The sequence below is a fragment of the Panthera leo genome, chromosome A1 (assembly GCF_018350215.1).
Source record: "Panthera leo isolate Ple1 chromosome A1, P.leo_Ple1_pat1.1, whole genome shotgun sequence".
Classification (NCBI taxonomy): domain Eukaryota; kingdom Metazoa; phylum Chordata; class Mammalia; order Carnivora; family Felidae; genus Panthera; species Panthera leo.
This window is the reverse complement of record NC_056679.1, coordinates 152,583,411-152,727,589: the sequence shown is the minus strand read 5'-3', so window position 1 is coordinate 152,727,589 and position 144,179 is coordinate 152,583,411. Positions and strand designations below refer to the sequence as shown.

The following is a 144,179-nucleotide window of genomic DNA, read 5'->3' as shown; positions in this document are numbered from 1 at the left end:
ATGAAAGAAGGATGTCTGAGGTAAGATGGACACATCCAGAACCTAGGAAAGTTTGAAAAGCACAATGAAAACCCGCAATGGCACTTCAAGGTCTGAGGGGAAATGAATTACAATAATGTATTTGAAGAACAAAATGGTGGGATTCCTGATGTTCCTGGAATACTTGCAAAACTCAAACCAGGGGCACCTGCGTGGCTCAGTTGGTTAGGCATCCAGGAATCCAACTCTTGGTTTTAGCTCAGGTCATGACCTCATGGTCATGAGACTGAGCCCTTCATCAGGCTCCATACTGGGTGTGGAACCTGCTTAAGATTCTTTCTCTTCCTCTCCCTTTGCCCCTTCCTCATTCACTCCCACTCTCTCTCAAAAACAAAACAAAAAACAAAAAAACAAAAAAACAAACCTCAAACCAGAGTATCAGCTACCTCTACACACTATACCTGGCATGGAAAGCACAGGTAGAAGAAAGAGCTGGGAACTTAGGAAACGCCTACCTACCTGGTTCCACCTATCACCCCAGAGAGGGAGAACAATACTTTTCAGAGTTAGAAAAACAAGTTTGTATTCTATCTGTAATGACTTGAGGTTCCTCCTGAATAACAAAAGGGTATAAAACACAAAAGACAGACTACTGGGCCTAAAGGTGTTGAGGTCAAAACTACCGTCACAACGGTGCTGTAGCAGAGGATCACCACACTTAAACACCACAAACGTTTATTTATTTTTTCAATTGAAATACACTTGATATATTGTACTCATTTCAGGTATACAACACAGCGATTCAACAATTACATACATTACAAAATGCTATGATAAGCATAGTCACTATCTGTCACCACCACAAGTTACCACAATATTATTGACTATATTCCTCATGCTGTACTTTTACATCTCACGACTTAAATTTTATAACTGAAGTTTGTACCTCTTTATCCCCCTCACCTATTTTGCCTATCACACCATCCTTCTCCCCTCTGACAACCACTAGTTTGTTCTCTATGAGTCTGTTTTCAAATCCGTATCTAAGTAAATCATATGGCATTTGTCTTTCTCTGACTTATCTAACTTAGCATAATACCCTCTAGGTCACACTGTCCTGAATACCAAGACTTCATTCTTTTTCATGGCTAAGTATTTATATTGCATATATATACCACATCTTCTTTATCCATTGGTCTAATGATGGATCCTTGGGTTGCTTCCATACCTTGGCTACTGTAAATGATGCTGCAGTAAACATAGGGTGTTTATTTTTCTATTTCTCTATTTTTCTAGTGTTTTTGTTTTCCTTGGGTAAATACCCATTAGTTGAATTACTAGAGTATATGGTACTTTGTTTTTAGTTTTTTGAGGACCCTCCATACTGTTTTCAACAATGGCTGCACCTACATTCCCACAAACAGTGCATAAGGGTTCCCTTTTCTCCAAATCCTCACCAACACTTGTTATTTCCTGTCTTTTTGATGCTAGCCATTCGGCATTTTTTCATACATCTGTTGGCTGGCCATGTGTGTGTCCTCCTTGGAAAAATGTCTAGTCAGGTATTCTGCCCATTTTTTCATCAGATAAGTTGTTTCTTTGAAGTGCTGAGTTGTAGGAGTTCTTTGTATAATTTTGTATATTAATCCCTTATCAGTTATTATCATTTGCAAATATCTTCTCCCATTCAATAGGTTGCCTTTTTGTTTTATTGATGGCTTCCTTCACCATGCAAAAGCTTTTCAGCTTGATGTAGTCAGTCTCAATTGTTTATTTTTGCTTTTGTTGCCCTTACCTGAAGAGACAGATCCAGAAAAACACTGTTAAGACTGATGTTCAGGAGATTACTCCCTATGTTTTCTTTTAGGAGTTTTATGGTTCTAGGTCTTACATTTAGGTCTTTACATCCATTTTGAATTTATTTTTCTGTATACTGCAAGCAAGTGGTCTATTTTTATTCTTTTGCATGTAGCTATCCAATTTTCCCAAAACCACTTATTGAAGATACTGTCTTCTCCACATTGTATATTCTTGTCTTCTTTGTCACAGATTGACTATAGAAGCATGGATTTATTTCTGGGCTCTCTCTTCTACTCTATTGATCTACATGTCTATTTCTGTGTTAGTACCATAGTATTTTGATTACTACAGCTTTACAGCATATCTTGAAATCTAGTATTTTAGGCTTTGTTTCTCCAGCTTTGTTCTTTCTCAAGATTGCTTTGGCTATTCAGAGTCTTTTGTAGTTTAATACAAATTTTAGGATTTTTTTTTTCTCTAATTCTGTGAAAAATACTATTGGCATTTTGATAGGGATTACATTGAACATGTAGATAGCTTTGGGTAGTATGGACATTATTAATTCTTCTAATCCATTAGCATGGTATATCTTTCTATTTATTTGTGCCATCTTTGACTTATTTTATCAATGTTTTTAATTTTCAGAGTATAGGTCATTAACCTCTTTGGTTAAATTTATTTCTAGCTATTTTATTCTTTCTGATGCAACTGTAAGTGAGATTGTTTTTTTTTTTTTTAATTTCTCTTTCTGGTATTTCATCAGTAGTGTATGGAAACACAACATTTCTGTATATTGATTTTGTATCCCACAATTTTGCGAAATTAACTTATTAGTTCTAATAGATTTTTTTGGTGGAGTCTTTAGGGTTTTCTATATACAGTATCATATCAACTACAAATAGTAAGTTTTACCTCCTTATTACCAATTTGGGGGCCTTTTGTATCTTTTTCTTGTCTGACTGCTATGGCTACAATTTCTAGTAATATGTTGAATAAAAGTGGTAACAGCAGGCATCCTTGTCTTCTTCCCGATCTCACCAGAAAAGCTTTCAGCTTTCCATTATTGAATACAATGTTATCTGTGGGCTTATCATATACAGCCTTTGAGGTATGTTCCCTCTATACCCACTTTGTTGACAGCTTTTTACCATGAATAAATGTTGGATTTTGTCAAATCCTTTTTGTGAATCTATTGAAACAATCATATAATTTTTATCTTTCATTTTGTTAATGTGGTATATCACATTAATTAATTTACGGACATGGAACCATCCTTGTATCCATACACTAAATCGAGGCTGCTGGTGAATGAACCTTTTAATGTATCACTGAATTTGGTTTCCTAATATTTTGTTGAAGACTTTTGCATCTATGTTCATCAGGAATATTGGTCTGTAATTATCTTTTTTTGTAGGTCTTTGTTGGCCCTTGGTATCATGGTAATGCTGGTCTCAAAGAATGAATTTGGAAGTATTCCTTTCTCTGATATTTTTGGAAATAACCTGAAAACAATAGGTATTAACTCTTTTTTAAATGTCTGGTAGAATTCATCTGTGAATCCTATACTTTTGTTTTTTGGGGGGCTTTCTGAATAGTGATTCAATTTTGTTACTAGTCATTAGTCTGTTCAGATATTCTATTTCATTAGGATTCAGTCTGGGAAGATATTCTTTTTTAAATGTTTGTTTATTTTTGTGTGTGTAAGAGAGAGACAGAGAAGAGACAGGGTACAAGCACACAAGCAGGGGAGGGACAGAGAAAGAGGGAGAGGGAATCCCCAGCAGGTTCCATGCTGTCAGCGCAGAGCCCAATGTGGGGCTTGATCTCACAAACCAAGAGATCATGATCTGAGCCGAAATCAAGAATCAGACGCTTAACTGACTGAGCCACCCAAGCCCCCTCCAGAAGATATGATCTTTATTTATTCATTTCTTCTAGGTTGTCCAATTTGTTTGCATATTATTTTATTGTAATAGACTCATAATTTTTTGTATTTCTGTAGTGTCACGTATAACTTCCCCTCTTTCTTTTCTAAGTTTATTTATGTGAGTCCTCTCTCTTATTTTCTTGGTTAGTTTGGCTAAAGGCTTATCAATTTTGCTTATCCTTTCAAAGGACCAGTTCTTAGTCTCATTATCTTCTCTATTGTTTTTCAATCTCTATTTTATTTCCACTCTGATCTTTATCATTCCCTTCTTTGTACTAACTTTGGGCTTTGTTCTTTTTCTAGATCTTTTAAGTGTTCACAAACCTTTTAACAACCCAGCTTGTGCAGAGCCACCACTATGGTTTTATAACATGATTTTTTTTTCTCAAAAATTTTTTTTGATGTTTATTCTTGACAGACACAGAAAGAGACAGAGCATGAGCAGGGGGAGGGCAGAGAGAGAGGGAGACACAGATTCTGAAGCAGGCTCCAGGCTCTGACCTATTGGCACAGAACGTGACGCGGGGCTCAAACCCACAAACTGCAAGATCATGACCTAACTGAAGTTGGCTGCTTAACCAACTGAGCCACCCAGGCGCCCCTTATGATTTTATTTTTTATTATATTTTATTAATCCTTTTAGAGAGAAACAGAAAGCAATCTGGGGAGGGTCAGAAAGAGGGGGAGACAGAATCTGAAGCAGGCTCCAGGCTCTGAGCTGTTCAACACAGGGCTTGAACTCACAAACTGCAAGATCATGACCTGAGCCAAAGTCACACGCTTAACTGACTGAGCTGCCAGATGCCCTATATCATGATTTTTTTAAATAAATATTTATTATTTTCACAATAAAATGAGAAAACCACAAAATATAGTTTGACTAAAGTCAATACTTTGTTTAGGTACCTAACGTCCTTTTTCTGTTCCAGGGTCTCATCCAGGATATGTTCCATTTAGCTGTCATGTTTTCTTAGGCTCCTCTTGGCTGTGACAGTTTCTCAGACTATTTCCTTTTTGTTTTTTAATGTTTATTTATTTTTGAGAGAGGGGGGACAGGGGCAAAGAGAGAGGGGGACAGATGATTTAAAGAGGGCTCTGTGCCAACAGCAGAGAGCCCAATGTAGGTCTCAAACTCTTGAACTGTGAGATCATGACCTGAGCCAAAGTTGGACACTTAACTGACTGTGCCACTCAAGCATCCCTCTCAAACTTTTCTTATTTTTGATAACCTTGATACAGTTTTGAAGAGTACTAGCAGGTGTTTTGCAGAATGTTCCTCAACTGAGACTTGTCTGATGATTTGTCTCATAATTAGACTGGGATTATGGGTTTGGCAGGAAGACCACAGAGGTAGATTGACATTCTCATTACATGATATAAAGGTATGTACTATCAACATGACTTATCACTCCTAGCTGAGATAGTGTTTGTCAGGGTTCTCCCCTGCAATGTTACTTTCCTCTCTCCACCCTTTCTATAATATACTTTTTAGAAGGAAGTTACTACATGCAGCCTACTCAACCCTTTTTAAAATAACTGTATTGCTTTCTTTTAAAGGAAACAAGCTCAACTTCCTTCCATCCATCATCTACTTATTAAAAACTGTACCAACACCAAAACATTATGTACATTTTGTAATGTAAATCTATATAACATAGCAGTGGAACCTAATCAAAATATATAGGGACTATGTATGGCAGTCTGATAGAATTAATGGAATACAGAGTCACTATACCATGAATTTATGAAAAGTGCTGCCAAATGGTTATCAATTTCAGATTATGCTCCTCAATTTCTCTGAAGTCATATCTACCTAAACTCACTCTGTCTTCTGTTAATAAAACTCTTGATTATATTATCCCAAGTTGTAGTAATGCTTATGTGCCCTTATTTTCAAGGTTCTAGCAACCTCCAACAGACACGTGATTTCTACCATATTTTTTGCAACCAGTTACTTCAAGCAATTGTAACATCTCCAGCAATATCACTCGCAAGCCATTTTCTAGCCTCATAGGGCCTACACTGTCACCAGAATTCAGACTAATGGACCGGCTGGTTAATGCCAATCTTCATGCTAAAGAAAATACATCAGGGCCTATCAGCTGTGTCCTTAGAGTACTCTGCCGCTTACTAGCTGGGCAACTTTAGACAGTCATTTAACTTCGTGAGTTTACTTCCTCATCTGTAAAATGAAGTAGTAAGACTACTGATTTTGGCTATTTTGGCCTTGGATTTATTTACCAAGTCCACAAATTTCCAGCTTTCTAATTCACCACTTTCTTCTTTAATCTTTAGCAATTTCTCTATCCTGATTGGTTTATTAAAATATTTTCTTAAGATTCATAAATTAATACTACCCAAAGCAATCTACATATTCAACATGATCCCTATCAAAGTAACACCAGCCTTCTTCACAGAGCTATAACAAATAATCCTAAAATTTGTATGGAACCAGAAAAGACCCCGAATACCCAAAGCAATCTTGAAAAAGAAAACCAAAGCAGGAGGCATCACAATCCCAGACTTCAAACTATACTACAAAGCTGTAATCATCAAGACAGTATGGTACTACTGGCAGAAGAACAGACACTCAGATCCATGGAACAGAATCAAGAACCCAGAAATGGACCCACAAACGTATGGGCAACTAATCTTTGACAAAGCAGGAAAGAATAAACAATGGAATAAAGACAGTCTCTTCACCAAGTGGTGCTGGGAAAGCTGGACAGTGACATGCAGAAGAATGAACCTGGACTACTTTCTTACACCATACACAAAAATAAACTCAAAGTGGATGAAAGACCTCAATGTAAGACAGGAAGCCATCAAAATGTTCAATGAGAAAGCAGGCAAAAACCTCTTTGATCTTGGCCACAGCAATTTCTTATTCAACACATCTCCGGAGGCAAGGGAAACAAAAGCAAAAATGAACTACTGGGATCTCATCAAAATAAAAAGCTTCTGCACAGTGAAGGAAACAATCGGCAAAACTAAAAGGCAACCGACAGAATGGGAGAAGATATCTGCAAATGACATATCAGATAAAGGGTTAATATCCAAAATCTACAAAGAACTTATCAAACTCAACACCCAAAAAACAAATAATCCAGTGAAGAAATGGGCAAAAGACATGAATAGACATTTCTCCAAAGAAGACATCCAGATGGCCAACCAACACATGAAAAAATGCTCAACATCACTCATCATCAGGCAAATACAAATCAAAACCACAATGAGATACCACTTTACACCTGTCAGAATGGCTAACATTAGCAACTCAGGCAACAACAGATGTTGGTGAGGATGAGGAGAAAGAGGATCTCTTTTGCATTGTTGGTGGGAGTGCAAGCTGGTGCAGCCACTCTGGAAAACAGTATGGAGGTTCCTGAAAAAACTAAAAATAGAACTACCATACGACCCAGCAATTGCACTACTAGGCATTTATCCACAGGATACAGATGTGCTGTTTCGAAGGAACACATAACCCCCATGTTTATAGCAGCACTATCAACAATAGCCAAAGTATGGAAAGAGCCCAAATGTCCATCGATGGATGAATGGATAAAGAAAATGTGGTGTGTGTGTGTGTGTGTGTGTGTGTGTGTGTGTGTACATATATATATATATATAATGGAGTATTACTCAGCAATCAAAAAGAATGAAATCTTGCCATTTGCAACTATGTGGATGGAACTGGAGGGTATTATGCTACGTGAAATTAGTCAGAGAAAGACAAACATCATATGTCTTCACTCATATGAGGACTTTAAGAGACAAAACAGATGAACATAAGGGTAGGGAAACAAAAATAATATAAAAACAGGGAGAGGGACAAAACAAAGGAGACTCATAAATATGGAGAACAAACTGAGGGTTGCTGGAGGGGTTGTGGGAGGGGGGATGGGCTAAATGGGTAAGGGGCAGTAGGGAATCTACTGAAATCATTGCTTCACTATATATTAACTAATTTGGATGTAAATTTTAAAAAATAAAAAATAAAGTTAAATCAAAAAAAAGATTCATAAATTGAAAATTAATTTAGTTTTCATTATTCCTTCCCTAAAGCTATGGTTTTGCTCCAAGTGCAGCTTTGACTGTATCTCACAGGTTTTGATAAGCTGAGTTTGTGCTGTTGTAGTCTAAAAAGTTTATTACTGCAGATATTAGTTTCTTATAATGCAAGTATTACTTAGAAGAGTTGAGGTTTCTCTCATTTCCAAGTAGAAGAGTTTTTTATTATTTATTTTTGTTTAAACAAAATGTAAACTTTAATTTTGTTCTTAACATTCTGTTTTCTGGTGATTACTTTCACTTATGAACTCTGACACAAAACAGAATTGTTTGTTTAACAATGATACATGAAAAAAAATTTTTGTTCTTTGGTCTTGCTGAATTTTATTAAGGTAAAGTAGTTTCTTTAACCACACTGGCTAAATATATGATATTCAGATGAATTAGGTAAAGTGCTAGACAATCACTTGTGATCCAGCTAAGTAATTCCTCCTCCATATTTGCAAAATACTTATGTGTCATACAATCTACTGTCACTGCAGGGAGCCATTTTCCTTTTATTTTTTTAATACTTATTTATTTTTGAGAGACAGAGAGAGACAGAGCATGAGTAGGGTAGCAGCAGAGACAGAGGGAGACCCAGAATCTGAAGCAGGCTCCAGGTTCTGGGCTGTCAACACAGAGCCTGACGCAAGGCTCGAACCCACAAACCATGAGATCGTGACCTGAGCTAAAGTCAGATGCTTAACCAACTGAGCCACCCAGGTACTCCTAAGGAGCCACTTTCCTAATTTAAACAACATACTTTTTATTGATTTTTATTTAAGTAATCTTTACCCTAATGTGGCATCCAAACTCATAATCCCAAGATTAAGAGTTGCATACTCTTCTGACTGAGCCCTCCAGGCACCCCTAAACGAAATACTTTTTAGATATTCAATCCCTTCACTGGACAATTTTCAAATTTTCCACAGGGCCTCAAAAACTGTACAAAATTCTAATATTAATAAAAGCCTTAATTTGAAGCCAAAATATCTGAACACCCTTTACTTTTTCCCCAACTTCTTTTTTTTTAATTCGTATTCATTTTCCTTTTTTTTTTAAGTTTATTTATTTTGAGAGAAAGAGCAAGAGAAATCATGCTAAAGTAGGGTACAGACAGAGAGAGAAGGAGAGAGAGAATCCCAAGCAGGCTCCACGCTGTCAGTGCAGAGCCAGATGAGGGGCTCAATCCTACAAACCACAAGATAATGACCTGAGCTGAAATTAAGAGTTGAAGGTTTAATCAACAGAGCCACCTAGGCACTCCTACCCCAACTTCTATAATACTCACGGCTTTGAAACCTATAAAACCTAAGCTTGAATTACAAACATTTCCATCCAAGGAAGTTTGAAACCAATGACCTTACAATATCATTTCTCTATCTGTCTCATAAACATTGAACTTGTGAGAAATAGATTTACTGTCATTTCAGTATACCACAATGCTTTGTCAATATACTTGTATCCCTAAGGAAAATCACTGAGATTGAGTTTCCCTTGCTGTCCAGTTACATAAGTAGTTTACAAATAAAAATTGTAAGATAAAGCCTAAAATCCATTTTTGATAAACCTCTATAATGCTTGGTACGATTACAGAAGTACCTCTACCCAGCAGGTCAAAATTTCCGAATGCTAAAACACTCCACTGACTCAATTAAACCCTGGTAAACACGCTTTGAAAGTGCCACTAACTCCAGAGCAAACATTTCAGGCTGGTTTTTTGTTGTTTTTTTACTGATAAAAAAGTTAATAACATCTATCAGAATACTCAAAAATTCTATGGCAAAGTTTGAAATCTTTCTGGTTAAGGAAAGCATAGGAGTTTATCAGTAACAGATCACTGGAATGGGTCTGAGCTGTATAAAACATTTTACAAGATGTTGTGGTTTTTCATTTTATTTTTTTCTGATTTTTCATTTTAAATAAGATATTTGGTAGGTTTGACTTCAATTCATCTTTATAGAAAAGCAAATGCCTAATAATATATTGGCTGTACTCTCTCTTATTTTTTTGTTTTATAACTATTATCTGTACTTTTCTCATAACATCTACTCTAACTTCTCGTTTTTTTTGTTTGTTTTGTTTTGTTTTAATTTCTTACTTTAAATGTCCACTCTTCCAGGTGTTTCATGGTCATCATTTACTGCCTACACATATTACAAAGTTAAATGTTTTTCTTCTTTTCTTCCTCTTAAAAGATAGTGTTTATTTTTGTTGTTTTAAATGTAGTCCAAACTCTGTTTTAGTACTATGCTGAGTGATGACAGGGTTAAATTTGATTAAAATTTTCTTATAGCTGTGATGTAATGAAAAATATTAATTCCTTGGAATCATCAGTCTGTAACAAGTATGAACTAGTCCACAACACTTACGGTTCAAATATCTCACCAGGACATTATTTCTCCAAATTAAATTAAATTCTACTCAAAACACCTTGCATCACGCTGGAAGGAAATCCAGCTTTACCTCTTGGAGGTCCCTTATTGCATGCTCTAAGAATTCCAGTGCCATATGCATTCCTAAAGGAGGTATGGTATCTCCCAGACAACAGTGATCCAGCTGCCATGGAGCCTCAGCACCCAGTGCCCTGTCTGAACCCGGTCCTCCTCCATCTGCCTAGGCCTGCTGGTGTATGTGGCCCTCACGCCACACTGACCTCAGCTCCTGGCATACGTCAGCACTATCTTTCAGATGAGGGCCACACAACTGCCTAAACCACTCTTTAGTGCGGTCGTCAGGCCACACTGTTCCTAATCAGCTCACTCCAGCTATAGAGTTTAGCGCAAAGCCCTTCAAGAGCTTAGTCTTTTCGTTCATGCACACAAGTTTTAAAGAGCTTAAAGTAAACCCATGTGTGGCATGTGTACCCTACTGACAGTCTTAGCTGTGGCTGTATCTAACATTCATTCATCATTCGGCAACATTCAAAAAGTACTCGCTGAGTGTCTACAATGTGCCCACTGTCTAAGGCCTGGACACGCAGCAGTAAACATGACCAAAATCAAGACATTAAAATAGAATTTCATCTTGAATAAGTTTTTTTTCCCTAGGTAAAAACAAGTTACATCCTCTCTATATCAGCTTTTACCTCCCAACTGTACCCTCCAACACAGATATATGAACAGTTACTGGGAAATGAATTGTACACATTTATACATGAGAAATCAATGTTTATTCAGAATTCCCATCAATATTAACTGTCCACTTCTGAACATTTATATTTCAGAATTTTCCTTCCCTCAGAATTCTCTCTTCCTCCATCTCCATAGACTGTCTCCAAAAATGCAACACCCATACTCCTAAGAGTAACACACCATCCATACTCTAACTCATTCTTTCACGTTTCTTGAAGACTTTATTCTCTTTTATCTCTCTACCTCTTCTCTTCCTCTTTTCTCTTCCCTCCCTCCCTCTCTCCAGTCTTCCCGGTCTTTCAAATTCAGTCTTCTTACCTGCGAACAATCCCACAACCTCAGCCTTGCATCCTCTTCAAGCTTCCATCTCAACTCTATCCATCCTTTCAGTATTAAATTTAAACTTTCTGTCTGAGAAATCTCAGCTTTCCCTAGTCCCTATAAAAAGACTTTAAATTCCAACTTTTAAACTTTCACATAAGCTCTTAGAAGTATGTTTTCCAAAGTGTGTTCTATGCAAAGTTATGCCACATTTTGGCCAAACTAAACACGGTTTGTGAACTATGTTTAGGAAATAATATTTGTATGGATACAATATAAACTTTCTTAAAAGTTCAAAATACTTAAAGCAAAAACAAGTACTAAGAAGGCCTAAACACAGACTTAACTTTAATCCATCATTTTTCAAATCTATAATGACCACAAAGCAATTTTCCCCTATTGGTATCTACTTACGTCCTTCAGAACTAGACTCATATTGTCAACTACCCAGACACTTCCATGTAGCTACCCCACAGTATCTAACAAACTCTTTTAACTACAGTAGGTAATAATCCTTGTTTTCTAAATTTGTTTTAATGTTTATTATTTTGAGAGAGAGAAAGGGGGGGGAGGGGCAAAGAGAGGAGGAGACACAGAATCTCAAGCTGGCTCCAGGCTCCGAGTTGTCAGCACAGAGCTTGACATGGGGCTCAAATCCACAGACGGTGAGATCATGACCTGAGCTGAAGTCGGACATTTAATCAACTGAGCCACCCAGGAGCCCCAATAATCCTTGTTAAATAAAGCCCCAATCCTACATGTGGACCTCAAGACACTCTCAACTAACTGCTGGGTATCTCCATACAGATGTCCTACCAGTCCCTCAAACATGTCTCAAACCAAAACAAAATGCTAATACCTCCCAACCTACCCTCTTTCTCTATTCCCTGACTCTACGTCCATATAGTGGAGATGAGTACTGCTCTCTTATAAATGACTTATAATATTATTTTTTTTATCTACAATTGCATCAAAACCGCAGTATATTTTGGTCTCCTTAAGAAGGGGTGTTATGCTTTATCTATCTTTGCATCCCCCTCTGTACCGAGCCTAGTCCCATTCCAAATCATTAATTAAAACTTTTTTTTAATTTTAAAAAAGAAACTGTGTTACAGAAAATTATAAACAACTGTTTTGAGGTCGTATGGCCTAGGTCACATCCATGCTCTGTCCCTACCATCTATGTTAGGTTGGCAAGTGGCTTAGTGTCTCTAAAACTCAGCTATATCTCTAAACCTCAGATTTCTCATGAAAATGTGGGTTTAAATCATCTACTTCAAAGGGCAGTCATGAGGTTTAGAAGAAATAAGATATGTGACACTCTTATCACGCTGCTTAATGTTTACTAACCACCCATAACTCACTCAATTCATATTAACAAAACCAGTTTCCACAAGCACTGTCAAGAAGTAGGACTCTAGGAAAAAATAATTTTTAGCAACTTGCTCCAGCAATGCTTGTCTTAGAAGAAGCCAACCACAATGTAGGATATCTACCACGTAAGACTACCATACCTTGAGGAAGCCCAAGCTAGCCACCTGGAGGACCTGCATAGAAAGAGATACTTGGACAACTGCCCACACATGTCATGTATAGACATGACATCACAACCCAGACATGGGACTGATTAAGCATCAGATGATTTCACCCTCAGCAACTCACTGGTTATAATTCTATGGTTGGCCCCAAGGAAGAAGAGTCCAGCTAAGCCCTTCAAACCCCAGAGCTATATGAAATCAACATAAATTAATTTCAGCTACTAAATGTTGGGGTAGTTGATTTATGCAGAAATAGATAACTTGAACATTTCTTTTTTGTAATTTAAGAAAAATTTTTGAGAGAGAGAGAGAGAGAGAGAGAGAGCAAGCAGGCAAGAGGGGCAGAAGGAGAGAGAGAATCCTAAGCAGGCTCCATGCCTAAGGCACGAGGCCTTATCTCACAACTGTGAGATCATGACCTGAGATGAAATCAAGAGTCAGATGCTTAACCGAATGAGACACCCAGGCACCCCTGAACATTTCTGTTCAGGATCCTGACATTTTAATATACATTAATTTCCCAAATCAAACATAATGCATCACTTTAATTTTTATTACATAATTACTTAACATAATGAAGAACATATTATGAAATATCATAGGTTATATTTTAAATGAATTTTATGATGCAATATGTTAATCTAAAATAAAACACATAAAAAGTAAATACTAAATTATTTAAGTGTACAAGTGAATATACACTTAGAAAATGCAGGAAGAACGGTGGTCATCTTTAGGTAAATAAGTTTCAGGCAGTTTTGCTGTTTCTTTACACCTTCCATGTTTTCCATAGTCACTTCACTGAATATGTTATACTATAGTCACTCCTGATACTGTTTTTTCAAAAGCAAAATATGAAGAATTCGAACTCTGAAACTAAATCCCAAAACTAAAATTATGGATATAAGTCCTCAGAGCTTAATCAGAACCTAAGGATTACATTCTTAGAATTGTATGAATGTATTCTCAATCCATTATCAAAACTAGGAACTTCTAGATATGTTTAGTACCCAACTGTTTGTATAAAATAAAAAAAGCAGAAATATTATTTAATCAAAATAAGAATACGAAAAAATCTCTCATCATCTTTTACTTTTCCTAAACTTTCTTCTTTATCTTCCATTCCTCAATTTCTTCTTTCAGCTGCAATGCATTCCTCGAGGACAGAACAGTCCTCCCCATACACATGTATCCTACATGCTTCTATGAAATTCCTCATACCTAAAACTTAGCTTTGAAGAAAATTCACAAGTGAAAAGGAAGCTTTTAATAGAATTCATTGTGTGCATCAACTACGCTATCTTTCATCTCTTAACTCTGCCTTAGGAGATCTGGTGTCATAAACTGAAATAAGACAGTTTTTTTCTAAATATGCAATGACTCCCTCAGACTTTCTTCTTTCATTAGTTTGCCTTTGATGAATGTGTTCAGGGAACAAAATACTTTGAAGTTATACCACCCACTCTGTCCTCACTTCTATCACAGTAAGTGTGACTTCATTCAATCATAAAATTTCAGCTAATCAACTGGCTTAAAAAAAAAAAAGATATGTATAATTTTCCTCTGTATTTTATTACAATTCATGCAAGATAATTTTTTGTTTATTTTTATTCCTCCAACTTTAACTCGATCTTATTTTAAATCCAGAATTTCACTTAAATTTAACAACACCAACTGCGAGGGTTGAAGGTATCCGAAGGTTGGTAGACTAAGAGTGAAAATTTTATAAGAACTGGCTTACTTGAAAGTCTCTTCTAACTTGGACTTGCTTTCCCATTATCAGATCACACTCCCACTCTAAATATCTCCCATTTCCCTAACTCCAGTTACTTTCTATAACTTTAAGTATTCACCTGGGGCTTAGGATAAACTAAAAGGATGGTAATAGGAAAAGTGACTAAAGGGTGCCTGGGTGGATGAGTCAATTAAGCATCCAACTCATGAGATCAAGCCCTGTATGGGCGCAGCACTGACAGTGTGGAGCCTGTTTAGGATTCTCTCTCCCAATCTCTTTGCCCCTCCCCTTCTTGTGAGCATGCATTCGCTCGCTCTCTCTCTCTCTCTCTCAAAATAAATAAATATTTTAAAAAGTGACTGAAAGGGCAGATAGTCACTTCTTTTTTCTTCATTTTAATTTTTCTTTTTAAATAGGCTTCATGCCCAGGGTGAAGCCCACTAAGGGGCTGGAACACACAACCCTGAAATCAAGACCCGTGCTAAGATCAAGAGTCAGACGCCCCAAATGACTGAAACACCCAGGTGCCTCCACTTCCTTCTTCTTAAGTCAGAAGAAATAAGGCTTACTGATGCCACATTCATCTGGGTTTTCCTTCTCACTCACTAGATACCCTTCAGCCTCTTTGCTGGATCCTTGTCTTCTTCCTGACCTCTGCATAATAAACTATTCTAGTTCTCAGACCCAGACCTCTTCCCCACTAACTCTTACTGTGATCTCATCCACCTCACTGCTTTAAACATAATCTTCTAAATTTACATCCCCAGGCAAACTTCTTCCCTAAATTCCAGACTCACATATCCAACAGACTGTCTGACATCTCCTGGTGTTGATCATTTTTTAACCTAATTCTTTTTCAGAATATGTAACACATGTACATAAATCCAAACTTACGCCGATATAACGAGGTATATTCAGATAGTTCTCACTTCCATCCACCTATTCCTTTCCTCTCTTCTATAGACAACCATTTTTACTAGCCCTTGATTTATGTTGCCAATGTTTCTTTTGCAAAAATAACTCTATATAGACAAACTGAAATAAAGCAACTATATATCAAGTAATGATAATAACCACACAGACAAAAAAATTATTTCTAGTGACTCTAGAACATAGTATTTTGACTATCTGACCGTAGTAAAATAAATACTAAGGACAAATGCAGCTGCAAAGAAAGCTTATACTTCATCCAATATTCTTACTGTCAGTGACAATCAGTATTATTATGTTTAAATTATATTTTTATATTATAGATTATACATTTTGGAGCCACATTTTATATGTTGTGGAATATATCTTTTGAAAGTATACATGTTTACAAGATAAAAGAATAAGTAATTACATAAGACAAAAGACAAATGCCAATAAAACCAAAGAAATTGTGTAAAGTATCTGTAAGGTTAAACTTAAATTCGACATACCAATATTACTTCATAACTTTTTTTCTTTGTGAAATACGCATATCCTGACTCTATCAAAAAGGCTTAGAGTGGGGCGCCTGGGTGGTTCAGTCAGTTAAGAGCCTGACCGGCTCAGGTCATCATCTCGCGGTTCACAAGTTCAAGCCCCACATCGGACTCTGTGGTGACAGCTCAGAGCCTGAAACCTGCTTCAGATTCTGTGTCTCCCTCTCTCTCTCTGCCCCTCCCCCACGTGCACTGTCTCTCTCTCAGAAATAATAAACATTAAAAAAAGGTAAAAAAAAAAAAAGGCTTAGAAGTAATGACAACTCAGTAACAATGCATCACTGGTACTCACATTTTTGTCTCTAAACACCATTCCCCAGTAAAACCAGGGTTTCTTATAGGAATAACTGATGTCTGGGGACAGAAATATGTGAAATGAACCTGAACATCTTGGAGTAAGGAAGTTATTAAAGATTAATGAGGTCACACCAATGGGACAGAGGAACATGAAAGGGCTCCCATTTGCCAAAGATTAAAAGTTTTGTGAATCTAGAAGTTAACGATTGCAACTCTTTGAAACATACTCAATATATAAATCCTTATGTTCATAAGGATACTAAAATAAATTAATTAAATAAATAAGTAAATCTCACTGGTTACCACTGAAAGTAACTAGAGCATCAATGGCTTATTCTGAAATTAACATTTAAAAGGGAACAATTAAATATTTATCCTGTCTATCCTGGGTAAACTCCTTTTCAGGGTAACCAAATAGCCTAGCTCTTAAGGAAAAGTTCCTCCTTAAGAATTCCAGCAAATGTGGCAAGAAGAACAGAGTTAAAAAAGCACATGTTTGCAACTCCTAATAAAAAAAATTTTTTTAAATAATCATTTGTGGATGAAACAAGCACATAAAAACAATTCGAAATGAATCAAGGACTTGAACATAAGACCTGAAACCATAAAACTCCTAGTAGAAAATATAGGGGGTAGGGTCGTTGTCAGTCTTGGCAATGATTTCTTGAATTTGAAACCAAAAACAAAAGCAACAAAAGCAAAAACAAGCAAGAGAAACTACATCAAACTAAAAAACTCTGCAACACCAAGGAAACCATCAACATAATGAAAAGGCAGCCTGCAGAATGAGAGAAACTATTTGCATATTCTATACTGATAAGGAGTTAATATCCAAAATATATAAAGAGCCCCTACAACTCAATATCAAAAGACAAACAATCTGATTTAAAAATGGGCAGAGAAACTGAATAGACATTTTCAAGAAGAATACATACCAATGGCTCAAAAGGTACAGGAAAAGGTATGCAACATGATTAGTCATCAGAAAAATGCAAATCAAAACCACAATAAAATATCACTTTCCTTCTATTAGAATGGCTGTAATCAAAAAGAGATAACTGTGCCAACAAAACCCTACCCAAGTTGTAGACTTAGGACCAAAATAAATAGTTATTTTAAGCTATTAAGTTTTAGAGTCATTAGTTACAGCTGCAGCATACAGAATGTATGGCTCCTTTCAAATAACAGTGTACAAAATTAAATACCAAATTGTTAGAGGCTGTTATCCCCTCTGCATTCTCTTGCTTTCAACCTTTCTATGTTCTTTTGCCTAATGCATATTCCTTATAAATAACACGTAATTGACTTCTATCATTTTTGGTCTTCTCTGATAATCTCTGTGCTCTTACTTAAGAGTTTAATTTATATTCACTTATAGTTTTACATTTAGATCTTTTTCTGCTATTTTATTTGTACTTTTTGCCCTGCTCTTACTCAGTTTTATTTTTTCTTCTTTTGTTTCCCTTTGCTGTGCTTGTGGATTGATGTGTTTGTTCCTTAAAAGATTTCATTTTTGTCCTGTAAACTTAGAAAAGTTTAAAGTTAAATATCTTCACCTAACTATAGAACAATGTAAGTATCTTAGAATACTTAAAACCAGTCATCTGTCACACAAACCCCACTAACATGCTAATTTTATAACATAAGCTGTACCTTATTTTGCTTCACTCTTAATGTCTAACATTAGAATTACAGGTTTTAATCATTAATATTCTTTGTTTATCCAAACGTTTACTCTCAACTTCAGTCAACATTCCTCCCATCTTAGACCCTTCTGGGCTCATTTCCTTCTTTCTGAAGTTCATGAGATAACAGGCAAATCCTCCTGAAATGTTGCTGTTGTCTGTTAGAGACAAAACAGACTGGAAGGCAAAAAGCATATAAAGACAGTCACTATAAAATAACAAAATGTCAAATGTCACATGTCAAATCTCCTGTTACCAGGGGATAAGCTAAAACAGAGCTTCAAAATATGTAAAGAAAAAACTGCTACAACATTAAAGTGAGGGATTTTAATATTCTCTCTCTCTTTTTCTGTAGTTAATATATCAAGCACATAAAAATTAGGAAGGATATGGAGGGTCTGAACCACACAGTTATTAAGCTTAATCTATCTGATGGGCATACAGAATATAACCCAACAATCAGAGAAGACAATGTTGTTTTGAGGAAACAAGAAAGGTTTATAAAACCTGACAAAAAATTCCAACATTGGATAGCATCTAGCATTTGTGTTCTGAATAAAATTCATTTATGAATCAACAACACCAAAAAACAAAACTAAAGCAGCATCACTTGGAAATTTGTTTTTAAAGCCCTAGAAAAACTCATGGGTCAAAGCAGCAATTACTACAGAAGCAGGAACCTGAATGATGTAAAACCTAATTGGAGGGATGAGGGAGGACTTCCCTAAGGAAGTGCTTATATTAGAAAATAAAACAGCTGTAATATTAATGTCCTAAGGATCCCAAAGAAGTCTACAAAAGAAAGAAAGAAAAACAAATGTTAGGGGCTGAAGCCTGAGCTCTGGTAGCTTCAAGGTAAATTTAAACTCTCTTCAGAAGTCTACAGGAGACATAAGGAGCAAAGGAAGAAGGTATCCTTTATGTAGCCTCATCATCAAAAATTTGGATTCCATGTGTGACAATATTAGCTAATAGCAGCTAAAAGCTAGGCTATTCTAATTCCTTCACATGTGTTAACTTCTTTCATCCTCAGAGCAACCATTAAAAACGTAAGAGAGGTACTATTATTATGCTCATTTTCTGATGAGGAACCTGACATACAGGCTAAATGTATTTGTCAAGATTAGACCTCAGATATTCAAAGCCAGGATACAAACCTAAGCTCTCAAGGTCTAGATCCCATGCTTTTAACTACATACCATGTTAATATTCTCTATTAAGAAAGGAATGTTGCTCATAGTCTTGTAGAAAAGATCATTTTAAAAGTCACACTCTCTATACTTCCTATCATAGAAACATGCTATTAAATGACAAGTGCACATCTTTATTCTCTTCTCTCTATAATCAAACCTAGCCTATTGGCAGCACCGCCTACTCACCAGCACAGTCTAGTGAACAGACCAGCCCTATACCTAATGCTTAATGATGTAATAAGAATGGTCATATTATGCACAATTTCACACTCACGGTGATCTTCCATTTGCAAGGTTATTAGGTGTCGGTGTAGATTTTATTTGTGGCTGACACAATCAATACTCTAGTAAGAGCAGAAGCAATGAAAGAAGGCAGTATGCAGCCCTAATTCTCTCCATGGTTACATTCATCTCCTGTGTTGAAAGATATGAGCTGGGGAGGGAGAGGGGAGGTGTTAGCTCCCTAGAAGAGTAGGGTTAAGAGTTCTATACATGGTGCCAGTGAAATCACTGCGATTTTAAAATGTGAAAAAATCACTATAAAATCTGAATTTTGAGCTCAGTAGCTACAATAAAATGTAAAAGGAGAAATCACCAACTCAGTGTGTGTTTCAAGTTCATGGCAGAGTGCTTCAGTAAACGCTGAATGAATGAGTGAATGAATGAACAACCCCCAATACAGTATCACTCATGAATATTAGGGAGAAATTAAAAAAAAAGATGAAGTAAAATCCCCTAAGCTAAAACAGCTTCTGGAAATTCTATTAACTATATTATTTCAAGGTCTCAAATAGTAGGTATAGAACTGACTTATAAAAGCTAAGTCATTCTAGTCACCTAAAAACAAGAACAATTTCCTAAGTTTGCTGACTTTCTCCAAGAAATGTACTTAAATGCTATGTAAAACGGCCACTCAGGATAAAATTGCTTTGCAAGGGTATTTAAAGACTACCTCGAATTATTTATAATTTTGGTAACAAATGTTCAAAAGAAGTGAAGTCCTCCTGGTTGAGGTTTAGAAATATTTTTATTAGTGTGAGGTTTTCAATGCCATCCTACCTGATGAAACAGATTTATTTATATTAGGAAATCTAAGATAAGGAGTTAATTCATTTTAAAATTAATAGAAATGTTTTTGTGAAACATCAAAAAATATTAGATTATGATCATTGCTGTGATTATTAATGACTGGACAAGTTTTGGGCATTAAATTGAAGATTTGAGTTTGTTGCTGTTTTTAATTAATTTTGTTGACTATTATGAATCTTCATTTCATCCACAAAGTAAAACAGTTAATAACTTACAACCACATGGTTATTAGGATTCCATGAATTAATTCATGTGAGCCTATGCTGCAATTCATAAGGTACTAATGCAAGTATAGTTTTTTGTTTTTCTTTTCAAAAAAGTTTAAAATGTAGGGGTGCCTGGGTGGCTCAGTGGCTAAGTGTCCGACTTCGGCTCAGGTCATGATCTCGCAGTTGGTGAGTTCGAGCCCCGCATTCGGCTCTGTGCTGACGGCTCAGAGCCTGAAGCCTGCTTCGGATATTATGTCTCCCTCTCTCTCTGCTCCTCCCCCACTCACACTCTGTCTCTCTCTCTCAAAAATAAATAAACATTAAAAAAATTTTAAGAAAAAAGCTTAAAATATTTTGCCTCCACCAAAATTAGACAAACTTAATCAAATTTATTTGTTTCAATTTGTTCATTTTATAAAGTACATCAGACCTTTCAGGAAACTAAAGATTCAAATAAATGTATAAATGCACACACACATACGAGAATTATTGATTATCTGACAAACTAACATTAGTGAATTGGACTTGTCTTTTATTTACTTAAAGCCCAATTCTCAATCAAGGGATTTATTGAATTACCCTCATTAATGAAATAACATTTTAAACTTTCATTAAACTGGCTTAGAAGAAAAAATATTTTTTTCCCATTTTGGTTGTTCAACCAGTATCATTTAGATGAGTTCCTACCGAAAACACAGAAGTCATCAGAGAATTGAATTCAGTGTGTATCAGACAATATCCAGTCATATTTCTGACTTTAGTATATCCTAGACAGGTTAATCATAATGCCAACCTGGACCACACTTCTTTCGTAGGAAAAACTACAGCCAGTGGTAAGGGAGAAGTCACAGGCAGCAAGTTGTTCCTTTACTTTGTTTTCTCACCATTTGGTCATGTCTTAAATGTCTTAGTTAAGTGGCAGGGGTCTATGCAAGGAGAGTTCCTAGTTACAAACCTTTAAGCCATACCTCACACATGTGCCCCATAATGTGACCCTGAGCTTAAAAGCATGTATAAAAAGAAAAGGGAAAAGTGTCTTCTGAATGCACACTGGCTATTTTATCCACTGTCCCAACTGAGCCAATAATTCCACTCCTAGATTCAAGAGAACTGAAAATATACATTCACACAAACATTTATATACAAATGTCTGTCATACAATAGTCAAAATAGAAACAACCCAATGTCCATCAACTGATGAATGGATAAAGGCATTATATTTATATATACATACAAAGGAATATTACTCAGCCATAACAGGGTGCCTGGGTGGCTCAGCTGGTTAAGCGTCCAACTTCGGCTCAGGTTGTGATCTCATTGTTCGTGAGTTCAAGCCCCACGTCGGGCTCTGAGCTAACAGCTCAGAGCGTGGAGCCTGCTTCAGATTGTCTGTCTCCCTCTCTCTCTGCCCCTCCCCCGCTTGTTCATTTTCTCTCTGTCTCTCTCCCTCCCTCCCTTCCTCTCTCTCTCCAAAATAAATAAATGAATAAACATTTAAAGAAAGAATGAAGTAGTGATACAAGCACGATAAACTTTGAAAATATTATGGTAAGTGAAAGAAGGGAGACACAAAAGGCTACATACCGTAAGATTCCAGTTATACGAAATGCCCAGAACAGGCACAACTGTAGAGACACAGACATTAGATTGCTTGCCAGGGACTTGGGGGTAGGAGAGGATGGGGAGTGAAAGCTACTAGATACAGAATTTCTTTTTGAGGTGATGAAAATGTTCTGGAAAGATGGTGGTGACAGCTGCACAACTCTGTAAATACATTAAATACCACTGAATTACCCACTTTAAAAGCTGGGGATTTTTTTAATGAGTGAATTATATCTCAATGTTTAAAAAAATCTAACAAACCCTGCATTTCCAGCCATCTCTTTCTCTTCTTTCAACCTATGCACTCAAATTGATCTAATGTGTATCTAGGACAAGACACCTGGATCACTCCTCCCTCTGCGCCTCTGACCCAAGCTATTCCCTGGGCTCTTCTCTCTACTCTCCACTCCCTTCTCCCCACCACTCTGCAACATCCAGATCAAGTCCAACTTTTTCCACAACATTTCCCATCCCTAGCCGACTAGTCTGCCAGAGGACAGATGAGCCTTCTTTATTTCATCTGTGCTCACCAACACTGCTGAATTTAGTTGAATATTATACAAATGACTCTAATTATAGCTATAGATAGGGCTTTCTCTCTATAACACAGGTTGGAGATATAAAAGGTAATGTAATTCTTTCATATACATTCTCAAAATTATATTGATCATTTGCCAGGCTTATATCTAAAACATTTCTATTATGACTCCTTTCAATGAAATGTTATTTGAAAAATGAAACATGTATTACTTTATTTCCCAATATTTACATAAGTACAACTCTGCAAAAACAGCACTGCATAAAAAGATGAGCTAAACTGAATTACTGCCCTATGACATGGATTAAAGGATAATATCCTTCCAATTATCCTAACAAAAGGATTATCAAAACACAGAGTGGTTCCTTCTGAAGAATATGAGTTTACACAGGAAGTATATTAATATTACCTAATTATCAGAATTCATGACTAAAGAAGCTAACAAAATCTTACCTTCAGTTAGCACACAAATACAAACCCCTGAATTATTTCCACAATATACTTCAGAGCACTTGATCACGTGTTACAATACTAAAAAAAAAAAAATCTTTTCTTTTACGCCTATTCCCCACAGAATTATTTCTTGCAGAGAGACAGCAAAGTCAATATTAACAATTAAGAACTGCTTCTTCTTCCTGAAGCCAAGAGCACACTGTATACACCGTATGTTAGGTAACTTGACAATAAATTATATTTTTTAAAAAAGAATTGCTTCTTCTTTGTTAATTTTGAGTCATCTCCCTTAATTCCCTCTATATAATATGGATACCCTCTGTTCACTGGGCCTACTGCATGCAGAAATAAACTATTAGGAGTGCCACACAATGCCTTTTTTTGAAGTTGTATTTTGAAGCCATTCCATTTGAAGCTATTCTGTATCTTTCAACCTGTGCCGTTTCAATAATGACTATTTAATAATTACAATCATCCCCTTATTAGCTTGGCATTTCATTTTCCTTGCCTTATGGCACCCCACAGTTGAAGGCAAGGAAAACTCTGTTGATTAGTTACTTACGACCAGCAACAATAACTATGCTGGAGAGAAGGCTACTTGGAGAGGATTACATAAGAGCTGGAGCTCAAATGCCTCAGACAGAGAGCAGCAAATTATAAACCCAAGTACTTCATTGCATGTAACCAAATTGGCTAGTTGAAATGCTAATTGCCTTTCAGCAAAACTAAAGACAGACAGGGGACCTTGTGCTTCAGAGAATGAAATGCATTTTTACTCCACTTCTGCACTATTGTCTTGCTGAGAATCATTTGAAATCTATTCATAAAGGTAGTTCTTTCCCTAACCTTTAAAATGTGGGAAATTTATTTAGCCCCTACCAGCATCTCCAATGTGCTGATGTGCCAAGATGAGAACAGATGGCTGGATTTAAGCCATGTTAAGCCCCTAATAAAGTAAGGCATGAAAGAGTTCGATGTTCAAATATATAGCACAAATCAACAAAATGTGCCCAGGGAAAAGGAATTTTGAATAACAAATAAACATATAAATTAAAGTCATCAAATAATATAATCTTTAAAATGTGAGTATTCTTAATGTAATTATACTCAAATGCATATAAAAATAGCTATCATAGCAAAACTCAAAGAGACCCCCAGTCTCCCTTTATACCTAATAATTTTGTATTAGTTCAAAACTCATTTATGGAGAATTATTCCAACAGTCAGTTTTCCCCCTTTATATGAAAAAGAGTCTATTCGGGTTTTTCAGAATGCTGAATAAATGAATGAGAAATGTCCTATCAGCATCCTGCCCTCATTCTGAGGTATAGCCAGCCTTACGCCTGACTGCATCAGAAAGGGCCCCATGACCACCTGCCCAGCAGCTGGGGGAGGGACTTGGTCTGGTACATTTTAAAGTGTATAATGTGTCACAGTGGAATCAGAAAACATAGCTTTTGTATTACCCCAGCCTCCTGTGTCCCAGCTCCACCCTTCTCCTCCTCTACCACACCTCTATCAGGGCAACAGAGCTCGGGTGCTGTGGCCTCTTGTGTGGCCTGACATCCTGACACATTGGGGAACCCTCCATACATGCAAAGATGCCTTTGTGAAGGGAGAAAAACAGGCATGCATGCATGGAGAAAACAACTTTCTGTACTACTTCATTCTGAATGAGACAGTCTTTTTATCACTTCTCAATAAGTATCTTTACTTAACGTCTGAGCTGCCCGGGGGTGGTAGAGTACTAGGACTAAGTAGCGCTTTAAATCGTAAACAGTTCCAATAAATAATTCAACAGGAGTTATGGGGGAAAAAAACAGCTTTCTGGCTGGATGTTCACCAAAATCCTCGGACGGTGGAGTTCTGGGTGATTTTTCTTTTTTCTGTACTGTTTGAATCTCCTACATGATTCTCTATTATCTTTACAATCAGAAAAAAGACATTATTTCCAAGTCAAAGAGAGAGAGAGAGATGTACACTCAACTGCATGTAATACTAAGCTGTTTGACTTTTCCCACAAAATCAAGGAAATGCCCATCCAAACCTCTCTGTGGTAACACACCACATTTTATGATCAAATTAAGCAATCATCATCTAAGGAGCTCAATATGCTTTAAAAGCATCTGTAAATTATCTGGTTGCGCTCTATGTGAAGTAAAAGTAATAACAGCACACTGCTTGTACTGCACAGATTTCTGGACGCGGTGTATAAGACAATGAGCTATCACAGGTAAATAGGTAACAAAGCCTATAAGAAATTCAATATATTAACCACTTGGCTAAACTCTAAGAGATACTAGAAATATATATAATATAGTCACTGGCCTCAAAGATTTACTACCCTAATTGGGCAAACTTGAAATTTTCAGGACAGAAATATTAAACCAGTGGAACAGATACACACACACACACGCACACACACACACACACACACACACACACACACACACACACACACAAAGCATGAGGCAGTATTTGGTTGTCTGTCAATAAATCAAACACATAATGACTAAGTTATGTACTTATTTATCATGCTTCTCACTTATCAGTTTATGGGAATATCCAGGTGTCTAAAGTCATAAATGGGAAAAGAGAAGATGTGACTTTAAGTCTCTCAACTTTTCTACGTTTCAATTTCCCCAAACATAAAATAAAGGGGTTGATCCAGTTTGGCTCCAAATTTCCTCCCAGTGCTTAAGGATTGCAATGGTGTATTCACAGCCTATGACTATCTTACCATTAAAGGACCATACACCTAATCTAAGGACAATGTATTTTGTTTGCGGGTCCTCCCAGGTCACAGATCTTTCTGCCTCAGTTCTTTCATCTGCAAATCAGGATAATAATATTTGATGATTAAATAACAAAGCTTCTCTTTTTAAAGGCCTAGAATTCCTGTCATGGAATGCACTTTCAATAAATATAGCATGCTATTATCATTCATTGTGGGCACATGAACACAAGAGTTTAGCCACAGCTCATTCGGCTGTATATACTCTTTTTCTCTGGGTGTAACATGGCCAAGGGCACCTGCAAGTAGAAAGATCTCTTTAATACTTTAACACTTACCTTACCATATTATTTCTAATCATTATTTTCATTACCATGAAAGCATTTGTGTTCCAAATACAACTCATGTTATCATTTTCTGATGATAACTGCAATTGGCATTCAATATTTGATATATATACAATATAAAACTATAATTGCTCTTATTAAAACACAATAAATGTTGACTGATGCATTATTTCCATTTCTGTAGATATCAAGATTCAGTGTTGTTCCATAATTTACCTTCACCACATTATGGACTTACATTTTAGTCAAAGAATATTTCTGAGCTGATGTTTATAGGTGGTTTCAGCTTTTAATCATCACATGCAGTATAGCAGAGATGCTTAGAGCATTCAGGAAAGATCCTTCATCCAGCTCTAACTGGGGAACTTTGGCAAGAAGTTTAAACTTTCCATGGCTTAGTATCATTATCTGTACATTGGGATGATACTATTTAATTTATGGTGTTGTCCTGAGTGTTAAATCATCTATATAAAGGGCTTCTCAGAATTCATTACATTACATTACATTCAGTATGGGGTGGCTGCCATCATGATTCATCATGAAAATAACATGTTTATTTTTAGCATATGCATGCTGGCTACTTTTTTTAAAAGTTATAATGTTGAAAAAAAAAGTTATAATTTTGAGACCCATCATTTCAGCCTGAAATAACTCTTTTCAATCACCAGGTCTAATTCATTTATTTTGTAAATAAAGAAAAATCAGGCCCAGAAGGATGGATGAACGTCTAAAGTCACTGTAAATTAATGGCAAGCCAAGACTCCTATCTAATTGCATATATTTAAAAGACTGTATTATATCACAGTTCAGAGTGTATTTGGCACTCCCTGTAGTAACTCACCAAAAAATTAACTGTTGGTGTTCATGTGTATCTTGACTAGAATATCTTTTTTTAGTGACTTTTTTTTTTTGGTTCTATCTAGCTGTTTTGATAAATGACACACAAAGGGGAGGAAAAAGCACTTTAGTAATTTAAGGTAATAACTTCAGAAGGAATTTTCAAATAATGCTAAGGTATATTTTTTTGAGCTTTATCCTAATGGTTGGTAATTATGCCCTCTTAAGATGTGATATGAGTAATTTCTAAAAGAGTCTGCAGCCTACATATAAACACATTACACACATTTCCCAAGATTGTGGATTTCATGAAATGTTAAAAGCTGGTTTAAAATAAGAGTTACAACGAGTAAGTTAATATTGCACCTTAAAATGAGTTTTTGTCCCTCATGAACACTAAGCAAAATTTCTTAGTTTTAATTTTAAGGAAAAAAATCAATTTTAAAGTAGTTGAAGACATTAAAAAAGTCTAAGCTTTTTAAAAAATATATTATCCTACGGCTCCAGGATAATTCCAAACTCCCTGAAATCAACATATCTCACTGAAAGTTCTGGGACCTAGTGGTTATTTTTTAACATAAGACTCCTTAGGTTTATTCCAACGTTCCCATCATTAATTACTGCCATTGATTATTAATTATCACGGCGCGCCGTTCTCGGTCTGTTACTTTCAAAGCGGATTTTTTAAAATTAAAGCTAGGGATTCGGGTTTCAAACAGGCAGAAAGAGAGAAACTTTTCCATCTGCCCATCCACATCTCACCTTCTTTGAGATCAAACAGTTTGGAAAGGGGCGGCTGGTAGGGACGCCAGGTTCCCTCCACCGCCGCAGCCCGGGCAGAGCGGACGCCGAGGCTCTGCGGGATTAGCCGCAGCGCGCGGCGCCGGGTGCGCGCCCTGCCTCTAGCGCCCACGTCTCCACCTCCCGCAACAGGTGCGGGAGCAGCGACCCAGCGTGTCGCGCGTGCCGCGGCGTTCCCTTCCAGCAGTGGGATGTTCGCAGCACCATCCCCCAACCACAGCCTACCTAGCCCTGGGGACACCGACATCCGGGCGCGCCCTGCGGTCGCCGCCGGTCCCTTTCGCACACCGTCGTTCTGCCTCTCCCTCGCGTCCCCAGGCTTCGCCGGGGCTGCTAGTTCTCACTCCCGCTGTGGGGTCAGGACGGTGGCTCCATTCTCCTCCCCCCTTTCTCCTCCCCCTCATCCTCGATCTGCTCCAATAGGACTCGCGGCTCCCCGGGCTGCGCTCACCTGACCAGCGGAGCGGGGGTGGCTGCCCAAGGCAGCGCGCCCTCATCTGCTCAGCGGGCAGTCAGGTCCGGGCTCCGGCGTCGAGAACACCCTGCCTTGGCCATCCCTAATGGTCTGTTCCGGCAGTGAGGCGCCTAAGCTGACCTGCCTGCGCGCCGGAACCCAGGAGTCGCGCCTCGGCTGGTGCAGCACAGCGGAGGGCACGGTTCGCGCCTTCTAGTTGTACCCCTAGACTAAACTTTCTAGTTAGTCCCCTTAGGCACAAGGACTCCCGCCACCCCCAGACTGGCGGGCACTCCGCCCTGGGTACTCCACTGTAAGCCATTCCCGGTTTTCTTTCCGGGGAGAAAACCCATTTACTACTGATTCCTGTTCCTTTCCTGACGATATTTATTTAAACTTTGACTGAAGTACCCCCTGAGATGTTCAAATGAGAATTTGAGCATTAATTGATGAAACATTAAAAATAAGCACTCTACACTTACATGTACTTATAAACAGAGACTAAGGTCAACATCTAGGTTAATTATTTGCCTCATTTATAAACGAGGGTTAATTCCTACCTCATACAGTTGTTAGAGGGATTCGATGAATGAGATCGTGTGTGAATTGCAACGCTACATCTCACGCGTGGTAAACCCCAACAGAGGTTGGCAATTACTCCCAGGGTTTAAAAGTAAAGCTCCCAAGGTCAGACCATATCATCAGCGCGTGCAAACGCCCAGCTGCACCTGAGATTTTTAAAGTACGTGCAGCATTCTTAGAAGTTTCAAATCAGGGAGGAGGTTAAAGATTAGCAATTAGCAGTCCAACACCATCTCGCCGCTGATTTTATGGACGAAAGAAATTAAAATACACGCTGACTGAATAGCTTAAAGGAGGAAAGAGAACTAGGTCTTACATCTCCTAATTCCAAATACAGGGCATATGGGTACCCTTTGTAATGAATCTCAATAGGAATAGTTACTTTGAATTGCAAACTGCTATCCAGCAGTACTGATTTAGAATTGTTATGGGTTGTTGCTGAACATCTCATCTCACAGCTGCAACAGTCAACAAACGGCTGGGCACTAAACCCTTTTTCAGGCAAAAGGGTTCTGACACAGAAACTGTGTAGGAACGCAAATACTGCACTTTAAAGCGTAAGAACAGGTAGTGAGAAGAGCAACCTAAATGATCAAGGTGATTGAATAGCTTTCCTATGATGCTCAACTACAAAGGGGGATCTGGGTCTAGAAACTGTAAATCCATGGGGTATAGTGAAAGAGTCGACACTGATCTTCTTACTATAACCTACGGTAAGGAAACTGAAACATGGAGACAATTTATAGTCAAAACAGTGAATCAATTATCCATGCAGTGATAATGTGAAACAGAAAAATGTAATATTAGAAAAATGTTCTCTTAACATTGTTTTAAACGTGTGTTCACTATTAATATGCCCCATGAATTTACAGCTTGTAGATTATTCAATATTCTGTATTCAACCCACAGTTTTATCATTTTAGTCATGTGCTTAAAAGCTTTATTTGTGACTAAATGTTACTTTAGTTTATTAAGACTCTGATAAAGTCAGTCAAACTACTCTGGCTTAATCATTGTTTCACCCAGTCCCATGATTAAACACATTCTCCACGACTGGACTTATTCAACATGCATTTTCACTCTGCGTAGGATACCACCTTAGGCATTGTGATGGATTGAAATGAAAATTTACACCCACTCTCTTTCTCAAAGCTACCTCAGGGAACTAAGTAATTCATTAACAATTATTACTGAGTGTTTAGGAAGCAGAAGACACTGGAAGACACTGTGGGAAAAACAATGATCCCTAAAACACAACCCTAAGTTCACTGAACTTGCACTCTCTAGGGTGAAAGTTTAATGAACCCAAATAGGAGAAGATGCCAGGCAAAAAATGAGCATCCCAGAAAGTGCTAGAGATGTTCCAAGAGGAAGAGATTATACAGAATGGTGAAAGTTTCTCCAGAGAGCTGATGATCTTCGCCTTGAAAAATAAAACTCCAGGAAACAGAAGAAGTGGTATTTTTAGCACAAGTATGTGACAAGGTGGTGTAGATGCTATCAAATGCTGAAAGTTTTCAATGGATGCTCAACATACTTCAATCCAAACTCCTCACAGGGACTAAAAGGCCCATATGATTCTGCCCCCACTTTCCTCTCTAGCCTCATCTTATACCATTCTCCCTCTTTTCGCTGTACTCCTATAATACTGACCTTCTTTCTGTGGCTCAAACACATCAAAATCACTCCTGCTTCAGAACTTAGGCACAACTTTCCCCTCTGCCTGGTACATGTTGATGGAGATCTTCATATCGCGGCCATCTCTGTCATATCCTTCATTTGAGGGGTAGCTCGACTATCCCTTCCTCAGAGGCATCTGCCCTGACAACATCCACAGGAACTCTTACCCATTCCCTTGTTTTATTTTCTTTATATTATTTACCCTAATAAATAGCTTATTTTCTTATTTAGGTGTTTTTGTCCACCCACAAGAACAAAAGCTCCATGAGGGGTTCTATGTCTCTCTCATTCACTACTCTATACCTAGTAGCTAGAACAGGCTCTAGAACGTAGTAGTAGAAATTCAATACATCTGGAAGAGAAGAAGGGAGGGCAGGCAGGACTATACAATAGAATAGGGTTCTGCGAAGAACCTGGAAGGCTGTCATATAAAAATGATTGCCAAAGCCTGGGGTGCCTGGGTGGTTGGTTAAGCATCTGACTTTGGCTCAGATCATGATCTCGCAGTTTGTGGGTTCGAGCTCCATGTTGGGCTCTGTGCTGACAGTTCAGGGCCTGGAGCCCGTTTTGGATTCTGTGTCTCCATCTCTCTCTGCCCCTCCCATGCTCATGCTCGCGCTCTCTCTCTCTCTCTCCCTCAAAAAATAAACACTAAAAAATTTTTTTAAATAAAAAAAAATATTGCCAAAGCCTACGTCCCTGTACTTCACAATTTAAAGTAAAAAAAAAAAAAAAGACTAATCCTATATTAAAATACAAATACAACTGAATCAGATGGAAACGTCTTCCATCATTTACAGCATTGAGAGATTTTGTGCTTCAAGTCATACTTTGTTAAGGAAAACAGAAAGGAAGTAGATTCCTGGGCATGTGGACATGGGAGGTGGCAGGTGTTGCTGAGGTGTTGAAAGTTCTGAAGACAAAGGTGGCCTAATTCCTAATTCTGCTTCAATGCAGAACTGATGGAGTGTATTTTTCCCTGTAGTAATCTCCATCAAATCAATTTTCAGTAACTAAATTTCACAGAGTAAAAAGTAATTAGTTTCCTTAAACTCTATAAGGAAAGAACTGATGTCACACAGTTCTTCCTTCTTCAAGTTAGTTAGCCCTGCATACTCAGTAAGCCTTACAAATCTCCAAAGATCTTTGCAGTTCCTTGAAAAAGCTATTTCTCATATTTGACATTCTGAGTTCAGATATCTAAGTTTAGGCACACATAAGGGAATTTTATCAAAGGAACAAAACCAAGTTTAGGCAGTCTCCAGTTTGCTAAATTCCAAAGAAGTAGACGTAAAATGTTATCTCAAGAGTGCCCAAATCTGTCTGCCAGAGGCTTCTTCTGTTTGGGCTCCAGATCTCAGACAGGGAACAAATTAAGACTTGTCAAGAGTTTGCCAGACTTGGGCCCCTTTTTCTCTCCACAGTCCCATCAGACCTGCCTAGGCTACTAGTGCCCCATCTCTCCTCCCTTGCACACCAACATGTAGCAAAGTTCTCAATAACAGGTAGTGTTTATTATCTTAGCACTCCATAATGGAAAAACAGAGCTTAAATCCAAGTTCTCAAAGATCCTGGGTACATAGTAGTAGCTCATTAAACATTTGTTGGATGAATGATGTGACTAGACAGGTAAGTGAGGAGGAAGCCCCACTGTCAGACCCAGAATTAAAATTTGTGAGTGACGGTGATGACAGCACAGGGCCTGCTTGGGATTTTGTCTCTCTCTCTCTCTCCTCTCCTCTCGTCTTGTCTCGTCTCGTCTCCTCTCCTCTCCTCTCCCTGACTCACACTCTTCCTCTCTCTCAAGATAAATAAATAAGCTTTTAAAGAAAATTTAAAACAATGAGCCAAAGAGAATAATTCCTGCCACAAGGGAATTCGAGGATCCATTTAATAACTGAGCATACTTGAAGCTGTTATTCTATTTCTAGGTCAGAAAAAAAAACCAAACATTCTTGGGCCTTTTGGAAATAAAAAGCCTCAGAAAGTCTGAGTGATTCCTTGTGAACAGTGTCTCACACAGGGCTACCCTTTAGTGTTACTACCTATTTGAACACTACTACAAACTGATTTTCATTTAACTGATCTCTTGCTTGCTAATACATAAAGGCGCACAGCCTCTGAGCTGACAGACCTTGTTTTTCCTCTTTTTCAGATTCTGCCATAACCCTCCTCGTTACAGTGCATATTTGAAATAAATGCCTATTTAACCAGAAGCATTATTAGCCACACAGAATATGAACATGGACAAAATGCAGAAACTTTCTTAGCTGAATTTGCTGTCCTATTCCACAAGAACATGTTGTATGTATTCTAGCCCTGATTCTTTGCAAGAAATCTGGAATGTTCCACGTCCTAAGTCCTCATTTTTATAATGTGCTGTTTCTTTTTTCTCTGCCTAGCTTATGATCAATATTTTAATCTGAAATTCACAACATCTGTATATTAAGATTCTGGCTAAACCTCTTGCATGCTCTAATCCAAAATCCTTACCCTTAACAGTCTTGCCTAGAGTTTCTCATTCTCACCGTCTTTGAAAACAACAACAAAAAGGAAAGAAAAGAAAAAAAGAAACAAAAAGAAGCAGCTAACAACTATTATCAACATATGTACTAACTGTGGCTTCTGGCTTACTTGCTGTGAACATCTTACAATTTTATAAATCAACGTACTGATTGGGCCATCTCTCCTAGAAGTGGTGAGTTAGTGCAAGCCAGGACCAAAGAGATAAGTACCTGACTTTTTTTTTTTTTTAGTTTATTTATTTATTTTGAGACAGAGAGAGAGAGAGAGAGAGAGAGAGAGAGAGAGAGAGAGAGTGAACATGAGCAGGGGAGGAGCAGAGAGAGAGACAAAGAGAGAGGGAGAGAGAATCTTAAGCAGGTTCTGTGCTGTCAGCCCAGAGCCCAACATGGGGCTCAGTCTCACAAACTTCAAGATCATGACCTGAGCTGAAACCAAGAGTCGGACACAACCGGAGCCACCCAGGAGCCCCAGTACCTGACTTCTACAGAAAGCTGCTAAACACCGACACCAGATTCTGCCACCAGGGCTTTTTGAGAGGTAAAATTACAATATAGCACAATCACCTACCTCCATCCTCACCCCAGAGGGAAAGAAAAATCAGCCATGAGACAAGGGAGGGTCTGGCTTTTCTCTCTGCTCCTCTCTGGAGAGGGAGGCCTGGTAACTTATCCTGCTGTTGACTACTGGTTCAGGTCAATAGGTTCCTTGGTCTGCCCTGACCCTACCACTAAGAGGAAGGAGAACTGGGAAAGAAAGATGCTAGGCAAGAGAGAAAGAGTGCAGGTTAGCAGACTCACTCTCACCTTTGTATGAGAATGTATAGATCTCCTACAGATTGTGATACCATAAAAGCTGCAGTCTAGCATAATATTGCTAATGCTTGACCTTAGAGAATAGCCTATGCAGTGAGACGATTCCAGAAGCAAGAAGTAGTGTACTTCCAGGTAGTAGCTGAAAAAGGTGGTTAAGGAAGAACCCACTTCAAGGAATCATGCAAAGGGGAGGGCTCACAGAATGCACTGAACTTACTCATGTGCCATTGAGAAAGTTAGCATCCCAGGCACACAGGGGATAGCTCATCTGCATTATCCAGAGATCAGTTACAACCATAAAAAAGGGCACTGTGCCCATAAGCAAAGAGATAATTGTCCTTCTATTCTCCCTCTCAACTCTCAGTATTAGAAGAGTTAAGCCCTGAAAGACAGCCAATTCCTAACCACTAAACAACCAGTGAGACCCAGAAGAGTTAAACCTTGAAATGGAGGAGGTAAGAGAGGTATTCTAAAATTAGAATCACCACACACACACACACACACACACACACACACACACACATGCATGTGCACGCTGCACACGTCAACAACTAACCATGCCTCCACCCCATTTCAGGTAATGAGCAGGAGAAAGCTTTGGATATGATTTGAGATTGCCATACATTGAAGTTGTGGAATCACCCCCAAGACAGTGGAAAAGAATTACTTACTTGACTTGGAACAGATGGGGAAGAGACTGGAGACAATAATATTTTCATGTCCATGTTTTAAGCTCATGTTTGAACCACACTGAATTAAACCCCCCAGTCAACTAGTTAGATAGGCATTTTGAAAGTATATACTGTGGGCTTCATTTTGCCAAGCTTTGTAAAGGGCAAAACTCTTAGCAATTAAACCATAAATGTGGGATGTTTCCTTGGAAAATCACTAAGCCCGATAAAATAGTAAAAGACCTGAGTATTATCATAAATAAACCAGTTTAAATTTGTTTAACTCGCTGTTTTATTTGATCACAGAACTTTTTTTTCTATATGATTTCCATTGATAATCTTCAAAATACACTTTTGTTCCAAGAAGGATGAAAGCCTGGCTATGGGTCTAAAATCAAAGTCAGAAAAATGCAGTTTTTGGGCAGTTAGTGGAAAGAGACTTGTTTCTTTCGGGTTTGGGATCCTTACAGGTTGGAGCCATTCTTTCCAGGGCTGCAGGAGTTGTGCAACTCGTGGAATGCCTCTGGAGTTGTTCCCACCAATGAGGACCCCATGAAAAAAACAGACTTTATGATAGGGTTGAAAAGCTGGGGGAGGCTTGGAAAAGTGAGAAGTCCTTCTAGATGACAAAAATTTTATATCAGAAAAGAGCTTAACATTGGAAGCCTAGAAGAACTGGAAGGTTTTAATCCCATGGCTCCTGACCTGAGAGGCATTTTTCACATCTTCCTATCCATGCAAGACTTCCAGCATCCAACTTCTGCAGTTTGAACACTGATACTAAAGCCCCAGGAAAACGGACATGTTTACAGTTGTTTGAGGGAGGAGCCAGGACAAAGGAGAATGGGCTCACACACAAAAAGGACTGGCACACAGCTCCAGCAGGAGGTGATTTCACATCCTCGGAAGGAAAGAGGAGCGTGTCAAGCCCTGGTTGACTCTGGTTTGGCAAGTTGGGGCCACTGACCACTGGGGTCCAAAAAACTATACAATAAGCCAACTGGAACAGGCTGAACAGCTCACGGGAGTCCTGGTCTCCATATTTTACTGTCTTGCCAAAGCCTTTGATTTTCCTGGACCTTTTCTAGACTACTTATGAGTTATCTATAGGTGAACAATTTGTTATAATGTGTCATGACCGTTTTGAAATCTCTAACTTCTGTGTCAGAGGCTTCTCAGTCCTTACATACATGAAGTGTAAAAAGAGTACTTCCTCCTTAACTTAAGACTGTGGTTTTGACAAGGTAGGGGTCAAGCCAGACTCTCACAGACAAGAGAAGCTGAGGTGACATTTTAGGATTTTAAACCAGATATATGATGACAACAAAACAAAACCCAATAACAACATGAAAACCTTTGTATCATTTGTTATTTGTGTGTGAAATTAATATTTTATTTTTTTAACATTTTTATTTTTTATTTTTGAGAGACACAGACAAAGCATGAGTGAGGGAGGGGCAGAGAGAGAGTGAGACCCAGGATCCGAAGCAGGCTCCAGGCTCTGAGCTGTCAGCACAGAGCCCGACATGGGGCTCGAACTCGAGAACCTCGAGATCATGACCTAAGCTGAAGTTGGACGCTTAACCAACTGAGCCACCCAGGCGCCCCTGAAATTAATATTTTAAATAAAAATGTTAATTTTTTGTACTTAGTTATGTCTCCCTTTTAGAAATCTCTATAATCTTGGGGTGCCTGAATGGCTCAGTCAGTTAAGCAACTGACTCTTGGTTTCTGCTCAGGTCATGATCTCACGGTTTCATGAGTTCAAGCCCCACATTGGACCCTGAACTGACAGTGTGGAGTCTGCTTGGGATTCCCTCCCCCCTTGCACTGTCTCTGTCTCTCTCAAAATAATAAATAAGAACTTAAAAAAAACTCTATAATCTCAATATTTAATTTTTCTAAAATTAATAAGTAAAAAGCAAAGGATGAATTAAGTATAATTTTTATGTTCTATTGTAAATCTTTTGAATCTTTATCTTCCTAAATTAAAAATGTTTTCCCTGAAGAAGTCTATTTACAAAACATATCTGAGATTTTGTAAAATCAGTAGCACATTTTCTATTTCTAAAGCCGTAGAAGACCAGAAATGAAAGCATTTTCCTATGATTGGGCCCAGATGATGCAAAGAGATACTACAGTGTAGGTAAATTGAGCAAACTTAGATAAATTTATTACTCTTTCATACTTCAGTTTCCTTGTCTATAAAATGGAAATTCTTATGATACCTACTAAATAGAATTGTGCACAGATTGAATGACATAGTAAATTCTGGTACATAGTAAGATTTTAATAACTGCCTGAAAAACATTGAAATAAAATAAAAAAAATTATTTCCTTTTAGCTGTATTATAGTACAGTTGAGAAGGTTTTTCTTCCAAGTTAACCATTCCAATAACAACACCACCACAGTGGTAATTATATATAAATTAATTTATAAATTTATAATTATATATTTTAAAGTTTTTTCCCATTAAAATTTTTTTTAATTTTTTAAAATGTTTTTATTTATTTTTGAGACAGAGAGAGACAGAGCATGAGCAGGGGAGGGGCAGAGAGAGAGGGAGACACAGAATCTGAAGCAGGCTCCAAGCTCTGAGCTGTCAGCACAGAGCCCAACGCGGGGGGCGAATTCACCGACTGTGAGATCATCACCTGAGCTGAACTCAGATGCTTAACTGACTGAGCCACCCAGGCGCCCCTCCCATTAAAATTTTTAAGCCATTTCTCTTCATGCTATAATGTGGTTGTATCTGTCTTTAACATAACTAGATCTCTTTTATACTAGTAAGGAAACCCATACATATGTATTGTTAATAGCTCCATCAAATGAATATTAAGATCAAGTAATAGCCAAGTGTACATATTGCTTTGTAACAAATAGTCCCATCTCTTTATAAATTATAAACATATGCAATAATAGTATTTTATTACAGATATTGTATCTTATTTTTATTATGGCCATATGCAATATTTTATTACATTATTTAGCAAAGAATATATTTAGTACAATTTTATGTCCAGTGGGAAATATTTTAATTCTTAACTTCCGAAGTTAAAAATATTTCTTTCTCAAGAAATCTGTTTATAAAACATTCACCAAAAATGCGACCTGAGACTTTTTTAGATTAGTAATAGTTTGTATTTCTTAACAAGAAATATTTGTCAGACAGTTTTTCTATTTTAAAAAGAATTTCTCCATAAGTCAGCTATGAATGCATATGGAATCTTTAATCCTTTAAGAGCAGCTAATTAAATCTTTCTTTCCTTAGTTGCCTCTGGGATAGGCCCGCTGTGTGTGGTACTTCCCATGGTTGGTCATTTTGTTTTAATGGCAGGGGGAGGAAACCAGCAAAGCGCCGTAACCACACTGCATATCAAAATGTCACCATGGCAGCATTTGTCCACTTGTCAGAGTCCTTCTGAAATGACTCAGCCATTCATTTTGTTGAATCAATATTAAAGCTTTTGAGATTTATTACTTGAGGTTTGGGAGCAGGCGAGGCAAACAAATCCTTCATTCCTAACATTGAGTTCTAGTTAGGCCAAGATTATGATTTCTGTCTGCACATGAGGATAGATTGTAAGGTTTCCACTACTTGCATAATTATCTTGTAATAAGCTTGTATTTACATGTCTGACAGTACAGTGAAAGAAGAATTTAAAGTTTCCAAAAACATTCTGTGGGCTGTGGTAAACTTACCAAATGCTAAATTCAAATAGCTAATTCCCTGAGAGGTGTCAGAGAGGAGGGCAGAGAAGAGAGATGTAATGCTTTTGATATAAAATCTTTAAATCTTTGATTTAAGATTCTTTAAATTCCACTTATATATATCCCACCTTGAAGCATAATTAATAAGAACCAGGATAAGCATGTTATCTATTAAATCTTTCTATTTAATAATGTCCATTGACTAATACTTTCTCCATTCATCAAATATAATATTCTAAAATTGACTTTTTCTACTTAAAAATACCGAGATTTCAGGGTGCCTGGATGGCTCATTCGGTTAAGCATCCTCTTCGGCTCAGGTCATAATCTCAGGGTTTGTGAGTTCAAGCCCTGTGTGGGGCTCTGTGCTGACAGCTCAGAGCCGAGAGCCTAGAGCCTAGAGCCTAGAGACTAGAGACTAGAGCCTAGAACCAAGAGCAGAGAGCCTGGAGCCTGCTTCAGATTCTGTCTCCCTCTCTCTATGCCCCTCCCCCCACCCACGCGCGCGCTCTCTCTCTCTCTCAAAAATAAATAAACATTGAAAAAAATTGTAAATAAATGAAAATACTGAGATTTCTTCAAAGACAGTTTGATAATTACGTAAGTTTAGTTTCTGGTGGTTTGGGTCACAAAATGAGCCTGCTTTCTCAATCCAAGCACTCACTGGGTGTATTTTCAGTTATCACTGTACTAAATTCAGTGCAGAGCTCACTGATCCTATCCAAAGATGAAACTGTGAGAACTTTTCATAAGTATAGATCTGTCCGATGAGTTCCTGAAGTGTCATTAAAGCTTCAGTGACAAATCAGGCCAACCTAAAATGAGAGAAGGCAAGCTTCTCTTCAGTGTTTCTCCTTCAGATCTCTTCCCAGAGCAGAGGAGTCTTTCATTTAACATCCCATGATCTAAACCAGTCCTACTGGGAACTGCACAGGATGCTGCAATGCAATTATCCTCAATGGGTTGAGTCAACACCAGATAACATGATGAAGTCATCTGTGTGGGGTTATAGGATCTGCTCTCCCAGGACCCCCAAACTCTACCAAGGACTTGTGCAATCTGAGGTAATGTTTATTTTACCAATGGCTGCAAGCAAACAAAGCCACTGCAAACAAAGCTCCCACTGTCTATTTCCCACATGGGTGAGAAAATCAAGCCCAGTGGGAAGAGAGGTTTGACTGATGGTATGTTTGGGCATCATGCAGGGCCTTGCAAACTTTATATATGTAGGGGTGCTTGGTCCACTTAATGCAGACATCTCTGCCATCAGCTTTAGACTTAAGTTCAGATTTTCTACCTTTCCAATGTCCAATAAGCTTTCTTAAACAATTTAATGCAACCATGGCAATTTCAAATCATACTGAAAGACATGTAAGAGTACTGTCTGTAGTTTCTGCCTAAGGTGATGAAAAAATTTTGGAAGTAGATAATGGCGATGGTTATACACCACTGTGAATGTAATAAGGGCTACTGAATTGTACACTTAAAATGGTTAAAATGGCAAATTTTATGTTCTACTTATTTTACCACAATTTTTAAAATTTTATTTTCTTATACATAAAAAGCTGAATGGCACATTTTAAATGAGTGAATTGTATGCTATGTGGTTTAAGTCTCAAGAAAGTAGCTAAAAAGAAGAAAAAAGAGCACTCTGCAGAAAGCTTTAACACTCTGTCTGTAGCTTATACATAAGTCAGGTCATATCAGAAAACTTATACTGGAATTGTCTCACTTTTCAGAAAAGCAAACTCCTTTTTGAGTTTTTTTCTTTGTAGGGTTCTGAGAAAGTAAAAAGGTTTTTAAGACCGTGCTTGAAAGAGTACCATGCAGACAAATACAGCTTTAGCATTCCATTAGAGCAATCCCACATGGAATACTCCCAAACAAAATGGAGTTCTCTAATACTTTTTAGTTTTTCTTTTCTTTATGCTTTTCTTTTTTTTTCTTCAAAAAAGCAAGGAAGTGCATTGTGAGTATTTCCTACAAGAAATGCTGAGCTGGTTAATTTCTGATAATTATAAAATCACGGGTGGTCACTAGTTCAAAGAAAATCTTTCCCAAATAAAACCAATTATGAGCAGAGACTTTAACTGTGTTCCTTTATCCGCTGCCAAAATGCAGTATCAATAGAACAGAATGTGAAAGCTGCAGCTTTGATATGAAAGGTACTGAAAGTATTCATCTTTTGGTACTTGTTCTGCCACCATATGGAATGGAATAAAAGGAAAAAAGAATTATGCAGCATCAACTCGAATTATGCAATTGGAGAAAAGGAAAAGCAAATCATAACCAGATGCATCTATGCATACATTTTATTATAAAAATTTTCTTTGATATCACCAGGCACCCAATGCACTCTACTGGTAGTGTAAAGTAATTGAAAATAATATAAAAGAAGAACTGGGACTAACATACATTATCATTCAAATGGAAAAGCATTTACAGCAGAGAAATGCTATCAAAGATGTCTTTAAAACATTAATATTAGGCTGAACCACACGAAATTGATATTTTCTTATGTTAAAATGGTCAAACACGGGCAAAATGGTTGAATAACAGCAGTTTCGTGTGATTCAACCTAATACATAATTTTCCTCATAATTTCAAATAGCCTGTTCTCTTCATCATCATCACTCAGTAGAATAAAAGACATTTATTTAATTTTATTGTTTTTTGTGATTTATATAATTTTAAGTTATTTAATATTTTTAGCCACCTCATGTGGAATGAATCCATAAACACATGAGTCAATTAATGTCCCTTTTCTCCTCTCAATGAAGACATTTTTTAAAGTTAGATATACCAAGATTTCTCACTCGTCAGTGTGTTGGTGCCTATTCTCAGCCAGTCAGGAGGCACTTCAAGGGAAACCCTTCCTTATTTGAGATGATGATAGGAGGGGGATTTTCTTCCCCAGCCAACTCTGCTTCTATATCCCTATATCCCAAGCTAAATGTCAGGCATCCTTCCTTGGAGATCGGAGAGGGAGGTCTAGGGCTGATGGACTAGAACTGAGTGAAGCTTGATACTAATGAAACTAGAAGCCAGAGGCAAATCCTACCTATGGATGATCATCCTATCTACAATCAGAAACACTGTATTTCCTGCAGGATCTAAAGAGAAAGTGCTAGAAAGAGAAGGTAAGTCAAAAAAAATTAGAAGCTAGTTCACCTTGGGACCAGTGTAGAAGGAAGAGCAGGAGAGAGGGAGGCAAGAAGAGACACAGAATGGGACTGAGTTGAAAGAGAAAAAGAATTAGGCCACTGAGGGATGCCCATATCATCCCTAACTGAAATATACAGCACTCCAAGTGGGATGAAGAAATGGACAGGCACTCTACGCCAGAGCGCAGCAGCCAGAGCAGAATCAATATCCAACCAAATTGTGGGGCACCTGGGTGGCTCAGTTGGTTAAGGGTCCAACTTCTGCTCAGGTCGTGATCTCACAGTTTGTGAATTCTGGCCCCACATCGGGCTCAGTGCTGACAGCTCAGAGCCTGGAGCCTGCTTCAGAGTCTGTGTCTCCCCCTCTCTCTGCCCCTCCCATGCTCATACTCTGTCTCACTCTGTTTCTCGGTAATAAATAAACATTAAAAAATTTCTTTAAATATATATATTATCCAAACAAATTGCAGTTGGCTCCCATGGGAGGGGCAGAATCTGAGTGGCATTACTGAAAAAATTTCATGTTGTCAGTGATAATCTACTCCACCCAACAGTTGGAAAGGTTCTGTTTGCAGTTCACACAAAGGAACATAATACAATTCTGCACGATTTCATAGGACAATAACCATTGAACAATGTCTCCTAAATCAGAGTCAAAGGTCAGAGACACTCTGGTAGTGAGTAAGAAAGCAGTTCTTTTCCAGTGTTCCACATAAGATTAACCTGAGGAGGAAATACTGGAAAGGGGCTCAATATCTAAGAAGCCAGTTTACTGAATTAACACAATTCTGTTGTATCTTATCACTGACTCATTAAACCTGCGTTGTTCACAATTCTTTTTTGTGCCCAGGATGAGATTTTGGGTAGGCCCCATGTTTCACATTCATTTTCAGTTACAGTATTAAAAAATAGTCTCATTGTCAGATAGTACAAAGCAAAGCTTACCCTCCCATTTAAGTTTTGTGAGTCAGTTCTTCTTTGGCTTGAGCCCGATCCAGTTTATAATGCCTACAGTGAAGAAGGAGGACACGGTCACTCATTTTCTCTACTCCTTCCAACTCCTCTACTTTTCACTATGCTCTTTAATGGTTCCTTCAGGGTTGAGAAGCAGACAAGGAGATAGAGGTTAAAAAAAGGCTCTTTTCTGAATGAATTCTTTAGAGACTCTCATCTAATACCCGACACGGGCTATGTTTCCCTGGGCATACCACTGGTAGTTAAACCTTCCAGTCTCTATTTTCTGGTAGTCAGCCAGGGTTGCTTCCTCCCTCCAGATAGGTCTCTTGGTTGTGGTCTCTTCAGACAATTAAGACCCGTCTGATACATTTTCAACTGACCCTCAGAATACCACATCTTTCCACAGTCATTACTCTAACTGTAGGGCAGGGTCAAACTCACCTTTTGACTTTTTCAGGATGAGTCGGGTACCAGCTCCTCTATTCCTCAAACTCCAAGTCAAGCTCTCCAAGTGATTCTCTGTTTCTCCACCACTTTTGCCTAGAGGTGGGAGAGGTAGAAGGCAAAGCACAAGGACAGCTCTCTCCAAAAAAATTCTCACTACAGGCCTCGAGACCAATCTCCTAGCCTTATATACCCTGAAGGTAGGTAATGAATCAAGAATCTTTAAGTTGCTGGGGTGCCTGGGTGGTTCAGTGTGAAGCATCCTACTTCAGCTCAGGTCATGATCTCAAGATCCATGCATGAGTTCCAGCCCCGCATCAGGCTCTTGTGCTGACAGCTTGAAGCCTGGAGCCTGCTTTGGATTCTGTGACTCCCTCTCTCTCTGTCTCTCCCCTGCTTGCTCTCTGTCTCTTTCTCTCTCTCAAAAAATAAATAAGAAACATTTTAAAAAATTTTTAAAAAGAGTCTTTAAGTTGGTTATCAGTCTCTTTACAATGTAGTAAATGGTTAATCTTGCAGATTTTGGAACCACTGAGTTCAGAACTCTGCTCTACTATTGCTAAGTGACCTTAGACAAGACACTTAATGTCTCAGTGTCCTTATGTACAAAATATTGAAATCTGTAAAAAGTAACAACAATAGCCACAACCTAGGTTATTGTTTCTTAAGAAATTTTTAATGTTTATTTATTTTTGAGAGACACAGAGTGTGAGTGGGAGAGGGGCAGAGAGAGAGAGAGAGAGGGAGACACAGAATCGGAAACAGGCTCCAGGCTCTGAGCTGTCAACACAGAGACCAACTGGGGGCTCAAACTCAGGAATGGTGAGATCTTGACCTATGGCCAAAGTCAGATGCTTAACTGACTGAGCCACCCAGGTGGCCTTACAGCCTCACTGTTTTAAAATTAAATACATTAAAAGAGCAGCTCTCGGTTTGGGCTCAGGTCATGATCTCATGGTTTCGTGAGTTTGAGAACCACATCAGGTTTGCACCATGACAGTGTGGGATTTCTCTCTGCCCTTCCCGTGTGTGTGTTCTATCAAAATAAATAAACTTAAAAAAATTTTAATTAAATACTTTAAGTACTTAGTTGCCTGGTCATCAATAATGAAGCAAACAGACAAGGGTGCCTTTTGATCCGATGCACTGAGAAGTACCCAACATCACCAATGTAGGATTCTTGCCCAAAAACATTTACCCTGAATGTAATCATGAGGAAATAATCAAACAAATTCAAATTAAGGTGCACTATGCAAAGTGACTGAAGTCTAGATTTTTCAAAAATATCAGTCACATAAGGCCAAAAACTGAGATGGAAGAGGGGAGCGTAGGAACTTTCTGGGGAAAAAACAAAAAAACCCAAAAAACCACCAAAAACTAAAGAGGCATGACAACTAATTCAACCCAGAAACTTTAATTAAATTCCGGGTCTCATTTTAAAATAAATAAATAGGGGCTCCTGGGTGGCTCATTCAATGCAGAGCCTGCTTGGGACTCTCTGTCTGCTTCTCCCCTGCTTGTATTCTCTCTCTCTCTCAAAATAAACATTTAAAAAAAAACATGAAAAATAAAATAAAATAAGTAAATAAGTACAAAAAGGAAACCAGATAAAGAACACAATCAGGGCAATCTTGGCTATTTAAATATAAACTGAATATGTGAGAATAAGATTTTATCAGCATTACACTTGGGTGATGGTTATATTGTGTTTTTGTACAAGTATGTCTTTGTTCTTTGGAGACATATGCTGAGGTATTTGGGGTGAAGATATCTGTAAGTTATTCTCAAAATATTCCTCAAAATAGTATATTACAAATTAAAATAATAGTGTCATACACATAATAAATCTCTTAGAATAATACCTGGCGCATAATAAATGATTTTGTAAGTGTAAATTAGGTATTAGCAAAGAAAACTAGACAATAGGAAAAATCTTGTTTAAAATTATTATACATTCGTCATTGAATTAATGTACTGAATCACGAATTTCCCTTAAGATCCTCTTCACCTACCGCTCACCTTTCTCAACCCCCCAAATACCTGTCTTTCTTTGACTTCCCCACTCCTCCGTTCAAACCATGTCTCCCACTAATAAGCTAGTTTCCAACCTTCTACCTTACATTGTGGTAATATGATTAGAAGGATATTTTTTTCGAGTTCTGCTTTAATCTGTAACACTTAGGTTCACAATGGACTTATATTAGAAAATCTTTGGACCTTAGAATTCACACTGTAACTTGGCTTAAATAACTTCGAGGCTTTATCATATAGCACTGCTTAGGGGTTCTCAGATTTTTTTCTTCATATTTAAAAATTTTTATTCTATATAATATCGCTGAACTGATTTTTTTGGTCTTTTTTTTTTATTTTTTAAAATTTACATCCACATTAGTTAGCATATAGTGCAACAATGATTTCAGGAGTAGATTCCTTAATGCCCCTTACCCATTTAGCCCATCCCCCCTCCCACAACCCCTTCATTAACCCTGTTTGTTCTCCATATTTATGAGTCTCTTCTGTTTTGTCCCCCTCCCTATTTTTATATTATTTTTGTTTCCCTTCCCTTATGTTCATCTGTTTTGTCTCTTAAAGTCTTCATATGAGTGAAGTCATATGATTTTTGTCTTTCTCTGACTAATTTCACTTAGCATAATACCCTCCAGTTCCATGCACATAGTTGCAAATGGCAAGATTTCATTCTTTTTGATTGCTGAGTAATACTCCGTTGTGTGTATGTGTGTATATATATATATATATATTTATATATATATAAATATATATATATATATATCACATTTTCTTTATCCATTCATCCATCGATGGACATTTGGGCTCTTTCCATACTTTGGCTATTGTTGATAGTGCTGCTATAAACATGGGGGTGCATGTGTCCCTTTGAAACAGCACACCTGTATCCCGTGGATAAATGTCTAGTAGTGCAATTGCTGGGTCGTATGGTAGTTCTATTTTTAGTTTTTTCAGGAACCTCCATATTGTTTTCCAGGGTGGCTGCACAAGCTTGCATTCCCAAGGGGTTCTCAGATTTTTTAAAGTCAGGACTCCTTTAGTCTCTTAAAAACTGAGGACTCAAGCTTTGGATTATAGTTGTAATAGCTATCAATATTTACAGTATTAAATCTAAGAATGATTCAAAATATGTACGTATTCATTCAATTAAAAGTAAACTCATTTCAAGCTAACATCAATAATATATATATATTTTTAAATTTTTTTAATTTTATTTATTTATTTATTTATTTATTTATTTATTTATTTATTTATTTTGAGACAGAGAGAGACAGAGCATGAACAGGGCAGGGGCAGAGAGAGAGGAAGACACAGAATCTGAAGCAGGCTCCAGGCTCTGAGCTGTCAGCACAGAGCCCGATGCGGGGCTCGAACTCACTGACTGTGAGATCATGACCTGAGCTGACATCGGACGCTCAACCGACTGAGCCACCCAGGCGCCCCAATAATATATTTTTATGAAAACTGTATTTCCCAAAACAAAAATATTTAGTGACATCAGTGCCATCATTTACCATTTTCCAAATTTCTTTGATTACTTATTACAGCTGTATTTGTTTTGTAATCGTGGTAACATACATATAACATAAAACTTACCATCTGTACCATTTGAAAGTATACAATTCAGTGGCGTTTAATATGTTCACAGTGTTATGCAACTCTTATGACTACCAGAACATTTTCAGCACTCCAATAGGAAAACCTGTAGCCATTAAGTAGTCACTTCCTATTCCTCCCTTCCCCAAGCCCTTGGCAACAACTAATCTGCTTTCTGTCTCTGTGGATTTGCCTATTCTGGATATCACATATAAATGGAATCATACAGCATGTGGCCTTTTATGTCTGGCTTCTTTCACTTAGCATAATGTTTTCAAGGTCCATCCATGTTGGAGCACATAGCAGTACTTCATTTCTTTTTGTGGCTAATATTTGATTTTACGTATACACGACATCCTGTTTGGAGTGTCTGTGTACACCACATTTTGTTTGGTGTGAAGTGGCATCTCACCGAAGTTTTGTATTTCTCTAGTGACTAATCCTGTCGAGCATCTTATGCTTGTTGGCCATTCGTATACTTTCTTTGGAGGAATATCTATCTGTTCAAGTCCTTGGCCTATTTTTTCATTGAGTGTTTGTCCTTTTGTTGTTGAGTTATGAGTGCTTCATATATCCTGTATACTAGACCAGATGTGTGATCTACAAATATTTTCTCCTATTCTGCAGGGTGTCTTTTCGCTCTCGTGATAGTGTCCTTGATGCCCAAAAGTTTTAAACTAAGTCCAATGTATTCTTTTCTTTTGTTGATTGTGTTTTTGTGTCATATCTTTAGAAATCATGTCAAATTGCAGATCATGAAAGTTTATTCCTATGTCTTTTTAAAAAGGTTTTTATAGTTTTAGCTCTTGTATGTAGGTCTTTGATCCATGTTCAGTTATTTTTTTGTACGTGGTGTCAGGTCCAACTTCATTCTTTTGTGTATGGATATCGAGTTGTCCCATCACCATTTGTTGAAGACATTCTTTCTCTATAGAATGGTCTTGGCACTTTTGTCAAAAATCAACCTATCTATAAATTTATTTCTGAGCTCTCATTTTTCTTCCATTGACATAGGTCTTTCCTCATGCCAGTACCAAACTGTTTTGATTAGTGTAGTTTTGTAGTAAACGTTGAAAGTGTGAACTCTTCCACTTTGCCTCTCCTTTTCAAGATTTTTAAAAAGGTTTTATTTACTTATTTATTGAGAGAGCGAGAGCGAGAGAGAGAGAGAGAGAGAGAGAATGAGTGGGGGAGGGGCAGAGAGAGAGGGAGAGAGAGAGAGAATCCCAAGCCAGCTCCATGCTCATGGAGCCCAACATGGGGCTTTTTCAAGTTTGTTTTGAGTAGTTGGAATCCTTTGCCTTTTGTTATGTATTTTGGATCAGCTTTTCCATTTCTGTTCCAAGTCTGTTAGGATCTTCACAGAGATTGCATTGAAACTATAGATTGCTTTGGGCAATATTGCCATCTTAAGAATATTAAGTCTTCTAATCCATGAACACAGGATGTCTTTCCATTTATTAATATTCTTTTATTTCTTTCAGTATTGTTTTATAGTTTTCTGTGAGCAAGGCTTACATATTCTTGGTTAAATATATTCTTAATTATTCTTTTTTGGTGCTATTGTAAATGGAATTATTTTCTAAATTTTCTTTTCAGGTTGTTCATTGCTAGTGTATAGAAATACCAGAGATTTTTATGTGTTGATCTTGTATCCTGCAACTTTGCTAAAGGCATTTATTAACTGTAATGACAGGTGGATTCTTATATTTCCTTTACATTCAATCTGTTTCTATATATTGTTTTGGTTGAAGTATATAAAGAATATCCAGACCCTTATAAATATTACATTAAGACAGGGAGAAGGATTTTCATTGGGTTTTCAGATAATTGTGGATATTCACTCTTGATACTATACCAAGACTCAGTAAATGATAGTTTCTTAAAAGTTAATTGCAATGTGGCATCTGAAGCATATCGAACATTTTTCACTTAGTCACGTTAATATCCTTTGGACTCACACTTCGAATGGATCTTTTATCTGTGCATGATTTTATAACATTGTACATTTGGAAAATATGGTTCTCTGAATTATGCAGATTTTCCAAGCGTTGACACATTTCATTTGATGGTATTTGAAAAACCACCTTATTATCACCATAAATTTTATCACACATTCTTTCAGCTTTGGGAAGCCTATAGAGACAATAAAGTTTTCTAAAATCTAATTTTTGCTTGAGATAAAACTTGAGTTTTATCAATGATAGCAAATTCTGTCTTGTTTTCCTTGAAGTAACTGACTTACTCTGTTCATTTTCAAGAAAATGGCTACCATATATCTAATTCTTATTGACCACAGTTTTTCTGCTAATCATTCTTTCTATTAAAAGTTGTGCCCTATGATAAAAATGGGTTGTTCAGCTCCAGAATTAAACAAGAGCATAAGAGCTTTTCCTCCAGACGACCATTGGATTTTAATATGAAGTAAAAGAGATTTATGCATATTTTGCATTTCATCAGAAAGAATAATTTTAAAAAATGTAGTCAAGGGTTGAGATTTAATAATCAAGGAATGTTCTCAAGAAAACTTTTTTTTTAAATGCGTTTGCAGCATTGGGCAATACATGACTACTAATATAGTTTGGTGCTACTGCCTTCATTTATGCTAAAGTTTCACTATGAGTGCAAATAATGACACAGTGAGCAAGGCAAACAACTTTTTAGAATTATTACAAAAATACTTTTGACCTTGAGGACTTGAAGGAGTCTCAGGAACTGACAAGACCACACTTTGACAAAAAGTGTGGCAGACCACATTTTGACAATAGTTGGTATGGCTATTGAAATGTCAGTTTTACAGACTGCCTCGACTTCAGAAATATTGAAAGAAGTAGATGTTACCATTCTTATCATAATTTCCTTGATGAAGTTTTCCAATCCCTTAGCAATGCATTTGGGTGCTCTCATTACACACAACCAACCCGGATCAGCAGGCCCTACATCCAGTTCTAATGAAACCAGAATTTTAATGGATAAAGGGCAGACATTAAGAGAAAGGTGAATATAGTTCATGGAAGGTAGGATAAGTCAGGAAGAAAAAATAATTTACTATAAAGCTTTTTGTTTATTCACATCACATTCACTTCCAAACTCTATTCCATCCAGTTGCTAAGACCAAATAAAGTAGAAGGGCTGGCATATCTATTTTAGGAGACTAGTTTAGGTAATGGTTTTATGGATTTTGCCTTATGAGTAACCACAATATTTTTACACAAAGAATCATTCTTTCTCAAGCTAATGCCTTCTTTTGCATCCCCATTAATTATAAAGCCTATAAAAATTGTTTTTCACAATGCCAAAAAAAAAAAAAACAAACACCCAGGAATTTTCTTTTGAGGCCTGGTGTACTAAAATATTTATTTTTCAGGGTGACTGGGTTGCTCAGTCTGTTAAGTGTCTGACTTCAGCTCACGTCATGAATGATCTCGTGGTTCACGAGTTCGAGCCTGTGTTGGGCTCTGTGCTCACAGCACAGACAGCTGAGCTGTCAGTACAGAGCCTGGAGCTTTCTTTGGATTCCGTGTCTCCCTCTCTCCCTCTGCCCCTCCCTCATTCGTACTGCCTCTGTCTCTCTCTCAAAAATAAATTTAAAAAACAGTAAAAAATATTTTAAATATTTATTTTTCAATGAAATGAGTGAAATCCGTACAAGCCAAGTATTCATTTACATTATATTATGCTATAGATAACCAAATCTCTAGTACGACCTTAAGGAAAAGGTAATGAAAGCAAGGTTAATCGAGTTTCTATTAATACACATTGATTCTCCTTCAAAATAACAGATTAGATTTATAATTGAAAAGTACTGCAAAGGAAAATAGGTCCTTTTCAAAACAACAAATAAAAAATGTTTCGGTGCATTTCTTCTTAGCAGACTGCTCACTGATTAGCATATATTATTGCCAAACACACTATTCTGCATAGAAAGGAAGAAAGGTTTCACTACTCTTGCTATATACCCCACCAAGTAAATCCAAGTGTGAAATACTCTTTGAAGTCAGCAGGCATCCTTTGCTTCAAATAATTCTGAAGGGATTTAGAAGCCAGATAGGATTAAAGCTTGGGAAAAAAAGGGCGGGGGTGGGTTGGAAGTGGGGTGGGGAACAGCTCAACCTTAACTGTAAATAAATGAAAACATGGTGAAGAGGGAAAAGGAAAACTTTATTTAGATCCAACAATTGTTAAGGTGATAAATCTGGCTTATTCAGAATTAATGGTGGGAAAAGAGACCCTAAGGACAGACTCACTAATCAAAGTATGCAAGAAGAAACCAATGAAAAATATCTTTAAAATCAAAATTGCACAACCTCCTAAATTTAGATCCTTTGCAAAAATATTTTTAAACCAAATGTATTTAATCCAAATCAGTTGGATGAAGTTGACATTCTTTCTGATTCAAGGCAACCTCCCTCTTGCCTGAGTTACTGCAGTAGCCTAACTGATCTCCCTGCTTCCACCCTAGGCCTCCTAAGTGATCCTTTTTGAAGGTAAATAATGTTCTCCTCTGCTCAAAACCCTCCCATGCATGGTTTCCCATTCTTACTCAGAGTGAAAGTCTGAGTCCTGTAATGGCACACACATTCTCAGCCAATTTTGCTCCTTCTTAACTTCGTCTCTGGCTGCTCTCCCACCTTGTGCAATCCACTTGAGCCCTGATGGTCTTCTTGCTATTTTGCCAATACACAAGGCATACTTCCTCTCAGGAAAGTGGTACTTACTTGGTTGTTCCCTCTGACTAGCAGGTTCTTCTCCTAGGTACCAACATGGCTCATATACTTTCTTCAGCCCTTTTTAATCAGGCCTTTTCTCACCCACCCTATCACAAACACAAGTTCCCCTCACCTAGAACACTCCAACCTCCTTCCCTACTAAATTTTTCCCCATTCATTTATCACCATCCAACGTACCAGTGTTTCATTTATTCGTCTTATTCTTCTCTGTCTTCTACCACAAAAATATAAGCTCCATGAGAGCAATGATTTGGACTTGTTTGGGCACATATTCCCAGGGCTTAAAACAGTACCTTAAACACAGTAGGTACGTAATTATTATTTGTCAAGTAAATAGATGTAATTTCTGTCTATACTGTCAGATAAGCACTACTTCAGTTTACTGCTCTATGATTCTTTTTAATTTTAATTTTATTATTATTTTTTTAACTTTGGAGAGAGAGAGCACAAAAGTTGAGGAGAGGGACAAAGAGAGAGAGACAGAGAGAGAGAGAGAGAGAGAGAGAATCTCAAGCAGGCTCCACACCCAGTATAGGAGCCCAATGTGGGGCTCGATGATCCCATGACCCTGGGATCATGAACGAGCCAAAATCAAAAGTGGGATGCTTAACAAACTGAGTCACCCAGATGCCCCTGTTCTATGATTCTTTATATGGGAATGAAAGTTTTGCTTTTGAACCTCTAGTTTGGTTTTTCAGGTATTGTTGGTCAAGCTGACAATTGTCAAGAAGTGGTCTCTACCCACTGGGAGAGAAGCAGACTAGAATGGAAAGACATTGTTGCCTCTTCAATTCTCCCCTTGTGTTTTCCTACCCCCTAATCTTCCTGACTCCATGAGCACACTATTGAACATCTAAGAAATCTAACTGGATGTCCACCATCTGGACTCTATTTTGCCTTACTCTCCACTTTGGATAATCACCTTTTGCTCTCACCCAATTCCATAGACTGGTTCATCCTTTTAATGTTTTCTTTTGGTGAAGTGGGCTTAATTGAATTCTGTCTGACCATTTAGGTCTTTGGAGGAGTAGGCACAATAGCAAGCTTCTAGGTTATAGCTTCTAGGGCATTCACCTGCACCAATTTACTTATGTAACCATAGAGATTGTAAAGATTATGGAAAACAAAGCATTTAAGTTACAGTCTATTGAATTATAAACACACAACCCTTCATTTTTATATGTACCAACTACTTAGCTAATGAACTTAAGAATAGTATTTGTGAGACTAGTTTTCATATAGTAATGCCTGTATGGACAGAGGGATTGGAAAGCTTGTTTTCTTTCTTTCTTTTTTTAATGTTTATTTTTGAGAGAGAGACAGAGAGACAGAGAGACAGAGAGTGAGTGGGGGAGGGGCAGAGAGAGAGGGAGGCACAGAATCCAAAGCATGCTCCAGGCTCTGAGCTCTCAGCACAGAACCAAACATGGACCTCAAACTCATGAACAGTGAGATCATGACCTGAGCTGAAGTCAGGTGCCTAAGTGACTGAGCTACCCAGGCGCCCCAGAATGCTTGTTTTCAAGTCATATTTAATATTCCTGAATTACTTACTAACATTTATAAGCAACTCTGGATTCATGAAGTATCCTTGACTCTTCTTTCAACTGCATTATGGCAGAGCTGTGATTATAATAACCACTATGTTTAAAAAAAAATTTTAATGTTTCTTTATTTTTGAGAGAGAGAGAGCAAGAGAGAGCCAGTAGGGAAGGGGCAGAGGGAGAAGGAGACACAGAATTAGAATCAGTTTCCAGGCTCTGAGCTGTCAGCACAGAGCCCTATGGGGGTGGGGGAGGCTCAAACCCACAAACTGTGAGATCAAGACCTGAGCTGAAGTCAGATGCTTAACCGATTGAGCCACCTTGGTGCCCCGATAATCACTATATTTTAAAATCATAGGGTGCATGGCAACTAGAAAGGTCATCTGGTTCATCTCTAGCAAAACATATCTAAATCATGCGCTTTGTTTTTTCTCCAAGACTTCTAGAGAAGAGACACAATATTTCCTCTCTATATGGATTCTATATATACAGATTCAAATATATGTATACACACACACACACACACACACACACACACACACACAAAGCACCACCACCACATATATACATAATGATGAGAGACGACGGGATTTTTTTTTAAGTTTCATCCCAGAACATAGTTTTAAATTCATCTGAGTTGAAGTATTTCCTTAGTGTACAGAGGTCTTTTTCAGATTTGCTTCTAGAAAGTAGAATTAAAAAGAAAGGTTGATAAAAGGACATAGGAAGGAGCAGACAGTAAAAGCAGGGATGAAAGAAATCTGCCAGAGAGAAATTAAAAAAAAAAAAAGTAAAAATAATTCAGTGTTCTGTTACCTTTCATTTATTTTTATTTACTTTTTTAAAAGTCTCCTTTAAAAAAAAAAGTTTGTTTTGTGACAGAGCAAGAGCACGAGTCGGGGAGGGGCAGAGAGAGAGAGAGGGAGAGAGAGAATCCCAAGCAGGCTCCACACTATGAACGCAGAGCCCAATACGGGGCTCGAACCTATGAAGTGTGAGAACATGACCTGAGCTGAAACTAAGAACTGGACACTAACCAACTGAGCCACTCAGGTGCCCTGCCTTTCATTAAAATTTTTTTTCTTTTTTAACATTTATTCATTTTTGAGAGACAGAGAGTGAGCAGGGGATGGACAGAAAGAGAGAGGGAGACACAGAATCTGAAGCAGGTTTCTGGCTCTGAGCTGTCAGCACAGAGCCTGACACGGAGTTCGAACCTACGAACAGAGAGATCATGACCTGAGCCAAAGTCGGATGCTTAACCGACTGAGCCACCCAGGTGCCCCTCATTTTTTGATTACTAAGTGACTTGATCTGGTTCTTTTCTCCAGGCACTTATTATTTGAAAATAAAAGTACAAACAGACTCTGGAGTGATTAAGAGTTGGATGGTTGATTATTGGTTAAATGTAGATAAAACAAGTCCAGTTATTCAATAATAAAATGTGTTCAGTCTTAATATTGTTTAATAAAATAAAATCACGTGGTAATAAAAATTTAATCTATACAGATAGGGCTAAGAAGAAAAGGAAGAGTCTTCTTATTCTCCTGCCACATCTAGTCCTTTTTAACCACTGTTCAAAATTCCTTCAATAACATTCCAGAAAGAAAGATTAAATGTATCTCCCTGCATAGATACATGAATGTGTGTGTGTGTATGTGGGGGGGGGGGGGGAGTATACATATAAATTCTATTCCAAAGGAATAACATCATACCTCTTATATGTAACTTACCTTTTTCTCTTTAAAATACATTTTGGAGATTTTTCCACGTGTCTAGACATGGAAGCTTTGTGAGTAAGGAAACAGTCTTCTTAAACACTGTATCCCCAATGGCTTGAATAAAGGTCTCGCATATACTTTTCCTCTAATGAAAATCTATTAGGTAAATGAAGAAATAAATCAGAAAATATAGATTAATTGCATTTGTTGGAGTTAAACATTAAAAGCATAACATTACAATATTCTGATATATAAACGTATCAGAAGTATCCAGTCTGCTACTGATGAACATTTAGAATATTTTCAGATTTTTGGCTATGACTGTAGTAAACATTCCTGAACATATCTATTACATTTTATATGTATGTACGTGTAAGTGAATCCAAGGTAATTACCTAGCCATTTAATAGTTCAGTCAATTGCATTTTTAACTTTGATAGATATTACCAAGTACCACTCTCAGCCAGCTGCATCAACTTATACTCTCATTACAATACTGTTTTTATTCTGGAGCAAATCACAAAACTTGAATGCTAGTGACAGAAACACACATTCCTAAAAACTAAATATTCTTTCATCTGCAGCCGTCTAATGAAAACTGTGTCAGATGAAATCTCAAAAACTGAAAATCCCTTTGGCTTTGCTCAGCTGTGGGGACATCCTTTTTCTCAAAGACAAAGTACTTGTTCCTACTGGCCAGCTTTTTGGAACGTGGCCAAAATTCATGGCTAACTGCTTCCTTTGTATATTTTAATAATAAAATATAGTTCTATTATTGTCTTTATATAAAGTTCAATAACTGCACTTTTGTTAAACATAAATATTGATTCAAGAACACGCAGATATCATTGAAAAAATATTTATAGAAAGAAAACAGGTAGCAGTGTTGTAGAAGTGCTTGAAATTCTATCACTTAGGCTCTCACATGGATTCCACTGCCTATTGACATTAAAATAAGAAAAGTAACCTACACGCAGAAAGAAGGTTGTATTCACATTAACATTCATGAAGGCTGAGCAGCTGAAGCCCTACATATCAAGTAGGGAATATATCTTTTGTCTACTGATGAGAAAATGTCTCAGTGATAAATGGTTACAGACGGGTGTCACAAGGGCAACAGCACACAGAACAGCTCTGACAAACTTAAAAAAAAAAAAAAAAAAAAAAAGTCTTCTCCTGCAGTTCTTTGTGTCGCATTGTGGACCGCAGTGTCTACCTCCTCAAATAAAAGAAAAATATTGCAGTGCAGAATTCCTAACCTTTACTGAACACACTTCCCAGAAAACAAAAACACTCTTTGAAAGTAATTTAAAACACAGCTTCAAGGTCTTCATGATGCATAAATATTCAGACATTCTGAAAAGAAGTGCTCTGAGCCCTGCATCCCAGCTGTTTGGGTCGAACACGTACATTGTCATAAGACAGCATGGTCATCAAAGGGCAAAGTCTGTAACGTTAACTTTGGGAAACAGGAGGCATATCACTAAAATGCTTTACAGTCATTTACATAAATTCAAACACATTATCATACTCATTTAGCAAATTTGAGAAAAATAATATATTAAGTAAGGAGTTTGTGATCTAACAAACTGTATCTCATAGACCCCAACAGTGACTACCAGTGACTTTTAGTTAATTTTCAAAACAAAGTTACAATTTGTACACAGCCTTGACTCCTTGAGAATAACAAGCTGAGAACCAAAGCCTGAGGGCAAACATTTTCCGGGGCCTGACTCTAGGTGGCCCACTTTCCTCACCTATCAATACAAAGACTGAGGCAACCCTACCCCGCCAACCAAGGACTTCTCTCCAGTATTTTGTCTCTTCTGCAAAAGTCTAGAAGCTTCCGCATGAAAAGTAATAAGCACAGTACAATTTTCCAAAACATGGATGTCAATACTAAGGTTTTGGGCGACCTTCTCCACCCTAGACAAACCTCCAGATGCAGAGCAAGAAGAAACGCTCAACAGTGCCCGTCATATCCTTAAGCATCTCTCTCCTCCCGACTCCCACCCCTGGGTATTTTCTAGACAGTCTTTGCCAGCACTGTGTGCACGAAGGACAAAGGCGCAGCGGGCAGGTAGCTCCCGATCACCGGGTTAACCAGCGGGGTTGGCCCTCGGAGCTACAATCATGGAGGGTGAGGGGCGGGGTAGGGGCCGAAGGAGAGGAGATATGGGCGGAGCTGGAACTCGGACCCCGCCCCCGCGGCCCTGGCGGCGTCTCTGCGCCTGCGCGCCAGGCGCAGGCCAGTGGTTAAGAAGCCTCCGGGGCTGGTCTCGCCTTCGCGTCCCCGCCCTCCTCCTTCCCCGCCCTTTTCCACCTCCGGCCTCCTCCTCCTCTCCCTCTTCTGCCCACCTCCGCCCACTTGACGCGATGACGCACGGCAGGTTTGCGGACGTGGCGGCGGCGCACGGCCCGGAAGGCAGAGACGTTGGCGGCGGTGGCGGCAGAGGGCAGGGGCAGCCAAAAGCGCAGGGTTGGTCATGAATTTGCCCGGGACAGGAGCCGCGGCGGCGGACCTGGCAGCGGGCTCCTCGTTGCGTCCCCGCTGCTAACCGAACAGGTAAAGATGGTGGTCGGCGGGATTGGGCCCTGCTACACTCTCGCTGGAGATGGCGGAGAGCCCTCGGCCGCAGGTGTAGCCGGGGCCGCCGGTTGGGACTCGGATCCTGGCCTGCATGTAGGAGACCTCAAGGCAGAGGAGATCTTCGCCACCAACCCCACCGAAGCCCCTTTTTACACTCTCGGGGAAACAGGGTCAGAGGAAGGACTCCTACCTGTTTGGTTCTCAGAGCCACGCATTTAAAACCTAAACACTACATTTACCCGACGACAATATATGCTGGCAACATCTCGTCCACACCGTCCAAGTGTGACGGTGTGGCGTAAAAACCTGAGATTTAATCATCATATAAACAGGGAAAGAAAAAATCTAGGTGTGTGGAATAGAGAGGAAGAGAAGTTTTTAAAACCTGAATTGCCCCTGGCGGATACAGTCCCTGTGTTACTATCCCAGTGCTGAACTACCTTGTGCCCTATGACCCTATGGCCCTATCTGCTTAAAGAAAGTCAAAGCAAAACACCCAACAACAGTTACTATAAAGTATGAAGGTGTTTGGGAAACAATTTACAGTTACAGAGTGAGCTGGTTAAATGCTTTAATATCGTATCCATTGGTAATTACTTTTTGCCATGGTTTGTAATCTAGGTGGCATGCAGGGGTTTTTTTTCCCCTACCCTAAGAATTAAGACAGGTGAAGAAAATTGAGCCAGATGAGATGAATACTATGTACTTTCTGCTGTCTGTATAGTCGGCTTAGATAATTATCTGCTTGGGCCTGTGACTAGCTTTCCACTTTCATTGGAGTCACAACCAGTTCTTGATTATTCAAAAACAGTATCCACTTGTGGTAGTCTGCTGCCTGCATTTCATTACACAAGAGAAGAGATAGTGAGATGAAGTTCTAGTCGTATTATTTAGTATTTAGCAATAGACTCTGGAGAAAGTTTGATGTCAGTATGTAAAATGGCTTTGCACATTGCTCACTGAATTTCAACTGTTCTAAGCCAGTTTGGGATTCTAACAACAAATTATTAGGAAGAATCTAAAGGGAAGTATGGCCACATTTAAATTAGTGTATACTAAGTGGTTTTTAACTTTTAAGTCTACTTAACATGTAACTATTAGTTATCTAGGTCTAATAAAAACCCTTGAGTTCTTAAAGCATTGCATTGTTGTACAGCAGAGTCAGAGAGTTGTTTTTTGTTTGTTTTTTTCTCTTTGTCACTTCATATTTGTTTGTAGTATTCACAACTGAACTAAGTCCTTTAAGACACCATTTGGGCTTGGCTTCCATGACATAATATTTTTATGGTTTCTTCTTCTGAATATTCCTTTTCCGTATTCTTTGCAGGCTGATTTTCCTTCCCTCACATACTACTACACGTGGCAGGTCTTCAAGGCTCAGTCTTGGCTGCTCTTTTCTTATTCTGTACTTTTTCTAGGTAGTCTCCTTTATACCTATACGGCTTCGGTTTCTACCTATGCACATGAGTCATGAAATTATATTTCTAGCCCAGACCTTTCTGAATTTGACTATGTAGCCTGCTGGGCTACTTCACATTCTTTTGGGCTGTCTTAAAGGAATTTATAATCATAGTCTAGCCTCCCACTTTTCTTCCAGTGTTCTGTTTTCTAGAGAATGGCATCACCATTTCCTCAATGATGCAAATCTGAAATCTTGGCATAATTCTTAACTTCTTTCGTCTCTTGATATCTGAGTCACAGTATTAAGTCCTAAGTATTTTATCTCCAAAATGCCTTTTACTCCTTCTACTTCTTTCCATCTTTCACAACAATAACTGAAAGCAATCTACTATACTTTCTTTCTTATGTGAACATGTAATATGAAGCAAGAACTGGACCTGTGGAATTAGTTTTTTATTTTTGTTTTGTCTTTAATGAGAATAGGCCAGCTTGTTGAAGATCAGTTGAGAGTGCATATACAAGTAAACAAAAAGTACTCATTGATACACGCTTATTGATGTATGCTTTTAATTTAGGCCAGTGCTCATTCTTAAGAGTATCTTTTCTGAAGTAGAAATGAATGTAGTGGCCTAAACTATATTCAGTCTTTATCGACCATAAATTGAGTTGGATGAGGACTTTGATAAATGTTGGTGAAAAACTTTCAAAAAATAAGAATCCTTGGTCTAGGACAAAATTACGACCTATATAGAAAGCACATGATATATATTCTAAACATAAATACTGAAGTCCACTTGATCCAAGGAGGTAGATAGGTAGTACAAAAGATATATGAGCTTAAAATGCTGAACAAGCCAGAATATTTGGATTTATTAAAGTGTTTTGTTTGTACATATAAAACCCATACTTTGACTTATCAGAATTATAAATTGCACATATATGATCAGAAGTTTCCTTAATTTTATTCACATACTCAGAATAAGGGGAACTTAATTTTTTGACCTTAAAAAAATAACTGTTTACTTCCGTGAAAATGTTTATCACCTCCACTTTTGGTGATACATAGTTTATAAGAATGGATTACCTCTCCCTCCTCTCTCATTGTTTCTGCTGCCAGATATGTTCTTTGTACTTTAACATCTCTAAAACTCAAACCTGAATTTTTAAATAACTAAAATCATTCTTAAAAATATACGTATAATGTGTCCTGAATGTAAAATTCATGTAACTCAGTCATATGGATCAGCTACACTCCAGAGTTTTCTCTTTCTTTCCCCCTCAGATTTTGACATGGCAGGGAGACATCAGAATCGTAGTTTTCCTCTTCCAGGAGTTCATTCAAGTGGTCAAGTACATGCATTTGGAAATTGTACAGACAGTGACATGTTGGAGGAGGATGCCGAAGTGTATGAGCTTCGATCCAGAGGAAAAGAGAAAATCCGAAGAAGTACATCAAGAGATAGACTTGATGACATCATAGTATTAACAAAAGATATACAGGAAGGAGATACTTTAAATGCAATAGCCCTTCAGTACTGTTGTACGGTAAGTTTTAATTTGATTTTGCATAATGCTGTCCAAAATAAATTATTTGTTCATTAGCACAAATTGAAGTAAGTTCTGTGCTTTTATCTTGTCTTTTCCTTTCTTTCCATAGAAAACTGTATTATGTTGGTAGATGTTAACTTTTTAAATTTTTAAGTGAATACTTGGATTTCCGTTTATTTCTAAATCCATGAGTCTAGTTTCAGTATTAAAAGACATCCAAATGTGTTATCTTGTCTCCTTACTCAGGTTTTAAGAGAATATAGAAATATATAAGAAAAATTTTTTCTGCCTCATCTTCCTGAAATAACACACTTTGGGGTGTTTCTTTCCATACCTTTTTTTGTGCTTATAAAAATAATATGTGTAATATATAAATATAAATATGTATTATCTAAAATACTTGGAGTGTTGGTGATTTTTTGTTTTTCTGTTAAAAAAAACCAAAAAACAAAAAAAAAGCTAAAATAAAAAAAATTTAAAAAACCAAAAAACAATTTTCTTAATGTTTATGTATTTTTGAGAATGAGAGAGACAGTGCAAACTGGGGAGGGGCAGAGAGAGGGAGACAAAGAATCCGAAGCTGGCTCCATGTTCTCAAGCTGTCAGCACAGAGCCTGACATGAGGCTTGAACCCACGAACTGTGAGATCATGACCCTAGCTGAAGTTGCCTGCTTAACCGACTGAGCCACCCAGGTGCCCCAATTTTTGTTTTTAAAAATTGGTTTGGGGCACTTGCGTGGCTCAGTCAGTTGAGTATCCAGCTTCGGCTCGGGTCATGATCTCACAGTTCGTGAGTTCCAGCCCCATATTGGCTCACTGCTGTCAGGGCAGAACCCTCTTTGGATCCTCTATTGCCCTTTTTCTCTGCCCCTCCCTCATTCATGTGCACATGCACACATGTGCGCTCGCTCTCTCTCCCCCCACCCTTCTCTGTCTCTCAAAAAAAATACATATATAAAAACATTAAAAAAATTGGTGTATACTGTGCCTATTACTCTGCAAGTTACTTTTGTCTTTTTTATTTCTTCCTTTTTTTTTTTTTTGTAATGTTTATTCATTTACTTTGAGAGAGAGAATATGAGCAGGAGAGGGACAGAGAGAGATTGAGAGGGAATCCCAATCAGAAAGCTGGAAGCTTTCTGTGTGGAGCCCGACAAGGGGTTCACTCTCACGAAGCATGAGATCATGACCTGAGCCAAAATCAAGGTCAGACACTTAACTTACTGAGCCACCCAGGCACCCCTCATTTCTTAATATATCATAGACATGCTCACTGTCTGACACATCTAACCCATTTTATATAGTTATATAGTATTGCATAGTATGGATATACCATGATATTAAACTATTCTATCATGTACTCAAGATTTTCTTCATGTTTTGAATTGTGAATATCATCAGCACTGTATCTTTAAATGGTGGTACACAGGGCACCTGGGTGGCTAAGTCGGTTAAGTGTCCAGCTTCTGCTCAGGTCATGATCTCAAGGTTCGTGGGGTTGGGCTCTGTGCTGACAGCGCAGAGCCTGGAGCCTGCTTCAGATTCTCTGTCTCCCTTTTTCTCTGCGTCACTCGTGCTCTATCTCAAAAATAAACATTAAAGAAAAAAATTTTTAATTAAAAATAAGTGGTGCTACCTTTATTTCTGTGGAGTAGGTTCCCCAAAGTAGGATTGATAAAAAGGGAGGTATATTTTTATTTTAATAATACCAAACTCTTTATATCCATTTTATATCTGTGTCATTATGTCCATCTTGCATCCTTAGTGCGGAATCTGTTTTCATGTAAACATGATATGGAAACTGTTACGGAAACTGTTTTTTGAACTTTATGTTGTCATACTCCTAGTAGAATTTTGAAATGTATTTACTGTGTACCTCCTTGCACATTTTATTTTTTATTTATTTATTTATTTTTTTTTAACGTTTATTTATTTTTGAGACAGGGAGAGACAGAGCATGAACGGGGGAGGGTCAGAGAGAGAGGGAGACACAGAATCTGAAACAGGCTCCAGGCTCTGAGCTGTCAGCACAGAGCCTGACGCGGGGCTCGAACTCACAGAGTGCGAGATCGTGACCTGAGCCGAAGTCGGCCGCTTAACCGACTGAGCCACCCAGGTGCCCCCCTCCTTGCACATTTTAAAGTGAGTTTAAATACTTCCTAATGACTTAAAGGATATAATTTCAAAAATGTTGTCGCTATTGATACTTAAAAATAAGACTGTTAGAATACTCTTTATATGCTCTCGCTCTCTCTCTCCCTCTCTCGCTCTCTCTCTCTCTTTTTAAATGTTTATTTTTGAGATAGAGTATGAGCTGGGGAGGGGCAGAGAGAAAGGGGGACAGAGTATCCCTAGCAGGCTCTGTCCTGACAGCAGTGAGCCCAATGTGGGGCTCGAACTCACGAACTGTGAGATCATGACCTGAGCTCAAGTTGGACCCTCAACTGACTGAGCCACCCAGGTGCCCCAGTGTATAAGCATGAAACTTTTACTAGCATAAAAGTTTTATCATTGCTTTTTCTCCTTGATTGAAATTTTCATCCTCCCTCCACAGTCTTCCATAATGTATATTTTTGTACTTGAGAGCCTTTTATTGGTTACCTGTCATAGTTCTCTATAATAATATCATATGTATTTATAAACTTGTTTATACAAATTCATACAAATTTATTTTACTTATTTTTAAATGTTTATTTTGAGAGGGAGTGAGAGCGTGAGTGGGGAGGGGCAGAGAGAAAGGGAGAGAAAATCTCAAGCTGACAGGTTGGAGCCCATCATGGGGCTTGATCTCACAAATCATGAGATCATGACCTGAGCTGAAATCAGGAGTCAAATTTTTAACCGACGGAGCCATACAGGCACCCCCAAGTATATACAAATATGAACTGAATTTTTAAAAATTTCCTGTGACCCTAAGGTTCTATGTATTTTTTTTAAATAATTACTGCGATTCATAGTTGTTCAAAACAGACACATTAAGAATTTTTATTTAAAAACTTAATAAAGTATTTTAGTGAAACACATTTCTTGATGAGATAAGAGCTGGATTTGGGGCGGGGGGTTTGCAACTTGTTCATGGAGGCAGTACCATTTATTATTATATCATAGTATATCTGGTTTAATTTTTAACATAGACATGTGAATTCATGTTTTGTAGAGAAATAATTTACAAAATGTGCTTTAGAAGGTTGATGATGGATAGTAACTAAGATTACCTAAGGGATACAGGAGTGCTGATGCATAGGGGCACTTGCACCCCAATGTTTATAGCAGCACTTTCAACAATAGCCAAATATCTCCTATGGAAAGAGCCTAAACGTCTATCAATTGATGAATGGATAAAGAAGTTGTGGTTTATATATACAATGGAATACTACTTGGCAATGAGAAAGAATGAAATATGGCCTTTTGTAGCAACGTGGATGGAACTGGAGAGTGTTATGCTAAGTGAAATAAGTCATATAGAGAACAGATACCATATGTTTTCACTCTTATGTGGATCCTGAGGAACTTAACAGAAGACCATGGGGGAGGGGAAGGGGAAAAAAAAGTTACAGAGAGGGAAGGAGGCAACCCATAAGAGACTCTTAAAAACTGAGAATAAACTGAAGGTTGATGGGGGGTCGGAGGGAGGGGAAAGTGGGTGATGGGCATTGAGGAGGGCACCTGTTGGGATGAGCACTGGGTGTTGTGTGGAAACCAATTTGAAAATAAATTTCATATTGAAAAGTAAATAAAATTAGGGGCCAGGCTGAAATTACCAAGGTGGAGATTCAAGAGAAAAGTGTGGTCCACTAGCTTTATTAGAGAAAGACATGGATTCTTTTTTAACGAACCTAATAAATTGTCTTACAAGAAGAGAAGTTTGAAATGCCATTTATATGAATGATTAAAAATAGATTATATTTCCAATGAGGTGAAAAGGAAAAAAATATGACTAGAGTATATGAGGAGAAAAGTATAGGACAGTGACATGGAGAAGATTTTAAGGAGAAAATAAGGTGAACAACAGAAGAAGTTTAATAGATGTTTCAAAAATGAGGGGCGTAGACTGATTGGGATGAAGCACTTTGAGAGAACTGAGGAAAAGTTTGATCTATATAGTAAGAACACTGCTATAAGGTTTAACAAGAGTACTACAAAATGGTAGGGAAACCTGCCGGTGAGTTGGAGGGGACCCAGTAAGGAGGTTGTTGGAATAATTCAAGTGAAGATGATCAGGGCTTGGACTAAAATATGTGTAATAATGATAGAGAAGAAGTTTACAGAGATTATTTGGGGTTATTCAGCTGATTCCTCATTTAAAATGAAGAATGATGAAAGGGCAGTTAGGTTAACATTAGAGGAAAGAAGGTCTTGTCTACAATAAGGAAGATTGATACAACAGTGTTAGGGAGTTAAGCAATGCTCCCTTTTACCAGGAGCTGAACCATCAAAAAAAGGAAGAACCTTACAAAAGGATTTATCACTTTAAAAATAGGGTACTTATGGGGTGCTTGGGTGGCTCGGTTAAGAGTCTGACTTTGGCTCAGGTTATGATCTCGCGGTCGGTGAGTTTGAGCCCCATGTTGGGCTCTGTGCTCACAGCTCAGAGACTGGAGCCTGCTTCGGATTCTGTATCTCCCTCTCTCTGACCCTTCCCCACTTGCACTTTGTCTTTCTCAAAAATGAATAAACATTAAAAAATTTTTTTTTAATTCATTTCACATATTTTATAAAAAAGTAAATAAAAATAGGGTACTTAGTGCTGTATTCCTCTTGTAAGTACTCAATTTTAGAAATTATTAAAAATATGCCAGTCCTAAAACTGACAAGAGCATAAAAATTGCAAGGTTGGAATCCTAAATGCAACCAAAGAAGTTAGTATAATGGAGAATATAGGGATAATTAGAGTGAGAACCTAGGTAGACACTTAAGACTTGGAAGCCTGGTTTAGAGAGAGTATGGAGTAGTTACTAGTCAGAATAGACAATACCAAACAAACATTTAAAGAGAATGGGGTCAGGTTTTGGAGTTTGTCAGTGAGTCTTCATTTGCCTTAAACAGTCTTGAGGTCATAAACTTTCAAAGCATCCTTTATTGTCTCATCTAATTACTCCTCAGTCTTCCTCTCCATCCTCTTCCCACATACACACTTCCAGGGAGTTGATTTTTCCAACAGGAAATCTCATTCTTCAGTGAACTTGATCAGAAATCTGCAGTTGATCAGTCACCACCCCCTCCTAAAAACCGTCCTTGTTTGACCTCCTTGATTCTTCAGCTTTCTGATTTTCCTACTAGTAATATTTAATAACAGCTAACATTTGCATAATGTACTATGTATTGCTATTTGAATGTTCATATGTTTTAATTTATTAATCTTTGCAAAACTCTATGTGGTAGGTAGTGTTATTACTGTCATTTTACATACGTGGAAATTTCATTGCACAGTGGTTAAACAACTTGCCCCAAATCATAGAGCTAGAAAGTATCATAGCCATCCGTCAAACCCAGATAGTCAAACCCACCATTGTATATTGCTTTCTTGGCCACTCTTTGCTTTTAAAAATTTTATTTTTAACTAATCTTTGTACCCAACATGGGGCTCAAACTCACAACCCCAGGATCAAGAGTCACACACTCTTTTGACTGAGCCAGCCAGCCACCCCTTGGCCACTCTTTCTTAATCTCCTTTGTAGATTTCTCTTATTCAACATAACCCTCAAATGTTGGCATTCCTCAGTCATCTTTCATTTATCACCTTTTTCTCCTAGTCTTTTTTAGTGAATCTGTGTACACTTGTGACTTCATTTACCATTTTTTGCTGATAATCCACAAGTCAGTATTTCTAGATGAGATCATTCTTTCAAATTTCAGACATATAACTCCCTGTTGGATAACTTCCACCTAGATGTTTCAGTCACCTCAAAGTCAACACGTATATAATCTGTGTTTATTTTCTTTTCTCCCTCCAAAGTGTTCTATATCTCAGTAAATGACATTATTATCCATTGAGTTGACCAAGCCAGAAAAGCTTTATCCTAGACACACTTTACCTCTCTGACATCAATCGAGTGATAAATGACTAGGGCTTAGGTTAAAGCGTTGATGGAAATCATGAATGGGACTAATCACTCAAAGATTGTGGGAGGCCTGGCATAATAACGGGTAATCTGAGGAATACTCCCATGCTCTCCCTCCTCACAATGGCAGGTAGATAGGATATACAGACAGGTTGAGGACTGTATAATACATAGGGAAAGCTTATAAAAAATGACTCATCTTGGGGGTGGTTGAATACTGCATGAACACAGAAGTTAGGGAAAATGTCATTAGAAGACAAAGGAAATATGTTATCTAAGGTGCATGTTTTTTGATACATTTTAACATCTTTGAAAGTGAAATGGTGGCACCCTTAATATTTTTTTTTCCTTAGTGATAAATAATGGCACATTTTAGAGTTGATGGCATCTTAGTTTTGATAAAATATGGTAGTTTTAGTTGGATAAGTTGATATTTGCCTATATTCTAATTGCAAGAATGAAAGAACATAAATATCTGTAATTCTTCCTTCTCATTGTTTACAAACAGCAGAAGTGTGATATTTGTGCATGATGTACAAAGAGAAATATCAAAGGATTCCAGGATCTACTTAAATACCTAACATTTGTGTTAATACATGAGTGACAGTAAAAAGTAATTAGCGATTTCCTAAGACTGGTAGATCAAGAGTGGTATAGAACTGTTATCCACAAATAAAATCTCTCCGGGTGTGATAACTTAATACTACTAATAATTAAACTGTACCTTTTTTTTTTCCTTCCAAAAGTAATGGGATGAATGAATACTGTTACCTCTGTTTTGATTGAAAATTCAGTTGAATGTTGCTTTTTTTTTTTTTTTTTTTTACAGGTAGCAGATATCAAGAGGGTTAATAATCTCATCAGCGATCAAGACTTTTTTGCCCTTAGGTCTATCAAAATTCCAGTTAAAAAGTTTAGTTCATTGACTGAAACACTTTATCCTCCAAAAGGAAGACAGGCTTCACGTCCGTCATCTGTCCAGTATGTTCCAGAACAACAGGAAATTTTGCCACCTAATGATTCTCTTTCTTCCAGTGAGTCAGCTGGTAGCTTTTTAAAAGAAGTAGACCGAGACATAGAACAAATAGTAAAATGTACAGACACCAAAAGAGAGAACCTTAATGAGGTGGTATCTGCTTTAACAGCACAACAAATACGTTTTGAACCTGATAACAAAAACATTCAACGTAAGGATCCTTATTATGGAGCAGACTGGGGAATAGGGTGGTGGACAGCCGTAGTGATAATGTTGATAGTAGGTATAATAACGCCAGTATTTTATTTGCTGTATTATGAAATTTTAGCTAAAGTGGATGTTAGTCATCATTCAACAGTGGATTCTTCCTCACATTTGCATTCAGGAGTCACACCCCCATCACAACAGAGAGAAATGGAAAATGGAATTGGTCCAACTAAGGGAATACCCTTTGGCCAACATGACCATAAACTATATAGTCAAGATTCTCAGTCACCTGCTGCTCAACACAAAACATAGCAGTGAGCTCATACTTACAGTGTTAATGATCACGTGAATCTGGAGTGTGATGAATCAATTCTATTCAGTAACCACTTTAAAGGCAAAAGTTAAGGAGATTGAAGATGCTTTTGTTTTTCACCCTTTTTTGGAGCCACTTACAAATAGATTGAGTATGAAATTCCTACAGTTGGTCGTTGATATTGAGAGTTGTAAATCCATATATCTTGTATCAATGCTTAAAGCAGAAATGAATTTAAATATGGGTCTAGGAAGTTCTTGGAAAATGTATCATTTTTTATATTCAAGACTGGTTATGTTTAAGTTTTATTTTTCAAGTAATTATTTTTTGGCTTAAGGTTGTTAATATTAAACATATTAGGCAAAATAACTTTTATAAGCCCGTAAAATAATGTGTATGGTTGGGAAGTTGCCATTTGGTCCCTGGAACACTGGATTAGGTCAAGACCTAAAAGTGATCTTTGTCTCTTAAAGCTTGGTGCCTCTGCTTCTGTTTTTTAAGTGACTATATTTGCCTCTGTTATTTGAAAGCACTTTTGTAATTCTTTAATGAAAAGTGTTATACAGATTAGCATTATTTAGGAATTAAATCCTCACATACTGTGATAAGTTGTTGCTGTGTTACTTGTAGTAACATGCCTTAATTACATTTAATGCCTTATAATACTACTTATGTAAGCTAATTTAATTTTTAGAATTAAAATTAAGTATTATTTCAGATGGTCCAATAGGATTCATAACATAGGCTGTATAAATTCATCTCCACCTTCACTATCAAGCACAACTTCATGGGGTTAAAACAAATTTTCATTGTCTGCCTCTGAGATCTGTTGTAGAAATTGGTTCATGAATCAAAAGCAAAGATGAGAGAGACCTTTTGCGTGAAAGTAACAGACAAATTATTGATTGACCCATTAACCTATATTTTTCAAAGAGAAAATGTTCAACTTAAACCTTTTTTTCCTCTGAACTATAGCATCAAATTGGGCAGCAGAGGCCAAAGGTGTGTAGATCAGTTGAAAGGGCTTGATAGTGCTACTTCTTAAGATTTGCTGTGGATCAGATACAGTCTGGCTAAGTAAACATCATTTGTATACTAATTTCCATCATTTAATTTCTTAAAGTGTGTGTTTTAAAAATGTAACCCAAATGATTAATTAGAAGTAAGATTTGGTGGAGTCTGGATTGCCTGTTTTGTGTTTTGTGTATAATAAAGTATGTACCTTTAGGTATATAATACCACTTCATTTTCTGGGCATTATTTACTAATTTTTAATGTTTCAGCTTTAGACCAGTGATTTTATATTTCAAACTCCAATATTGGTAACAAGTGGGGTGAAAAAGTACATATGGTACATGAGGTTTTATGTACTTTCAGGAGCAAAGTATCATAAAAAGACAGGACAAAAAAGTCAAACATTAAAGCTCTTGCATATATTAAAGGACCTTAGACAATTAACGAAAAATGTTAATATTGGAAGTTGTAGCAAAATCATTTTTTGAGTAACTTTTTAGTTTGAAATTTTAAAATTATTTTAATGTGCCTTAGCATCTTGAAAATATGTATGATCTTTCGACTTTATGCTGTGTTAACTTGGTTGGTTTACATTGTATTTATTACGCCTGCTGAAAAATCAAGTTTTAGGAAAGAAAAATGGATTATTATAGAGTGGAATGAAGAACTTTGTTTACATCGAATTGATGAAATTACAGTCAGTGATTCCTTTTTGCTAGTGGTACTTTGAAATCATGGTAGGTCTGATTTCAAAATAAGTTACGTAAGGTAGTGAAGTGTACTGTGTACTTGATGAAAAACCATTTCAGTCTTGTAGAATGGCCTCTTGAAGGAAATAGAACATATCCTTATGACACAATCAGGCAGTTTCCTTTTTCTATATATTTGAATTATATCTAATTATATATATATCTTATATATAGACTTTTAGATTCTAATCTTTAAGGGTCATTTTAAATGAAAAAAAATTTCCTAAGCATTTAACAGATCTAGAATAATTTTAGCTTTTAAAAAGTACTAGTATACATCAAAACTTGTGGCAAACACAGATTAGTTTATAAAACTTAAGAGTTATTGTTTGATATTGTGGATTTTAATTGTGTTGCAACTCTTCTTTGAATTTACTTGGATGCTTTACATTAGAAGGTATATATGTAATATATATATATGCTAGCAACCGCAAATGAGTTTGGTTCACTTAAAAAAAATGGAGTTGTAAGTGAAGAAAAATCTGCTATTTTTAGAGCAGATTATTATTATTTTTTAAGTCTGGGTACAAATGGTTAGGGTTGTTTTGAACTATTGGATGCCATTTAAAGTTTTTGCCGTCCTACTCCTAGAAAATTATGGGATTCATGTCTTCAAAAGATAGATTAAAATGGATTATACAGTCGGCTGGCCACATTAGAATTATAAGACTGTAATGCTAAATGAACTTTTCCAAAGGACTTACCGTTTAAAGCTTTTTTTTTTCTGGACTCTACTTGCTTGTTCAGTGGCTTGAAGAATTCTTTAAATGAACCACTACTTAATGATTAGTTCTTTTGAAGGTATCTATTTCTAAAATTACCTACTTGGGAATATGAAGGATGTTTCAGAAATACTATGAAGAAAGGATCCAGTCAAAGCATTACAGGGTAAAGGTGGAGTTTTTAGAAGTCTATTTAAATGGTGCATTATGATGGGTATCATTCTTATTTTGAATTACAACACCGTTACTCAGGAAATCAGTATTTTTCTTCCAAGTATATGCATATTGCACTGTTAGATCATAGAAATATCTGAATGCTTTATTTAATTCTTTTTATGTATGCACATACTATAAATCTTTTGTATAATGTATTGGATACAAATGCAAAATGGAATTGTAGAACATTGTTAGCATGTACATCTGTAAAACTGGTTTTTAAAATTTTCTGCCCCTTATTTTTTGTATTTTAAGATATGCAAAATGTAATAAAGTTTCTATTTTATTATTCAATGTAAAATGGAAGCTGGTGAATTTAATTGAATAAAAGCAAACGTTTTCTCCTCTTCTTTCAAACTATTTAAAATAGAGATACTATGTAAGGTGGATAGAATTGCCAGAGGTTTAGTAATTCATATTTCCTCCTTGTTAGAATGAAATAAAATCCACTGGATTATTTATAAGACATAAATGAAAACAAATTTCAGATGAGTGTTCTTTGGATGCTCTTCGATATCAGAGAAGATGACCTTAAAAGGCATGATCCACGACTTCTTAGCAAGTTGTGGGTCAGACATTTAACAAATTATGTGTAAATTTTATCATAAAACCACCTTTCCATTTCAAGGATATTTTATTTTTAAAAGTTACCAATAGCAAAAATAATTGAAAAAGTTGGTTTGAAGCTTTTATTTAGTGGAAGAATTTGTGATGTAATCTTTACTTTTCCTTAAAATTGTACTTAAAGTTACTTTTTAATAAAAAGTTCTTACTAACTCCAGAGCCTTTAACCATATTAAGGCAAAGCCATTGACACTGTACGTTATGGTGGGGATGGAAAGTTTAACAAGATCCTCCAGATTTCTTAGCATTCTGTTGTATCCAGTGTAGGTCTGTGATACTAGTGATCACACTAATACTACACTGTCTGCCAAATCTTAATTTATCATGACTTTAATCACCTTGAGTTTTCTTTTTTGTTGGTGCTTATTCACGAATATTTGATAGTGTCATTCTTGCTCAATAAATATTTTACTAGGTAAAATCTGTATTTTCTCTATTAAATATATTTAAGTAGGCTCAAAATAAAACATGTTCATATAAAACAAAAGGACACAATTTTGTTTTGTAAGAATTTAATGTGTAAACAAAAAATAAGCATTGTAGCAAAAAGGTATGCCTGTTAATATAGCAAATTTAAAGACACTTCAAGTACTTTTTTATATATAGGAGGCTATCTTTGCATTAAAGTTTACCTTCTTATGGAATACCTAACTTCACAGTCCCTGAGAATTTAAGCCAGAAAAACAAGACTCATGCTGGTAAAGCAACCTGCAAATACTACCTATCTGTTCTCACAGTTGGTCAACCTTAAACTTCTACAAAGATCTTCCAAGGGGGGAAGACAATGCACTTAAGGCAGATGGCTGGAGCCTCCTGGAGCTAATCCTTGCCTTAAAGGGCTGTCTTACCATCTGCTGGACTAAAATTGTGGAGGCAAATTGAAAGCTAGGAAAAATACTTCAGTGCATTTGCTCAATTCACAAAGTTATCTGCAGATTTATAATAAAGTAAATAGAACCATTGAGATCAGATTTCTATAAATTAAGTGGTATTTGGCTAAGGTACTAAGGAAGTGAGAGAATGAAACAATATTTTTTAAGTATTTATTTTTTGAGAGAGCGTATGTGTGCAAGCACACACAAGTGGGTCAGGAGCAAAGGGAGAGGGAGGGAGAGAATCCCCCACTCAGTGCAGAGCCCAGCGTGGGGCTCCATCTCACGACTGTGAGATCATGACTTGAGCTGAAATCAAGAGTCGATGCTTAACCGAATAAGCCACCCAGGTGCCCCTAAAACATCAATGTTTTAATTAATAATCCTAAGTGACTATTTGCCCATTACAACTGGAAACTTTATGACCTTCTAAGTCCAGTAGATTGTTGTTTTAATGTGGACTTTTTTATTCCTGTTTTCCATTTAGAATGTTTACAATTTCCCAGAAGCTTATTTTAATAATTCACATATGATCAACACAGCACTGAACTAATGGTCTTCACACGCATCTTGAATTAACTGAGGAAGTATTAAAATTCAAAGTGATCTTTTTCCTGAGAAAGTCACATTACAAAATGGCACAATATAAATTTTCTCCAATCTTCCCCTCCAGAATACACGATGGGAAATCAGATTATAATATATTTTTTGAGGAAAATATGGTTGATTTTTAAAACTTTTAAATCACTTACCAAGCTACAATTTTTTAGAGGGTGATCAAATTAAAATTAAGTCATCATTTCTATAAGGTATGAATGAATACATACAGCAAATTTTGGTTGGTGTTTAAGCAATTTTTGTAGGAAATAGTTTACAGGTGGAGAAACTAAGGCACAGAAAACCAAGCTGATTTTCAAGACTGAGTCTAATGGTAAAGGCAGAAATAGAATTTGGCTGTGATTCTCAAGGTTAGAGGGTAACAGGTAATACATTCCCTAAAGAGAAAATTTATTCCTTTTGGTAGGTAACATTAATCATCTAAAAATACATAATATGAATTCCCTTGAAAATCTTTGGCATTTGTGTGTCTTTGGAGGCTGAGGGTTTTTCGGTATTTTCCCTGCCAAAATAGAAAAAAAGCAGGGGAGCTAGTTTTTAATAAACAAAAAAGATTGATCTTGATTTTAAAATGACCTGAGTTTTATTCTGCACTGTGATATAAATCACTTGGGTAACTAGGAGTCCTATGAAATTTAACAACAGCCACTACACCTCAAAAATCTGGCATTTTCCCCAGCGTGTATGTTTTTGATCACAAAACTTCCAATCTCATAAATTACACCGTTGTGAACTCAGGTTTATGTAGTCGTAGCACAGAACATACCATGTAAAAGTAAAAGATAAAATTATTTTCAAGTTTCTTTGTTTTTAAAGTGCTCCTTGTGCAGTATTAATCAATGTTCAGATTACAGAAATCCACTATGATGACCAGTACTAGTTTTACAACAGATCAAGTTAAACAAGAATAATTTGTTCAAGTATGAATACATAGATTAAAAGATGCAAAAACTCTAGGCACATTCAAATCTGAATAATACAAAAAAAAAAAAAATCCACTTGAACACATAAGAGGCATGACAGGGTGTTGAGAAGGAATGTCAGAGCATCAGAGACTAACTGGTAAGGTACCTAGTATGTAAACTCAATGTGGTTCCGAGTGTTTTGACAGCAAATATTTGTCTAACAAAACAGGAACAAAAATACAATACTCATTCCTTATCAGAAGTAGAAAACAAGTCTGTCCAAATATTTAGAAGCTGTATCATAAAGATATTTTTGGAGACATTCCATAGCTAATAGGTTGCTTCATCCATGTTGTCATCACTGTCTGCACCAAAATCATCTCCATCTTCAAAGTATGAATTAATGTAGTCATTTTCCTAAGTGAAGTGAGAAATTTCTCAGTTAACATTAAAATGAATTAGTAACATTATTAAAAAACATCATTTAGGCTGTCCCTTTAATCTTAATTTATGAATATCAAATCTGGGTAATAAAATATATCCCGCTTTAAAAAAGTCTCTGCTATTTCATCTCCTTAAAAAATATTTTTCACTCCCATCTACCTGTGCTGCTTTCCACAAGACCATCACCTCCTACTATTCTCAGGCACCAACTAGTTAAGAGAAAATGAAGGAATGTCCGTTACTCCTTAGTAGAATGATACATCGAATTCATTATACCTCAGTAAGATGATACAGGGTTTAGTTAGCCAAACCACCAATTAGTTACTCCAAACAAATGTACAATCAAGAAACAAAGCCAATTTACATTAACATTCAAGTACACCAGAACTGAGGTTTTCAGTCCTGGTGTGTAATTGAGCAAAAGTAGAGGGATTTTTGCTTTCTATCAAAATACAAGCCTCAAGATACCAAAAAAAACCCTAGAAAATGCCATATTCCATCCGGGAGCCCTCAGTTTCCTTGAGGTTAAGAGGGATTAAACTCCTGGGAACATTTCAATTATTAAGACAGGGTAAGACTATTATCCATGTAAATGATTCCTGATATTTCTGCGCTATCAAAAATTTAAAAATCCATTTTGGATATGGATTAAAAGAAATTTAAGAGCATTATTAACCAATTCCAGTGTATGGGATGTATCTGGATTTTGATTGGAACAAACAAAAAAAATTTGGCGGACAATTGAAAATATTTGAACATTGGCTTAATATTTGATGATATTAAGGATATTAGGTGTACTAATGATGTTGTGATGTTGTTAAAGAGTCCTTATTTTTTAGTCCATACTGAAATATTTATGGATGAAATGATACAATGCCTGGGATTTGCTTTATAATAATCCAAGGTGGATGGGGAATGGAAGTGGGGTGGGATAGGAGTGGACTGGGTGAATGAATGGGTGGTTGAAAGACTGGCTATAAACTAATGATTGTTAAAGCTGGGTGATAAGTCCATAGATGTTTATTTTACTAGTTACTAGATTTTTGTACATCATTGAAATCTGCCATAAAAATATTAATCTGCATTTCTACTCTCTATAACAGGAGTTACGATACAGTAACAAAATAGAGACTATTCTCTAAAGAAAGGCATCTGGATTTCAGCTTTATAAGTATCTATGTGGTGGGATTTTTTACTATGTAAGTTTATATAAATAATGCAAGACAACTTGCATTATTCAGATATAGATTTCATTACTTTGTCTTCCCTCAACACTGTTAAGTTTCTATATCCAGTAAGTTTCCATATCATCTCCAGTAAGATGGCCTGGTTTCTCTGTTGCCAAGAAATCTAATGATGTCTGGAAATATGGCTGAAGCCTGGGGCTAGTGTACAGGGGAGGTGTGGCATAGTTGAGAGTTCAAATGAACCTGACTGTAAATGAAATTGGAAGGGATACTCCACTATTCCAAATCAAGCACATGCAATTTATGCTTTAGACATGAGCACCTCCAAGTACATTCAGTGATTCACAATAGGTAATTTCGTGATGTTAATAATATCGATACAGGTACAAAGTGAGAACTTGTTGAAACTGATGGCTTAAATGGTTCTTGGCTTTCATTTGAATGCTTGATTTTTTTCTTTAATAACAATATTCACAAGACCGAGGAAAGAAAAAGTCTGTATTTCTTGAATTTTACATAGAGGTGTTATATAGATAGTTTTATATATATATTTAAATATATATATATATAAATAACTATATATGGTTGCTCCATTTACTCTTCAGAAACAATGCTTATCAAATCCTCAATACATCAAGTAAGTTAATTAGCATGATTTTTTTCATTAATTGACTGCTAAAAAGAGTAAAGAATAAATATAGAAAAGTCTTTAATCTCCCCTCTTCATCCTTCACCCAGCCTCATACTCAAAACAGGTATCATTTCTCTATTAAAGTGGAAACATATTTATATAAACTGTTTAGTGCTTTGCTAAGGCCTAACACAGAATTCTGAAACTACTAGAATCCTGATGTCTGTTATTCTTGTTAGGAAAGATCTTACTCTCAACAGAGCTCACCTCAAGCAGACTTTATACGCAGAGCATTCCAAAAGCCAGCCTTGTCTAGAAAACAAGCCACTAGCCACTAAAAGCTAATAGCATGCCATGACCCCCAAGACCAGTTATGTCACTCAAAAATGTCTCCAAATATTACCAGATATACCTCAGAGGGCAAAATTACCACTGGTAGAGAACCACTGGTTCATAGCAACAAACTTTCAAACATGGTCTAACCATGGCTCCTTCCAATCCAAGCAACTGGGCTTTCTAAAATACAAATATGATAAAACTACTCTATGGCTTAAAACCCTTCAATGGCTCCCCACAGCACTAAGGGTAAGGTAATATTGTTCAGCCTGGTACTTAAGATCCCCCCCTTTTTTTTGTCTCCGGCTTCATGTCTCCACACACCCCCACTTACATCCTCCAGCCGAGCCATACTGACTCACCTGGTCAATTACACTAGTATGCTAAACCCTCCTCGCCTGCAAGCCTTCTCCACGCTCTTTCCTCTATCTGTAATTATCTTCCACTCCATTTTTCATCTTGATGTGATTTAGTCTTCAGATTGTCTTTTTTGAGATACCTTCTTTCATATCATTAAAATGGAGTTTGGTGCCCTTCTTACGTACCCCTGTAACATCCTGAACTACGTATTATACCATAGCATTATTCATTATATTATAATTGTCTCTTCTCTTGTGTGTCTCCCCACTAGACCAATATCCTTGATGGGAGAACTGTATCTGATCCTGATATTCCCCATGTCTAGTACAATTCTAAGAACCACTTAGTATAAAAACACACTGAATGAAAGAAAATGAGTAATAGGTATATATAGGGCAACTAAAACTTTGGATAAGGATGCATACAGGGAGACTGTAGAGAGAAAAGGAAATCCAAAGGAAGAACTCTGAAGAATACTAACATTTAAAGATGAGAAAAGAAAGAACTCAAAAGAGACCACGAAAAGGTACCAGACTAGGAGAAAAACAGGAAGTGTTGTGTCACAAAAACCCAGAAAAGCAACAATGTTTGCCTATGTCTTAGCATCCAGCACAACGCCTGGCATATAGCTGATGCCATAATTGCCTTAATTTGTTGAATTTAAATAAAGGAAATAATATTTTAATCATGATGTTGTGAGAGTGTTAAATGTTGCAGAAAAGTCAAGTGAAATAAGGACTAAATTTTATTTATTGGTGAACTTGGTGGCAATAATTTTAAGAGCATGTAGGCGGAAATCAGATGAAAAAGAACTAAATACAGGAGGTTACAGGGCAGTGAGCAAGTGAAGCAAGCTAAACAACTTCCCAGGACACAGCAGCACATTTGGAGGGGAATCATAATGAGAGATGAACATGTTTTTGTTTGTTTTTTTTTTTAATTTTTTTTTTAACCTTTATTTATTTTTGAGAGACAGAGACAGAGCATGAGCAGGGGAAGGGCAGAGAGAGAGAGAAGGAGACACAGAATCTGAAGCAGACTTCAGGCTCTGAGCAAGCTGTCAGCACAGAGCCCGATGTGGGGCTCAAACCCACAAACCATGAGATCATGACCTGAGCCGAAGTCGGATGCCCAACCGACTGAGCCACCCAGTCGCTCCGAGAGATGAACATGTTTTAATGCATGAATGGAAAATATGAGTAGGAAAAGAGATTGAAAATATGAAAAGGGAAATGACATGAGGATTATGGTTCCCACCCCCAAAAAGGCAAGACAGTTAGTTCCAAATACGATGAAGCCTATTTCTTCCACTGGAAAAACAAACAAACAAAAAAAAAAACAAAAACAAAAACAAGGAGGAAAGACATTTAGTCTGAAGGCAGAGGACATGAAATTATGGGAGTATCTTCTTGATGGCTTCATTTTCTGTATGAAGATGCTATTATCTGCTAAGAGTGAAAGGAAAGGTAGTCAAGGAGAGGGATTAAGAAGAAAAGAGATGATCTAAAATAACTGCCGTAGACAGAGGATTTGACAAGAGAAACAGAGAAATCATGTAAGCCAACAAAAAGGGGCTAGTGTTGTTTTAGTGGCATGGGTTCCTGTGATTCCTCAAAAAAGCTCAATAGGCAGTTTGGAGGGGAAAAGCGGAGACAGTGGAATTGATCACAGGTTACTTTGATCTCAAGTGGGTGCTGGGAGGACAAGGGAAGAGAGGAATGGCAAGAAAGCAGTTAAAGGGTGAGCAAGGGTCTAGGTCCCTTAGGGAAGGAAATTAAGACAAGGAACCAATGAAAGGGAAATAGAGAATCAGAGAGCCTGGCAGTCTCAAACATGTCAGAGTGTAGGAATAAAAAAGTGAATGATCCGGAAAGAAAGCTGGAGACAGGTTTAATTTTAAAATGTTTAAATTTAAAATTTATCTGGAAGAATAAAGAATACTCAGGAAAATTCTTCCAAAAATGTTAATAATCAGAACCTTCTATTAATTGCATCAGCAGAGTGATGGTTCAAAACCAGATCTCAGAAATACATCTAAGTTGAAGTGAGAATCTGAGAGCTGATACAGGGGAATTTCAAACCAGTGAAGAAAGAAAAGTGTTTAATAAATGAGGTTAGCGGCTGGCTAGCCATTTGGAGATAGATAAAAATGGATCCAGACCTCTCCATTATACCAATGTAAATTTCAAAAAAAAAATCCAAAATTTAATGTAAACTAATTAAAGCATATAATAAAGATTTCATAGCTGTAGCAGTTTCAGGTAAAGAAAAGATTCGGCGGCATGTGAGGAGCTAAAATGGAGTGAAAAAAAAGTGCACTGTCATGGAGAAGAAACTCTCAGCCTAGGACTACTGTAAGAGGTATCTAAGTCCCAAAGATGCCATAACCAACAAAGTTAATTTACTCAAAAATAAATAACAAAAATGACTGTCTCTATTTTGAAATGCACCATGTTTCTAAAAGTGAGAAATCCCAAACCCAAACCGCTAAGTCCTGCCTCAGTCGGATACTTGGGGTTGGATCATACATGTTCCCCGACAGGGTCCACATGCACTTTGGGATTTAAAACATGATGGTACGCATTGCAGGGATTTCCTCTTCAGACTCTGAATTTAGTGACTAAGTCCTTAATTACTGTCATTGCTGATTTAAAATTTTATGTAGATAAATTTTAAACTAATCTGATCAATTTCCTTAACTTGTGGACTTCCACTTACAAACTTGCCTCTGGAGTTATTTTTACCTCCTACATTCAGTTTAGTATCATTATTTCAATGCAATAATAATTCTCTTGACACTAAGGAATTGATAGCAGTGATAATGATACATCCCTGGTACCCATCAACTTGGTTTTGGTTTGTTATTTTAATTATATAGCATATATCTGAATCTCATTAGATAATCCTTAAACTTAGTAACTTTGTTACCATCCTCCAATAGACCATTACCTCTTCTTGCTCTTCTTCATCATACTCCTCTTGTTCTGCAGCATCATCATCCTCATCATCATCACCTTCTTTATTTTTCTCTTTGCTTCCTTCTTTCTCTTCATTTTCCTCATCTGATTTTTCACCATCACCTCTCTTTTCCAATTCCTGGTATAAATGAACTTCATTAATTAAAAAAATTTTTATTTTATTTTTTTCTGAGAGAGAGAGAGAGAGAGGGAGACAGAGAAGGAGAGCACATGGGTAGGGGAGGGGCAGAGGGAAAGGATCCAAAGTAGGCTCTGTGCTCATAGGCTGACAGCAGCAAGCCCGATGTGGGGCTCGAGCTCATGAACTGTGAGTTCACGACCTGAGCGGAAGTTGGATGCCCAACCAACTGAGCCAGCTAGGCGCCCCTGAACTTCATTAACTTAAATGGAATTCACTAGACTTTAACCTCCCTGCTTAGCTCAGGAGAATATAGTTAACCTATCATCTTATTCTAAAACTCCAGGCCACCACCTAGGAAACTGTGAGTTCACTCAAGAAAGGAGGAACTCTTGGGGTGCCCAGGTGGTTCAGTCAGTTAAGCGTCCGACTTTGGCTCGGGTCATGACCTCACAGTTTGTGAGTTCGAGCCCCACATCAGGCTCTGTGCTGACAACTCGGAGCCTGGAGCCTGCTTCAGATTCTGTGTCTTCCCCCTCTCTATATTCCTCCCCTGCTTATGCTCTGTGTCTGTCTCTTAATATAAACATTTTTAAAAAATTTAAAAAAAAAAGGAGGGACTCTCTGTCTTGTCATTACACTAGCATTTACTTCGTTTTTGTTAGTTCATAACTAGATCTCAGGTGTTGCTAGGGTATCAGCTCTAATGCACAATGCTTTGTTTTTATGATTTCCTTCCTACCTCCTTCTAAAATACTGAGTTGATTCAGTTTATGGAGAGACACTTTCAGGATGTTATTCTCTTGTCCTTCCAACATGAAAGGAGAAAAGAGAATATAATGATAACATTTCAAAATGCCTGTTTAATTTATTTTGAGAGAGAAGGGGCAGAGAGAGAGGGAGAGAGAATTCCAAGCAGACTCCGCACCAGCAGCACAGTGCCCAATGCAGGTCTCGAACTCACCAACTGTGAGATCATGACCTGAGCCAAAGCAAAATCAAGAGTCAAATGCTTAACTGACTGAGCCACCCAGGTGCCCTTTATTTATTTATTTTTAAAGTAAACTTTATTCTCAACCTGGAGCTTGAACTCAGGACCCTGAGATCAAAAGTTGAATGCTCTCTGGGGTGCCTGGGTGGCTCAGTCGGTTAAGCGACTGACTTCAGCTCAGGTCATGATCTCCTGGTTCGTGAATTCGAGCCCTGCGAATATAAAATAGTGTTTATAGATCTTCTGAAGTGTCTGTAAATACATACACACATACCCACATATAATGATGCTATGTTGACATTAACATATGGAGTTTTTTCTTTTCTATTTTAATCATATTGCAGTAAAGAGGCCTACAACCCATGAATATTGTGTAGTTAAAAGAAAACTGTGCTATGTTTATTTAACTCTGTGAAAAGTATACACTATATCTGAAAAATCCTGCTATTAGCTATTATTTCACAATTAGATATACACTTATTCAAGCTAATTAAGGAAAATATTTTTCAAATATAGAATTCATTCAGTGCTGTGTATGACTAGGAAGTCTTTATTTCCATTACTGCCACCTCAGATATCTTTAAATAAATAACAACTTTATTTCTACCACGTAGATCTAAATCAAACCCATAAAATACTTAAATCGGTGAACTATTGCAGATAACTGCAATTTAAAAAAATGATCTCAGAGCCACACACATTCTCCCACTACTTTATTCTTTTTGTGTTAAACTGCTATTTTTGGTTTGTCTGCTTATTAGTCTCCATTTTCTCCTCTGTGAGATTTAACTATTTACCCCTACTATCTTACAGATTTGTTGTAAGAATAATGTGATTGACATAACATGAAAACACTTTGCAAACAGTTAACTTATAGAAAGGGAACAGTTCTTCTAGTTTAAATAATACATAGCTACCCTACAGAGAGGCCTTCCTGTAAATCAAACAAATACAAGCTCAAATATTAGTTTACTGCTGTCTGATTATTCACACATTAATCATGAGATCTGACTGTATGTTACTCCTTCTCCATCCACAGAAGCTTTTTTTTTTAAGTATTTATTTATTTTGAGAGAGACAGCACGAGGATGGGAGGGGGAGAGAGAGAGGGAGAGACAATCCCAACCAGGCTCCATGCTGTCAGCACAGAATCCCATGTGGGGCTCAATCCCACGAACTGAGAGATCATGACCTGAGCCAAAACCAAGAGTCAGACGCTTAACTGACTGAGCCACCCAGGCGCCCCCAAATAAGTTTTATTATAATAAATTTGCAACTACTTTTGCTAAAGAAATGAAACAATAATAGAGTCATCCAGAAGCTAATTTTACTCTTTAACTCAGAGTTAATAAAGCTAACTCATTTAGATTTCTAGATTTAAAACTCTAATTTTAACAATGTGCAAAATGAAAAAGGTGTTTGTAGAAAACCTGGAAGCATCATTTGTTCTGATGAGACTACATTCAGATCAATCTTCCTTATAGCACATGTCATATGCAGTTTTGAGAAGATTTGACAACAGTCTGAATCTGTGTTCAGTTAATATAAGTTGGCAAGTTCTGCAACCTCATCCATCATTCTACCACAGTTAAACCTGACAGTTATCACTTTTCCTTCAATATCCTCCTGGCTTTATTTTCATACATGTTACCTCCAGCTCAAGTACTAGTTAAAAAATAAAATAACAAATATGAGTTTCTGTTACCACATAGCTATGCCAACTTGACCAAACAAGTAAAAGTTTTATTTATTTTTATTTTTTAATGTTTATTTTATTTTTGAGGGAGAGAGAGAGAGAGAGAGAGAGAGAACGTGTGCGAGCCAGTGGGGGAGGGGCAGAGAAGAGGGGGACAGAGGATCTGAAGCAGGCTCCATGCTGACAGCAGAGAACCTGATGTGGGGCTTAAACTCAGGAACTGTGAGATCATGACTTGAGCTGAAGTTGGACGCTTAACCAACTAAGCCATCCAGGTGCCCCAACAAGTAAAAGTTTTAAAGCCTTGACTTCCTCAATTGGTATAACCTCCATTGAGAGTGATCTGTCAATATTCATCCCTATTTTCTAATACACATAAGAATTGACCCAAGAAATGCACTTCAAGAAATCTACTTTACATATGTATAATGACATACTTAATATGAATTCACTACAGCACTGTTTATAATAGCAAAACACTAGATGAAACATTAAGTCCATCAATTGGGTATTGGTTCAATAAACTATGGTTCATTCTTATAGGGTAGGCAAAAAAGGAGAAAAAAAAAAGAATGAGGCAAGTCTATACAGACTGACACAGAATCATCTCCAGTTGATTACAAGTAATAAAATGAAAATGCAGAAGAGTGTAACATGCTAACTTTTGTCTTTAAAACGAAAAAGAAAAAAATCTGTATTTGTTATACATAAAATATTTCTGAAAGATCTGTAAGAAACAGGGAATACTGATTGTCTACAAGGGGGGAACTGGATGGTTAGGCGCAAGAATGGGAGGAGAAATTTTCAGTTTATTAACATTTTGGATACTTTCTCTTTTTTATTTTTGAAATATTAAAAACAATGAAGATATAAACTTAAGTTCTATAAGATGTACTTTTCTCTCAAAGCACTCAACATGAGACAGAAAAAAAGCATTAAAAAAGTACATATACAATAATAGGAAAAAACAATGAGAGGTTTTTAAAAGAAATACATTTCAGGGGGTGCCTGGGTGGCTCAGTCGGTTAAGAGTCTAACTCTTGACATTCGCTCAGGTCATGATCTTGCAGTTGTGAGACGAGCCCTAGGTCGATCTCTGCAGTAAGCATGGAGCCTGCATGAGATTCTCTCTCTCCCTCTCTGCCCCTTCCCTTTTTGTGCGTATGCACTCTGTCTCTGTCTTTCTCTCACAATAAATAAACTTAAAAAATAATTTAAAAATATTTTTAAAAAATACATTTTAGGTATATAACTCTTTTGTGTTTCTTTCCAATACATAATTCCAATGCCAGGGGAAAATAAGAATACACAGACATTCAAGGGGAAAATAGGATACATGGAAAAGGAAGTAGGCGACAGAAGGTAAGGTAAGTTGACAGGTAAGTGGTAATGAAGGACAGGATGGAGCCTCCTTATCTACCAGCCAACAATGTTCAAATCTTTCTAGTTACCCTGTGTGCTGGGATTGGTTGTGCCAAATCTAGGTACGATTAACAAGTGAGAGAAGGTGTAAAGAGTGAAGAAGGTGAAGGAGGCATGATACTTTTACAGCTTGCTCTTACAGTAAGAAGAAAACCTTACCTCGATTTTTTTCAATACATCTGCAGTATTAGTGAGTGACGCGCCTTTGCCCGTAGCCTTTGCTTTTTGGGATTTGGGGCCTGCTAAAGTAAAACCGCTGTTAACACATATTTCTATAACAGAAACTGTGTATTATATTTCATATGCTGTCTAGCATAGTGATATGTCCTACTGGGCAGTCATCCAATTTGCACACTGAATTTTCCAAAAGAATAACAAAATCAATCAGCATGCCTCCCCAATTTTCCATGATCAGGAGTCAACGATAATCACTTAATAGGAAGTTTTTTAAGACCGTAACCACATATCTTTTTACTAGTACTGAAAATCTGTACTGGCAATTAATGTTATTAAGCCCAAACTGCTAAAATGTTACTTCAGAAAGAAGCACCAGAGGACCAGTGAAAGAATCTCACAAATATATCATCTGCATTGGCTTCTTGGTCACTGATTGGTGTACTTTGTTTTAAGTAGGGCAATTTGACCAGGTTTGGAAAATAAAAAAACAAGTGCAGAATAAATAAATAAATAAATAACCATTTGTCAATGGTTAAGGAAATGAGAAAGAGGTTATATTCACACAACATAAGCATTATCTTTGGAATGAAGATTAAAATGGCTACCCTGAATATGCCCATTATATGAACCTGAAAAGTCAAAGCAGTATAAATGTTTTAATGGCATTGGGGTAATTTTTTTGAGCCATATAAAAAACATTGCATTTTGAAGCTATTGTAAAACTTCAGGGCATAGAGAATTATTTCACATATAGATCCTTCCAGTCAGTCACCAAGGCATTATGATATGCTACAAAATTGTCCCATTGTGATTGAAAGTATTATAGTCCTTTCCCCAAATCAAGCTAAATACCTAGAAATTACTTGGCAACACAGGAAAATATAGCTCAGAAATATGTAATTTTGTTAAAGATTAACATTTAACTTATAAAAGAAGAAATTTCTAGATTGTGGTAGATGACCCATAACTGATGGAATTACAATTTACTGTGTTACATACCAAATTGCCCCTCAGGGAATCACTGAACTCAGAACCCCAAACATATTTATGTGAAGTTTTGTTCAAAAAAAGGTAATAGGTAGATTTAATCATGGGTAACTTTTTCTGTTCCCCTTGAGGGTAAAGACTGTTTAATTTGAACTGTAGCACATAAAATATAGTATCATATATGAACTAGATTTCAATATATATTATGATATCGAAATCAGAAAACATTAGCTAAGAATGTAATTTACTCACATAATGAAGTCTTTTTCTCTAAGAATCTTCTGTTGAATTATTTAAATTTCATAACACATAAGTCTGTTTAATGGGTATTATAGAACATGGTCAGGTAAATGAACTTATTAAAAACTACTGATTTCTTGACCAAGAAAGTCAGTTGCCAAAAGGCAACTAAGTATCTTTTGCTATTTATTAAACTGTTTTTACATAATCACTAATTCTTTTATGTACAACTGGGGGAGAAGTGTCAAATTTCCAAAATTTGTTAAAAGACTGTTTTAACCTGAAAACATTAACAGGCATTTTTCCCTCATCTTTGGCCAAATACATGCATATATTTGAATTTTTGTTTGTTTCTTTCAATATCTGCCAACAGCTGGTTCCTCAAGAAAAAAATTTTTCAGCCTTTGGCCCTTTGGGTACTATTTACTTTCATGTAAATCAGTAGAGGCCATCTTAACAAAAAGGAGAGTATAAGTTTACCAGGAATAAAACACAAAAATTATACAATATGCAAAAAAAAAAAAAAAAAGCTCAGAATGGAAACAAAGTTTTATGGTTGTTGTTTTGTTTTTTAACAAATGGAAATTCTGACACACTGGAAGTTTTAACTAATAATCAATGTGTATATAAAGTTCCAGGGATGAGTAGTCAGTGGGATATATTTGAAAAAATTAATTTTTCCAAATCAGATACATTCTTTTTGGCTCTTTAAAGTCTGCTACAAATTTACAATCCACTAGGACATGACCAGTATCATTAATGCACATGTTATTATATTGTAAAAATAATATATTTGCCCAATAAAAGCCAAAGGTATAAAAAAACACCAGATAAAACTATTATATCTCAATGTATAATATTTTGGTTTTTAAAAAAAATTTTTTTTTAACATTTATTCATTTTTTGAGAGACATAGAAAGACAGAGCACAAGTCGGGGAGGGGCAGAGAGAGAAGGAGACACAGAATCCGAAGCAGGCTCCAGGCTCCAAGCTGTCAGCACAGAGCCTGATGCGGGGCTTGAACTCACAAATCATGATCATGACCTGAGCTGAAGTCGGACACTTAACCGACTGAGCCACCCGGGCGCCCCTATTTTGGGTTTTTAACATAATATTTTGTACTCAATCAAGCTAAATATTCTTATATAGTGTAGCTTTGAAATGAAACAAAATAGAAATACTTCCACTTTAAATACATGTGTCAGAATTTACCAAATTATATATTCAAATATATGCATTTTATCATATGTCAATGATACCTCAATAAAGCTGTTAAAAAGGGGAGGGGGATCTCTTTCAGCAGACAGGAGATGAAGCAATACTTCCTAACTCATTCTGTGAGGCCAGCATTACCCTAATACCAAAACCAGACAAATATTATAAGTAAGGAAACAGAAGATCAATCTCTCATGAACATATAAGCAAAAATTTTCAACAAAACATTTACCACATCTAATCCCACAATGTATAGAAAGAATAATACATCACAACTAAGTAGGATTTATCTCAGGTATGTAAGGCTGGTTCAATCTTCCCAAATCAATTAACTTAATCCATCAAATTAAGAGGCTAAAGAAAAAAAATCACATGATCGTATCAACAGATGCACAAAAAGCCTCTGACAAAATCAAACACCCATTCATAACGAAAAACCCTTAGTAAACAAAGAATAGAGGGAAACTTCCTAAACTTGATAAAGAATAGCCACCAAAAAAACGATAGCTACATCTAATGGTGAAAGGCTTGACGTCATACTTAAAGGTGAAAAGTTTAACACTTTCCCACTAAGATTAAGAACCAGGCAAGAAAGTTCCCTCTCACCACTGTTTTTCAACATTGTACTAGAAGTTCTTGCTAATGCCATCAGATAAGGAAAGGATATAAGAGGTAAACAGATTGGGAAGGAAGAAATAAAACTATCTTCGTGCACAGATGACATGATCATCTATGCAGAAAATCTGAAAGAATGAGACCAAAAGTCTGGAAACTAATACGTGATTACAGCAGGGTTGCAGGATACAAGGGTAATACACAAAGGTCAATAGCCTTCTTATATACCAACAATGAACAAGTGGAATTTGAAATTAAAAATCTACTACTGTTTACATTAGCACCCCCAAAAGAAACACTTAGATAAAATCTAACAAAATAAGTACATAGTCTATATGAAGAAAACTATAAAACTCTGAAGAATGAAATCAAACATCTAAATAAATGGAGAGATATTACATGTTCATGGATAGTAAGATTCAATACTGTGAAGATGACAGTTCTTCCCAACTTCATCTATAGATTCAATGCAATCTCAATCAAAATCCTAGTAAGTTATTTTATAGTATCAACAAATTGTTTCTAACGTTTAAATGGAGAGGCAAAAGATCTAGAATAGGCATCGCAAAATTGAAGGAAAGAACAAGGTTGGAGGACTGACACTACCAGACTTTAAAACATACTCTAAAGCTCTGATAATCAAGACTTCCCGGTAAAGGTGAAAGAATATACAAAGGTCAATGGAATAGAATAGAGAGCCCAGAAATAGACCCACAAAAATATAGAAAAAGAAGCAAAGGCCATACAATGGAGAAAAGAGTCTTTTCAACAAATGATGCTGGAACAACTAAACTTCCACAAGCAAAAAAAAAGTGAATATAGGGGTGCCTGGGTGGCTCAGTCAGTTAAGTATCCAACTCTGGCTCAGGTCATGATCTCACAGTTTATGAGTTTGAGCCCTACATCAGGCTCTGTGCTGATAGCACAGAACCAGCTTTGGATCCAACTTTGGATCCTCTGTCTCCTTCTCTCTCTGCCTCCCCCTTTCTCTCTCAAAAATAAACAAACATTAAAAAACCTTACACTCTTCACAAAAATGAACTCAAAATGGATCACCACCTAAATACAAAACACAAAACTGTAAAACTCTAGATGACCTTGAGTTTGGTAATTACCTTTTAGATATAACACTAAAGCCATGACCTATGAAAGGAATAACTGATAAGGTGGACTTCATTAAAATTAAAAAATTCTGCTCTGCAAAAGATAATGTCAAGAAAATGAGAAGAAAAACCACAGACTGGGAGAAAATATTTGCAAAAGACGTATCTGATAAAGCACTATTTGAAATAATACAAAAAAATATTGGTCTCTCTTCCCGGTTCCTTGCACAGAACTCCTAAAACCCTTATAATTTCCTAAGTGATAAAAACACTAGAAGCATCTTTTGTTCTCATATTTAGTCTTTGACCTTAGTTCCTGGCAGAGTTCCTAATCCCTTGAAATTTACTGCGTGATAGGAGTGTCTTTTGTTCTAAGGAGACAACTCTTGGGGGCTCCTGGACAGCTTCAGGATAAGGGCACAAGACAGATCAAACCATGATTAAAAGCCTGGAATTTTCAGCTCCATTCTCCATTCCCCTGGAGTGGAAAGGGACTTGAGACTGAGTTCATGATTGATCATACTTATGTGATGAAGCCTCTATAAAAATCCCCAAAGTATGGGCGTTTGAGGAGCTTCCAGGTTGGTAAACACATTCACATGCTGGGAAGGTGGGGCACCCCAGCTCCAGGGAGACAGAAAAGTTCCTGTGTTAGGAATCGTTCTAGACTTTACTTTATCTACCTTTTCATCTGACTGTTCATCTGTATCCACTATCATATCTTTATTAAATAATAAACCAGTAAACCTAAATGTTTCCTAGGGTTCTGTGAGCTGTTCTAGTAAATGAAATCCAAGTGGGAGGAGGGTCATAGGAACCCCTGATCTGTAGCCAAGTCAGATAGAAATTATGGGTAATCTGGGGAACCTACTACTTGTAATTGGCTTTTGAAGTGGGGAGCTGGACTGAGTCCTTAACATGTGGGGTCTGTGCTAATTACAGTTGATTTTGGAACTGAATTAAATTGTAAGACAGCCAGCTGGTGTTGCAGAGAACTGCTTGGTGTGGGGAAAAAAAATTCCATACACCTGGTGTCAGAAATTTTGTGAATATAGTAGTGGTAGGAGACTAAAGGAGATACAGCAGGAGTAAGCTTTTCTTATAGACTGTTATCCAAGATATACAAAGAACTCCTAAAACTTCACAATAAGAACACACAGACACACACCCACACAAAACATTAAAAAATGGGCCACAGACCTCTTTCCAAACAAGATATACAAATGGCAAATAAATACATTAAAGATGCTCCACATCATAAGTCACCAAAGAAGTGCAAATTAAAATAGTAGTGAGATACTTACTATGCACCTATTAGAATGGCCAAAATCCAGAACACTACCACCAAATGCTAGCCAGGATATATAAAATCGGGAACTGTCATTGGTTGCTGGTGGGAATGCAACATGGTAGAGCAACTTTGGAAGACAGTTTGGTGGTTTCTTACAAAGCTAAGTATACTCTTACCATACAATCCAGCAATCATGCTCCCTGGTATTTACTCAAAGGAGTTGAAAACTTATGTCCACACAATAGTGGATGTTTATAGCAGCTTTATTCATAACCCCCAAATCTTGGAAGCCATCAAGATGCCTGTAGTAAGGAAATGCATAAACAAACTGTTGCATATCCAGACAATGCCATATTATTAAGCACTAACAAAAAATGAGCTGTGAAGCCATGAAAAGTCATGGAGGAAAATTAAATGCTTATTATTAAGTAAAAGAAGTCAATCTGAAAAGACTACATACTGAATGCTTCCAACTATATGACATTTTGGAAACGGCAAAGCTATGAGGACAGTAAAAAGATTAGTGGTTGCCAGGGGTAAGGAGGAGAAAGAGATGAATAGGCAGAGCACAGAGAATTTTTAAGGCAGTGAAAGTACTCTGTATGATATTACAATGGTGCATGCATATCATTATACATTTGCCTTTACCCACAGAATGTACAATACCAAGAGTGAATCCTAATGTAAACTATGGACTCTGTGTAATAATGATATGTCAAGGTAGGATCCGTAATTGTAACAAATGTATCACTCTGGTGGGGGATATTAATAATGGGGGAGGCTATGCATGTATGGGGGCAGGAAGTATAAGGGAAACCTGCACTTACCTGCTCAATTTTGCTGTGAATCCAAAACTGCTCTAAAAAATGAAGTCTATTTCACTCAGATCAATGGAACAGAATAGAGAACCCAGATATGGACCCACAAAGTATGGCCAACTAATCTTTGACAAGGCAGGAAAGAATATCCAATGGAATAAAGACAGTCTTCTTCAGCAAATGGTGCTGGGAAAACTAGACAGCGACATGCAGAAAAATGAACCTGGACTACTTTCTTACACCATACACAAAAATAAACTCAAAATGGATGAAAGACCTAAAAAAACAGGAAGCCATCAAAATCCTCGAGGAGAAGGCAGGCAAAAACCTCTCTGATCTTGGCCACAGCAACTTTTTACTCAACATGTTTTTGGAGGCAAGGGAAACAAAAGCAAAAATGAACTATTGGGACCTCATCAAAATAAAAAGCTTCTGCACAGTGAAGGAAACAATCAGCAGAACTAAAAGGCAACCGATGGAATGGGACAAGGTATTTGCCAATGACATATCAGATAAAGGGTTAGTATCCAAAATCTATCAAGAACTTATCAAACTCAACACCCACAAAACAAGTAATCCAGTGAAGAAATGGGCAAAAGACATGAATAGACACTTCTCCAAAGAAGACATCTAGATGGTCAACTGACACATGAAAAAATGCTCAACATTACTCATCATCAGGGAAATACAAATCAAAACCACAATGAGATACTATCTCACACCTGTCAGACTGGCTAACATTAACAACTCCGGCAACAACAGATGTTGGCAAGGATGCGGAGAAAGAGGATCTCTTTTGCACTGCTGGTAGGAATGCAAACTGGTGCAGCTACTCTGGAAAACAGTATGGAGGTTCCTCAAAAAATTAAAATCGAACTACCCTACAATCCAGCAATTGCACTACTAGATATTTATCCAAAGGATAGAGGTATGCTGTTTCAAAGGGGCACATGCACCCCAATGTTTATAGTGGCACTATCAACAATAAAGTGTGGAAAGAGCATAAATGTCCATCAATGGATGAATGGATAAAGAAGATGTGGGTATATATATATATATATATATATATATATATATATATACAATGGAGTACTACTCAGCAATCAAAAAAGAATGAAATCTTGCCATTTGCAACTACCCGGATGGAACTAGAGGGTATTATGCTAAGCGAAATTAGAGAAAGACAAATATCATATGACCTCACTCATATGAGGACTTTAAGATACAAAACAGATAAACATAAGGGAAGGGAAGCAAAAATAATATAAAAACAGGGAGGGGGACCAAACATAAGAGACTCTTAAATATGGAGAACAAACAGAGGGTTGCGGGAGGGAGGATGTGCTAAATCATGGGTAAGGGGCATTAAGGAATCTACTCCTGAAAGCATTGTCACACTATATGCTAACTAACTTGGATGCAAATTTAAAAAAATAAATTAAATAAAATGGTAAAAAAAAAAATGAAGTCTATTTAAAAAGCAAAATGCAAAATACCAGGCCTAAAAAAAAAAGAGAGGGGTAAGGGAGGAAATCTCTTCTCTTAATTGCTAGCCCTATTGTTATTAACCTGTCTGGCTACTTCACTTTTTCTCTCTTATTCTTTTTTATAAATTTTCCAAATGTTTATTTATTTATTTATTTTCAATTTTTTTCTAATGTTTATTTATTTACTTTTGAGAGAGAGAGAGAGACAGAGCGCAAACGCAGGGGAGGGACAGGGAGAGCTGTCAGCACAGAGCCAGATATGGGGTTGAACTCACGAACTGTGAGATCATGACCTAAGCTGAAGTCAGACCCTTAACGGTCTGAGCTACCCAGGTGCCCCTCTGTTTATTTATTTTTGAGAGAGAGAGAGAGACAGAGAGAGAGACAGACAGAGAGACAGAGAGAGAGTCAGCAGGAGAAGGGCAAAGTGAGAGGGAGACAGATCTGAAGTAAGCCAGGCTTTGAGCTGTCAGTACAGAGCCTGACACGAGACTCGAACCCACAGACTGTGATATCATGATCTGAGTTGAAGTCAAGACACTTAACTGACTGAGTCACCCAGGCACCTTTCTTTCTTCCTTCCTTTCTTTCTTTCTTTCTTTCTTTCTTTCTTTCTTTCTTTCCTTCCTTCCTTTCCTTCCTTCCTTCCTTCCTTTCCTCCCTTCCTTCCTCCCTTTCTTTCTTTCTTTCTTTCTTTCTTTCTTTCTTTCTTTCTTTCTTTCTTTCTTTCATGTTTATTTATTTTTGAGAGAGAGAGACAGAGAATCCCAAGCAGGCTCTGCGCTATCAGCACAGAGCTAAACGGGGCTTGAACTCAAGAACCATGAGATTATGACCAAGTATCAAGAGCTGGACATTCAACTGACTGAGCCATCCAGGCACCTCATTTCTTTAGTCTTCATATCCAAATTTCCCAATCATTCATCTATGCTTGCTGTCCCTTTTTCCTAAACTCCCATTTACTGTTTAATCCATTCCAATCTGAATTCCATGCTTACAAATCTTTTAAAAAGCTCTCGCTGAGGGCAACAATGATCAATAAGTCAAAAATTAGTTTACATTTTCCAATCTGTATCTTACTTGACCTCATAGCAATTTTGTTTAACCTCCTTTAACACTGTTGATCACCATTTGAAATGGTCTGTACTTCTTGCATACTCTTGCTTCTGTGACTCCACTCTCTTCTGGTTCTCCTCTCTCCCTCCCCATCCCTTCTCCTTCCATCTCCTTTCTTTGCTGATTCAACCTCCTCTACCAGCCCATTAAATTTTGGCAGTCCTCCAAGTTTAGGCTTAGGCCCTCATTTCTTCTAATTCTCTAATTTCAGCCTAGATAATCTCACCCTTCCTCACAGTTTCAATTATAGCACCTATGCTGATCCCTATCATCTCCATTTTGAAGTCCATCCCCCTGTATCCAACAACATGCTCAACATTTCTATTTGTATATTTCAAAGGAAACTTAAAGACCACTTCTAAACTGTAACTCATGATTTCCCCCCACAAACCTGGTGTTTCTCGGATGTTCTTCTGCCAATTCCATCTTAGTAAATTTACTCATGCAATCCGGGCTCCAATTACATTTCTTCGAAGAAACTTCCTTGACCTCCCACTGAGGACAGTGTGTTTTTATTTAATGTTTTTACTCCATTTGACTGTAAGCTCCATTAAGGCAAGGACTATTCCCACTTTGCTCACTGTTTCATTTCTTTTAGCACAGTGTCTGGCAACAGTAGATTCTCAACAACTATTCACTCAGCGGAATTATGAAAGAACACCACACTGGAAATTTTCACTTTGGTATTTTGTGTGCCACATAAAGTTCTAATCTACCAGTTCCCAAATTTTACCAGTTCCAAATATATGAGTTAAAAACTTAGAATATAGATGGTATAACCATCAAATGCATTTATATGCAAAATTTCAAATTTTCAAAAGTAAAATGTCTACAATACTTGAAAAGTCTTCTCTAGCACATCAAAATTCCATACTTAAAGAACGGAAAAACTAAACAAAGTATCAAAACAAAGCAAAAAACCAACAACAGAAAGTTTTAACACAATAGTCAAAATGTCAAACATATTTTAAGAAAAAGCATTCAGAATGCTGAGTGTAACTTCAGATTGAGAATTCATTCCATAATTAGAATTTGAGCAATAACCTTTTATTACCTGGATTATTACATTAGTCAATGTACCTTTTTTGCACTTTTTCCTTGGCATCATTTCTCTTGGGAGTCTTCTCCAATCTGCATGTACAAAAGAAAAAAAAAATACAACAGTTGCAGTTTCCTCTAGGAATTAGTGGCACTGGATATGACTATTTAAAGGGACATGACAGTTGGTTAATCAGTGAAAATAAAATTTCTTAATATCTGACTGTACAGATTTAGCCTAGGTGATATATTTTCTCCTATGAAAAAAAAAAGAGTTCATTAAAAAGAACTTTGGTGGCTCCCAGCTGGCTCATTTGGAAGAGCATGAGACTCTTTATTTCAGGGTCATGAGTTCAAGCTCCACTTTGAGTGTAAAGAGTATTAAAAAAAAATAAACATTAAAAAAAAAAACTTTGAAATAGTGCTATAAAATTTCTACAACTTTCTGTCAATAGTTATATAGTATTTATCTAATCAATTTTAAATATGGAAATTTTCATAACAAGAAAAATAACGTAGAAAAATTTTGTTAATCATGACATACTGTTGAATAAGAAAAAGTTTCTCAGATAGTAAGTACCGGGGCGCCTGTGTGGTTTGGTTGGTTAGGCCTCTGACTCTTGGTTTTGGCTCAGGTCATGATCTCCATGATCTCATGATCTCATGAGATTGAGCCCCACATCGGACTCTGCGTTGACAGCATGGAGACTGCCAGGGATTCTCTCCATCCCTCTCCCATCCCCAGTCTCAAAATTAATAAATAAATACTTAAAATAAAATAAGACATTCATATAGAATCCCAGTAAAAAATAAACCTAACATATAAATATTTTCATATATTTAATTTTTGTGCAGAGAAAGCTCTAGGTTGGGAACAAAATATTATAGTAATTCTTTATGGGTGTTAGGATTATAGCTGCTTTTCTTATTTATTATTTATGTATTATTTGACCATGCTGTATTTTGTAAGTTTTCTATAGTTGATACGTGTTTCTTGCGTAATAAGGAATTTTTTTTTAAAGTTAAAATATATGACCACAATCCCAACACATGAAAATTAAGCAATTCTAATAATTAACCCAAAACTTTATAATTAAAAATAAAAACAGCCATGGAAAAGTAAATTCACTCTAATAAATAATTTTGACTGCAGGAGGTAAAGAATTTCTCTAATTTATCACTTTCTTTTAATTTTTTTAAATGTTTATTTTTGAGAGAGAGAGAGTGGTGTGCACATGTGTGTGTGTGAGTGCAAACAGGGCAGGGGCAGAGAGAAACAGAGACAGAGGATACAAAGTCAGGGCTCTGCACTGACAACAGAGACCCTGATGCGGGACTCAAACTCATGAACCACGAGATCATGACTGAGCTGAAGTCAGGTGCTTAACAAACAGAGCCACCTAGCTGCCCCACTTTCTTTTAATTTTTAAGCATAGAGTTAATCAGAAAAATGAAGCAACATAAAAATGGATTAAAAAATACTGCCTACTAAAACAAACAAAAAAACAACAACCTCAGGGTATTTTGGAGAAAGCATTTATAACTCAAGCCATTTTACCTGAATTAATAAATTTTGCTTTGAATATATTTCTGCTTTTATAAATGACTCATAGGTGATCACGAAAAAGTAGGTAAAGAGAATCCTTTAAGGAGATGAATATGATGTGGAAGATGGGAGAGATCTGCTATAGGAGACAGGAGAGTGTTCAAGGGGAATCCAACCTTAACAATGATGCACACTGAAAAGACCAGTATTACTCGTGAAAGCAACAATTCTGTAAATGCCATTTATATTCTTACCAAAGGCAGTTACCACAACAACAAGGACAGAGATGTCAAAGGGAAGTGAGTTAAAATGAGAAGGCCCAGGTTCTAGAAGTATTGTCCCAGTCACCCTGATAAGTCACTTCATTTTTATGGCAATTACTTTTTTGTCTGTAAAATGAATGAGCTGGATGAAATCTCTCCAGCCTCTTCTACTTTGCCTGTGTCCAAGGAAAATCTGTGAATGTTGAAAAAATCTCTCTTAGATATGGTTCTGTTGAAAAAGCTTCTTAGCAAATAAAAATAGTCTATATTTGCTTGAAAGGAAGGTCCATGAGCTTGGCTTCAATACTGTCTGCCTGGATTTGTTTTCTCCTCTAAAGCTGAAATCACTCACAAACATGGAAGTATAATTGGTACTGTAGATTAAAATGGTGATTGTGGAAAATGAAGTGGAAAGCCCAAATGCATTTGGCAAGTCCTATTTTATAAAAAAATATTTTAAGAACTTCAAAAACATTTCAACTCTTCCTTGTTATGGTATAAAAATCTTTCATCCTAGTTTTCAAAAGATATATATTAGTAATTAATTATAGGAAAAGAGCCAAACTATTTTCTTACAGTGAAAATTCCTAGGGTAAAAATAGAAAATTTTCCCTAAAAAAATAGGGGGTAGGGAGATAAGCTTTAAAAATTATTTTAACATTTTCAGTTTTATAATTACCTGGTATCCACTCCTCTTTGTATACCTTCATATATCTTTTACTGTATCTTTCAATATCTAGAAAAAAAATAAAAAGTGTTCATTAGAAAACTGCAGAATAAGCCTGCATTTAAGCCATTCCTTTAAAATAACTGAAAACACCAGGTAGCATCTTTTATTTCATACACAGTTTCCTATATTTGTGCCTAAAGTGTTTCTGAACACCTACTGGAAAGTTCAATTAGTATCACACGTTTAAAGAAGTGGCAAGAAGCAGCTGGGTATGAATGGCTGGGGGCGAGCAGAAACCCTAAGCATGTTTTTTAGAATCAGACAACCTGACTCGTTTCTGAAAATATTCACAAAAGCCCAAAGCCAGGTCAGAAAGCCACTTAAATACCAGGAAAGAAAGTCACTTGGCATCTTCTATTTTCTTCTTGTGACACTGGCCTCCAGCTCCCAGTCTTTAAATCTTGTTTAACTGGGATGTATTAACTACCTAAGTGGAGATAGAGAGCTGTTTGCTCACCTCCAGTGCTTGATACATACATTAATACACAGTTAGGCTTCTCAGTGAGCTACTTTTCACAATCCATTGAGGAGCAGAATGGGGAAAAGGGTAGGAGTACGTAGGGTTGGACTTGAGCAAGCCAAAAGCCTTCCATGTCAATTGCTGACAACTCTGCAGGGACCTCCTAGGCTTGCCCAAAATGGGAGAGCCATAGCTGTGGCTCTTGTTTCTGCTTTGCCCACTATGCTGCAAGAAACTCCCTCAATGAGGGCCCAAACCCTTTCCTAGCAGCGTAAGTTGGTATCATGCCACAGCTTGAAACCATAGTTGGCAGTGTAAGTGACAGCATCATGCCATAGCTTGAAACCATGGTTCATCATAAAATGTGGTTTTAGGAGTACAGCCATGGGGGGCGCCTGGGTGGCGCAGTCGGTTAAGCGTCCAACTTCAGCCACGTCACGATCTCACGGTCCGTGAGTTCGAGCCCCGCGTCAGGCTCTGGGCTGATGGCTCGGAGCCTGGAGCCTGTTTCCGATTCTGTGTCTCCCTCTCTCTCTGCCCCTCCCCCATTCATGCTCTGTCTCTCTCTGTCCCAAAAATAAATAAAAAACGTTGGAGTACAGCCATGAAAAAGGGAAGTTAAACCAAAAGATGAAAACATAAAAAGCAAGGCCCAAGTATGTACTTTTTCTTCCATGTTAAGAAAATGATCCCAAATAACAGCAAAACCATGGTGTTAGACAAAGATAACCAAAATAAATAGTAGATCAGAGAGACCAAGAGACCAAGCTTTTCTAGGTATTTAACTGTTTTGACTTCAATCTTGCTCTTAAGCTTTTCACCTGTAAAGAGAAGTCAGCACAAATTCCCAGCATTCGCATTTAAAAATTTTCTCCACAACAGATTGCATATTTTAGATAAATTTAACCTTTAGTAGTAAACTTCTAGAAGAATGAGTGATATTGAAAAACAACTACTGAAACCCAGTTAAAAAGAGGCAAAGGATTTGAACTGGCATTTCTGCAAAGATATGCGTGGAAAAAAAGCACATGATAAGATGTTCGACATCATTGGTTGTTTGGGAAATTCAGATCAAAACCGCAATGAGACAGCACTTAATACCCAGTAGGATGGCTACAACCAAAAAGGCCATGACAAGTGCTAGCAAGGATGTGGAGGAACTGGAATCCTCATATAACATTAGTGACGTAAAATACTGCAAGAACTTTGGAAAATAGTTTGACAGTTCCTCAAAATGTTAAATACAGTTATCTGATGATCCTAGATATACACCCAGTAGAAATAACATGTGTCCACCCAGTAGAAAATACATGAATGTTCAAAGCAGCATTACTCATGATAGCTCCAAAGTGGAACTGACCCACATATCAACTGGTTGCTGGGTAAACAAAATGTGGCATATACAACCAATGGAGTATTATTCAGCCATAGAAAGGAATGAAGACTGCAGTACCACAGGTGAACCATGAAAACATTATGCTAAGTTAAAGAAGGCAGTCACAAAAGTCACATTTTATGATTCCATTTCTTTCAAAGATGTTATCTTTAAGTAATCTCTACACCCAATGTGGGGCTTGAATTTATAGTCCCAAGATCAAGAGTTGCCTGCTTCACCAACCGAGCCAACCAGGGGTCCTTATTATTCCATTTATATGAAATATCCAGAACAGACAAAACACTACAAAGCAGATTAGTAGCTGCCATGGGCTAGAGACAGGAGAGAATAGAAGCCTATACTAGTGGGTATAGCGTTTCTTTTCAGAATGATGAAAAGGTTCTAAAAATTAGACAGTACTGTTGACTGTACAATTCTGTAACTACACTAAAAGCCACTGAATTGTATACTTTAAAAAGTATATTTTTATATATGTGAATTTTATCTCAATAAAACTGTTATTTAAAAAGAAAGAAAATTATTACAAGTTTTAAAAAGAACTTAAGTACAGTAAACTCAAATTTATGTTCCATTATTTCCCTCGTTTTGAAGGCCATTTTTTTTTTCTTAGAGTGTATGAGCAGGGGAGAAGGGCAGACGGAGAATTTTTTAACTTTATTTATTTTGAGAGAGAGAGAGTGAGCAGGGGAGTGGCAGAGAGAGAGAGACAGAGAGACAGAGAGACAGAGAGACAGAGAGGAAGAGAGATAGAAAATCCCAAGCAGGCTCCATGCTGTCAGCACAGAGCCCGATATGGGGCTCAATCTCGCAAATGGTGAGATCATGACCTAAGCTGAAATCAAGAGTTGGTTGGATAAAGAAATTGTGGTTTATATACACAATGGAGTACTACAGGGCAATGAGAAAGAATGAAATATGGCCTTTTGTAGCAACGTGGATGGAACTGCAGAGTGTGATGCTAAGTGAAATAAGCCATACAGAGAAAGACAGATACCATATGTGTTCACTCTTATGTGGATCCTGAGAAACTTAACAGGAACCCATGGGGAAGGGGAAGGGAAAAAAAAAAAAAAAGAGGTTAGAGTGGGAGAGAGCCAAAGCATAAGAGACTCTTAAAAACTGAGAACAAACTGAGGGTTGATGGGGAGTGGGAGGGAGGGGAGGGTAGGTGATGGGTATTGAAGAGGGCATCTTTTGGGATGAGCACTGGGTGTTGTATGGAAACCAATTTGACAATAAATTTCATATATTAAAAAAATGAAAAATACATAAAAAATAAATAAAAATTGAATTACTTAAAAAAAAAAAAAAAAAAAAGAGTTGGTTGCCTAACTGACTGAGCCACCTGTGTGCCCCAAGAGAGACAATCTTAAATAGACTTAAGCCTGATGCAGGGCTCAATCCTATGACCCTGGGATCATGACCTCAGCTAAAATCAAGTATCAGATGCTCAACCAACTGAATCACTCAGGTGCCCCAGCAAGTCTTTTGAATGCTGTTAACTGTGCATCAACTGTGCATTTTAGGAACACATGTACATTTTTCATGTACAACCTTTGAATATATGCATTTCATATATCCTGATTCCAGATTTTAAATGCATTTTATTAATAAGTTCTAACTTCTTACTTCTGATTCTTCTCACATTTGCACCATCCAAATGATTCTAGATTAGAAATACATTCTAATAGGTTCCAGAATTGTAAGAAGTGCAATTCTTCTTACACTTTCATCATCAAAATACAGTACTTTAAAAAGCTTTGATAGCTCACATTTGTAATGAAGTGAGAATGGCCCAGCCATCTTCTTTGGTCTATAATTGTAAAACATTTTCATTATTAAATTTATAATTACTAATTAACATGATCAATCCAACAAACCGTTTCATTCCTGCACAACCTATTGCCTTTCGATCATCTTTGTCTTTGCCTTCAGCATGTGTCCAGTCACAAACTACACCAAATAACTTTTGGTACATCAATATAAAAAAAGAAAAATATCATCACATGTCATTTTAACGGACTAGATGGTCCAGGTTCTTATCACAAAATAGTATGTAACGAGGTGCTTTTTAAGAAGAATACCATATTTCCTTTTTATTCTTAGAGATAGATTGTTTACCCACTGACTCTTGAGTTTGAGAAGATTCATCTAGAATGTTGTCAGATGAAGACTCAGTTTGAGATTTTACTTATACAACGATTTCATGATCATCGTTGGCGCCCAAGGAATTACTGCCTCTACATTCATCTTTTTTGTCTAGTGATTGTGTCACATCTTCCCCTGTCAATTTTCTTCTCTGCACCATTATGGGCAGAAAATGAACAATTCTGAATTCTCAATTGCATTTTATGAAAGCTAAAACAAAAACAAAACAACCACAAAGACAAGAGTCTCTCTAGACTTCTTTTCTTTTTATATCTTCTTAAACATTACTATAATACTTTGGGCAACACAATAGAAACACGGAAGGATAATGCGACCGTGCTGACTTATTTCAATGCTGTACCATCCTTCCGTGCAACTTCACCATTTTTCCATTTTGTTTCTGATGTTTTAGTCTCTTTTTCCCAGGGTAGTGGGGGATAACTGATGAGTAATGATGAAAGAATATCTGTGCTGATAAAACAGCAAAATGTTTACAGATGAAGGAAAAGTGAAATCACTAAGATTCCAAAACGTATTTAAATTTATAAAAGGATCCAATGAGCTGATATGGTAATGCTCAGATAAAATGAGTTTTGTTTTTTTTTTTTTAAATAAATTCTCTTTGTTTTTTAGAAGATCTCTATTAAAAAATAAAAGTTATGGGGGCGCCTGGGTGGATCAGTTGGTTAAGTGACTGACTCTTGATTTCAGCTCAGGTCATGATCTCACGGTTTGTGGGTTCGAGCCCTGAGCTGGGTTCCACACAGAGCATGGAGCCTGCTTGGTATTCTCTCTCTTTCTCTTTCTCTCTCTTTCTCACTCTCTCTCTCTCTCTGCCCCACCTCTGCTCATGATCTCTTGCTCACTCTCTTTCAAAATAAACAAATAAACTTAAAAAAAATTAAAGTTATGAATATCACTGCTCAAAAATAAACTCCAGCAGTGCCTGAGTGGCTCAGTTGGTCAAGCATCTGACTCTGGATTTTGGTTCAGGTCATGATCTTGCAGTTCATGGGTTCGAGCCCCACATCGGGCTCTGCACTGGCAGCATAGAGCCTGCTTGGGATTCTCTTTCTGCCTCTCCCTTGCTCACTTTCTTTCTCTCTCTCAAAATAAATAAACATTACAAGAAAATCAAAAATCAAAATAGGGGTCTCATGGACCCTGATGGCACATTGACAGTTAACAAAAACCAAACTCCATTTATTCAACAGCAGATCTTGTGGCCATATTGCAAGTAAATGTTATGATTTCCATTAAGCTTTTGAAGTTCTAAAAATGGCTTACAGAATGATCGCCACTGTCACTCCTGTTTCTACCTCAGAGGACCCCAGTAATGCAGGAACCCGAGCTGGGAACAATTGGATCAGATGCTCTCTATATATCCTTGCAGCTACAATTCATTAAAATAATAATATTGGTGTTTTTCTTTTATTACAAAAATAAAAGAAAATACCAATCATTTCTATAATTCTACCCGAAAGCATTATAAACAAATTGTGAAAACATCACGATAAGATATATTTTTATTCTATGTCCTCAGTTCTTTGTGATTTCAATGCCCTGAGCCACTAGCCACAAGGTTATCAGGAAACCCAGAGATCTCCTACCCTCATTTAGTTCTTTACATTAATTCCTAAGTCTCTCTTTCTTAAAGCATATAGGTGATGAGTGATGGGAGAAGGCTGATAAAGGTACTGTGATAGAACACCATCCAGAATGTAGCTTCCTCTGACAGACGCATACTGCTGTTCAGTCTGGCCAATTCTTTCTCATTTATGGTGTTCAGAGTACATAAACATTACGTGTGTGTATATATGTATATATGTGTATTTATTATATTAACCTATATTCATGCATATGTATGTATATATTTTAAAAAACATTTTCAACTGTAGTTTTTTAAAATACATTACATCAGAAAAGAAAGGTAAACATGAAGATTTTGAAGGAGAATATACTTGTATCAATTTGGAAAATCCTATAGAAGTGTTTTTTTCCAGAAAGAAACAGAAACGATTCCTTGTATTTTTAAATACGTTCTGTAGTCATCAAAGAGAAAGAGCCTCTTAATCCAGGTACAAGCCAACCACTCCCAGAAACCAGCAATGAAATTGTGTTCCCTGTTTAAAAGACTCCCAGGTATGTTTTAATGATATGATATACTTGCAAATTAGACCTATGCTTTAATAATGACCACATTTAGTTAAGTCTGTTCCATACTCTAGAAAAAACAATAATTTTTAAAAGATTAAAGTATACCCTACACTATAATTTTTTCTAATAAGAATGTTTATTAGTTCATTTAATCTTTTTAAAAATCTTTACAATTAGAGCTTTAATTTCATTTTTGAACTCAGATAGATAAAAGCGTGTAACATAATCATGAAAGTAAAAAAAATCTGCACTTTTGAGATAAAAATATACCTTTCTAAACCACTATATAAACTTCAAGCAGCTACGTTTGAAAAATAAATAAACTTGTCTAAAATGCTTCTTATAATTATAAGCACATGTAATATTACTATATAAGACTTTCTTTTTGACTCTTAGCCAGTTCTAAGTCTTTTAGAGAGGGAGAAAATGGAATGCATTTTTAATATTAATGGAATGAGATGATACTATATGAATTTCTCATGCTTTAATGATGTTGTTTTGGGAACTCAAGGATGATATTGATCTCTCTAATTTCAACATTTGAGGGCAGAAACTGAAAATCAATACAGACCTAATGTGCTAAATAACTACTCAGGAATGGGCTCTCTTCCTCTAAAACCACTTCCCACTCCCTCTCTGAGACTTTCAAGCCTTCTCCAATGGTAATTTCTCCTCTCTGTCCTTGGCATAACCAAGGAGTACACCCTTTATGTTTTCTTATGTACAAATCATAAGTCAAAAATATATTTATGGCTTCTAAAAGTTTTCACCAAAATATTAAATAATCATATTTAATTTTAAATACATTTTAAATTTAATATTAGATACAAAAAATTTATGTGTAAGGATAACCATTGCATTATATACACATATGAGCAAAAAACTAGAAAACACTTTAAATCTAACAGCAGAGAACTACGTACAATTAATAATGTTATATACAGATCATGGAACACCACATAATGATTAAAAATCTAATTTTCCAAGAATATTGAGGACATGTGAACATGCTAATAACATGCTATTGGGTAAAAAAGGAAGATGCAAAGAATCCAATTTTATAAAAACCATACACATGCAAAAGAAAAAAATCTAGAATGTATAATAAAATATTAATAGATCTCTAGCCATAAGCATTAGAGGTGATTTTTACTTTTTACTATTTCTGTTTTTTGTAATTTTCAGCAAGACTATGAAATTTCTATTAAAAGGTAATTTTAAAAATAAAATATCAGAAAGTTTAAAATACATTTTCTGTTGAATCAACAGAACTATGCTCTTTTATGGTAGTTGGTAATTTCTGATGTAACTAAATCAATCAGCACCAAATTACTCTCTGTCTTGTACACAAACACTGTCTTGTCTGTACACATTCAACCACATAACCAAAGGGTCCAAACCCACCTTGTTTTTCTTCAGGTGTTTCTAAATAATAAGGCATCCTTTTCATAGTTTCTCTCAACTCCTGTTTCAATGCCAGCATGTATTCTTCGCCCTCTCCTGCTTTCAGTGGCACCGGTTTATAATCTGTATCCTGTTTAAAAGACAATGTGTGTGTATGTGTGTGTGCCTTTTTAATAAAATAAGTTTCTTAACATCCTTTTTGTCTATAATCTGGAAAATTTCATTTTTATTGAAAAACTACATTTCCCAGGTACTAAGTTTTACAATCAACTGAAAAGACGTTGAGCTTTTGGAATCTATTTAACTTTTTAGCCTATTTCCTACTTTGCTCTCATTTTAGACAGTAGGAAAGATTCTTAATTTTCCTACTGACCACACCAAGTATTTTGTTATATAGTCTGTTGACTGTGATTACATGTTTTAGAAGTCAAGGCACCCAAATGAGAGTAACTGCTTTAGTCCCCTAGTAACCTCAATTAGTAGTGGTGGTATTGGTGGGAGAAGTAGCATTAAAAAAAAAAAAAAAAAAAAAAAAAAAAGATTAAAAGTAGCAGTTATCATGTACAAGTGGTTACTCTGACCAGGATGTCCTCATCACTCAACATCCACGATCCCACTTAAAGTATCATCAGTACTTCCCCTTTTACAGTAAATAAACTGAGACGTGAACAATCTATAAGCTCATAAACCATGTAAATGACAAAGCAGGAGTTTGAATCTACATCTTCAATTTTATAAAATTACACACATGCACACATAGGTATATATGTTCATGAAATACATATATTTATTAAAAAGTGGGGTCTCAGGGTATGTAGTAAAAGACATTTCTAAAAGAAAAAGACATTTCTGGTATCAGAACTACGTACAGGGTACATTTTCAAAATTTCACTCTGAGTTTATTCATTCATTCTACAGCTATTTATTGGGTGCTTACTATAAGCTAGACATGGCTAGACAATAAGAGATACCATGATGAACTGGTCAAACTTCTTGCCCTTAGGGAACTTACATACTAGAAGAGAAAAATACAAGAAATAAGTAAACAATGAGGAAATATGCAATTTGAGGTAGCGATAAGTGTCATAAAAAAAGTAAGGCTGGGTAGAAAAAAGTGTGACTGACAGAATACACGGAGGTTGGAAGTAGTTGGTCTAGACAGGGTAAGCACACAGGACCTCTCAGGAAATCACATCTGAGTACTGCTCCGGAAAAAATTAGGAAGTCATCATGCAGACTTGGGAATAGATGGCTTCAGCCACGGAAACTGGCAGAGGAAAAGGCCTGAGAGAACAAGGAGGCCATGATGGCTAAGAAGCGAGAAGGACAGTGGTAGCAAGAGTCAGAGAGACACCAGCAAGGCCATATCAAACACAGCCAGTTTGCCAGCAGCAAGGAATTTCAATTTTATTCCAACTATACAACAACACAGTATGTACTAATATTTCCAGTGTTTAGAAGTAACCTCACACATGGAGAAGAGTTGTTTTCAAGGAAATCAATGTATAAAGTGATTGACATAATGCACAAACGTGAGGTATCTGTCATTGTTCCAGGCTATACTAAATATCAGAAAGGCAAAATATCAAGAGCAAAAAGTAGAGACTCCCTGTGTAAGACATCTAGATCCCTAGATACATTTGTCCAGCGTCCTCTACTTACACAAATCATTCGACAAAAGACTTTTCCCTTCTGAAATAGGGGAGAAACTGCTGGATCGAAGGGTATCTGGTCATTTATGAGTTTTTCATTTTTTATATTGCAGCACATACACATCTGGAAATGTAAGCTCAGGTTTCAAACTAAATGTAAAGTGAAAGCCTTAAATTAAACATTATGCCAATTAGGTTTACAGCATACTCATTAGATTTAAAAGCAACACTAAATGTAGCAGGAACAACTAGATTTTGAGAAACAGCAACAAAACTCAAACTGACTTTAATAAAATAGAGAAATAAGCAAAAACCAAAAACAGCCGAGTGGGGAATCAAAGGCAAAACGGTACACTAGGGAGCAAAATCAAATTCTGTAGATACAAGATGAGAAGAAAATCATTAAGTGAAAGTCTAGTAGACTGAGGACCACTAGGGAGCACTGTAAAACCTAACCTTTTAAAAATATTATTATTTTTTTTTAATTTTTTTTTTTTTTAACGTTTATTTATTTTTGAGACAGAAAGAGAGCATGAACAGGGGAGGGGCAGACAGAGACGGAGACACAGAATCTGAAACAGGCTCCAGGCTCTGAGCTGTCAGCACAGAGCCCGACGCGGGGCTCGAACTCATGGACTGTGAGATCATGACCTGAGCCGAAGTCGGATGCCCAACCGACCAAGCCACCCAGGCGCCCCTAAAAATATTATTTTGAGGGGCTGGGAGACATCATGATCTCACAGCTTGTGCAGTCGAGCCCCACGTCACACTCTGCTAACAGCACAGAGTCTGCTTGGGATTCTCTCCCACTCTCCCTCTCTCTCTGCCCCACCCCTGCTTGCCTTCATTCTCTCTCTCTCTGCCAAAATAAATAAATAAACAAACATTAAAAAAATTTAAAAAACAAAATATTATTTTGGTATTGGAATACATCAAAAATAGCAACAGAAGAAGTAGGAAATGAAAAAATTCTTTCTTAGTTCATGTTGTACTGAATGTATTCACATCAAGTTGTATACAGTTTCTTTGTTTTTAGAAGGCAGTGTAAAAATTAGAAGAGGTTCAGGGAAGAACAGTGGCCGTGAAGCACACTCTCTTTTACTTTCTTACACTTAAGATATTCTAAGGATATTATATCTTCAGTCCTGTGCAGAATTTTAATTTTCTTTGAAAGATGAAAAAACCAGCTATGAGAAATCTGCTGTTAATGTACTTACAGGAAATAGTGGGGGTGGTTTCAGGACTACATCGGGTAGCTTTTCACCTCTGCCAAATCCAACTGCCTCAATATTAAAGGTGTAAGCTGCACGTCCGCGTCCTTTGTTCCCAGCCATCAGAACTAGTTATACCAGCAAATTCTGAAAGACATCACATAAAAAAAAAGGAAATCAACATTTTAAAGCAGAATATAAAACTCTGTCCCTTAAGTAGCATGGCTAATGGAAAATACTTCTGGAAAGCAAAACTTGTAAAGAAATAATAAACATACGCTAAACTGATTTCTGAACTCCTCACATCTACTCAGGTCTGGCAGGTGACATGATGATGGCCTCAATTACCTCACCAGGCCCTGGGTGAACAGCTGACCCTGGGTCCCCTTTGAGATGCTGCCCAGACCACTGCACACAGCCAGTTGATGCAATTCTCTCCACCCCTCTGTGATTTGGCATCAAGATTTCAGACATATGTAAAAAGTGTAGACAAGGAAAGGTCTGGCTGATGAAGACAGACCACCCAGCTTTCTCATTCAGCTTGAAGACTACCACGAGTCATATACACTTTAGATTTTTAAATGATAAAAAAAAACATCTGAAATAGTTAAATTAAAGGTAAGATAAACCTGTACTCTTTTCAACTTTGGCCACAGTAGAGATGTCACATACTCAAGTTCTCTACTGAACTTGTGAATTGTCTGAAACAGGATTGATCTCTACAGTGTGAGAACTGAGCTGGCAGTATATTAACAGGGATCCCTATACCAAGGCTCTGTCACTACAAGAGTGCAGTTGACTGTCGTGGTGATTATGACACACATCCTCTAAGTCTCTTTTCCCACTGATAATACTGTGTATCAATCCTGCAAGTCCAAGAAAACAGCAATATATCCTCTCCTACCGACTTAACAGTTCCCCTTCCTTTCTTTCCTTACCGTTATTTTTTGAAAAACTGAGGTCATTTCCTATACAATGCTTCTCCAAATTTAAGGCACATGAGAATTACCTAGGAATCTTGTTAAAATGCAGATTCTGATTCAGCTGGCTGAGAACCTGCATTTCTAACAAGCTCTCTGGGATTATCCATGCTACTGGTATGCGGGCCACTGTTTGAAAGCAGCAAGGTTGTAACATTCTCCCATTTCCGAATTTGAGGAACTGAATACATGAAATGCAGTATAACACATTCCTCTTCATTGTATTTTCTATTTTCTAAATAGGTGAACTAGAGGCTTACTCAAATTTGAGTTTAATTTTTTACAAGGACACTTAAAAGAGTTGCTCTGTTCCTCCTATTGCATCACATCAGGATGCAAACAAAACCAATCTCTCTTTCTTTCTCTCCCTTTCTCTCTCTCACTGATGTTCTCTGGTCAGTGGGTTCAGGTGCTAGCAGTCTGTTTCATCTAGCATACAGTTCCCCATCACTTTCCACCTAATGATGTCAGCAGCCATTGATGATCGTAGCCTAGATTCATTATTCCATTATGGGCTGTAATTTTATTCTTTCTGTATCTACTAATTGGAATTCTATCATGACTGAATTTCCTCATTCACTATTTAGCTACAATGAAGCATAAGTTGTAGAGGAAAGGTACCTATTCTAATACCCAAGCTCATTCCATGTGTCCACACTAAAAGAGAGGAGGATATCTAAATGGCCATGTTTCATTGCTGAGTCACTCAAGCATATGCTGAGCCTGCAGAAAGCAGGTCTTCCAAGTATGAAAACTGCTGAGCAAAAAGACACACTCACTCTAAGAAATGAATTGTGAGAGCCCTGTAGGCATGGTCAAGACCACTGGGCTTAATTCCAGTCTGGGATTTGCCCACAAGTAAAGATGAACAATTCCAGGCATTTCCCAAACTTGCCTGATCATGAGAACTGGCCAGAGAACTTGTTAAATATACATATCGAATCCTATGCAATCTTCAAGTATTCAAACCTACACCAGAATCTTTGGAGGTGGGCTCTGAGAAACAGTTGGGAAAACTCACCCTAAGAAGAGAGTATGTCAGCTACCATTGTTTGATGGAAAATCCCTTGAGAAATACCAGACGCTGGAGCCTCTAAACTTCCGTATTTATCAAGTACCTTTGGATGTATAAACTGGTATCATTAATGAATGGATTGCCCTTGGCAGAAAAATCAATCCTAGCTCTTGAGACACCCTCAATGATTACATGGCCTTCTGGCCTACAAATCCATCTCTTTTTAGTTTGGCTATTATGAGTCAGTTCTCCTGTACCTACAGAAGCTGCCAAATTAATTTTCTTCTCTTGGAGAGCTGAGAGGTACTTCTTGGACTCCAGTAACTGTCTCATAGGGAAAATGGCTCACAAGTGAGGCCTAAGCATCAATCTCTGGTATCCTCTGAGTCAACCACTGCCATGTTCTTCTTTCACCCTCCCAAACTGCTTGAATGAAAGGTTTTTTATAAGCAGCTTTCCCCATTTCCTTATTATCCCAATCTTCCTCTACTTCATATAGGCCAATTTCATTGAGTCATTCATTCAACCAGTATTGAGTATTCCAGGCACTATGGCAGGACCCATGAATAAAACCATGTCCCTGTACTAAGGGCAAGTATTTCAGTGGCTCAAAGAACACAAACATGTAAACAAATAAATGTGTAACATAATAGTATGTATTCTTGCTGTGGGTTGAATTGTGTCTCCCTCCTACCCACCCCGTACCTGTGAATGTGATGACCTTCCTTATTTGGAAATAAAATCTTTCCTGCAGATGTAATCAAATTAAGATGAGGTCATAGTGAATCAGGGTGAGCCCTCTTCCAATGATGGGTGTCTTTCTAAGAGGGAAATGTGGACAGAGAGAAACACACACAGAGGGAAAACACCATGTGAAGATGGGAGGCAGAGACTGGGATGCTGCAGCTGCAAGTCAAGAATACCAAAGAGTGCCAGGAAGCACTGCAAGCTAGGAGAGGCCTGGAACAAATTCTCCCTCAGAGCCTCTGGAAAGAATGAACCCTGCCCACACCTTGATTTCACCTTGTTTTCAGACCTTGGGCCACCAGAACTGAGAGAGAATAAATATCGGCTATTTGAAGTCGCCCAATTAGTGGTAAAATGTTATAGCAGCCCTAGAAACTCATCAACACAGCTCTTGAAAAAAAATAAATGATGGCAAGGGGACAGAGAATAATAAAGGGGTATGTTAGCTTTTCACACAAGGAAGGTCTTTCTGTGGAGGATAAATCTGAGCACCATGCCGGAGAAGGCCTGTAAGCCACAAGATAAGGGGATAAGGTAGACATGGCTGCACAGAGAAGGAGGAACAAGTGCAGAGAAAGAAGCCAAATGCTGGGAGTGTGTGAGGAATGAGAAGGCCATGTCCCTGGCGAGGAGTAAGGAACAAGAAGAGGCAGGTCAGGGCCGGATTTTGCGGAGCCCTGTGTGAGTTGAGGTAAAGGGTTTGGCTTTTTACCTCACTTGTGATGGGAACTGGTTTCACAAAAATGTTGAAATGCAAAGGTCCCAATGGCTCCCAAGAGCAAAATCCACTGGCATTTTGTCCTCATTCATGTCTTGGACTTCCAAAGCACATGACTTGCTATGGCCTCCTCCCTTTTGAAATTCTCTCCTTCCTAGGCTTTACTAAAACTCTGGGGTTTTTTTGTTGTTATTGGCTACTTCTCTTCTTAAACCTCCTAAATATGGATTTCCTTAAGGTTCAATCTTTGGTCTTCTGCTTTTTTTTTTTTTGGTCTTCAGAAAACACACCAGCACGCAGGGTTTGATGACCTCTCCCATACTATTATCTCCAACACTGCCCTTTGTCTCGAGTTTCAGCCCATGTTCCCACTATCAAAAGAATATTTGGAAAGCACTTTAAACTTAAAATACTGAGGTCATCTTCCCCCTACACCAACTGGCTTGCCTTTTAGGTATTATGTCCCTGCTTCTCCACAGAATGTTATTTTCCCAGTCACCAACACTTGATGACTTGGAGTGCATCAATATTGATTCCTCACTCTGTTCTACCCCTCCTATCAAATCAATCACCTAATTCTTCCTTCGAAATATCCCTTCATTTCCATTTCCTCTACCATAATCCAGTTTAACCTCTTTCTACATCACTTTTGAGTGACTGCAAGTTTTGTGGTATCCCTTGTTCTTCCTATTTGTTTTAATTTATTCTTCCACATTATTCATCCTAAGGCATAGTTCTGATCATGTCGGTCTTCTCATCTTCCCTCTTCGCTACGGGATTAAATCCAAACTTCCTACCCAAGTATTCAGGGCCCTTTTAAGATGCCTGCACTCCTGACTCCTTGCATCATCATGTCTTGTTTACCATTCTCTCCACTACAATCTACCCCATTTTTCTCCCTGCTTAACAGTAGCCCCTTTCACCTGAAGATCCAGTCTAAGTCCAGTCTCCTTGATACCCTTATAGAAGAATATTAGCTGTATCCTCTTACATGTTCACCTTCCTTGACCTCTACTTTTGTTCAGGACTTTACCATCTCTAACACAGAACAAATAAATTCCCATTGCCAGCCTCCCACTTTCAACCCACTCTCCAGTCATCTCTCTAGAACATAAACCTTGATGTGTCACTCTCCTTACCTAACAAAATCCACAGCAGTTGCTTCACCCCACTTCGCTCTTGTAAAGCTCCTCCAATAAAATAAGTGCATTTTAAAAAATTGAGGTGTTACATATTGCTACTCTTCAATTTTGGAAGAAATAGAGACAATGCACCTTTTGGGAAATGGGCCTTTTCCAAAGGCAAGGAGTTTCACTTATGTTTTATTTATTTCTTTGGCCGTATTAACAGAGATTTTATATCCCCACTGTCTAGCACAGTGCTCTCTATATAGCAACAGCTCCACAATTAATGTTAAGCTCTCTTTCCTTCTCTTTCTTTTCCTTCCTCTCTTCTTTCCTTCCTTTCTTTCATATGGTGTCATGAGCAAAATCTACCCAAAGAAGTACAATTCAGTCAGCCTACTATTAACATTGTTGTTTTCTTTTAAACTTCCAGAACTATAAAGTTGGAGACCTGGAAGTACACTAGAAGCATCAGAATGTACAAACAAAACTCAGGCTTCATACCAGAACAACAAAATCAGAATCTTTGGAGATGGGATTCAGGCATTAGGACTTTTCAAAGCATTCCCAGAGTTTACAGCATATAGCGCAAATTAAGATCCACTGCTTTCTGGGGTGCCTGGGTGGCTCAGTATGTTAAGCAACTGACTTCAGATCAGGTCATGGTCTTGTGGTTCAAGTCATGTGTCAGGTTCTGTGCTAACAGCTCAGAACCTGGAGCCTGCTTCTGATTCTGAGACTCCTTCTCTTTTGCCCCTCACGCTCACACTCTGTCTCTCTGTCTCTCAAAAATAAATATGGTTAAAAAATTTTTTTAAAGAACCACTGCTTCCTATTAAACTTCACATTTTGTAAAAAAGGAAAGTGAAGCCCTGAGAGGTTAGTTGATTGCCTAAAGGCACACAGTTAATTTCTAACAAAGACAAAACTGGGTTAAAGCCTCAGGTACCTTTCCATTCTCCATTCATCCACATTACACTACCTGAAACACATTCCCAGGCTAGTTGAACACTTTTTTAATCCCACAGATACTTTTATTAATCTTTACAAGGAAGTGAATTAGCAATGGCAAAATTAACTGACTTTCAAAGTATAAAATCAGAAGCATCATCCTTCTATTTTGGATTCCTGAAATCCTGAAAATTCTTGTTCAGAACTGTTCTGAGCTGGTTTGATGGGTGTTGTTCAAACATCCAAGAGCTGAAATGCAAAGTCCATTCTGTTTGACTGTAGAGACAACACTACGTCACAGGCTGAGGTAATATCTGAAGTTCCTCCTAGTGCTAACATTTTACGAGTTGTGATTGTGGCCTAAATGTGTTGTCTTCCACATCTCACACTGCCCCTTGTACATAGTGGCTACGTGAATGAATGTACAATCTGATGTAAGTAGGCATGGAAGCTGGGGGAGGCACGAAAAGACAGGTCACAGCATCTTTCCTGATAAATGACACCTCAATTGTCCCAGTCAGAACCTGATAGTCATGCTGTCCTCCTCTCCACCTTCCTTGATACCCTTATAGAAGAATATTGGCTGTATCCTCTTACATATTCACCTTCCTTGACCTCTGCTTTTGTTCAGGACTTTACCATCTCTAACACAGAACAAATAAATTCCCATTGCCAGCCTCCCACTTTCAACCCACTCTCCAGTCACCTCTCTAGAACATAAACCTTGATGTGTCACTCTCCTTACCTAACAAAGCTTTGAGTCTAACTCTCTGTCTCTTGCCCCCTACACACCACACTCTAGCCACTCTCTACTCTGCTACATCAGCTCTTGCATGTAGCATTCCTTCTGCCTGGAATGCCTTCCTCCCGCATCCAACTACGCAACGCCTGGCACCATTTAAGATGCTGTGCAAATGACACCTCTCTGTGACCATTTTCTCTACCCAACAAGGAGACAGATCTCTCCCTTGTCTGTTTCCCAAGTACTACAGTGCTTTTATTACCCTTTTAAAGATCATGTTGTGATTGCCAGTTCTTGTCTGTCTCTCCAGTAAGCCCTTCAATTAACTATTCATCAAGTATTTATTAAGCACCCTCTGTGTCAGACCATCTTCTGCACACTGGGAATATAGCAGTGAACAAAACAAAGTTTCTGCTCTTGTGGAGCTCATAGTCTAGCACAGGAAATGGAAAGAACCGTGTCGAGAACTAAGAAAATATGGACATCCAAGGGAGTGTGATACAAGCAGATGGATCTGTAAATATGAAGGCCTCCTTGAAGACTTACATTTCCATGCTCTATCACTTACCAGAGCCTGGCAAAAGTCCAACAAATACTGGGTGAATTATTGCTGAGCTCATGGCCTAGTAAGGATATCTCTCCATTTCTCCTACAGCGGTTTCCCTCTGCCTATGGGAAAAATGTCTAAACTACAGAAAGCTCTGTACTTCCCAGCTGAGAGCATCCTGACAAACAGTGGTCTTTTAAGCCCTGCTCAAATGCTACTCTTCAATAATCCTTTTCATCTGTATCCTTATAGCACCTAGTTTTTACTTCCTCTGTCGTATATACACCATACTGTTTTATATTGCAAATAGGTGTGCATAAATATCATCTTCCCTCAAATTCTTGAGAACCCAAATCATGACTTATTTTTCTTTTCTTTTCTTTTTTTTCCACTCAGTACTATTCTCACAGATCATCTAGCTCAGGGACTTGCATGTAAGGACAGCCCCAAACAGTGGCTGAAGATTAGGAAAATATTCAGAAAAGCTACATCTCCACCAAAGGTTTTTAGGAGTGTAGGAGAGGACAGTACATCTCTCCTACGAAGGTTTATTAGTAGCTGCCACAATAAGGGTTTTCATAATTACTTTTTACAAAGCTAGCTCATGGGTTTCTTTATAATTAATCAAGTTCTCCAGGGAATTTTTGAAGCCTAACTTGATGTTTCAATAGCTGGGAGGTGCTAGGTGGATACAGGGATCTGGTGTTCATAGTGGGGGTGATTTATATGGCGGGCTGGGCCACACCCAGATATTATCCACGTTTTCTGTTCTCACAAGGTGCGACTGCCTCCACCTTTACTTAGTTGAGCCTTTTCTACCAACTTTCTTTGCTCTCTTTCAAGAGCTGACAAACTAACCCCCCCCCCCAAAAAAAATGGAGGGTAGGGGAAGGAATACAGAATTTCATTTTTTATAAGAGCATTAAGACGTTATTAACAACCCTTCTCCCCACGATACAGGTTAAAGTGCCAAGAGTTAAGAAAACATACTGAATAGTCTGTCCATAGCAGCAAGTCTGCGGCAATGACTCGTGCCTGAACCAATCACATAGTCCCCAGATTTGAAAATCTACCATCAGTAGATGGTAACAGCATAAATCCTCTTCTAACTCACTGCAAACAGTCCAGGAAGTGGAGCCTCGTTAAGATCGGGAAAGGGCGGTTTTCAAAGATTTTGAAGGGATTAGAAGGGAAAGGTAAAGCTATCTCCCAACTACCCTCAATCCTGAAGCGCTTTATTGAATCTCCACCTCTGACTTCCCCCACCTTCTCCATGTGCCCCTTTAACTTCTCTCTACCCTCTCCATCGCCTCCCAACCCCTCAATTGCTCCCTCTGTTACCTGCTGTCTCGAGGCTTGGGTAAAACTGTGCACCCAAAGTGCCGGCCGGCAAGGAAGGGGTGCACACAGAAGGCGCGAGCGCTGGGATACCGGTTCCACCTCTAGAGAAACGCGCTCCGCCCTCCACGCGGGCTCAGAGCCTTGTTCCGATCCCCAACAGTTAGCCCCGCCCACTCTCTCTCTAGGCCCCGCCCCCCTGGGCAAGGAGCTTTTTAGCCCTTGGCAGGCGCCGTACTTCTCCATCCGGTTTGGCCTGACTCTTTCGGCGCTGGCTGGAAGTGCGCTTGCCGGAGCGCAGTGGGTGGGAGGACCTGGCACCTCCCCTGGCCTCTGCAGTCAGACCCCCGGGGTGAAGAGCGATTCCTTCTGGGTCTCCAGTCTGCTGCAGTGCCCCTGCGTTAACGCTCCTTTGTGCTGCAGCTGCTGAAGCCGAGATTACTCCAGCGCCTAGGCGCGGGCAGAGCAGCCGCCACTCTCTGCAGACCTGGCTGGAGGGTGCGTGCAGACTCTCCAGGCCGCGACTCGGCGCGTCCTTCCTCCTAGTTTTCCCCCACCCCACCCCCCAAACCCGCACCTCCCGAATCCCCCGCCCTCTCCGCGCTCTGCCCCTCCTCCCTTGCTGCGGGCTGACCGCTCCACACCGCCGCAGCGCCTCGCGTCTGGACAGCTTGCAGGAGGCACACACCCTTACACCCACTCGGCCAGACCGCACCCCTGCCCAGCATGTCCGCGCTGGAGTGGTACGCCCACAAGTCCCTGGGCGACGGCATCTTTTGGATTCAGGAACGCTTCTATGAGTCGGGCAACCGCGCCAACATCTGGCTGGTGCGTGGTTCCGAGCAGGATGTGGTGATCGATACGGGCCTGGGGCTGCGCAGCCTCCCGGAGTACCTGTACTCCTCCGGCCTCTTGCAGGATCACGGGGCCAAAGAGGACGCGGCGTGCCGGCCACTGCTGGCCGTGGCCACACACGTGCACTTCGACCACTCCGGCGGCCTCTACCAGTTCGACCGGGTGGCCGTGCATCACGCCGAGGCCGAGGCGCTGGCTCGCGGGGACAACTTTGAGACCGTGACCTGGCTGTCCGACAGTGAGGTGGTGCGGGCGCCCAGCCCGGGCTGGAGGGCCAGGCAGTTCCGAGTGCAGGCGGTGCAGCCCACTCTCATCCTGCAGGATGGTAATGGGCCCTCACGGGCGCGCGCTCTCTTTAAGGGAAGGGATTGGGAAAAACTGTTCGAGGGATGCATGTTGCAGACGTGCGTGGCTGTAAACTGGTTTGTTTTGTCACATCGCAGAAACACCACTACTGTTTCTCCCTTCCCTGAGTAAACGCCTACTCGATCTGAGCCAAGGCCCTCGAAGCCTTCCTTACCACAGACCAGTTCTGGCACTGTGTGGCAAAGCCAAGTACTCAAATGAAAGCCGGCCCCACCCCCTAGTCAGATTCCTGTGTAAGGTATAGTAGTAACACTACAGAGGCTTGTGACTAGGGATTTTACATTCTTTGACTGAACACTTGCCAGATTTCCAGGCGCTTTTATAGCGAAAAGACTTTTAAGGAATGAGTCCTCACCGAGTGCATGACAGGCTCTATGCTTTTGAGAACAGCTGACTTCATCCGCTCTCTGTCGGCGTCACCACTGGATATGAACAATTCCCACCTGTAGGTTTAGAAAGCCATTAGGGAGCAGTGGTTCTTATCTACTTGTGCATCCTTATCTTCCAGATAGATTTCTGTTCTTGATGTTGCCTCATTAGAGAAAAAGCTTGATAGTGAACATAAAAAGTAGAGAATGTGAGTCTTAACATTATGACAGATACATGGTCTGGTTTAAAGCAAGGCCTGAGAAAGATTAATGAGGTTATTTCCGGTGATGGTGAAGTATACCGACTAATGCATGGGTAGCCTTGGGCCTCTGGCTCTGTAAAAGAAAGGATGGGGATCAGAGAGAAACTAATGGAATAAAATACAACAGAGTAGGGTCCCAGCCCTCTCAACGCCAAGCAGGCACTTAAATAATTGAGTTAATTAGCCACAATACAATATTTGTATATTAAATTTCCTTTTTTCTTTTTAGAATATTTTTGTTGATTTCATTTTATCTTCACAACATATTTGAAGTGAGGTGGCTGACCCCTAATTAAATGGCTTGCCTAGAGTCCAGAGAGCAAGATAGTGACAAAAGCTAGGATTTGAACCAAGGCACAATAGATCAACGCATGCAGATCATAAATTCTATCCCATAAATATATTGTAATTATAAGTAGGATATGAAACCCCCTTCTCTCATTTTTATCTTGAAACCATTTTAATTGCCAATTTAATTTATTAAAACATTCCTCTAGGAGATAGAAAAATCCTGTTGCTGCAGTACAATAAGCTTACTTTATGAAGGACCAATATGACAAATGATTAAATATTTTACAAAAATCAGTTTATCTTATAGATGAGATCTTGAGCACTTGAAATATAAAAAATAGAAAGCAAGATTCCATACCTTACACCCCACCCACAAAGCCTCTTCATTAAAATTTCAAATCTAAAGATTAAAAAAAAAGAGACTGATTTAGATGGGAGTCTTATATCATCTGACAATTTAAGATGAAAGAAAAGTACATTTACAGTATTCTTTGTATTTCTTGATAAAAGTGATACTTTTTAGAGTTAGGATTTCCATGTAGTTGATGGGTATTAAGATTAAATTAATTGTGGCACTGAGACCAAAAAATGTTTAAATTAGTATTTAAAATACATTACAGTTGTCTGAATGAATAAATTACTTCTGATTTATTCACTTTTCCTTCTGTGCCAACAATAGGAAATCAATGGTGAAAGAACGATAAGAATTATTGTTTTATAGATGAAGAGTTCAAGCAGGCCTGAATTATCATGCCTGAGATCACATAGCCAGTTTGGAAAAGAGCTGAGACTAGAATCCAGGTTTCCTAAATCCCAGTTTATGATAGAATTATAGCATTTTGGAAATACAGGGGGCCTGCAAGCTATCTGTGTGGTGCTTTAAGCCTTTGAAGGTGTGAAAAAAAAAAAAAAAAAGCTTAATATTTACCAAACACTTAAAGCTGAGAATATTGTGTTATATCAAAAGTTGTTTTTCATTAGAAGCAGAATGCCTCATCCTCTCAAGTAGTATCTAATTTTCTCTTTTCTCAGGAATATTAATTTCCTTTCTCTTCTGAATAATGTGGCCAGCTGACTTGCTGTTATCATAATCCAGATGGCTGGAAGGAGATATAAAATATTTATATGAAAAATTCATACATGGTTACACATATACATGATGAGCCCATATCTGAACAGCATACAGCTGTTGCTTTGGTTAGAACATAAGGAGCCTGAAGTCATTAGTTTATTACATTTCATTTAGTGAATTGATGATCACCTGTCATGAGGAAGCATAAATCTGTGCTGTATGACTAACCCAAAAACTAACTTGCAAAGGAGGGTCAGGGAGAGATCATCATTTATCATCTTTGATGGAAAAATAACTCCCCCTATGAATAGTGAAATAGTATCCTCCTATAAGAAGATAGATAAACCCTATAGTACCTTCTATAGTACTATTCTTAATATAGTACCATACGTCTTTTTATCTATTTTCCACAATAGTCAAATGATATGAAGTGGAGACATTTTGACCCCTTATATATGTTTAATTAATTTGCCCAGTCATCAAGATAATTACACAGTTATGACAGGCAGACTTAAGTCACTTGGGGAGGTTAAAAACAAAAAATAGACCCTAGAAAGGTAGCAGATTGGAAACTACTCCATCCGAAACCTAAGCCTGTAATAAAAGGACCTTGGTTTGTCTGTTTTAAGTATAAATCCATATTGAACTATTTTGAATGCTGATGTAAATGTAATGACTGAGTCAGCAGTTTTATCTTCTGCCAGCAATGGGAAATCAAGAGCCAATCCAGTTTGCACTGTAGGAGCTTTAAAAGGCTCGGGAATTAGCAGTAGATGGTATCTTAGTGGGGGCAAAGGAAAGATAAATAGTAAAATAAGTAGAATTGGTTGAAAGCCATTTAAGAAGCTGTGAAAACTCTGGAATGTCCATGCACTTAGTTTGTTCTCTGGGGAGAATAAAGCAGAGGAGTGTTGATTAAGGGATGACAAGTACTACTGAGCTCAGCATTCAGTATGGAAAATAGGAGGAATGTGTGTGTGTGTGTGTGTGTGTGTGTGTGTGTGTGTGTGTGTGCGCTCGCGCGCGCGCGTGCTCGTGCGTGCAGGCGTATAAGGAAGAAAGAGTGAGAGAATGTATGTGTGTATGTGTATGTATGTTCCTTGTTAGTTTCAAGAAGGATGAGAGCCAGGTCTTTACCCCGCCAAGTAGCAAACTGGAAGAATCTTACCTGGTTAATGTGACCAGCCCTAGAGGAAAAACTAAGATGCTGATCCCTAAGCAATCTTTGGCTTCGTCTGTCTACAGCACAGCCTTGATCATTAAGCCCAATGCATGTGCTTCAAGCAGCCTTTTCACCCCCCCCTCCCCCATTCTCAAATAGGCAACCAAGCATTATGAAAAATCCTAGAAAATGGTCTAACACGAGATCAAATACTAAAACAAATAGCATAAAGCAACTTGAGAGGGGAAGACAATCATTAATAGCATCAGGGGATAACAGAAGCTATTGCATTCAACGTATTCAAGAGACATTAGGATGCTTTAAAAATAAGCAACAGAACAGTATGCACATGCACACACACACACACACACAGACACACACACACACACATGAGTTCTTGAAATTTAAAATGATAGAAGTTTCTTAGTAGAAGAACTGAAGATAAAGTTGAAAAACTTTAAAAAAAAGGAGAAGAAAGGTAAAATGAAAACGAGAAGAGAACCAGTAGAGGACCCATTTGGAAAATTCAACACTGGAATAATAGAAGCACAGATAGAGTAGAGAAAATGGAAGAAAAGAAAGGATAATAGCGATAATTCAAGAAAATATCCCACAATTAAGAGATGTAAAATTTCAGATTAAAAGAGCCCACAGAGTTCCTAGCGTGATGAATGAAAACACATCCAACCCAAGGCACATTATTGTAAAATTTCAGAATACTGGAAGCAAGTTTCCAGAAATTAAAATGTCATCTATACAGATCATAATGGCTTTAGAGCTAGAAAAGAAGAGCTATGCCTTATTTGAATAAAATTTATTTCCAACTCAGAATTTTACATCCATTTCACTAACAATCAGGTTATCAAAAAAGATTGCTGTTACTTAGAAAGTTACCAAGATATAATTTTATCCTATTTACTCCCTTCAAAATAAGGAAGTAAAGCAAGAGGAAGATATGGAATACAGGAAACAGGAGATCAAATACAAGAAAAAGTTGAAAGGAAACATCAGGATGATGGCAAAAATGACGTTCTGACAATGATACTATGCCAGGCATAAAGAGCTCCACACTGGAGCAGTTAAATCGTTACTCTTTTGGACAAGAAATATATACAAGAGTGGTGTTGGTAACTGGAGAGTGAGGGGTAAAGAGAGCTAAAGATTCTTATATTTTATAGTGGAAGTCAACAAAATCTAAAATTTAAAAACCAAGAAATGGTAATATGTGAATGAAATCAGTATAGTATATCTAATTAGTAAATCAAGAAATGAAATATAAAAAAATTTTAGAGATAAATATATGTAGTAGAGGCAGCTACCGGAAGAAATAGCTAAAATTGTTAAAAAGTGGTTGATACTTGGTAGCAGGATTGGAGCTAGAGTCAGAATGGGGCAAATAACTTTTTCTTACATTTTAAGCCCTTCTGAAATATTTTGAGATGTGTACATATGTTTCTTTGATTAAAAAATGAAATAAAAATATGGGGTTACCAAGATGGGAAAGGGTATTTGGGAAGCCAAGAAAGGTCTAGTATGGTTGGAATCTAATGACAACTGGGTCAGGGTGAGGGCTTGGAAGCATAGGGTGTGTGTGTGTGTATTATATGCTTTTCTATGTGGTATTTATTTATATATGGATATATGTCATAGGCAATTTTGAGTCTTGTAGGAGAGGTCTTATTGAAATTCTACAAGTGAGCATTATAAGCATAGGGGAGGCATTTACAAAGCTATAAGGTATTGGAAGAATCTAATACTCACCCATTATGGCCTTATCAACTGCTTACAGTTGGTATCCATTTTGATAGGTGGGCACTCACAACTTATCTGTTGCTAAATACTTTGAATACCACCTGGATATAACCAAAGATCAATAAGACTCTATCCCTGCATTGGTAATTATCCACAGCTTCTCCTTTTTTTTTTTTTTTTTTTTTTTTTTTTAGGATTCAACTTCCTTCACTTCCTTCCTTCCTCCTTTCCTTTCTATACACTTATGAAAAAATGGGTCTCCAACAGCTCTATTATTAAACCAACCTGGCTATAATTTCTTTACCTTACCTGCCAGTCATACGGTAAATGACAGTAGTTTGTGATTCTCAGAGGCACTTTAATTCTGGAACAATTATATTGTAAAGGAGTCTGGCCCGTTAAGACTGGAATGCAGAGAAAGCTGGGAGTGTCTGATTCCATCTTAACATTCTTACTGGGATTCACGACAAGACTAGGACAATCCCTGCTCCCACTCTTGGCCTCACTGATCTGTTTTGTATTACTATATATATTTTTTCTTAAGTTTCTACAAATGCAATCATATATGGTCTTTGTGTCTGTCTTTTTCATTTGGAATGGTGTTTTGGAGATTCGTCCATGTTGTATCTCTTATTCATTCCTTTCTATTGCTGAGAAATAATCCATTTATGGTTATAACATATTTTATATCCTCACCTATTGAAGGAAATTTGAATCTTTCTAGTTTGAGGCCGTAATTAATAATGCTGTCATGAACATTTGCAGGTAAGTCTTGTGTGGATGCATGTTTTCCTTTCCCTTGGTAGATACCTAGGAATGGAATTCCGGGATCTTATGGTAGTGGATGTTAATTTTTAAGAAAGTGCCTGTTTTCCAAAGTAGTTATACGATTTTATATTCCCAAATGCAATGGATAAGACTTCCAGTTTCTTCAGCTCTTTGTCTACACTTGCTTTTGTCAGTCCTTTTGATTGTAGCCATTCTAGTGAGTGTGTAGTGGTATTTCATTGTGGTTTAGCATCTCCCTAATAACTAATGATGGTGAGCATATTTTCAGGTACTTATTTGCTAGTCAAGTGTCTTCTTTGTTAAAGGATCTATTAAAATCTTTTTTCCTTTTTATTTATTTAAAAAAATTTTTTTTAAGTGTATTTATTTTGAGAGAGAGAGAAGGGCAGAGAGAGAGAGGGAGAGAGAGAATCCCAAGCAGGCTCTGCATTGGCAGCACAGAGCCCAATGTGGGGCTTGAACTCAGGAACCATGAGATCATGACCTGAGCAGAAACCAAGAGTCAGACACTTAACTGACTAAGCCAACCAGGCACCCCTTCTATTTGTTTTCTAGAAACTTTCACATTTAGGTTTATGATCCATTTTGAGTTAGTTTTTGTTCATATTGTGCAGTGATGGTTGAAAGGTTCTTTTCTGCTTATTTGGATATGGATATCCAAAGTGTCCCAGTCCATTTAGTTGAGAAGAGTATCTTTTTGCCCACTGAATTATCTTGGTTGACACCATTTGTCAAATCTCCTTTTGGACTCTATTCCAAGGTATAAAAACACCTTTCAGTATAAAGATATACATTTTTCCTAAGTATTTCATTCTTTTTGATACTATTGTGAACAAAATGGCTTTTTAAATTCACTTTATGATGTTCATTGCTAATATATAGAAATACAATTTATTTTTGTATTCTGATCTTGTACCCTTGACATTGCTAAACTTGCTTTTTTAATTCTCTAGCTTTCCCCCACATTTCTTAGGTTTTTCTACAAATAAGATCTTGTTATCTGTGAATAAAGACAGATTTACTTCTCTTCCATTCTCTGTGACTGTACTCTCTTTTTCTTGGCTTACTCCCTTGGCTAAAATCTTTAGTGTGATGTTAAATAGAAATGGTTAAGAGTAAACTTCCTTGCCTTCCTTCCATCTTAGGAGGAAAGCACTTAAGTGTTTCTATTCAGTGGTAAGTTAGCTGTAGGTTTTTCATAGATGCCCTTAATCAAGTTGACGACCTTCCCTCTACTCCTAGTTTGCTGAAAGTTTTTACCACCAGTAAGGTTTGGATTTTGTCATATGCTTTTTCTTCACCTATTGAGATGTTCATATGACTTTTCCCCTTTATTTTACTAATATAATATAGTTTGTTACCTGATTTTCAGAAGTCAAACCAAATTTATATTTCTGGGATAAACCCCATTTGGTCATTATCCTATTTATAAATTGTTGTATTTAGTTTGCCAATATTGATAAGGATTGATAAGGATTTTTGAGACTACTTTCGTTAGGAATATTGGTTTGTAGTTTCCTTTTTTTTTTAGTTTATTTATTTTGAGAGAGAGAGAGACAGAGTGAGTGGAGGAGGGGCAGAGAGGGGAGGGAGAGAGAGAATCTCTTAATTCACAAAACTGAGATCATGGCCTGAGCTGAAACCAAGAGTCCAACGCTTAACTTATTGAGCCATCCAGGCACCCCTGTAGTTTTATTTTTTTTTTTACATTGCCTTTGTCGGGCTTTAATTAGGGTAAAATTGAATTAGGAAGCTTTTCTTCTTCTTCTATATTCTGAAAGTCTATATAGATACTTTCCCTGTCTTGAGTGACTGACAGAAACCATCTTTGAGCCTGGACTTTTCTTTGTGGGGAGATTTAAATTATTAATCAATTTCTTTGCTTGATAGGTCTACATAGATTTTCTTTTTCTTCTTCAATCACTTTTGGTAATTTGTCTCTTTCTAAGAATTTGTTTATTTCAACTAAGTTGTCAAATTTGTTGTTCATAATATTCCCTTATCCTCCTTTTCATTTCCTTAGGGTCTATAGTGATATTCCTTCTTTCATTCCTGATTTTTGCAATTTATGTTTTCTCTAATTTTTTTGTCTAGCCAGTGGAGTTTATCATTTTTGTTGCTCTTTTCAATGAGCCACCTATTAGTTTCTTTTATTTTTTTCTATTGGTATTTGTTTCTTATTTCATTTATTTCTGCTCTGGCCTTTATTTATTCCTTAACATTTTGTATTTGATTTGCTTCTTTTCCTAACTTCTTAAGATAGAAACTTTGATTTTAAACAGTTAATCCTTTACAAATAAGCATTTAAAGCAATAATTTTTTTTCTAAGTATTGTGTTACCAGCAGCCGATTAGGTGTGATATATTTTGTTTTTATTTTCATTCAGTTCAAGATATTTTTTAATATAATTTATTGTCAAATTAGCTAATATACAGAGTGTAAAGTGTGCTGTTGGTTTTTGGGTTAGATTCCCATGCTTCATTGCTTACATACAACACCCAGTGCTCATCCCAACAAGTGCCCTCCTTAATGCCCATCACCCATTTTCCCCTCTCCCCCACCGTCCCATCCACCCTTAGTTTGTTCTCTGTATTTAAGAGTCTCTTATGGGTTGCCTCCCTTCCTCTCTGTTTATAACTATTTTTTTTCCCTTTCCTTTCCCCCATGGTCTTCTGTTAAGTTTCTCAAGATCCACATATGAGTGAAAACATGTGATATCTGTCCTTCTCTGCCTGACTTATTTCACTTAGCATTATACTCTCCAGTTCCAGCCATGTTGCTACAGAGGGCCAGATTTCATTCTTCCTCATTGCCAAGTAGTATTCCATTATACATATAAACCACATCTTCTTTATCCATTCATCAGTTGATGGACGTTTAGGCTTTTTATATAATTTGGCTATTATTGAAAGTGCTGCTATAAACATTAGGGTACATGTGCCCCTTATGAATCAGCACTTCTGTATCCCTTGGATAAATTCCTAGTAGTGCTACTGCTGGGTCGTAGGGTAATTCTACTTTTAGCTTTTTGAGGAACCTCCACACTGTTTTTCAGAGCAGCTGTACCAGTTTGCATTCCCACCAACAGTGCAAGAAGGTTCCTGTTTCTCCACATCCTCGCCAGCATCTGTAGTTTCCTGAGTTGTTCATTTTAGCCACTCTGACCAATGTGAGGTGGTATCTCAGTGTGGTTTTGATTGGTATTTCCCTGATCATGAATAATGTTGAGCATAATTTCATGTGCCTGTTGGCCATCTGGATGTCTTCTTTGGATAAGTGTCTATTCGTGTCTTCTGCCCATTTCGTCACTGGATTCTTTGTTTTTCTGGTGTGGAGTTTGGTAAGTTATAGATTTGGGATACTACCCTTGATTTGGTATGTCACTTGCAAATATCTTTTCCCATTCCATCGGTTGCTTTTTAGTTTTGTTGATTGTTTCCTTTGCAGTACAGAAGCTTTTTATCTTGATGAGGTCCCAATAGTTCATTTTTGGTTTTAATTCCCTTGCCTTTGGAGATGTGTTGAGCAAGAAATTGCTGTGGCTGAGGTCAAAGAAGTTTTTGCATGCTTTCTCCTCGAGGGTTTTGATGGTTTCCTGCCTCACATTTAGGTCTTTCATCCATTTTGAGCTTATTTTTGTATATGGGCAAGAAAGTGGTCTAGTTTTATTCTTCTGCATGTTGCTGTCCAGTTCTCCCAGCACCATTTGCTAAAGAGACTTTCTTTTTTCCATTGGATACTCTTTCCTACTTTGTCAAAGATTAATTGAGCATACATTTGTGGGTCCAATTCTGGAATGTCTATTCTATTCCATTGGTCTCTGTGTCTGTTTTTGTGCCAATACCATACTGTTGATGATTACAGCTTTGTAGTAGAGGCTAACGTCTGGGATTGTGAGGTGTCCCACTTTGGTTTTCTTCTTCAATATTACCTTGGCTATTCGGGGTCTTTTGTGGTTCCATACAAATTTTAGTGTTTTTTCTAGCTTTGAGAAGAATGCCAGTGCAATTTTGGTTGAGATTGCATTGAATGTGTAGATTGCTTTGGGTGGTATTGACATTTTAACAATATTTATTCTTCCAATCCATGAGCATGGAATGTCTTTCAGTTTCTTTGTATCTTCTTCAATTTCCTTCATAAGTTTTCTATAATTTTCAGCATCCAGATCTTTTTTACCTCTTTGGTTAGGTTTATTCCTAGGTATTTTATGGTTCTTGCTGCAATTGTAAATGGGATCAGTTTCTTTATTTCTCTTTCTGTTGCTTAATTATTGGTGTATAAAAATGCAACAGATTTCTGTGCATTGATTTTGTACCCTGATACTTTGCTGAATTCATGTATCAGTTCTAGCAATCTTTTGGTGGAGTCTTTCTGGTTTTCCATGTATCATGTCGTCTGTGAAAAATGAAAGTTTGGTTTCTTCTTTGCCAATTTTGATGCCTTTGATTTCCTTTTGTTGTTGGATTGCTGATGCTAGCACTTCCAACACTATTTAAACAACAGTGGTGAGAGTGGACATCCCTGTCGTGTTCCTGATCTCAGGGGGAAAGCTCTCAGTTTTTCCCTGTTAAGGATGATATTAGCTGTGGGCTTTTCATATATGGCTTTTACGATGTTTAAGTGTATTCCTTCTATCACAACTTTCTTGACAGTTTTTATTAAGAAAGGATACTGTGTTTTGTCAAATGATTTTTTTGCATCTGTTGACAGGATCATATGGTTCATATCCTTTCTTTTATTAATGTGATGTATCACATTGATTGATTTGCGAATATTGAACCAGCCCTGCAGCCCAGGAATGAATCCCACTTGATCATGGTGAATAATTCTTTTTTATATGCTGTTGAATTCGATTTGCTAGTATCTTATTGAGGATTTTTGCATCCATGTTCATCAGGGATATTGACCTGTAATTCTTTTTTGTGGGGTCTCTGTCTGGTTTGGGAATCAAGGTAGTGCTGGCTTCATAGAATGAGTCTGGAAATTTTCCTTCCATTTCTATTTTTTGGAACAGCTTGAGAAGGATAGGTATTAACTCTGCTTTAAATGTCTGGTACAATTCCCCAGGGAAGCCATCTAGCCCAAGACTCTTCTTTGTTGGGAGATTTTTGATAACTGATTCCATTTCTTCACTAGTTATGGGTCTGTTCAAATTTTCTATTCTTTCCTGCTTGAGTTTTGGTAGTGCGTGGGTGTCTAGGAATTTGTCCATTTCTTCCAGGTTGTCCAGTTTGTTGGCATATAATTTTTCATAGTATTCTCTGATAATTAGTTCAAGAGATTTTCTAATCTCCTGTGATTTCATCTTTGATCCCTAAGTTAGGTAGAAGTGTGATGCTTACTTTGTGTATATTTGGATATTTCCCATATTTATTTTTGTTATTAATTTCTAATTTAATTATGTTATAGTCAAAGAACATATTTTTATGATTTTATTCCTTTCATATTTACTGAGACTTGCTTTATGGCTGTGTAGCCTGGTGAATATTCCATGTGCAATTAAAACGAATGTGTACTTTACTGTTTTAAGATAAAGTGTTGTATAAATGTCACTTAGGTTAAGTTGTTTGATAGTGTTGTTCAGGTCTTCTGTATTCTTACTGATTTTCTATCTACTTGTATTACAGATTATTCAGAGAGGAATATTTTAATCTCTAAGCATAATCAGTTAATTGTTTATTCTTAATTCTGTCAGTTTTTACTGAAACTTTTTTCATGAATCTTTAGTGTCTGTTTTAGGTACATGTATAATTTTTTAGTATGTTGACTTAATGTATATCCTAATAAAATGTACCTCTTTTCTCTACTAATAGTCCTTATTTTGTCTAATATTAATATAGCCACTCTAGTTCTCTTACTAATATTTATATTGCATAACTTTTTCAACCTCTGTTTGTCTTATATCTTATAGTTCCTCTCTTGTAGACTACATATGTATCCTGCTTTTTAAATCTAGTTTGACAATGTCTGCCTTATCCCATTCATATTCAATGTAATTATTGATATAGTTGAATTTAGGTCTGCCATTCTGTTATTTGTTTTCTATGCCTCATTTCTTTTTTTTGTTAAAAAAAAAATTTTTTTTTAGCGTTTATTTTTTTTGAGACAGAGAGAGACAAAGCATGAACGGGGGAGGGTCAGAGAGAGGGAGACACAGAATCTGAAACAGGCTCCTGGCTCTGAGCTGTTAGCACAGAGCCTGACGTGGGGCTCAAACTCATGGACCGCGAGATCATGACCTGGGCCGAAGTCGGCCGCTTAACCGACTGAGCCACCCAGGCGCCCCTGTCTCATTTCTTATTTAGCTCTCTTTTCCACTTTCATTGTCTTTTAGGTTTCACAAATTCCTATTATTACACTGTTTTTATTCCCCATTAACTTTTTAACTCTATGTCTTTAATTTTTTCTGTGTATATGTGTTTGAACTAAACATAACAATATGTAAACCAGTGATTTACTTAAGTTAGTAAAACCAGTGATTTAAAACCAGTGAAACAGTAATTTTGCATTTATACCTCAATTTCCTCTCACTATCAAATAACTGGGAAGAGTGTGAGATTTTACCTGATTTGCAAATTAGCCTGCCAGGGTTTAATAGATTCTGGCAGGAGACTAAAGATAATTTATTACTCATAGCAACAACAATAGCCAGAGCATGATCATTTGTACTGATTCTTCAAGGCTTAATTTTCACAGGGTGACAAAAGAAGGGGCAAAATATAGAGTAGCATTCATGAATCGTGTCATCAGGATACTGGTACCAAGGATGTACTAAAAAATAAAAGTGTTGTGGTCAAATAAGTTTGAGAAATGGTATAACCCTATCTCCCTTGTGTATATCTACAATGTACATTACTATATTAAAAAGTTCTCAGAAGCCTTGCAGAAAAAAAGCTACTTAACTTTCTTTGAAGAAATGTTTCCAAATTATTTGACTACAGAATCTTTTCTTTTATGTATCATAACAACCTGAAAAAATAGTGTTCCACATAATTCACTTTGACAAACACTGGTTAAGCAAACAATAGAAATGAAATATATGCAAATTATTTTTAAATCACCATTAAGAAATACTGTATTTTTGAAATAAAAGTAAAATAAGTGTTATCCTTCCCGACCTTTTTGAAAACATTTAATGTTCTTTTCTTTTATTCTTTAAGTGATTGAAGTCAAGTATACAACATGTTTATCTGTAAATTCTGTTTCCATTTGTAGGGGATGTGATCAACCTTGGTGACAGACAGCTCACTGTTATGCACATGCCTGGTCACTCCAGGGGCAGTATTTGCTTACATGACAAAGACCGAAAGATTCTCTTCAGTGGAGACGTCGTGTATGATGGATCACTGATTGACTGGCTTCCATACAGCAGGATAAGTGACTATGTTGGAACCTGTGAACGTCTGATAGAATTAGTGGACAGAGGTCTGGTAGAGAAGGTGCTTCCTGGGCATTTCAATACCTTTGGTGCTGAAAGGCTTTTTCGATTGGCTTCTAACTATATTTCAAAAGCTGGCATATGTCACAAAGTTTCTACTTTTGCCATGCGATCTCTTGCAAGTTTAGCCTTACGTGTAACAAATTCTAGGACCTCACCCTAGTATCTACACTGATAACCTATTTTGATTAATTCTGTAAATTCAATTCATTTTGTGCTGTTAAAATGAGTAATAGTGAGCATTTCAAGAAATGCTTTATTAGAGAAAAAAAAAAGGTTGAGAATGAGTAAGCCCAAAAAGGAAGCTCTTCATTAAAAATTTTTCTTTCTTTCAAATAAGAAATCATTTAAATAAGCTTATAATTTGCCAAGCTGTCATCTTGTAATATTTGTCATCTTGTAATATCCAGAAACAACATAGAAATATATGGGGAAGTAAGGAGGCATAGTAACAGAAAGAACTATCATCCTTACTTCCCATTTCTCTTATTTTATTTCCTAGATGACCTAGAAAAAGAGGCATAAAGTTTTATGTTTATACTCCAAACTTGATATTTTAATATATTATTTAAAGATAAAGGTTCTTGAGTTTAAAATACATTAGAACTCAATACAAACATATAAATTAATATTTAGAATGACAGCTAAAACAATCCATTGGTATAGCACAGAATTTTTATGCTTCATTTATTTATTCTTAATGTAATTAGAGCGTATTATATGCTGTGTAATTTTACTTACAAAGAGTACAATGAATTTTGTTTTGTTGCAAAGCTTTAAATATAAATTGCAGAGTGCTTCAGTCAAAAGCTACCACACAGTGTTGTTTGTTATTATGTGCGTGTAATATTTTCAATCATAAAAATGAAATTCAAATGTCTGTAATATAATTACAAATTGTCAGATTTCTCAAAAGGACACTGTCAGGGAAATTTGAAAATATACACATTGAAAATAATTTTTTATTATATCCTATTTTAATATTAACAGCTATTATAAACAAAATTTTTCTTGTTAAATAGCAGCTTCAGTATATGTGTCATATTTTATAATACCACAACAACTATAGAGATCTACGACATTCTGATATGAATCATTCTTTTACTTATCATAACATGCATATGTACCATGGAAGGCTTTTCAGATTAACTGCAAAATGTGCATTAGATATTGACTTAGAGTGAATTGCCTTTTTTATCCTGATTCACAACACCTATTCCTGTTCAGTATTCTTTGTCTTGAATGAAAAGAACTCTACATTTATAAAGTTATAGGAAAGGTTAGCCCACTATTTTAGTGAAATGTTTTGGTTTGGTGCTCTTTATAATTTATTAAAAAGCCTTTTGGAATATTTCATAAAGGTTTTTTAAGCAGTTTTGTCACTGCCTTTTTATTATTGACATGTCCAAAACCAAACTGAGATAGCTTTGGAAATCAGATTGTTTAGTGTTAAGAAAGTTTAGCAACTTTGATATCTGAAAAATTATAAAATTTTTCCACCCTTAACCCACCCAGGTTTTTTAGTCTTTTTTTAATTCAACACCCACACACATATCCCACATTCATACACACAGTCACATACATACATGCACAGTATTGTGCTAAACACTGTGGAAGCTTAAAAAGTCAAAGAGATGGAATCTTAGCTAGAAGGCAAACAAAACATGAATAATAATATATGTAGGTTGAAGCTAATACAAATTACACATGAGTATCAGGGACAAACATGGAGGGGTGTGGAGTTTGGTTAGGAAGAGATTCCTGGAAGAGGGGTTTTTCAGTCATATTTGGAAAGATGATTTGTTAGGTGGTCAGGGTAGGGGACAAAAAGATCCAAGAACGGGGATGGAAGCATTGCTATCCTAAGTAGGCTATTCCTTGTGACAATTTAAATTTAATTTTCAGGAATCTTAGATCCTCCAAATACCAAGTATTTAGCATGAGACAGGTGGGTTTGTGATGGTGTATATGAGTCATCTTCAGTGACAGACAAGCTGTCCTGCCACATGCCATCAAAGGAATCTACTCATATAAGGCTGTAGGTTTCAGTTGATATGCAGCATGAAGAGTATAGATTTGGTTCAGGGCAACTACAATCACTTAATGAGCCTTAAATATAGCCATTATTTTTATATCAGTAGCACAAAAGAAAACCAAAAGTCCTTAACCATTGACCATTTTATCATACCTTAGGACTTAAAAAAAAAAATCAGGGTATAGTAGGCACTAAGTTTTACTGAGAAATATTTGAACCTGATGAAGGCTTTCTTTATTTCTTAAAAGTACAATTTTTCAAAACATGTTAGTTTTATTTTTAAATCTCCAACTTTTTTTTGTTTTTCAAATTATACAAACACATAAGACTGTGATATTTTGCTTTTGCTTCAGTGTGAATAAATTGGGGAAAGGATCTGTCATCCATTTAGTGCTCATGCTATGCATTTTAAAATATGCATTATTCAGTTTAATCCTGGTCCCAGTGCCAAGAAGTAATTGACCAGCCAAACACAACAAAACTTTGGACAAAGCTGGTAATTGAACACAGGTCTGTCTTCCTCCCAAACTGTGCTCTTTCTCTTATATCTGCACAATAACATAAAATTGGCAAAGTGTATTTTTACTTTCCCAGATGCCACATGTGCCAAGAGTAAATCAAGTGATGTTAAGCCTAATAATAGCATATTTTAAAAGAAGCTTTAAAAAATATATTTTCACCCTGACAGTGACCCGTATTGTAACTTATGATTTTTGGAAATAATAGTATGTAAGTATAATTCAGAGTTGTCAAATGTAAGACATTTAGAAATAATTTTTATTTGTATTGTTAATAACTGAATCTTTGGAAACTCATTTTCCTTATTTGGTGTTTCCTTTTAACTAAGAAGTCTAAAACAAACAAAAATCTTGTGTTATTCTGATATAGTTGAGTAAATGATTATGTGTAGTTGTTCTTATATGAATAGTAATATGATTGTGACATGTACACATTGTCTTCTTATAATTTTCAGATAAGTGTAAGTAAAAATTTGTGTGATAAATATTAAAGTGGACATTTTATTTCAATCTCTAGTTGGTATTTTTTTCTAACAGCAAATTCCTATTTAATTTCTTATAAATATTCCCTATGTGAAGTACAGTTTTGAAAATGTGTAATAAATAAGACATCAAATCCATGGACAAGAATGGAGAATCCAGAAAATGCCCATATAAATTTTTGGTAGTTATAAATATTGCATTTTAAATCAATGGATAAAAGATGAGTTATTTGGTATTTATTCTAATTGTTGATGTGAGAAAAAAGGTCCCTGACAATATAAAAATAAATTCCAAATGGATTAAAGACCTAAATTTGAAAAATGGAAACACATGTGTATTGAAATTTTAAATCATGTTTAAGACATTAGGATAGGGAAGATCTTTATATAGGAAAAAAAAAAAAAAAAGCAAAATCATCAGAATTTAAAATGTCCTAGAATTCAGATGCCATAAAGTTAAAATGATAAATTAGAAGAAAATATTCACAAATTGTGTAACAGCAAAATCTTTTTAAACAACCAAAAAGAATGCCTACAGATCAATAAGAAAAAGGTAAACTGCTGTAAGGGTGGGAACACCTTTCTTCTCCTGTCTGAGGTCCTGTGGCTGGGCCCAAGGATTACATTTACAAAAGACAAAAGGAGCATATAAATTTTATTTGTTATTAAAATTTTTATGTGGATGAGGAAGTTTTTATGTATAAGAAATGAAAACCCAAAGAAGTGGATTGGCATGAGACTTTACATATCATTTTAACAAAGAACAATAAATTGTGGAGACTGACCTGGCAGGAGAAGAGTGTTTGGACTAAGGTTAGTAAACTGTGGGAAAATGACTAGGAAATAGATGAGGAAAACTAATGAAAGACCAGGGTTATTCTAGCTGGTTTGTTCATATAGAGTAATCTTGGTGTCAACTCTCTGTTTCCAGTGATAAAAATGTTCCAGTCTTCCTGATATAAGGAGGACACTTTTCTCATGGGAAATTTAATGCCCTGTTTTAGGTAGAAAGGGAACCCTTACCATATTTGTTTTTTCTCACTTGCCTCAGGTCAATCAGTATGCCAAAGTGGTATATTTTGAGGTGTCATGTTCTAATCTCCTTTACTACCTATTACAAAAATGGGTAAATTATATGAGCAGGTTATTCACAGAAGATGAAACACAAAGGCCATTAAACATTCAGAATTATGCTGAACCTCAGTAGTAATCCGGGAAATGCAAGTTTAAATAATAAGATAGTTTACTCTAAAACAGGGAAATTTAAGAATATGAAGTATTAGTATAAGGGTAAGTGGATATTTTCATGCTGTGCTGCTAAAAGTGTAGAGTGCTTCCAGCCATTTATGGGGTGGGAGGGTGCAATTTTGGGCTGTGATTTGGCGCATTCTGATTTTGGGTTAAGAATGATAGACTGAGCATGTAGCTTTACCTCTGCTCCTTTCTGAAATTCAGTGAAATGACGGGAAAATCATTTTTTAATGGCACAAACTTACAAGACCAAAAATGGTAAAGGAGACAACAGCATCATTCTGTCCCTGAAAGGCTGATAGATGAATGAAAACTAATTTGGTAAACCCAAGAAAGCCGCAAACAGGAATGAGGAAAGCCAAGAAACAATCATCACAACACAACCCTCCCCCCCCCCACCCCCCAACCACCACCAACTGCCCCACAAAAGGCTTAGAAATTGATAGCACCAGGTACCTCTAGGAGTCGTGGTAAAGGTCTTTTTTATTTAAATCCCTCCCTAACTACACTACTAAGTAATTCCACCCCCCCAACTCAAGGATGATTGGAAGTTATTTTAGATTTAGCATGAAGTTAAGTAATCTTTAGCTTTAGTGCCTAGTACTTGCATAGGCCCCTTCCAAGGCCTGAGAGGGGCCTAAGAAATGTGTTCAGATGATCATTTTTTGGCTTTAATTTGTAAAACTAAATTATTTTTTATTCTTTCTCTCAAAGCCCCCAAAGTGCATGCTTCAGGTCCCACAAGAGTATAATCTGCTCCTGTCTATAGGATTGTTATGCAGAGACAGTAAAGCAGAATCTCTATTCAGAGGATACTGGACCTTGGGTCCTATTTTGAAAAGAAAGGGATTTAGGAACGGGTTTTCTTTTTTCTGTTTTTGTTATCTTTTTTTTTTTTTAATGTTTATTTAGTTTTGAGAGAGAGAGGCAAAGTGTGAGCACAGGAGGAGCAGAGAGAGAGGGAGACACAGAATCCAAAGCAGGCTCCAGACTCTGAGCTAGCACAAAGTCCAACACAGGGCTCAAACCTGTGAACCATGAGATCATGACCTGAGCTGAAGTCAGAGGCTTAATGGACTGAGCCACCCAGGCACCCCTTGCACCCCTTAGCAAAGGTTTATGTACAGTGAAAGTTTGTATACTTAAAGTTCACACTTGCAGAGTCCTCCAACCTAGTTCAAAGAATGTTGGCAGTTATGACAAATCTATCCTCCAGGCAAGATCCTTTTCTTAGAAATTTGACACCTGAAAGACCTGATGATACTGACTCTGGGGTCCCCAAAGAAAGGGCCCAGTGAAATCATCTTACAATGTAGTGTGCAACCACAGGGCCTCCCTTCCTTGCCTCTCTTGCACATAGATTTCTAAAGTGTACTACTCTTAAGTTTTAATATATACACCAAAGCCAGCATCTTGTGGAAAAAACAAAAGAATAGATGGAAATAAGTGGAAAAACCACTTCAAACGTAAGACAATTTACCAAAATAGCAATATATGAAATTAACATTAAAAACCTAGAGTCTTCACCAAAGAAGACATACAGATGGCAAATGAGTAACCAAGATATCCTTCAATAGGTAAATGGATAAACTGTGGTAGATGTAGACAATGGAATATTATTCAGTGCTAAAAAGACATGATCTATCGGGGTGTGTGGGTGGCTCATTTGGTTAATTGGCCGACTTCAGCTCAGGTCATGATCTCACCCGTTTGTGAGTTTGAGCCCCGCATGAGGCTCTTTGCTGCCAGGTTGGAGCCTGGAGCCTGCTTCAGATTCTCTGTCTCCCTTTCTTTCTGCCCCTCCCCCACTCACTCTGTGTCTCTCAAAAATAAACACTAAAACAATTTAAAAAAAAAGAAATGAGCTATCAAGTCATGAAAATATATGGAGACAACATAAATGCCCATTACAAAGTAAAAGAAGCCAATCTCAACAGGCTACTTACTGTATGATTCTAATTATACAACATTCTGGATAAGGCAAATGTTAGAGCTAATAAAAAGACCCATGGTTACTAGGGGTGGGGGTTGGGGCCAAGGATGACTAGGTGGAATGCATAATGATGGATACAAGTCATTATACATTTGTCCAAACCCAATGAATGTATGCCAAGAGTGAACCCCAAGGTAGACTGTGAACTTTGGATGATTATGATGTTTCAGTACAGACTTATCAACTGTAACAAATGTATCATTCTGATGGGGGATGTTGATGAAGGAGGCTATGCAGGCAGTGGTAGCAGGCTTAGGGGAAATCCCCATCTTCTCAATTTTGCCGTGAACATAAAACTGCTCTGAAAAAAAAATAGTCTTAAAAAAAATAGAAAAAAAAAAAAAAGAAAGTCATTAAAAAATAGTCTTCATTTATATGAACAAAAATGAGTTCCAAAGTATAGTTTATAATAATATGTACTTAGAATAATTTTTAAATACCGAAGCATATATACATATATATAGTTAGGCATATACACCTAAGAATAATTTTTAAACACCTAGGCATATATGCCTATACATATAAATAGGCATATACACCTAAACTATATAAGGAAACGTATATAAACATCTATAAGAAATATTTATGGACAAAAATATGTCCAAAAAATATATAAGGAAAAGTATGTTTTAAAAAATACTATGTACTCGGATAGAAACAATGGGAGACAATTCACCACAGGTCTCTCATGTTTCTGCCCAGCTGAGAAACAGATGCACTGACTGCCTTTGTTCTACAATGTCTTTTAAAAAGTGTTTATTATTAAGATATTATTCACAAACTACAAAATTCACCCCGTTAAAGTATACAATTCACAGCTGTTGTTTTGTTTTGTTTTGTTTTGTTTTTTAAGTAGGCTTCATGTTCAGCGTGGGGGCCCAATTCCAGGGCTAAGTGTGGGCAGAACTCATGGCCATGAGATCAAGACCAGAGTTCAGATCAAGAGTGGGACAGTGAATTGACTGAGTCACCCAGGCCCCCTACATTTCAGTGGTTTTAAGTATATTCACTAAAATGTATAACCAACACCACCATCTAATTCCAGAACATTTTTATCACTGCCCCCTCCCCCCTGAAAAATCTTTGTACCTACTGGCAATCTCTCTGCATTTTCTCTCCCTGCCAGACCCAGGTAACCACTAATCTACTTTCTGTCTTTAGGGATTTGCCTATTCTGGAAATTTCAGAAAAATGGAATCACACAGCATATGTCTTTTGAGTCTGGCTTCTTTCATTGAGTATAATGTTTTCAGGGTTCACCCATGTTGTAGTGTGTATCACTGTTTCACTTCTTTTTATTTCCAAATAATATTTGATCATATAACATTTTGATTATTCATTTATCAGTTAATAGACATTTGGGTTGTTTCTACCTTTCGACTATTATGAAAAATGCTGCTACAAACTCAAGAAATATTTTTACGTTGTTGGAGACATTAGAGACTAAATGGAACAGAGGGCAGCCAAGACAGCAGAGCAAAACACAAGTTCATTTGATTGGTTACTTGCGATGAGTTACATGAAGACTGTTGTCCAATCAGAAAGACATTTTACCTTCCCAAGATTAAATTTTTATATACTTCATGGGATGTTCCTGGGATTTGCCAATGCCTCATTTCCCATTATGCGTTTTAACTTTAGGTAAAACACTGATCAAAATGCCGATAATATAATTCTATTGACTTTTTCTATATTTGTGAGGGACCTGGCAGAGTGTTGCCTAATTAAAGAAGGCAACACTGTATTACCAGTAATAATTTCAGTTATGCTTTTAAATGCTACTTGCCAAAATCTTACTTTATAATTTGAATCTAGCATCATATGGGCCAGTGGTTTTCAATTTGGCATGCATATAAGACTTATCCAGGGAGTTTTAAACAAGTAAATAAACCAGGACCTATACCAGACATACTGAATACCTTCAGTGAATATTCTTGGTATACAATGTATATTATTTCTCAGTGTTATATGTTATAGTACAATATTTAAAAAAAACCAAACTATGATCACCTATTTTTTTGTGGATCAGGTGTAACATTCACTGACCTATTTGAAAATAGGCTTAATCATTGTCCTTAAAGACATTGGCAATTTTTTTGGAAATGGCTTTATTATTTGGTTTTTCATGTTATAGAAACAGCCAATTTCTGTGTCAGTTACATTAGCCTTATTATGAACTTTCATTAGATCTTTCAAATTTGGAAATTATTAGTAATAAATTAGCCATAGCCATTTTAAGTCTCTCTCATCTATGAATAGTTTTGTTTTATTCTATATTTGCCTCAAGCAATCTACAATCAGCTACAGGCCTGAGTTTGTGTATTTAACAAAGAAGAATCATTTCAGAGCCCAGTAGAAAAGGAATGTGCCAGCTACTTCAAACTACTGATGCTTCAAAGACACAACTCTTGGGTATAGGATTTTCATGGTATCACTTAGACAATTTTCAGAGCATACTGGGGGCTGGAATCAGAATTCTAGAACCCTTTAGTTGAGAAGCAGATGGCTTCACAAGACTGACATCTCAAGATCTAGTAAAAAAGAATTTCTTACATTGTACTAAATAAAGTGATAAGGGAAAATTTTATTGTGGCTATTTGTTTAAAATATTGTTGATATTGTCTTAAGGTTCTATTTGCTAGACATATAAAGAAGCCTTCTCTTTCCTTCTTAAGCTATCTGTAGTCCACAGCAATTAAAGGAAATTTTTTTTGACATTTATTCATTTTTGAGAGGGAGAGAGAGACACAGAGAGAGAGAGAGAGAGAGAGAGAGAGAGAGAGAGGCAGAATCTGAGGCAGGCTCCCTCCAGGCTCTGAGCTGTCAGCACAGAGCCCAACACAGACCTTAAACTCACGGACCACGAGATCATGACCTGAGCTGAAGTTGGACACTTAACCAACTGAACCACCTAGGCACCCTGGTAGACCACAGCAATTTAATAAACTCTTCTTGTAAATTTAAAACATTACAAGAAACAATTGAAAACATTAAAAAAAAGATATCAGCTTCTCATCGACCAGTCCCAATCCCAACATTCAAACACTCTTATTGATACACACATTTTGCATGGTGATATATAGTTATTTGTGTGGTTCCAGTGACACTCTGTCCCCCTTTTTGATAGGATAATTGGCATTTACAAAAGCAAGGCTGTGCCTACAATGTCATATTTGAGAATAGTGCTCATTTAATCAGATATTATAAGCCATTTTAAGGGAATTAAAATTGACCTTACTTATGCACCCAATGTCTACTGAGTCCTTCAGGAAAGCTGTCCTGTGCCTGCTGTACAGAGTCCCTACTATAGATTGAAATCTTTGTCCCTCCATATGTTGGAACCTAATCGCTAATATTCTGGCATTTGGAGATGGGGACTTTGGAAGGTGATTAGTTCACAAGGGCAGAATCTATATGAATGGGATTAATGCCTTTATAAAAGAAATCCCAGAGAGTTCTGTCACCCCATCTGCCATGCAAGGATGCTGTGAAAAGGTGATTGTCTATGAACCAGGAAGTAGGCCTTCACCGGACATGGAATCTGCCTTGATCTTGGACTTTACAGCCTCCAGAATTGTAAAACATTCCTACTGTTTATAAGTCACCTAGTCTGTGGTATTTTTCTAACAGTAGCCTGAAGGGACCAAGACAGTTCCAAACTTACAAGTGGTAAGAAATTTGTTTCTTGGCAGACCAGAAACAATAGGACATTTTGGATACTTCAAAAATGAAGGATTTTCCCAAATTAATAGGTACTGTTAATAAAACTACTTTCAAAGAATAGGCTTCGAAGAGTAAATATGCAAATAGATTCTTTCTGGCAGAAGGAGAATAGAGATGCTTTCATCCCAGAAAGCAAGTTTTAGGTCTCTCTACAAATTCATTTCAACATTTTTTGTCTATAGGTATCTCTGTTCTTTGACTTTTCCTTTTAACCGGTTGTGACATTTTCTGGTTCTTTCATTAAGAATATGTCAAATAGGGGTGCCTATTTGAAGAGCATATGATTCTTGATCTTGGGATCATGAGTTTGAGCCCCTATATACATACACATTGGGTGTAGAGATTAAATAAACTTTTCTAAAAAAGGGTAAGTTAAATAGAATCTTTGAAACACAGTCATTTTAAATCTATATCAGAGCCATGATTTTAACCATTTCCGAAAATTTCCCTTTAAAATGACTTATTCTCATACTGGCCTGCTTAACATTTATCATATGCCTAAAACTGTTTTGTTTCACTTACATTATTTGTTCCTCACAACAAGGTACTATAACACAGACACTACTAAGAGCTTGCCTCCCTCCACACCTTTGTTGGCAGATGGGGACTATAAAACAGAGTTTATAGATAAATGAACTAGGATTAAAATCTAGGTAGTTTGGTTGCAAAGTCCACACTCTTAACCATTACTCTATACTCACTATAAACAGAGAAAACTTTAATTTTTATGACTAATTTTGAGTCTCAGAGACAGAGATTTCCCAAGGTAAACCTATAAATTTGTTTCCAACTTTGATTTGGTGCCCCTTGGTGCTTGAAAATTAGGAAAAATGTGCTAATTGTCATAACACCAATATTTCCAGTGATACTGAAAAATGTGGGAGAGACATAGTTACAAGTTTGGCATTCTTACACCATCCCTCCCCTCCCCCCATAAACATCTTATAATTTTAATCCTATATGATCACTGCTCTGGGTCATGTTAAAAACAAGACAATAGGCTGAAAATGGGGTTGCTTATGCTAATCCCCATGTCAACAAACTGAGTCTGAACCTAATTACAGTTTTGGCTTTCCCAGAAACAGAATCTTAGACTACTCAATCAGGAATCACCTGATCAGCACTAGTTTGGTAACTTCCCCAAGAGATCCCTCATCCTCCTAAAGAAAAGTAACTTTGGAATAACCAATCTGTTTTGCTTAGTTTTGTTTTTGCCTGGTAAAATTTTCTTGTTCCAGCTCCCTTTTGACTATAAAAGTCTTTCCTTTTGTACAGCTCCTCAGAGCTCCTTTCTATCTGCTAGATTAGATGCTGCTTTATTGGAACCGATTTTTTGCTCAAAGAACTCTTAAAATTTTTAATATGCCTCAGTTTATCTTTAACAGCCATAGTTAGAATGAGTCTGGGCCTTCAAGTTAGAACTGATAGTGCCATTATCAACAAAAGCCAAATTATGGAAAGAGTGCAAATGTCCATCCACAGCTGAATGGATAAAGAAGATGTGGTATATATACACAATGGAATATTACTCAGCCATTAAAAAGAATGAAATCTTGCTGTTTGCAATGATGTGGATGGAGCTAGAGTATATTAGGCTAAGCAAAATAAGTCAGAGAAAGACAAATACGATACGATTTTAGCCATATGTGGGATTTAAGAAACAAAACAGATGAACATGAGGGAAGGGAAGAAAAATAAAATAAGAAAATAACAGGGAGGGAAGTATGCCATAAGAGATTCTTAACTGCAGAGAACAAACTGAGGGTTGCTGGAGGGGAGGTGGGCGGGGGGATGGGCTAAATGGGTGATGGGCATTAAGGAGGACACTTGCTGGGATGAGCACTGGGTGCTGTACGTAAGTGATGAATCACTAAATTCTACTCCTGAAACCAATACTACACTATATGTTAACTAACTTGAAGTTAAATAAAAACTTGGAAGAAATAAAAGAACTGATAGTGACAGTCACTTTGATTGGTGAGAGGCTGAGGAGCAGCCTATGCTTGGCTGAAGGGTAGCTGGTGAACAACCAGCTGCATTCCTGGTGATACAATCTCTCATGATCTTTCTTCTTTTTGTTTTTAAATGTTTATTTATTTATTTTGAGAAAGAGAGAGAGAGTGCACGCATGGCCAGGGGAGGGGCAGAGAGAATCCCAAGCAGGATCTGCACCGTCAGCTCAGAGCCGGATGTGAGGCTCAATCCCACGAACCGTGAGATCATGACCTGAGCCAAAACCAAGAGTCAGACACTTAACCGACTGAGCCACCCAGACACCCCTCTTTTTTTCTTTAAATCTTATCTGCCACAGCCTCTTTGTCTTCCTGCCAAGTTCTTTTTAAACTTTATTTTTTGGTGCCAATCATTATAGACAGAATAATCTCAAAACTTGGAGATTCACTGAAGCTTCACTCAAGAGGCTTTTCTGACAAGCAAGGGAGTTGAATTTCTTTGTTTTGAATTACAGTAAATATGGTGAATACAGTAAAGCTGTATTAACCTAGATTCCACCAAGTCACAATACGTGGTTTTTTAAGGTACCTGTTTGGCTTATGCTGAATAATTCTATATGTGTATCTTAAATGTATGTTATTTGATGGTAACTAAGACTTTTTTGGGGAGCTAAAACTTGCAATTTTGCCAACTTGCTCCTGATAGTGCAGGACCATTTGCTCAATTTTATCATGGCTTCATTTTTTCCAGCATTCCTTCACTACAATGTGAAGATGGATCTAAGGTTCCAAATCACCAAATAAAAATCCTGTTCACAGAACTATCTACCTAATTTGTGGGGTCTTTTGTTCAGAAGTTATGAAAAATTTCAAGATGGCAAAAGCAGAGTATTAAACAAAGTGTAGAGCTCTTCTAAATGTGTGCCCTTCTATTTGTCTGAGTGTGGTGCATGTGAATGTATACACATAAGTACACATAAGCTTTTAGGCATAAAATTGAGTTTTTAAGAAAAAATCTCAAATATATATGCTTTATACACACACACACACACACACACACACACACACACACACACGTACAGATACAACTATTCTTTCTTAAAATTTTCATCTGCTCTTAAAACTTACACTATTGTTTCTGGGGTGCCTGGATGGTTCAGTCAGTTAAGTGTCTGACTTTGGCTCAGGTCAGGATCTCACAGTTTGTGAGTTCAAGCCCTGCGTTGGGCTCTGTGCTGACAGCTCAGAGCCTGGAGCCTGCTTTGGATTCTGTGTCTCCCTCTCTCTTTGTCCCTCCCCCACTCACAATCTCTGTCTCTCAAAAATAAATAAACATTAAAAAAATTGAAAAAAAAACCTTACACTATTATTTCTAAGAAGATATCTGCATTTGTATCTCTATTGTATTCATTTAGCAAATATTTATTGTTTGCCAGAATTCTGTTGGAGGCATTTAAAATGCATATAATGACTGCAGGTCCCAAAGCAATCTTGCACCTAAGAGGGAACTTGGGGACTGAAAAACACCTGGTGGGGCAACAAGACAGAAGGATCCTGGCTTAATGACACTGTGGAACATCATGCCTGTCTGTGTCAGGCTTTTATGTGTTCATGTTATTTTAGCCACTGGCATTTAGGACTTTTCTATTATTTTTACCGAATCTAATCCTAACTAGTAAAATAGACATCTCAAATTCAACATATCCAAAAACGAACTGTGGATTTTTTCTCTCAAACCTCGATAATTGCATCCATGTCCTTCCAGTTGCAGAGGCTGAAATTTTTTGTAAAGGGGTCCTTATCCTTGGATTCATGAAGTTTCAAGGGATCAAGGAGACTATAAAATTGGATGGGAAAAAGTGCATCTATAATACCACAAATCTGTAACTGAAATTCAATGTTTCCTCAATTATTATTATAGGGAATAAATAATAATATCTGTGATTTGTCACCAACAAAAATCACAGATATTTTTATATTACATTACAGTTGTTACAGAGTTCTCAAAATACCTTTAATATTCATCATTGCTTTGTGGTTTTTTTGTTTGTTTTAGAGACAGAGCATGCACACACGTGCAAGAAGGGGGGAAGAGAGAGAGAGGGAAGAGCGAGAATCTTAGGCAGGCTCCACATCCAGCAAAGAGTCTGACATGGAGCTTGATCTAATGACCATGAGACCATGACCTGAGCTGAAATCAAGGTTTGGATGCTTAACTAACTGAGCCACCCAGGTGTCCCCATCATTGCTTTGAATTATAGGAACAACTGTGAAGAAAGCACATGTGTTTATCACATGTTTTATTATTTTGATAATGATATTTCAATATAAGTGAGTTCCTTTGTAATTTTAACTATTTTAATTCATATTCTTAAAACAATGCTCTGAGAGGGCAGGTCATAACCTTCATTGGAGGGCTAACAGGGGTCTATGACATATAAAGGGTAAGAGTCTTTTCCTGCTAGTCACCCTTGATCTCTCAATTTGTCTCATATCCACGTGGCAAAGGGTGCTAGTTGCCACCAGTATCCATTCTTCCTATTTTCCTTAGTAACAGAACACCAGGCTTTTGGGGGGGGGGGGACAGTTATAATGTTCTCACCTGAAAGACTATATTTCCCAGACATTCCTTGTAGGTAAGTGTGGCCTTGTGAATAAGTTCTAGCTAAAAAGTTCTAAGTCAAAATGTTGTATAGGATTCCTGGAAAGGTTGCTTAAGAGGTTCTGCTTAGCTAAATAGAAAACATTTTTGGCTTCTCCTCCTCCCTCTTTTCTCCAGTCATGAAAAAGGACCCAATGAATGGACTTCTTAGTCATCTATGCCCTTGATAATGAAAACTGTGGTGGTAAAGCAGAAAATGAGAAGGAACTTGAGTTCCTGATAACTGTAGACAGCTACCATGTCATCACATGTTTGCCTACTTCTGGAATTAAGAACAAATGGAGGGTTACTTGAGGGGTTGTGGCAGGGGAGGTGGGCTAAATGGGTAGGGGGCATTAGGGAATCTACTCCTGAAATCATTGTTGCACTATATGCTAACTAACTTGGAAGTGAATTAAAAAAATAAAATAAAAAAAAAAAAGAAAAAATACTCTCTAGGTAGATTTCAGTTGTTAACTACTAAATACAATTCCTAACTGATATACCCCAATTATGACAAGTCCTACTGGTTCTGTCTTCAAAAATCGAATTCAAATTCACAGTCTGAGTATTTCTATCTCCACCATTATTACCCTGGTCTCAGCTTCTATCAAACCTCACCTGAATTGTTGCAATACCAAGTTCCTATTGATCTTCCTTCTCTTCCCTTGG

The 144,179-nt window shown here is 37.2% G+C and overlaps 4 protein-coding genes across 9 annotated transcripts in view; 2 read left to right on the top strand and 2 right to left on the bottom strand.

Annotated features, from left to right (window-relative positions):
* ADGRV1 (adhesion G protein-coupled receptor V1) overlaps nucleotides 1-27,985 on the bottom strand; it is a 559,991-nt gene extending 532,006 nt beyond the window's left edge. The window contains exon 1 of the mRNA XM_042956013.1: nucleotides 27,700-27,985. Within this exon, the coding sequence (XP_042811947.1) occupies nucleotides 27,700-27,985 (286 nt within the window). The remainder of the gene's footprint in view (nucleotides 1-27,699) is intronic.
* Nucleotides 27,986-56,675: 28,690 nt separating this feature from the next.
* On the top strand, nucleotides 56,676-71,186 carry LYSMD3 (LysM domain containing 3). Its single transcript, XM_042943204.1, has 3 exons — nucleotides 56,676-56,925; nucleotides 59,633-59,895; nucleotides 66,791-71,186. Exons 2-3 carry the CDS (start codon nucleotides 59,641-59,643, stop codon nucleotides 67,454-67,456), a joined length of 921 nt encoding a protein of 306 aa, XP_042799138.1. The 5' UTR covers nucleotides 56,676-56,925; nucleotides 59,633-59,640; the 3' UTR covers nucleotides 67,457-71,186.
* Nucleotides 71,187-72,832: 1,646 nt separating this feature from the next.
* POLR3G (RNA polymerase III subunit G) lies at nucleotides 72,833-116,226 on the bottom strand. Of its 6 annotated transcripts, none has more exons than XM_042943168.1 (8): nucleotides 116,133-116,226; nucleotides 106,401-106,541; nucleotides 103,532-103,661; nucleotides 95,916-95,972; nucleotides 93,470-93,520; nucleotides 83,500-83,582; nucleotides 79,085-79,231; nucleotides 72,833-73,594 (listed from the first exon to the last, which is right to left on the bottom strand). In XM_042943168.1, exons 2-8 carry the CDS (start codon nucleotides 106,515-106,517, stop codon nucleotides 73,508-73,510), a joined length of 672 nt encoding a protein of 223 aa, XP_042799102.1. In that variant the 5' UTR covers nucleotides 106,518-106,541; nucleotides 116,133-116,226; the 3' UTR covers nucleotides 72,833-73,507. The 6 variants fall into 6 exon arrangements, with proteins under 6 accessions (XP_042799102.1, XP_042799118.1, XP_042799125.1 ...); XM_042943184.1 differs by lacking the exon at nucleotides 116,133-116,226 and adding an exon at nucleotides 114,795-114,816; XM_042943191.1 differs by lacking the exon at nucleotides 116,133-116,226 and adding an exon at nucleotides 114,560-114,676 and having other exon boundaries at nucleotides 83,500-83,579.
* On the top strand, nucleotides 114,825-131,937 carry MBLAC2 (metallo-beta-lactamase domain containing 2). The gene is made up of 2 exons (XM_042943156.1): nucleotides 114,825-115,736; nucleotides 128,690-131,937. The coding sequence occupies exons 1-2, from the start codon at nucleotides 115,283-115,285 to the stop codon at nucleotides 129,073-129,075; spliced, it is 840 nt and encodes a 279-aa protein (XP_042799090.1). The 5' UTR covers nucleotides 114,825-115,282; the 3' UTR covers nucleotides 129,076-131,937.
* Nucleotides 131,938-144,179: the final 12,242 nt, after the last annotated feature.

Bases quoted from the DNA above. Each gene is read 5' to 3' on its own strand.
- MBLAC2 (XM_042943156.1), top strand. From the start codon at position 115,283: ATGTCCGCGCTGGAGTGGTACGCCCACAAGTCCCTGGGCGACGGCATC. The intron at 115,737-128,689 runs GTAATGGGCCCT...TTCCATTTGTAG, and splicing joins CACTCTCATCCTGCAGGATG to GGGATGTGATCAACCTTGGT.
- LYSMD3 (XM_042943204.1), top strand. From the start codon at position 59,641: ATGGCAGGGAGACATCAGAATCGTAGTTTTCCTCTTCCAGGAGTTCAT. The intron at 59,896-66,790 runs GTAAGTTTTAAT...TTTTTTTTACAG, and splicing joins CCCTTCAGTACTGTTGTACG to GTAGCAGATATCAAGAGGGT.
- POLR3G (XM_042943168.1), bottom strand. From the start codon at position 106,517: ATGGCTGGGAACAAAGGACGCGGACGTGCAGCTTACACCTTTAATATT. The intron at 103,662-106,400 runs GTAAGTACATTA...TCTTTTAAACAG, and splicing joins AACCACCCCCACTATTTCCT to GATACAGATTATAAACCGGT. The intron at 83,583-93,469 runs GTACATTGACTA...GTTTTACTTTAG, and splicing joins AAGGAAAAAGTGCAAAAAAG to CAGGCCCCAAATCCCAAAAA.